The sequence below is a fragment of the Pongo abelii genome, chromosome 20 (assembly GCF_028885655.2).
Source record: "Pongo abelii isolate AG06213 chromosome 20, NHGRI_mPonAbe1-v2.0_pri, whole genome shotgun sequence".
Lineage (NCBI taxonomy): Eukaryota > Metazoa > Chordata > Mammalia > Primates > Hominidae > Pongo > Pongo abelii.
The window spans coordinates 22934501-23043773 of NC_072005.2; the positions used below are offsets into that span (position 1 = coordinate 22934501).

Below are 109273 nucleotides of genomic sequence, written 5' to 3' on the forward strand. Positions count from 1 at the left end.
GCTTGTGGCTTCAGTCATGTTTTATGGCTCTCTTCTAGGTCACTACGTGCTCTGGCCCCTCCACCTCGTGGGTCAAAGCACCCAAGGCAGGGCTGAGGAGGTTGGGCCAGAACTGGTTGGCGGGCAGGTGGGCACATTGTCAGAGATGGCTACCAGCCTCCTCTCCCTTCTTTCTCTGTTGCAGCTGCCTTGGGGTGCGGTGCAGGGGTTCAGAGCCATGTCGGACCTGTTACTACTGGGCCTCACAGGTGGCCTGACTCTGTTACTGCTCCTGACACTGCTGGCCTTTGCCGGGTACTCAGGGCTGTTGGCTGGGGTGGCAGTGAGTGCCGGCTCACCCCCATCCCTACAAGTTCCATGTGGAGCCCTATGGTTAGACTGGGTGGCTTTTCACCAGAGCTGCAGCATCTCCCCCAAGCTCTGCTCCATCGCTGTCGGCTAGGACAACCCCACATGGTAAGGAGCCTCCATGGGGTTCTACCCCACGGATGGACCTAGTGGGCCAGGGCTTCTTTGGGGAGGGTAGTTTTGGTTGCTGTGGAAAGGGTGGGAAAATTCTCAAGCTGGCCCTGCAGGCCCCTCCTCTGTGAGCTTGAAGCGCCTTCCAGATTTAGCCTGGATTTCTGCTCCAGGAATCCATTTGCAGGCTTTCTACTTGCCTGGGTCTGGTTCCCCTTGACCATGGCTACTCATGGATTTTCAAATGCAGTGGACGATACCACTATGAGTCCCTATCTTCTGCCAGGACTTCAGTCCCCTGCTGCCTCTTCTTGTCATCCCAAGTGCTGTCAGCCTAAGCCATTCAGATTCTGGCCACTCTTTGAGGTTACATCATGCTGTTTCTGTGCTTTCCACCCCTCAGCTCTCCTGCTGTAGTTGTAGGCTCTTGAGGGCTAAGACGGCAGGGTTGGGGGGCACCAGAATGGCTGAAGAGGTAAGATTCCAAGCCCCATACCCAGGGAATATGGCATTTCCTTAGACCTCAAGCCGCCTAGTTGGGAGAGGGCCTGGGGGTCTAGTGGAACCAGATGAGCAGCTCAGAATGTCCAGAACACTGGAGTCATAGATGAACCCAGTATCACTAGCACCCTATGGGCATCAAGCTGTTCTTACAACCTATGGTGAGTCAAGCTTGCCAATGTAGCCTCCTGCTATGTTATGGGGTGGCGCTGCCACAGCTGGATGGGCTGGCAGTTCTGCCAAGGGTTCTTCAGCCTCTAATACTGAGCCATGCCAAACCAAGCACTAGGAATCTCCAGTTCTGACTTTTTTTGCCTGGAAAGCTCAAGTGGACAAGCCCTATGGCCCACCCAATGTCTGCTGACCCGGCTCACTGGGCACTCAGTTGAAACAGGGTGTGGTGGTTCCCTCTCTGTCCCAGGTTCTGCTCTACACCTACACTTTGGAGATGAATCAGACCTAGCCCTGCCCTCATACAGTGGGATAATTTAGGAATCAGAGAGACTGAGGGGTTGAGGAGGATTTGTTATTATTATTATTATTATTATTATTATTATTATTTAGGTGAACCGGCCCAGTCAGATTAACATCCAAAAAGACTGAGCCCTGAACAGAGAGTCAGGTTACCTTTTAAGCATTTTGTGGGGCTGGGAGAGATCTGTGCAGAGGGAAGCATGTTACAGAAGCGAGAAACAAAAACAGTTATTCAATTGAGACATGCATTACATAATTTCTTACTTTTCAAGGAAAAACATGTTTTACGACTTGAGTTTATCTGTCTAGTGACCTTGCAGCTGCACAGCTAGGGAAACACGGTCTTCACAATGCCTGGGAAAGGGAGCGATAAGGCTCACTAGCCACAGACTGAAAAACAGACAGTTAATTTTTAAAGGACTTCACCTCTTTCTCTTCCTCAGGGGGAATTGGGTTTTCTTACATACAACTGAGTTTTTGCTGACACATTCTTTAATTTCTTTTAATTCCTGTTCTAGTATAAGACCAAGCTGTGCCCGAACCTCCTTGGTCACATGTTGTCAGGACCTCCTGAGGCTGTATCACAGGTGTGTCCTCAACTTTGGCAAAATAAACTTTCTAAATTGAGACCTGTCTCAGATACTTTTGAGTTCACACTACTAATTTCAGGTAGAATTTTAAATTCTTAACATAGAAACAAATAAGGCCAGGCGTGGTGGCTCACGCCTGTAATCCCAGCACTTTGGGAGGCAGAGGGGGGTGGATCACGAGGTCAGGAGTTTGAGACCAGCCTGGCCAACATGGTGAAACCCTGTCTCTACTAAAGATAAAAAAAAAATTAGCCAGGCGTGGTGGCACATATCTGTAATCCCAGCTACTCAGGAGGCTGAGGCAGGAGAATCTCTTAAAACCGGGAGGCGGAGGTAGCAGTGAGCTGAGATCGCACCATTGCACTCCAACCTGTGCGACAGGGAGATACTCCGCCTCAAAAAAAAAGGAAGAAAAGAAAAAAAAGAAACGAACTAGTTAAACAGAAAAATTAATAAAAGTATGCTCAAATTTACTGACAGAATTATGGGTAAATCTAATTAGATTCTATCCATTTTAAGTAAATAAGAAAAGAAAATTACGAAGGAGCCTTTACCTTTGGGAAATGAAAAAACCACTTTTGACCAGTTGTTCCCCACAGGTACACACCCCAGTTCCCAACCAAGCCAGGACGGCCTGTCCCGGGGCCTGGAGGGCGGGGCCCCTGCGGTCTGGGGTTGGGGTTTGGGTTCTGGCTCCGCGCGGTGGTCTGGATCGCGCCCGCCCTGCCTGGGCTCCCAGCCCGAAGGACGGAGCGGGTGCGGAGCGGGCGGGCTGCGAGCCACACAGGGTGCGGGGGTTGCGGGGGGGCTAGGGTGTCCGGGGCTCGGATTCAGAGCCAGCTCTGCCGCGGGGCGGGCTGGGGCAGGCTTTCCGCTCTGGGAAATTTGCCCCTGCTGTCCCTGCCAGTGGCCGTCGTGGGCGGCCCCGCCTTGGAGCCCTGGCAACGGAGCCACGCTGGGCGGTAGAAAGGCGGGTGGGGAGGGACCAGCGGGCGGTGGAGGGGCGGCCCTGCAGGCGACGCGAGGACTGGAAAGGGCGCCTGGGTGGGAAAAGGCGCTGGCGGGTGATCGTCCCCACCGGGCCAGCTCCCGGGATCTGCTGCCTACTCTCTCCGAAATTCACAGCCAGAGCGGGCGCACTGGTGTGTGTGGCGCCTGGAGCCCTAGGGTCCCCAACCAAGTGCGAGGCCCCCGCGGGGAGCCCGGCCCAGGGGCGTCCACAGTCCAGAACCCAGACCCCAGGTCCTGGCCAGATTCGCCAAAGACAGAGGCTGGAATCTGGAGGACGGATGTGAGGGTGTCAGCTAAGCCCAGCCCCTGCCCGGCGGTGGCCAGCATAACGCGGTGACACTCTCTGGAGCCCCCACTGCCACCACCCTGCTGTCAAGCCCGCTGGGCTAAGTGATCCGTCTGCCCCTAGAGGTGCGTACCCAACGCCAAGCAGAGGGAGCCGGCGTGGGGCTGCTGGCGGTCAAGGTCACCGGAGATGAGAAGGATCTTCTAGGAGGGGCCCCGGGGCCACAGAACGAGAGGGGAGTGTGCGCTGAGCCCACCTTGCAAAGACGCTCTGGTCCCCGAGGGGCGGCACCTTCGGCCTCCAGCCAAGTCGCCGAGCGCTCCCAGTGCTGCCTGCCCGGCACCTGCACTACGGACCCCAGGCTGCCAAACAAAGAGGAAGCCCGCCCCCTGGGAACAGGCCACTCTCAGCTTGGGCGAGAGAAGCAAAGACACCCCCATCCCTAGCCTGGCAGCCACACACAGGGAGGCCATCACCTGATGATTGCGGGGGGCCTGAGTTATTGACAGGTGAATGTGCTGGGAATGAAGCCTCCTGGGCCTGGGAGGGAGGGGCGGGGTGGTGTGGAGGGCGGTGAATGCCTGGACCTCTGGGTCTCCAGGCTGCCAGTGGCCTGACCAGGCTCCCGGTGTCCTCCTCCAACTTCAATTTCCTCACCTGTCCCGGAGGACGAATATGGCAGGGCTGTTTCGGTGATTAGGCCGGATAATCCTGGTAAACGTTTATTAGCCTGCCTGGTCTGGATATTATTTTTTCTGACTTTGTTAAGAAACTTTGCTGCCCAATGTCTACTCTTGGAAAGTGGGCTGGGGAGGCAGGAAGGCAGTACTCTCACCCTTGGCTTCAGAGTCCCTTCCAGGTGCCCCCTCCCTTTAGGCTTAATGAAAGCACAGAGCTGGCAAAATTCCCTTACCCAAGACAGCTGCAGAGTACAGAACCAGAAGATCTTGTTTCCTGACCCAAGGGCCTTTTCTTACCCCAAAATCGAAATCTCTTTGAGTGGTCAGCTTCAGACAGGAGTCTGAATTTCATTGTTTTTCTCTAGGGTTGACCCAAGGCCCTTATGATGAAGTGTTGCTTCATCCCCATTCCACCCCTTTTCCTGCCCTAATGCATTGGGTGTCCTTAACCGTAGTGACCTGGAATTGGGAGCAAGGTTTCCCAGGCAGGGCATATTGGCCTCCTCAGCAGGCTGGCCTGGCCTTGGCCTGATAAACATCAGTCCTGGGGCAAAAGACCCAGAGCAGAGAGATCTCCCATCCCCCTACTTTCACATGCTGCGGTCATTTAATGGGCTGTGGTGACCTATCAGGGTCCCCTAGCCCGCAGGATGGAATTTAACTTTTTGCCATAGAGGGGGATACTGAGGCACAAAGCTAGTGAGTGAAAAAATAAGAAAGACTCTGTGACTGGGAAACACTCCCCAAGACCAAGTTCCCTACAGGACTCAGCCCCTTTTGGGTTGCACCAGTGGTTGGCATGTGCACCCTCATTGTCGTCTGTACCTTTCTGGGGGTGAGGGTGGGTGTTCTGGCAGGACAAGGTCTATGACCCACGGGGTAGAGAAACATTGCCCCCCTTCCCTGGCCTTGGGCAGAGCAAGAGTTCTGTTCTCTAATGTATGCAAGGCCCAGTGCCTGTGTGAGTGAAGGTGGGACCCCTTTTTTCTTGATTAAATAAAACCCTTCCTGGGGCTGCTTAGGGGATTCTGGGGCTTGTGTATCTGACAGTTGGGTGTGGCATCTGGGTACTCAGCTTGTCTGTGCCTTGCTGTCACTTCTCCAGGGACAGCCACACACTTCTTTCTTAGTCTCCACACATGCCCAGTCCCTTACTTTTTCACCTGGCATCCCCCTGCCTGAATCTCTCAACTCAGCTATTGCCAGGTCTCCCCAGGGACCCTGTAATCCCCGGGATGGGATTGCAGGAGGCGGTGACCCTCCTGCCCATCTCTGTCTGAAGTTGGGGTCCCTGGCCTCTGCCTGCACCTAGTGGACAGGGTGGGTGAACTGGTCAAGGCTAGGCTCTTGGCCTAGCACGGGGCCCTTCTCTGCACCTCACCATATACTGGTAGAGGCTCCAGTCATGACTGGCCTGGGAATTGCTCTGTGTTGTGTCTCAGATTCCAGGAGATAAGCAGGTCCCAAGAGAGGAGCACATCCTGAAAGAGAATCTGAATTTTCCAGCTCAGCTGGACCCTCGGCCCCTGCCCTTGAACACACATTCTGGTTTTCTTACCGAGTCCCTGCTTGCTCCTGCCCACCTGGCCATCCCAGACAGGTGATTGGTGTTTCTGCCCAATGTGTGCTTTGGCTGGGAGGGTCACTGGTGGGCCACCATTCAGAAGGCAATGAAATCGGCCTCATTCTCTGGGGTGGCACACGAAGTTCTTGGTCTCACAGCCAATGGAATCAAGGGTGCAGACACTCCAAAGGTGAGGTTAGAGCAGAATTTAATAAGCGAAAGGCAGAAAGCTTTCTGGCACAGAGAGGACCCCCAGGAAAAAGAGTTGCAGTTTTAAAGTGAAAAGCCCAAGGGATTTTATAAACAAGCTGGTCAGGAGAGGTGCTTCATTTACATAAGGTGCAAAAAACCAGTCAGGACTAGGTGTGTCATTGTGTCCTTTGCATAAGGTGCAAAACTTCTGACAGTCCCCACTCCCACACTCCAACCTTTTTTTTTGTTTTGAGACGGAGTCTTGCTCTGTCGCCAAGCTGGAGTGCAGTGGTGTGATCTCAGCTTACTGCAACCTCTGCCTCCCAGGTTCAAGAGATTCTCCTGCCTTAGCCTCCGAAGTAGCTGGGACTACAGGCATGCTCCTGAGTAGCTGGGACTACAGGAGTGCTCCCGAGTAGCTGGGACTATAGGCGTGCACCACCATGCCCAGCTAATTTTTGTATTTTTAGTAGAGACGGGTTTTCACCATGTTGGCCAGGGTGGTCTGGATTTCTTGACCTCGTGATCCAACCGCCTTGGCCTCCCAAAGTGCTGGGATTACAGGCATGAGCCACTGCGCCCGGCCCCACTCCAACCTTTCTAGTTTGCCTGCAGGCTCCTTAGCGTGAGTTACTCCTTGTTGCTTATCTCTTCCTACCGTGTGTGTGTAAAAAGTGGGTGGCAGAACCCTCCAAGGTAAACGTGCCTGATTCAGAGTAGCTCTTCTTTATCAGTGCTGTCGCAGGCACTCCCCTTGTGCAAGCCTCGTCTGAATATTTTCAAAAAGAGAGAGAAATTTGCTCACTGGGGTCCTCCGTACGTCAGTGAAACTTGCTGATCACATAGCAGGTTCCTTTCTGTGTTAGAACTTGCCTCCATTATCTGTGTTTCCAGCCTGATCTTTCAAGGTCTCTTTGCTAAAACAGAAATGACCTCTGGGATTGCTTTTCCTTATAAGAGAAGATGCTTTTTGTTAGAAAGGAATTCTCCCAAGGACTCTCACCCTAGCTATCTGTCTAGTTGATTTCTTTCTCTCCCCTCTCTAAGTACCATCTGGTAGTGGGCAGCATTGAGTCATTGTGGTCCCTCCACAGCCTGCTGGGCTCTCTGCATCTCCCCAAGGGTCACCATTATCCACTCTTGGAGGGCAGTGAAGAGCTCTGGGAGGCGCCTCTTTCCAGCTTCTGTCCATACTCTCATGTGTGTGTCAGGGTCCTCCTCTGAGAGATTCGGGTATCTCTGCAGGCAGATGGCAGTGAGGTCACCATGAGGAGGGGGCTACCTCCCCCCGTCTTGGGCTCAGGTCTTGGGCCCTTCTGAGAGATGCTGGCCCAGCCACCCCATGAATCCCCATTGGGAGGAATGCAGCTCCCATCGCAGCCTTCAGGAAGAGGAAAAATTAGTTGGGCTGTGAGGGATGGGTGGCAGCAGTGCTAAACACCAGGAAGAAGAGGAGGTCAGGCCTGCAAAACTTCACTCTTAGGTGCCCACCAGGTCCTAGAACACCGCACAGGCGCAAAAGGTTTCAGAATCTCATAAATGGACACCACCCTACTGCCTTCTAGGCTCTTGGCACTGTGGGCATCTGATTTCTCCCTTCTGGTAAACTGATCCCAAGGCCCGTTCTGGATCCTTCAACCAGCTGGGATGCCCACTGGGTCCTCCCTGCTGGGCTTGCCCTGTTGTGCCTCCTTGAGAGGGTGAGAACTTCCCTGGAAGATTCCCTCAGTCCCTGAAGTCCCCCAGGCCAGGTCGAAGCACGCTGGACTTCTCAGCAGCAGCAGCAGCTTGGAGGAAGCAGACAGAGGGGAGGAGACACACAGCCCAGCAGCCCAGCTCTGACAATAACCAGGATGTGGGGGACATGGTGTTGATGCTCCTGGGAGACTTTTCCAGCCCAGGAAAGAGACCTCAAAAGGCCAGCACTCTCCCTATACAGGAGAAGAAACTGAGGCTTGCAGGTAAACAGAAGGAGCCTTTGAAATGGGGTTGACCCAGATAGGCCTCCGTCTCCCACTTCTCTTACGGCCTTCACATGCCAGGCCCCTGACTGGACTCAGACCCAGTAGATAAGAAGCTGCTGGCCAAGCCAACCACCCAACGCATTCACTTCAACTGTCCAGGCACCAGCCATCCTACTTCCTCCATTTCCTGGATGAAAAACCACAAGAGGTTTCATAAAAAGCGTCATATCAGGGCATCAAGGTTGGCCTGGTGGCAAGGGTGTGACCCTTGGACTTGTGAGCAAGCGGTGGTGGGGTCTAAGGTAGGGGGCTCTGCAGGGCAGGATCTGTGATCCAGTCCTCTCATCTGAGCATCCACCCACAGTTGCGACATCAGCCGTGGAGCCTGGTTATGGAGAGCGTGGTGGAGAATAAGTTCATCAGCATCCTGCAGATGGACATGATGGACATTCTGGGTGAGGGCTGCAGGCAGGGTCAGGCAGTGAGGAAGCCGGCCAGCCCTCATGTGTCCCTGCAGAGTGCTCTCCTCACTGGCCATTCTGCATACACGGCTGCTGGTCAACCAGACTGTGGTGCTGACAGTGAGGTGAAGCTCCACTGTGAGGTGTGCAGGGACTTAGCATGTGGGGGTGAACAGCAGCAACGTGGGCACCAATGTCATGCCCTCCTCACCATGCTCAAGGTGGGTGCTGCTGCCAGCTGGGTGCAAGTGGTAGGCAGGCTGTGGGGTGCTCCACTTCACTGAAATCTACCACCATTATAGAAGTTTTAGAGTAGCCTGCAAAAGATAAATTTATGGCACAGCCAGAAGACAAAATCATCTGCCGTGAGCAGTTCTGGATATAAACTTGCTGCTGGTTCATACCATCTTCTATGAACCATAGTCTAAACTTAGATGCAGTTGTGTGTGTGTGTGTGTGTGTGTGTGTGTGTGTGTGTGTTTCCGAGATAGAGTCTCGATCTGTAGCCAGGCTTGTGTGCAATGGGGTGATCTTGGCTCACTGCAACCTCTGCCTCCCAGGTTCAAGCGATTCTCCTGCCTCAGCCTCCTGAGTAGCTGGGACTACAGGCACACGCTACTACGCCCGGCTAATTTTTATATTTTCAGTATAGATGGGGTTTCACCATGTTGACCAGGCTGGCCTTGAACTCCTGACCTCAGGTGATCTACCCACCTCGGCCTCCCAAAATGCTGGGATTACAGGCGCGAGCCACCGCGCCCAACCAAAGCAGTTTCTCTTAAAGTAACAATATATGTGTCAGTCAATAACAGTGGGAATGACTCCTGTGACTACTGTCTCTCGTAATCCTTTCAAAAATATTTGCTTCTCCCTCTGCAACTTTATGCTCTATGAATTCACACACTGAGTAAAGAACTCTTTGGTGAGCTTATCATGAATCTCACATACTAAACAAACATAATACTGTATTAAGATCTCCTATAAAATTTGAACAAAGTCTATTTGAATAATAGTAGATCAGAAATGAAAGAATTATGTTGAGCTTTCTGGAAGATGTAGAATTAGTTATTTTGTGTTTATGAGTTCTCTATTAACCTACATTTGTTACTTAGGAATATATATATTTTATAGAATTGGGTGCGGTGGCTCATGCCTGTAATCTCAGCACTTTGGAAGGCCGAGGCAGATGGATCACTTGAGGTCAGAAGTTTGTGACCAGCATGGGCAACATGATAAAACCCATCTCGACTAAAAATACAAATATTAGCTGAGCATGGTGGCACATGCCTTTAATCCCAGCTATTCAGGAGGCTGAGATATGAGAATCACTTGGACCTAAGAGGCAGAGGTTGCCCTGAACCGAGATGCGCCACTGCACTCCAGCCTGGGCAACAGAAAGAGACTCTGTCTAAAAAGAAGAAGAAAACAAAAGGTTAGGAACATATATGTTTCTTATTCTGTGAAGTTTAAACTGATGCACTTGCTCAAAAAATAGACAAATTTTACTCCAAATTTTTGCATTTTTCAATACAGCTTGTCTACAGCAATTATTACTGTCATGTCCTAGTGGTGATTTTCTATTTTGCGTTATCTATTTACATTGATTAGTACTTGGAATTTTTTAAAGAAGTCTCTTTTCTCCTATTTTTTTCTTTTTAAAATTATTATTATTTTTTTGAGACAGAGTCTCACTCTGTCGCCCAGGCTGGAGTGCAGTGGCGTGATCTTCAAGCAATTCTTCTGTCTCAGCCTGTCCTCCTGTTGGCCAGGCTGGTCTTGAACGCCTGACCTCAAGTGATCCACCTGCCTTGGCCTCCCAAAGTGCTAGGATTACAGGTGTGAGCCACCACGCCCGGCCATTTTGGGTAAAATTTAAAGGAGAAACAATGTATTTATGCAGACTCAAAGGATCTGCCTCCAAATATTTATAAATACCATTTTATCTTAATTTTTAATGACTTTAAAAAAATTATAACAGTACTGTGAGATATATAATGTACAGATGTAAAATTTATGAATAACATAAAGAATTTAAAAAGTAATTAAAACTCTCCAACAGCAAGTTCTTCACATTTTACCTTTATTAAAATAGTAAAGTATTAACTTTAAGTAGATTGTAATATGTTAAAGATGTATATGGTAATCCCTGAAGAAACCACTAAATAATGTAAAGAGGTGTCACTTAAATGTTGATAAATGAATTAAATTAAATTTCAAAAAGTATTTGTACAAGGATGTTTATAGAACTTTTAGTCATAATAGCTTAAAGCAGAAAACAATGCAAATGTCCGTATCTTGGAAGATGAATAAACGAACTGTAACTCATTCATGCAAGAGAAGACTACTTAGCCACAGAAAGAAACAAACTACTGAAGCACACACCCTGGATGAATCTCATAAACCTGCTGAGACAAGCTTGAAATAAAATAATACATATTGAATGATGTCAGGCAAAATGAACCAATGGTTTACAAAAAAAAAACACCTACAAATAGCCTTCATTGACAATAAAATCATCTGGGAAAAAAAGCATGAGGAAATTATTTGAGAATAATAATAATATTCTATCATTCTATTCTAGATTCCATCAATAGAATAAAAAAAATTCTATCTATTCTTAAAAAATACGAAGACTATATATGAGTATATTTACATGTCAAAAAATTTTAGGATTTGTGCCTTTAAATTTTTGTATATTTGACCTCACAACAAACAAAAGTGAAAAAAATAATGGAGGATGGACAATGTGTTGACCAGAAATGACTGAAGTAGAGAACTACAGGTGAAACAAGAATGGGACATGATTAGTAGTTCTTGAGGCTTCGTGGCAGGTCTACTGAATTTTTGTTGTTGTTGTTGTTGTTGTTTTGCATATATTTAAATTTTTATATAATAAAACACTTAAATAAAAACACAAAATTGATCCACAATGTTAACTCTTAAGATTATGGTTATTGTCGGAGAAGAAAAAAGAAAGTGATTGTTGGGGCATGAATGAGGTTAGTTTTATTTTATTTATTTTGAGATAGGTTCTTGCTCTGTCAGCCAGGCTAGAGTCCAGGGGTACAATCTCGGCTTACTGCAACCTCCACCCACCCCAGGACTCAAGTAATTGTCCCACCTCAGCCTCTGCAGAGGCTGGGACCACAGGTTTGCACCACCATGCCTGGTTCTTTTTTTTTTTTTTTTTTTGGAGGGAGAATCTCACCATGTTTCCCAGGCTGATCTCCAACTCCTGAGCTCAAGCAATCCACCCACATTGGCCTCCCAAAGTGCTAGGATTACAGACATGAGCCACAGCACCCAACCTAGTTTCATTTTCTGATTACAGAAGTGTATTTCTTTTTAACAATGCATTCAGCTTTACATAAATGAATGCTTTGTACATACATTTCTGTGTAAATGTTATATATCAATAAAAAATTATATAGTACTTTTTTTGTTGTTGTTTGTTTTTTGGGTTGTTTTTTTTTTTTTTTTGAGACAGAGTTTTGCTCTTGTTGCCCAGGCTGGAGTACAATGGCGTGATTTCAGCTCACTGCAACCTCTGTCTCCCATGTTGAAGCGATTCTCCTGCCTCAGCCTCCCAAGTACCTCGGATTACAGGCATGCACCACAACGCCTGGCTAATTTTGTATTTTTAGCGGAGACAGGGTTTCTCCATGTTAGTCAGGCTGGTCTTGAACTCCCGACTTCAGGTGATCCGCCGGCCTCGGCCTCCCAAAGTGCTGGGATTACAGGCATGAGCCACCACGCCTGGCCCATAGTACATATTTGAACAAAATGCTAACTTAGTATCTCAGAATAATGGCAACTGTGTTTTTGTTTGTTTGTTTTATGGTGGAACACACACACTCAGGGCATAATTATACAGCTTCTAATATTCCAAAAAGAGTATTAAAGCCCTTTTTGTTTGTTTGTTTGAGACAGAGTCTCGCTCTGCTCTGTCGCCCAGGCTGGAGTGCAGTGGCACGATCTTGGCTCACTGCAGCTTCCGCCTCCCGGGTTCAGGTGATTCTCCTGCCTCAGCCTCCCGAGAAGCTGGGACTACAGGCGTGTGCCACCATGCCCGGCTAACTTTTTTTGTATTTTTAGTAGAGACGGGGGTTCACCGTGTTAGCCAGGATGGTCTCAATCTCCTGATCTCATGATCCTCCTGCCTTGGCCTCCCAAAGTGCTGGGATTACAGGCGTTAGGCACCGTGCCCGGCCAAGCCCTAACTCTTGAATGAGACCATATGTCTTTTTATTTTAGCCCCAATTCGGTACATGGCATGTTTTTAATTTTAGGGGAATGCAACCTTTATTCTAGAAAATTTTTCCCTCACAGTAATGATCACCAATGTCAGGGCACCTACATTGCCCAATGTCACGGCCTTGTGTGCACTCAGTATATATACAACTGGGTTGGTTCAGAAACAAAACCAATAGCAAAGTTGGTTGTACATAGAACAATAATTTGGTAATACTGGTAAGATGGAAAAGCCATGACTTAGCGGCAAACATTTTTTCATTCGTTTGAGAAAAAATTTGCAACTAGTCACCTAAAAGTACTGGTTTACAGCACTGGCATTTGAGCTTGGCTGTGCTCTGTCATCACCTAGAGATATTTACACTATTGCCCAGGTTCCATTCCAGGAATTCTGATTTAATTGGTGGGTGGCAGCTTGTGTTTGGGGGATTTTAAAAGACCTCCGAAGTGATTTTTACATGCAGACTTGGGTGAAAACAATTGGTTCAGGGTGAGGGATGCATTCACTGTGTGTGATTTCCAGGTGTGCTTCTGGAGATTTGCCCCATGGCTGCTTCTGACTTTGAAATCTTCAACAGCAGCTCTGCCATTTTAAAAATCAAAATGCAGGCCAGGCAGGGTGGCTCACACCTATAATCTCAGCACTTTGGGAGGCCGAGGTGAGTGGATCACCTGAGGTTAGGAGTTTGAGACCAGCCTGGCAAACATGGTAAAACCCTGTCTCTACTAAAAATTGAAAAATCGGCCAGGCATGGTGGCGCACGCCTGTATTCTCAGCTACTGGAGAGGCTGAGACACCAGAATCGCTTGAGGCCAGGAGGCTGAGGTTGCAGTGAGCCGAGATTACACCACTGCATTTCAGCGTGGGAGACAAAGTGAGACCATGTCTTAAAAAAAAAAAATCAAAAGACAACTTCAAGATGTACTCAAATATTTTGCTAAATTGCAGCAGAATGAAATGTCTTCTGGCTGGGTGCTGTGGCTCAGGCCTGTAATCCCAGCACTTTGGGAGGCCGAGGCAGGTGGATCACCTGAGGTCAGGAGTTCCACACCAGCCTGGCCAACATGGTGAAACCCCATCTCTACTAAAAATACAAAAATTAGCCGGATGCGGTGGCAAAAGCCTGTAATCCCAGCTACGCGGGAGGCCAAGGCTAAGGCTGGAGAATCGCTGGAACCCAGGAGGCAGAGGTTGCAGTGAGTCGATATGGCACCACTGTACTCCAGCCTGAGTGACAGAGCGAGACTCTGTGAAAAAGAAAGAAAGAAAGAAGGAAGGAAGGAAGGAAGGAAAGAAAGATAGAAAAAGAAAGAAAGGAAGGAAGGAAGGAAAGAAAGAAAGAGAAAATAAAAGAAAGAAAGAGAGTGGGAGGAAAGGGAAAGGGAAAGAGAAAGGGAAAGGTCTTCTTAGCAGATCTGTCTATAGTCACTTAATTTCAAGGTAAGAGGTTGGTGCAGGCATAGTAGTTTTAGTCAGTGTTGAAAATCATAAATAGGCCGGGTGTGGTAGCTCATGCCTGTAATCCCAGCACTTTGGGAGGCTGAGGCGGGTGGATCATCTGAGGTCAGGAGTTCTAGAACAGCCATGGTCAACATGATGAAATCCCGTCTCTACTAAAAATACAAAAATTAGCCGGACGTGGTGGCAGGCACCTGTAATCCTAGCTACTTGGGAGGCTGAGACAGGAGAACTGCTTGAGCCTGGGAGGCGGAGGTTGCAGTGAGCCAAGATCGCACCATTGCACTCCAGCCTGGGCAATAAGAGCGATGCTCCGTCTCAAAAAACAAAACAAAACAAAAAATCATAAATAGCCCACACGTATCAAAAAGTATTTTTATTTTTATTTTATTTTTTTTCCGAGAGGGAGTCTCACTCTGTCGCCCAGGCTGGAGTGCAGTGGCGTGATCTCAGCTCACTGCAACCTCCAACTCTCTGGTTCAAGCAATTCTCCTGCCTCAGCCTCCCTAGTAGCTGGGATTACAGGCACACGCCAACACGCCCAGCTAATATTTGTATTTTTAGTAGAGATGGAGTTTCACCATGTTGGCCAGGATGGTCTCGATCTCCTGACCTCCTTATCCGCCCACCTCAGCCACCAAAAGTGCTAGGCTTACAGGTGTGAGCCACCACGCCTGGCCAAAATATTTTTATTTTATTGAGAGAGTCTCACTCTGTCGTGCAGGCTGGAGTGCAGTGGCGCCACCTCAGCTTGCTGCAACCTCTGCCTCCCAGGTTCAAAGGATTCTTCTGCCTCAGACTTCCGAGTAGCTGGGCTTACAGGTGCCCGCCACCACGCCCAACTAATTTTTGAATTTTTAGTAGAGACGGAGTTTCACCATGTTGGCCTGGCTGATCTCGAACACCTAACCTCAGGTGATCCGCCCGCTTCGGCCTCCCAAAGTGCTGGGATTACAGGCGTGAGCCACAGTGCCAGGTGTGTTTCTTGTTTTTAAAATTTGGCTCATAGGAAATTTAAAATTCACATGTGGCTCACATTTTATTTAGAAGGATTGTGTCCTTTTAAAAATCTCAGGTTAGTCGGGCGTGGTGGGTCACGCCTGTAATCCCAACACTTTGCGAGGCCGAAGCGGGCGGATCACCTGAGGTCAGGAGTTCGAGACCAGCCTGGACAACATGGTGAAACCCCGTCTCTACTAAAAATACAAAAAAATTAGCCGGGCGTGGTGGCGCGTGCCTGTAATCCCAGCTATTCCGGAGGCTGAGGCAGGAGAATCGCTGGAACCCGGGAGGCAGAGGTTGCAGAGAGCCGAGATCGCGCCATTGCACTCCAGCCTGGGCGACAGACCAAGACTCTCAACAAAAAACAAAACAAAACAAAACAAAAAACAAATCTCACGCTGCCTGCTCAAAGGACCAGAAGTCAGGAAGGTTATAAAAGCCGAAATTTAGGCTGGGGTCGGTGGCTCACGCCTGTAATCCCAGCACTTTAGGAGGCTAAGACGGATATCACCTGAGGTCAGGAGTTCAAGACCAGCCTGGGCAAGATGGCGAAACCCCGCTTCTACTAAAAGTACAAAAAAATTAGCCGGGCGCGGTGGCAGGCGCCTGTAATCCCAGCTACTCGGGAGGCTGAAGCAGGAGAATCGCTTGAACCCACGGGGCGGAGGTCGCAGTGAGCTGAGATGGCGCCACTGCGCTCCAGCCTGGGCGACAGAGTGAGACTCCGTCTCACACACAAAAAAAGCCTAAATTTAAAAATAATTGTTATTCTATTATTTTCATGTGTGAGCAGCCATACAGTATATTATTTACAAATATATGAGACCTTATACACAACGTTAAAGGCAAACACCTTCTGCGGCGGGCTTGGCTCAGCTCAGGCAGAAAGCCCTGCCTGAAAAGGCTGCACCTCCGGCTGTCACTCTGTCCTCATTCAGCCCAGCGTTTGGTTACATCTTCTGTCACTCAGCGCTTGAGGGCGGGGAGTCTTAAACGTTATCCATTCAGCGACGCTGGCCTGGGAACCGTCCAATCAGGCAAGCAGCTGGAGCGGAAAGGGCGGCTTCCGGGATGTGGCGGGGTCTTTGTCTGTCGCTGCAGTCGGAGTACCTGGTCTAGTCTTCGCTGTTCTGCTCTTAGAGGCCCATCCTCTGTGGCCCTGTGACCTGCAGGTATTGGGAGATCCACAGCTAAGACGCTAGGACCCCCTGGAAGCCTAGAAATGGTGAGAGTGCCGGGTCCGACATCCCGAGAGAGGGGAAGGGGCTGATTGGAACCGGTGGCAAGAGGCTGTGGCGGACTCAGGCCTCCCCGCAGTCGGCTCCACAATCTGCGCCCCGAGTTCTCCTTGTCCAGCCCGGCTTCAGTCCCCTTCAGCCATCAGATTGGCGGCTGCGCTGGCAGCCGGGCCCCCGGGCGTCCTGTCTCTTCCCTGCGCAGTGACGGTGCCCTGGCCTGGAGCCCTTTCTGGGCAGCTCTGCACCCGCAGCGCCGCGTCTCTCCCAGATTGTGCAGGGACCACGGGAGGGTCGTCAGGGGAGAATCCTGACTCGGGGTGCGGGTTCACGAATGGGAAGAGCTTTGTTTTGGTTTATGGGGTGCCTGGTTCTTCTTTTCTCCTATTAAAAATTTATGGGCGTTATCGCGAAAATACTTAAAAATTTAAGCAAGGAGTGGTTCAAAAGTTGTAGAGCACGCAGCTATGGGTTGTAGTTTGTGGTCGGTCCATGGGAGGATCTTGAAGGAAAGATGCAGATGAAAATACCCAAATTCAGTAATCGGTTAGGTACATTTACGTAGTTTCTTAATTTTCACCTTGAGCCAACAAATTTCCTGGTTGTGTAATCAGAGCTTACTTGGCAGTTTATCGTTGGTTAAGCCTGAATTTTGTTTCCCCCAATGTAGTAATTTCTAAAAAAAAAATGCATTTGAGTTTGATTTTTTAAAGTTAGGAATCCAAGGATTAGAGCCACCTCAGTCTATTTGCCGCCACATGGGACTGATTTTCCTTTGCGTTTTTCACATGGGTCCCAAGCAGGGTCTCAAGTCAACCCCCCACACCCCATTTCTCCAGCTTAACTCTGGCTTGCAGTAAAATACTGAATTTTCAGTTCCTTCTGAAAATCTCAAATGCCAACTTCCTTTCCCTAATTTACATTATTTATTATTTGTCCTTTAGTGTACATTTTTCATACTGTATTTTAATTAATCATTTTTTGACAAAGCATTAGATGGCATATTTAAAAAGATATGTTTTCTGTTTGTAAATATTTCCCATGAGAAGAAAGCAAGGAGTATCCCGATAGTGAATCGTAAAAAATCTCTGTGTCTCTTTTTCTTTTGTCTTCCCTAGGCACAAAGATCTTATGAGAATGTTTTCGTGTCAAGATGTTTTTCTTTTGCAAACGTTATGGGGTGATTTGTGCTTAGCAACCCTGTCGTTTATTCTTGGTCCTGGGTTTCAGTACTGTCTCTGAATAAACCAAGATAACCGCTATGGCTATGTCTGCTAGAGTATCTAGTGAATATCAGCTCCTAAGTCATTTTCTTTCGTAGGACAACCTGAGGTATGGAGTGTAGCCTCTCAAGTGGATACCCTGGGGAAAAGATGAATCTCTTTTAACTTTTATTTTTGGTTCGGGGTACACATGCAGGTTTGTTATACAGCTAAAATTGTGTCATGGGGGTTTGGTGTGCAGATTATTTTGTCACTGAGGTACTAAGCATAGCACCAAACAGGTACTTTTTCTGATCCTCTTTGTCCTCCCATTCTCCAACCTCAACTAGGCCTCAGTGTCTGTTGTTCCCTCTTTGTGTTTACGTGTTCTTATTATTCAGCTCTTACTTAAATATTTTTTTTTTTGGAGATGGAGTTTCGCTCTTGTTGCCCAGGCTGGAGTGCAATGGCGCGATCTCGGCTCACCGCAACCTCAGCCTCCCAGGTTCAAGTGATTCTCCTGCCTCAGCCTCCGAAGTAGCTGGAATTACAGGCATGTGCCACCACTTCCGGCTAATTTTGTATTTTTAGTAGAGATGGGGTTTCTCCATGTTGGTCAGGCTGGTCTTGAACTCCCAACCTCAGGTGATCTGCCCGCCTCGGCCCAAAGTGTTGGGATTATAGGCGTGAGCCACTGCGCCCGGCCTCAGCTATTACTTAGAAATAACATGCATTTGGTTTTCTGCTGCTACGTTAGTTTTCTAAGAATAGTGGTCTCCAGCTTCATCTATGTTGCTTCAAAGGACATGATCTTCTGTGTGTGTGTGTGTGTGTATGTGTGTTTTAACGGCCACACAGTATTCCATATTTATCTGCCATATTTTATTTATTTATTTTTATTTTATTTTTTTTTTTTGAGATGGAGTTTTGCTCTTATTGCACAGGCTGGAGTGCAATGGTGCGATCTTGGCTCACTGCAACCTCTGCCTCCCGGTTCAAGTGATTCTCCTGCCTCAGCCTCCCAAGTAGCTGGGATTACAGGCGCACGCCACCATGCCCAGCTAATTTTTGTATTTTTAGTAGAGACGGGGTTTCACCATGTTGGCCAGGCTGGTCTTGAACTCCTGACCTCAAATGATCTGCCAGCCTCGGCCTCCCAAAGTGCTAGGATTACAGGTGTGAGCCACCATGCCTGGCCTTAAATGTACTGTTTATGTTTTTTTTAATATATAAGATTAAATGTTTTGCCCGGCCTTTTTGTTTGTTTGTTTGAGACGGAGTTTTGCTCTTGTTGCCCAGGCTGAAGTGCAATAGTGCCATTTCGGCTCACTGCAACCTCCATCTCCCGGGTTCAAGGGATTCTCCCGAGTAGCTGGGATTACAGGCATGCGCCACCTCGCCCAGCTAATTTTGTACTTTTAGTAGAGACAGTGTTTCTCCATGTTGGTCAGGCTGGTCTTGAACTCCCGACCTCAGGTGATCTACTCCCCTCAGCCTCCCAAAATGCTGGGATTACAGGTGTGAGCCACCGCACCCGGATCCCATGTTTTATTTTTATTAAACCTTTTTTTTTGAGACGGAGTCTAGCTCTGTTGCCCAGGCTGAAGTGAAGTGGTGCCGTTTTGACTCACTGCAGTCTCTGCCTCCCGAGTTCAAGCAATTCTCCTGCCTCAGCCTCCCTAGCAGCTGGGATTACAGGCTCTTGCCACCATGCCTGGGTAATTTTTTGTGTTTTTATTTATTTATTTTTATTTTTTTAGTAGAGATAGGGTTTCACCATGTTGGTCAGGCTGGTCTCGAATTCCTGACCTTGTGATCTGCCTGTCTTGGCCTCCCAAAGTGCTGGGATTACAGGCATGAGCCATTGCACCCAGCCTAAACCTTTTATTTTATTTTATTTTTGAAGACAGGGTTTCACTCTGTTGTCCAGACTGGAGTGCAGTGGCATGATCTCAGCTTACTGCAGCCTCAACCTCCCAGGCTCAAGCAATCCTCTTCTACTTTAGCCCCCCAAGTAGCTGGGACTACAGGCACACACCACCAGGCCTGGCTGATTTTTTTGGTATTTTTTGTAGAGACAGGGTCTTGACATGTTGCCCTGGGTGGCCTCAAACTTTTGAGCTCAGGCAATTTACCTGCCTCAGCCTCCCAAAATGCTGAGATTACAGGTGTGAGCCACCATGCCCAGCCATACCATATTTTCTTTATCCAGTATACAATTGATAAGCATTTAGGTTGATTCCATGTCTTTGCTTTTGTGAATGACATGGACTGCAATGAACATGCGTATGTCTTTATAATAGAATAATTTATATTTTACCGGGTATATGCCCGATTATGAGGTTGCTGGGTCAAAAGGTAATTGTGTTTTTAGTTCTGTGAGAAATCGTCACACTACTTTTTATAGTGGTTGAACTAATTTACACTCCCACGGGTGGTGTATAAGCATTCCCGTTTCTCTGTAACCTTGCCAGCATCTGTTATCTTTTGACTTTCTAATACTAGCCATTCTCACTGGGTGAGATGATATTTCATTGTGGTTTTTCTTTGAATTTCCCTAATGATGAGTGATGAGCATTTTTTATATGCTTGTTAACCACATGTATGTCTTCTTTGAAAAAAACACCCTTTTCATGTTTTTTGTCTACTTTTTAGTGAGGTCTTTTTTTTTACTGTAATTTGTTTAAGTTTCTTATAAATTATGGGTATTGGACCTTTGTCAAAAGCATAGTTTGCAAATATTTTCTTTTATTCTGTGTGTTTTTTGTTTACTGTATTGATGGTTTCCTTTGCTGTGAAGAAGCTTTTTAGCTTAATTAGCTTCAATTTGTCAATTACTGCTTTTGTTGCAATTGCTTTTGGCATCTTTATTTTAAAATTTTTGCCGGCTTCTATTTCTAGAATGGTAGTTCCTAAGTTATCTCATGTATTTTTTTAAATAATTTGAAGTTTTACATTTAAATCTGTAATTTATCTTGAGTTGATTTTTGTATATGGTGTAATGAAAGGGTCCAGTTTGAATCTTCTACATAGTGTTAGCTAGTTATTCCAGTACCATTTATTAAATAGGGATTTCTTTCCAGATTCCTCTTGTTAGCTTTGCCAAAGACAAGATGGTTGTAGGTGTGTTGTATTATGGGCTCTCTATTCTGTTGTATTGGTCTATGAGTTTGTTTTTGTACCAGTACCATGTTGCTTTGTTTACTGTAGCCCTGTAGTATAGTTTGAATTCAGGTAATGTAATGACTTCAGCTTTGTTCTTTTCGCTTATGATTGCCTTGACTATTTGGGCCCTTTTTTGGTTCCATATAAATTTTAAAATTTTTTTGTTTTGTTTTTTAGTTCTGTTAAGAAATATTTTTGGTAGTTTGATAAAAATAGTATTAAATCTGTAATTTATTTGGCAGTATGACCATTTTAATAATAATGATCTTTTTGTTTGTTTGTTTGTTTGTTTGAGATGGAGTCTTGCTCTGTTGCCCAAGCTAGAGTGCAGTGGTGCGATTTCGGCTCACTGCAACCTCTGCTTCCCAGGTTCAAGCAATTCTCTCCCTCAGCCTCCCGAGTAGCTGGGATTACAGATGCCTGTCACCACACCCGGCTAATTTTTGTATTTTTAGTAGAGATGGGGTTTCACCGTGTTGGCCAGGCTGGTCTTCAACTCCTGACCTTGTGATCCACCTGCCTCAGCCTCCCAAAGTGCTGGGACTACAGGCGTGAGCCACTGCGCCTGGCCAATATTGATCTTTTTTATCCATGAGCACAAAATGGTTTTCCATTTGTTTGTGTCATCTCTGACTTCTTTAAGCAGTGTTTTCACAATGTTGTCATAAAGATCTTTCACCTCCCTGGTTAGTTGTATTCCTAGATATTTTATTCTCTTTGTAGTGATTGTGAAGGGGTTCTGTTTTTGATTTGGCTTTTGGCATGCATGTTTTTGATTTACAGGGATGCTACTAATTTTTGTACATTTGTTTTGTATTCTGAAATTTTACTGAAGTTTTTTGTCAGTTTGAAAAGCTTTCCTAGCTAGGCCTGGCGTGGTGGCTCACGCCTGTAATCCCAGCGCTTTGGGAGGCCAAGGCGGGAGGATCATCTGAGGTCACAAGTTCGAGACCAGCCTGACCAACATGGAGAAACCCCGTCTCTATTAAAAAAACAAAATTAGCCGGCCGTGGTGGCACATACCTTTAATCCCAGCTACTCAGGAAGGCTGAGGCAGGAGAATCGCTTGAACCCGGGAGGCAGAGGTTGCAGTGAGCCAAGATCGCGCCACCGCACCCCAGTTGGCAACAAGAGCGAAACTTGGTCTCAAAAAAAAAAAAAAGAAAAGAAAAGCTTTTCTGCTGAGATTATAGGGTTTTTCAGATACAGCATTACGTCATCTGTAAACAGAAATAAGTTTGACTTCCTTTCTTCCTGTTTGTATGCCTTTTTTTTTTTTATCTTGCCTAATTGCTCTAGCCAGGACTTCCAATTTTATGTTGAATAGGAGTGTTGAGAGGAGGCATCCTTGTCTCATGCCTGTTTTCAAAGAAAAATGATTCCAGGTTATGTGTATTCAGTATGTTGGCTGTGGGTTTGTGATAGATAACTCATTATTTTGAAGTATGCACCTTCCATCCCTAGTTTGTTGAGGCTTTTTAACATAAAAATGTTAAATTTTATTGAAAGCCTTTTCTGCATGTATTGACATACTTTTGTGCTTTCTGTCTTTAGTTCTTATTATGTGATGAATCACATTTATTAATTCACGTGTGATTTTTTTTTTCTTTGAGATGGAGTCTCACTCTCTTGCCTAGGCTGGAGTGCAATGGCGTGATCTCAGCTCACTGCAACCTCTGCCTCCTGGGTTCAAGCAATTCTCCTGCCTTAGCCTCCCAAGCAGCTGAATTACAGGTGCTTGCTACCACGCCCAGCTAATTTTTCTATTTTTAGTAGAGACAGGGTTTCACCATGTTGGCCAGGCTGGTCTCGAACTCCTGACCTTGGGTGATCTGCCTGCTTTGGCTTCCCAAAGTGCTGGGATTACAGGCATGAGCCACCACGCCCCACCTCATATATGTTGAATTAGCCTTGCATCCCCAAAATAAACTCTACTTGATCATAGTTGGTTAGGTTTTTGATGTCCTGCTCAATTTGGTTTGCCAATATTTTGTTGAGAATTTTTGCATCAATGTTCATCAAGAATATTGGTCTAAAGTTTTCTTCTTTTGTTTTGTCTCTGTCAGATTTTGGTATCAGAATGGTGCTGTTTTTAGTTTTTTGGAATAGTTTTTTGTTTTTAGTTTTTTGAATTTAGTTTTCAGTAGAAGTGGTACCAGCTGTCCTTTGTACATCTACTAGAATTCAGCTGTGAATCTCTCTGGTCCTAGCCTATTTTAGTTGGTAGGCTATTTATTACTAATTCAGTTTTCAAGCTTGTTATTTATCTATTAAGGGCTTTGATTTCTTTTTTGTTCAGTCTTGAGAGGATATATTTATTCAAGAATTTTTCCATTTCTTCTAGATTTTCAAGTTTGTGTACATAGAGGTGTTCATAGTAGACTTCAATATATTTTTGTGGGGTCAGTGGTAATGTCTCTTTTGTCATTTTTAATTGTGTTTATTTGGATCTTTTCCTTTTTCTTCATTAATCTTACTGGTAGTGTATTTTATTTTTATTTTTTAAAAAATTTTACTCCTGTAATTGTTGATCTTTTGTATAGTTTTTCATGTCAAAATCTCCTTCCATTCAGAAATGATTTTGGTTATTTCTTCTGCTAGCTTAGGGGTTGATTTGCTCTTGCTTCTCTCAGTGTTTTATTTATGATGTCAGGTTGTTAAACTGAAGTCTTTCTAACTTTTCAATGTAAGCTTTTAATGCTATAATTTTTTTCTCCTACACTGCCTTAGCTGTGTTGCAAAAATTCTGGTATGTTGTATCTTTGTTCTCATTTTTTTTCAAAGAACTTCTTGGTTTCTACCTTAATTTCATTATTTACCCTAAAGTAATTCAAGTGCAGGTTGTTTAATTTGCATGTAATTGTATGATTCAAGTGATTTTCTTTGTATTGAATTACATTTTTATCAAGCTGTGGCCTCTGTGTGCGGTTCATACAATTTTGGAATTTTAAAATTTGCTGAGGATTGTTTTGCTTCTGACTGTGTGGTCAATTTTAGAGTATGTGCCACGTGATGATAAGACTGTATACTATGTTGTTTTTAGGTGGAGAATTTTGTAGAAGTCTATTAGGACTGTTTAGTCAGGTGTTGAGTTTAGGTCTTAATATCTTTGTTAATTTTCTGCATCAATAATGTATCTATTAGTGCCCATGGGTGTTATAGTTTCCCACTATTATTGTGTCAGTATCTCATTCTCTTCATGGGTCTCTAACAAGTTCATTTATTTATGTGCCCCCATCTATTTATTTATTTATTTTTTTTATTTTTTGAGACGGAGTCTTGCTCTGTTGCCCAGGCTGGAGTGCAGTGGTGCGATCTCGGTTCACTGCAAGCTCCGCCTCCCAGGTTCACGCCATTCTCCTGCCTCAGCCTCCCGAGTAGCTAGGACTACAGGCGCCCGCCACCATGCCCGGCTAATTTTTTGTATTTTTAGTAGAGACGGGGTTTCACCGTGTTAGCCAGGATGGTCTCGATCTCCTTACCTCGTGATCCGCCCACCTCGGCCTCCCAAAGTGCTGGGATTACAGGCGTGAGCCACCGCGCCCGGCCACGCCCCCATAGATTTATTATAACACCTTTCTCTCTTCTGCTTTTTTACCATAAACATTCTTTCAAGTTCACAATTCAGATGTCCAAGAGTCAAGAACATGTCCAGTGACCTGGTTGTCTTAGGAGAAAATGTAAATTAAAAATAAGAGGCTTTATTCACATACTTGAAAATAAGGGAGGATATTTTGTTCATCTCTGTTTTATTAAAGCATTTAGATTATATGTAGGTATTTTTCTCTTTTTTGAAATATACGTATATTATATTAACAGCTAAATAAACCTTTTGTCATTCTTTTTTTTTTTGAGATGGAGTCTTGCACTGTCGCCCAGGCTGGAGTGCAATGGCATGATCTCCGCTCAGGGCAAGCTCTGCCTCCCGGGTTCACACCATTCTCCTGCCTCAGCCTCCTGCGTAGCTGGGACTATAGGCACCCACCACCACGCCTGGCTAATTTTTTGTTCTTTTAGTAGAGACAGGGTTTCAGCATGTTAGCCAGGATGGTCTGGATCTCCTGACCTCGTGATCCACCTGCCTTGGCCTCCTAAAGTGCTGGGATTACAGGCGTAAGTGACCTCGCCCGGCCTTGTCATTCTTTTTGACTCAGGATTGTCTTTATTTGTAACTTGAGATTCATTGCTTTGTTTTTGCTTTGGCAAAGGTTTATTTTTTTAATTTTCGGTCATTAAAAGTACACACAGATTTGTTCAGAGTAAAGCTCATTTTAAGAGCACTTGAAAGTTGGACACAAAGGTAGAATTAAATTTAGCAATACAGAATGATAAATACTAAGAGATACAGAGTAAGTTCCTTTGACAGAAACTTGATTATTATCCAAGGTACTTATTTGCAAGCTGAAGTAGTTACAGTGCAAAAGCAAAGGTCTGGGCGTGGTGGCTCACGCCGGTAATCCAGTGCTTTGGGAGGCCGAGGCAGGCAGATCATTTGAGGTCAGGAGTTCAAGACCAGCCTGACCAACATAGTGAAGTCTGTCTCTACTAAAAATACAACAACAACAAAAAAATTAGCCAGGCATGGTGGCGCATGCCTGTAGTTCCAGCTACTCGGGAGGCTGAGGCAGGAGAATCGCTTGAGCGTGGGAGGCAGAGGTTGCAGTGAGCACAGATCTCGCCACTGCACTCCAGCCTGGGCAACAGAGTGAGACTCTATCCCCAAAAAAATAAAAATAAAAAAAATAAATAAGTGCAGACTCAGTCAGATATTGCTGCTTTCTGTTTTCTCTGTAAACTTTAAAAAGCCAACAAAGATTATGATACTTTAAGATGGAGATTGGTTGTCTTCATTTGTTCCAGAAGTAATTGTGTTGTAACAAGAGTGCCAAGTGTAAGGGACTCTGTGCTGTGCCTGCTTTCTCTAACTAATGCTAATAATGAGCCTAGCGGGAGCATCATCAGCATTGACAGGGGACTTATTTAAAACACCCATTCATGGACCTTTCCATACCTGCAGAATCACATTACATAGATTGAGACCAACATTACCAAGTGATTTATAAGCTCAATAAAGCTTGAGAGGCAATGCTTAGTTAAGTGGTTATAAGCCCAGGCTGCTAATTACAATCACATGGCCAGTTTGCAGAACTCCCTTTACTCTGGTACCCTTCCCACAGGTTCTGTTTAATGTTCTGGGTGGAAGCATTCATGTTATTTTAATTAACTGCCTCATGTGACTCTTAAGTTGTGGCCAGAATCAAGTATACGGGGTTCAAGATACATTTATGAGAGTTAAGTTTCACCTGTGCACTAAAGGGTAGTGCTAGAGCCTCTTTTTTTGGGGGTTTCATAGGGACAGGGCAGTGTGGCTCATATTTTTATTACTGTAGCAGAAATTGCTGGCAGGGGAGGGCACCTGAAGACAGGAAAGGAGAAACTTGTATTTTTATATCTGTAGAGCAGCTCATTGTTGCTGAATCTCTTCTGTTATAAAGTACAGAAATGGGTGGAGTTTTTTCTGTTTTGGGTCTTCTGCCTGTGGGTGTGGTGGTAGCAGGAAAACATGTGGTGCTGACACCTTTCAAGGCATAGTCTTAAGATGCGGTGTAATTTGTCCAGAGAATCTTATCTGAGAAGGAATCCTAGAAAAGAAGGAGAAAGAGAAAAAATGGCATTCTTGATGAAATATTGAATACTTATTTTATCTTTATTTTACTTTAAGTTCCAGGATACATGTGCAGAATGTGCAGGTTTATTACATAGGTATATGTGTGCCACAGTGGTTTGCTGCATGTATTGACCCATCTTCTAGGTGCCCTCCCCTTGCGCCCCACTATACAACGGGCCCTGGTGTGTGTTATTCCCCTCCCTGTGTCCATGTGTTCTCATTGTTCAGCTACCACTTATGAGTGAGAACATGCAGTTTTTGCTTTTCTATCCCTGTGTTAGTTTGCTGAGGATGATGACTTGCAGCTTAATCCATGTTCCTACAAAGGACATGATCTCATTTCTTTGTATGGCTGCATAGTATTCCATGGTGTGTATGTACCACATTTAATCTATCCATTCTGTCATTGATGGGCATTTGGGTTGTTTCCATGTCATTGCTGTTGTAAATAGTGCTGCAGTAAACATACGTGTGCATGTGTCTTTATAATAGAATGATTTATATTCCTTTGAGTATATAACCAGTAATGGGATTGCTGGGTCAAATGGTATTTCTGGTTCTAGATCCTTGAGGAATCACCACACTGTCTTCGACGATGGTTGAACTAGTATACATTCTCACCAACAGTGTAAAAGCATTCCTATTTCTTCACAGCCTCACCAGCATCTATTGTTTCTGACTTTTTAATAATCACCATTCTGACTGGTGTGAGATGGTATCTCATTGTGGTTTTGATTTGTATTTCTCTAATGATCAGTGATGTTGAGCTTCTTTTCATGTTTGTTGGCTGAATAAATGCCTTCTGAGAAGTGTTTGTTCATCTTTTGCCCACTTTTTTTTTTTTTTTTTTTTTTTGAGATGGAGTCTTACTCTGTCTCCCAGGCTGGAGTGCAGTGGCACGATCTCTGCTCACTGCAACCTACACCTCCTGGGTTCAAGCGATTCTCCTGCCCCAGCCTCCCAAGAACCTGGGACTACAGATACCCACCACCACGCCCAGCTAATTTTTGTATTTTTAGTAGAGGTGGGGTTTCACCATATTGGCCAGGCTGGTCTCGAACTCCATACCTCAAACGATCCACCCACCTTGGCCTCCCAAAGTGCTGGGAGTACAGGCATGAGCCACCACGCCCGGCCTTTGCTCACTGTTTGATGGAATTGTTTGTTTTTTTTCTTGTAAATTTTTAAAAGTTTCTTGTAAATTCTGAATATTAGATCTTTGTCAGATGGGTAGATTGCAAAATTTTTCTCCCATTCTGTAGGTTGCCTGTTCACTCTGCTGATAGTTTCTTTTTCTGTGCAGAAGCTCTTTAGTTTAATTAGATCTTATTTGTCAATTTTGGGTTTTGTTGCAATTGCTTTTGGCATTTTTGTCATGAAGTCTTTGCCCATGCCTATGTCCTGAATGGTATTGCCTAGGTTTTCTTCTAGGGTTTTTATGGTTTTGAGTTTTACATTTAAGTCTTTAATCCATCTTGAGTAAATTTTTGTATAAGGTGTAAGGAAGAGGTCCAGTTTCAGTTTTCTGCATATGGCTAGCCAGTTTTCTCAGGACCATTTATTGAACAGAAAATCCTTTCCCCATTGCTTGTTTTTGTCAGGTTTGTTGAATATCAGATGGTTGTAGACGTGTGGTGTTATTTCTGAGGTCTCTTTTCTGTTCCATTGGTCTATATGTCTGTTTTTGGACCAGTACCGTGTTGTTTTGCTTACTGTAGTCTTGTAGTATAGCTTGAAGTCAGGTAGTGTGATGCCTCTATCTTTGTTCTTTTTGCTTAGGATTATCTTGGCTATATGGGCTCTTTTTTGGTTCCATATGAAATTTAAAGTCGTTTTTTTTCTAATTCTGTGAAGAATGTCAATGGTAGTTTGATGGGAATAACATTGAGTCCGTAAATTACTTTGGGCAGTATGGCCATTTTCATGATGTTGATTTCTTCTGTCCATAAGGATGGGATATTTTTCCGTTTGATTGTGTGCTCTCTTACTTCCTTGAGGAGTGGTTTGTAGTTCTCCTTGAAGAGGTCCTTCACATTCCTTGTTAGCTGTATTTTTAGATATTTTATTCTTTTTATAGCAGTTGTGAAGTTTATTTATGATTTGGCTCTCTGATTGTCTATTGTTGGCTTATAGGAATGCCTGTGATTTTTGCACATTGATTTTGTATCCTGAGACTTTGCTGAAGTTACTTATCAGCTTAAGGAGTTTTTGGGCTGAGATGATGGAATTTTCTAAATATAGAATAATGTCATCTGAAAACAGAGAGAATTTGACTTCCTCTTGTTCTATTTGAATACTCTTTATTTCTTTCTCTTGCCTGATTGCCCTGGCCATAACTTCTAATACTATATTCAATAGGAATGGTGAGAAAGGACATCCTTGTCTTGTACCAGTTTTCAGAGAATGCTTCCAGCTTTTTCCCATTCAATATGATATTGGCTGTGGGTTTGTCATAAACAGCTCTTATTATTTTGAGATATGTTCCATCAACACCTAGTTTATTGAGAGTTCTTAACATGAAAGAAAGTTGAATTTTATCAAAGGCCGTTTCTGCATCTGTTGAGATAATCATGTGGTTTTTGTCTTTAGTTCTGTTTATGTCATGAATTATGTTTATTGATTTGCATATGTTGAACCAGCCCTGCATCCCAGGGATGAAGCCGACTTGATTGTGGTGAATAAGTTTTTGTTTTTGTTTTTGCTTTTTTGAGACGGAGTTTCGCTCTTGTTGCCCAGTGCAATGGTGTAATCTCGGCTCACCGCAACCTCCGCCTCTTGGGTTCAAGTGATTCTCCTGCCTCAGCCTCCTGAGTAGCTGGGATTATAGGTATGCATCACCACGCCCGGCTAATTTTTTGTACTTTTAGTAGAGATGGAGTTTCTCCATGTTGGTCAGGCTGGTCTTGAACTCCTGACCTCAGGTGATCTGCCTGCCTCGGCCTCCCAAAGTGGTGGGATTTCAGGTGTGAGCCACTGCGCCAGGCCTGGTGGATGTTTTTTGATGTGCTGCTGGATTCGGTTTGCCAGTTTTTTTTTTTTTTTTTAGACAGAGTTTCATTCTTGTTGCCCAGGCTGGAGTGTAATGGTGCAGTCCCGGCTCACTGCAACCTCCGCCTCCTGGGTTCAAGTGATTCTCCTGCCCCAGCCTCCCAAGTAGCCTAGATTACAGGTGCCTGCCACTACACCCAGCTAATTTTTTTTTTTTAAATTTTTATTAGAGACGGGGTTTCACCATGTTGGCCAGGCTGGTCTCGAACTCCTGACCTCAGGTAATCTGCCCGCCTCGGCCTCCCAAAGTGCTGGGATTACAAGTGTGAGCCAGCGTGCCCGGCCTTGGTTTGCCAGTATTTTATTGAGGATCTTCGCATCGATGTTCATCTGGGATATTGGCCTGAAGTTTTGTTGTTGTTGTTGTTGTTGTGTCTCTTTCCGGTTTTAGTATTAGGATGTTGATGTCATAAAATGAGTTAGGAAGGAGTCCCTCTTTTTCACTTGTTTGAAATAGTTTCAGAAGGAATGGTACCAGCTGCTCTTTGTACCTCTGGTAGAATTTGGCTGTGAATCCATCTGGTCCTGGGCTGTTTTTGGTTTGTAGGCTATTAATTACTGCCTCAATTTCAGAACTTGTTATTGGTCTATTCAGGAATTTGACTTCTTGGTTTAGTCTTGGGAGGGTGTATGTGTCCAGGAATTTATCCATTTTATCTAGATTTTGTAGCTTATTTCTATAGAAGTGTTTATAGTATTCTCTGATGGTAGTTTGTATTTCTGTGGTGATAGCCCCTTTGTGTGTGTGTGTGTGTGTGTGTGTGTGTGTGTTGTGGGGAAAAGAAAGAGAGATCAGACTGTTACTGTGTCTATGTAGAAAGTAGACATAAGACACTCCATTTTGTTCTGTACTAAGAAAAATTCTACTGCCTTGAGATGCTGTTAATCTATAAGCCTACCCCCAACCCAGTGCTCGCAGAAACATGTGCTGTGTCGACTCAAGGTTTAATAGATTTAGGGCTATGCAGGATGTGCTTTGTTATACAAATGCTTGAAGGCAGCATGCTTGTTAAAAGTCATCACCACTCCCTAATCTCAAGTACCCAGGGACAAAAACACTGCAGAAGGCCGCAGGGACCTCTGCCTAGGAAAGCCAAGTATTGTCCAAGGTTTCTCCCCATGTGATAGTCTGAAATATGGCCTCGTGGGAAGGGAAAGACCTGACCATCCCCCAGCCCCACACCCGTAAAGGTTCTGTGCTGAGGAGGATTAGTAAAAGAGGAAGGCATCTGTCTCCTGCTCGTCCCTGGGCAATGGAATGTCTCGGTTGAAAACCCGATTGTATGTTCTATCTACTGAGATAGGAGAAAACAGCCTTAAGGCTGGAGGTGAGATATGCTGGTGGCAATACTGCTCTTTAACGCACCAGATGTGTTTATGTATGTGCACATCAAAGCACAGCACCTTTTCTAACCTTGTTTATGACACAGAGACATTTGTTCACATGTTTCCCTGCTGACCCTCTCCCCACTATTACCCTGTTGTCCTGCCACATCCCCCTCTCTGAGATGGTAGAGATAATGTTCAATAAATACTGAGGGAACTTAGAGACCGGTGCCAGCGCAGGTCCTCCGTATGCTGAGCGCCGTTCCCCTGGGCCCACTTTTCTTTCTCTATACTTTGTCTCTGTGTATCTTTCTTTTCTCAAGTCTCTTGTTCCACCTGACAAGAAACACCCCCAGGTGTGGAGGGGTAGGCCACCCCTTCGTGTGTGTGTGTGTGTGTGTGTGTGTGTGTGTGTGTGTGTGTGTATTCGATTCTTCTCTCTTTTCATCTTTACTAGTCTAGCCAGCAGTCTATTTTGTTAATTTTTGTTTTGTTTTGTTTTGTTTTGTTTTTGAGACAGAGTCTCACTCTGTCGCCCAGGCTGGAGTGCAGTGGCGCAATCTTGGCTCACTGCAACCTCCACTTCCCGGGTTCAAGCGATTCTGCTGCCTCAGCCTCCCGAGTAGCTGGGATTATAGGTGTGTGGCACCATGCCCAGCTAATTTTTGTGTTTTTAGTAGAGATGGGGTTTCATCATGTGGCCAGGTTGGTCTCGAACTCCTGACCTCAGGTGATCCCCCCCGCCCCGCCCCATCTCGGCCTCCCAAAGTGCTGGGATTACAGGCGTGAGCCACCGCGCTTGGCCCTATTTTGTTAATTTTTTCAAAAAACAGCTCCTGGATTCATTGATTTTTTTTTTTTTTTTTTGAGGGTTTTTCATGTCTGTCTCCTTCAGTTCTGCTCTCATCTTAGCTATTTCTTGTCCTCTGCTAGCTTTTGAAATTGGATTTGTTTGCTCTTGCTTTCTAGCTCCTTTAGTTTTTTGTTTTTTGTTTTTGTTTTTGTTTTTGAGATGGACACTAGCTCTGTCACCCAGGCTGGAGTGCAGTGGCATGATCTTGGTTTACTGCAACTTCCGCCTCCTGGGTTCAAGCAATTCTCCCTGCCTCAACCTCCTGAGTAGCTGGGATTATAGGCGCCCACCACCACACCTGGCTAATTTTTCTATTTTTTAGTAGAGATGGGGTTTTGACATACTGGCCAGGCTGGTCTCGATCTCCTGATTTCAGGTGATTTGCCTGCCTCGGCCTCCCAAAATGCTGGGATTACAGGCGTGAGTCACCGTTCCCCGACTTAGCTCTTTTAATTGTGATGTTAGGGTGTCGATTTGAGATTTTTCTAGCTTTCTGATGTGGGCATTTAGTGCTATAAATTTCCCTTTTAACTCTGTCCCAGAGATTCTAGTATGTTGTGTTTTTGTTCTCATTGGTTTCAGAGAACTTTTGATTTCTGCCTTATTATTTACTCAGGAGTCATTCAGGAGCAGGTTGTTCATTTTTTATGTAAATGTGTGCTTTTGAGTAAGTTTCCTAATCCTGAGTTCTAATTTGACTGTGTTGTGGTCTGAGAGACTGTTTGTTACCATTTCAGTCCTGTTGCATTGGCTGAGGAGTGTTTTACTTCCAATTATGTGGTTGATTTTAGAAAAGTGCCATGTGGCACTGAGAAGAATGTATATTCTGTTGATTTGGGGTGGTGAGTTCTGTAGATGCCTATTAGGTCCACTTGATCCAGAGCTGAGTTCAAGTCCTGAATATCCTAGTTAATTTTTTGTCTTGTTGATCTGTCTAATATTGACAGTGAGGTGTTAAAGTCTCCCACTATGATTGTGTGGGCATCTAAGTCTCTTTGTAGGTCTCTAAGAACTTGCTTTATGAGTCTGAGTTCTCCTGCATTGGATGCTTATGTATTTAGGATACTTAGCTCTTCTTGTTGAATTGATTCCTTTACCATTAAGTAATGCCCTTCTTTGTCTTTTTTTAATCTTTGTTGGTTTAAAGTCTGTTTTGTCAGAGTCTAGGATTCCCTCCCCTGCTTATTTCTGCTTTCCATTTGCTTGGTAAATTTTGCTTCATCCCTATGTGTGTCTTTGCACATGAGATGGGTCTTCTGAATACAGCACACTGATGGGTCTTGACTCTTTATCCAGTTTGCCAGTCTGTGTCTTTTAATTGGGGCATTTAGCCCATTTACATTTAAGGTTAGTATTGTTCTGTGTGAAGTTGATCCTGTCATCATGATGGCATCTGGTTGTTTTGCACACTAGTTGATGCTGTTTCTTAATAGTGTCATTGGTCTTCATGGTGTGTTTTTGCAGTGGCTGGTACCAGTTTTTCTTTTCCATATTTAGTGCTTTCTTCAGGAGCTCTTGCAAGCCAGGCCTGGTGGAGACAAAATCCCTCCGCATTTGCTTGTCTGGAAAGGATTTTATTTCTTTTTCTACTCATGCAGCTTAGTTTGGCTTGATATGAAATTCTGGGTTCAAAATTCTTTTCTTTAAGAATGTTGAATATTGGCCTCCATTGTCTTCTGGCTTGTAGAATTTCTGCTGAGAGGTCCACTGTTAGTCTGATGGACTTATTTTGTAAGTGACCTGGCCTTTCTCTCTGCCTACCCTTAACATTTTTTTTGTCATTTCAACCTTGGAGCATCTGATGATTATGTTTCTTGGGGTTGATCTTCTTGTGGAATATCTTAGTGGTGTTCTTGGTATTTCCTGAATTTGAATGTTGGCTTGTCTTGCTAAATTGGGGAAGTTCTCCTGGATGATATCCTGAAGTGTGTTTTCCAGCTTGTTTCCATTCTCCCCCTTTCCTTCAGGTATTCCAGTCAATCGTAAGTTTGGCTTTTTTATGTAGTCCCATATTTCTCGGAGGCTTTGTTCATTCCTGTTCAGTCTTTTTTCTCTAATCTTGTCTGCATGCCTTATTTCAGCAAGGTGGTCTTCAAACTCTGATATTTTTTCTTCTACTTTGTCAGTTTGGCTATTGATACTTGTGTATGCTTCATGAAGTTCTCATGCTGTGTTTCTTAGCTCCATCAGGTCATTTATGTTCCTCTGTAAACTGCTTATTCTAGTTAGCCGCTCCTCTAACTTTTTATCAAGGTTCTTAGGTTTTTTGCATTCGGTTAGAACATGCTCCTTTAGCTCAGTGGAGTTTGTTATTGCCCATCTTCTGAAGCCTGCTTCTGTCAATTTGTCTATCTCATTCTCCGTCCAGTTCTGCACCCTTGCTAGAGAGGCATTGGAATCATTTGGAGAAGAAGAGGCACCCTTGCCTTTTGGGTTCTCAGTGTTTTTTTCATTGATTCTTTCTCATCTTCATGAGTTTGTCTAGTTTCGATCTTTGAGGCTGCTGACTCTTGGATGGCGTTCTTGTGGGGACTTTTTTGTTGCTGTTGTTCATTTCTGTTTGTTTTTCTTTCAATGGTCAGGTCCCTCTTCTGTATGGTTGCTGTGGTTTGCTGGGGGTTCACTTCAGGCCCTATTTATCTGGTTCACTCCTGAACCTGGAGATATTAAGGAGATTGGAGAACAGCAAAGATGGGTGCCTGCTCCTTCCTCTGGGATCTCTGACCTTAAGGAACACCAATCTGATGCCAGTAGGAACACAGCTGTATAGGGTGTCTGACAACCCCAGTTGGAGTATCTCACCCAGTTGGGTGGCACAAGGAACAGGACCCATTTAATGAAGCACTTTTATTGTCCCTTGGTGGAGGGGGTATGCTTCACTTGGGTTGAACTCACTCTTCTGGGCTGCTTGGATTCCTCAGAACTGGTGGGAGGAAAAGCTAAGTCCGTTGGTCCGCAGAGACTGTGATCACCTCTCCCCCTAGGGACTCAGGCCCAGGGAGATCAGAGTTCTGTCCCTGAGCCCTTGGAGTTGTTGGAGTTCCTGCAGGGTGGCCCCACACAGTGAGGAGGGATAGGTCAGGGTCAGGCCTGAAGAGGTGCTGTAGCTGCAGTCTGGCACAGCCAGTGTGTTAGGCTGTAGGGGACACCTCTTGGGACCAAGCAGTCCAGCATCCCTGGCTCCAGCAGGGGAAAAGCATAGCCAGGAGCTGTAGAGATGGCTGCTGCCCTTCCCCTGCCCAGGGAGCCTAGTGTGTTAGGCAGCTATCAGTCCCAGTGCTGGTTGCTGCCCCTCCCCCAGGGAGTTCAAATGGCTTAGACAACAGGCAGCCACAGCTGTGGTGCTGGTCACCCATCCCTTGGGAACTCAGCAGGCTTAAACAGATTTTAGCTGAGAGGCTGTTGAGAATCTGCACAGCTCTGGGGTTGGGACCCTAGACCCCGGTGGCATGGGTTCACGAGTGAAATCTTTTAGTCTATGGGTTGCACAGTTCCATGGAAAAAGCATGGTTTTGTCAGCTAAGAAAGCACATTCATTCACTGCCTCCATTGGCTGGGGGATGGGGGCTCCCCTGCCCCGTGTGGTTCTCAGGTGGGTTGCTGCACCACACTGCTCTTTCTTCCTCTCCATGGGTCATGCCAGCTGCCTAGTCAGTTCTGATGAGAGAACCTGGATACCTCAGGTGCCAGTGTAGGATTCACAGGCTATTATGGTTCTTTTCGGTGGGAGTCTCTGATCACCGCTGCTTCTAGTTGGCCATCTTTGCCCTGCCCCTAAAAAATGTTTTTTTTATTTTTTATTTATTTATTTTTTTTAAGCTAAGCGTGTCTCAGATGAAGAGCTGTGTCCACTCTGCCTCCTGGAATGCCATGTGTTCAGTACTTGCAAAGCTTTACTTTTCTACTTGTGCTTTTTCTTCTTAATGAGTTTAACTACTTTTTAGTTCTTATAATAGTCAAGGGTGTCTGAAAAATATTTCTTTCCTGCTTACCAGAGTCTTCTCTACATTCTCAACATCATGGCTTCTTACATGTCATAAAGAATTCTCACCATGAATTTATGAACTGCAATATTAAGAATGTTTCATTCGTGGCTATGGAACATGGGAAGGTGTGGATACTCAAGATTCCTATTGGGGAAAAGCTGGGGTCCTTAGTAAAGATGGAGAGCATGTAATTTTGAGGTTCCATCTCTGTTCTCCATTAGCTCTTTGCAGAATAGGATTAAGAAAATGCTTATTTAAATGGGATGGCATTTATTACCCAGAAAGTTTAAAAATAATAATAATAATTAGGAGATACTTGCTCTTCAGGGTGTGAAAGAAAGACTACTTAAAATCACTATTAAAATTTACAGAACATGGCAGATATTGGTATCTGGAACTTTACATAAAACCAATGTTTCTTTATGATTAAATTCAGACTATAATTTACCTTTGGCTGGGCAATATCATAGCAGTGATGCCGTGTCCTTCTGTGTGCATCAGCACATTTGTCTTCATGCAGTTGATGTTAATAACTCACTTGGTTAATGAACTCTGTGACAGATTTTTTTTCTATAGAGTTAATTATTTTTCTCTTCATTATTGAGTATCTTTATTCAGCAGATGTGCATAAACAATCACATTTAATCTGGCAGCTGACCTTTCTTAGGTTTTCTTTGCATTTATCTGCCTTTGGAAAATGAAAGCTCTCATCTTTGTTTACAGACCAGAAAAACTGAAAACACAGGCTCTTCCACTTACTGGATGTTTGACAAAATAGTTTTCTTGGGCCAAAAACATTGGCATTACTGGTGAGCTTGTTAGAGATTCAGAAAGCCAGATTTTATTCCAGATTTTCTGTAAAAATAATCTGCATTAACAAGATCTCCAGCTTATTGTACACATTAAAATTTGAGCAGTATTTTCTAACTGAATATGTCTTTTCCATCTGAAAAATTTACATAATTTATTCTGTATGATGTAAATATAGCACTCAAAAATGTACATGTTAGTGTTTATGCTCTCAGTTTTATACGTCATCATCCAGAAAAGTATCATCTATACCTTGATGTTGTGGCTCTTACGCCACTCTTTTTTCTCAGAGTTAGAGAATACATTAGAGAATACTTCTGTGTTGAAAGTTATTTATTAAATATTTTCAGTCACTCCTCTAAGTAAGAACCAGTTCTCTTTACTCTTGTTTTACCTTGAGTCAAATTAAAAATTCTGTTCATGGCCACTTGGTAAATATGTGTGTGTGTTTGTGTGTTTTTCAGGAAGTGTTGACATTTAGGGATGTGGCCATAGAATTGTCTCTGGAGGAGTGGCAATGCCTGGACACTGCACAGCGGAATTTATATAGGAAGATGATGTTAGAGAACTACAGAAACCTGGTCTTCCTGGGTGAGGATAACTTCAGTACACAATTCCCTAATATACCCTGTAAAGTTTATTTCTCTTTTTTATGGAATGATTTTTAGTAATTTATGCTTTCAGATCTCTGTCTTAAAAAAAAAAAAAAAAAACTTCAAGATTTGTCTATGTAGAAAATAATTTCGAGATGTTTCATTTTGACCTGAACTTTCCACATTCCTGAGCTGATCTGTGCCCTTCACTCTAGATTAGTGTTAATTTTAGAAATTTAGTGGCATAACATACTGTTGCCCACATCTTAAAATCTAATTGCCACTACCAATTTTTGATTTAGTAGTATCATGTAGTGAAATTAAGAACTTACAAAATTAAAATATTTCCTAAATATTTAAAATTTTTTGTTGTATATTAGTATTTTGGAATTAATTTACTAGAATATTCTATTCATCCTTTTTACTGAACACACTACTAAATTGGTAATTGGAGAATATGAGCAAGATTCATGTTATTTGTAATAAAACAGGTATTGCTGCCTCTAAGCCAGACCTGATCACCTGTCTGGAGCAAGGAAAAGAACCTTGGAATGTGAAGAGACATGAGATGGTAGCTGAACCCCCAGGTAGGTGAGAGTGAAAGTGAATACAACAGACGACACAGATGAGAGCTCCAAAGTAGAAAAAAAAAAGCCAGTCCTTAAAATGATTTGAAATCTGTGTTCCAAAGGAAATAGTTTCTGGGAAGCCTGAATTTTTTAAATTTTGCTTTCACATAGAAGCATCTTCTGTCTTATATTTTTAGAATCTCTAAAGATTTTACTTTCCCTTTGGTGATCTTCTTCAAGTTTACAGTGACAGCCAATACAGTCCTCTTCATGGCACGTAAGAGACTGTGAAATCTGACTGCTTTTTCATTGTTTTTGAAAACACATAGATAATCTGCATAATTTTGAGAAACTGTATGTTAAACTGTTTTTTAAGTTCTCTTTTAACATCATGTCTGAAATGTGTGAGAGTAGTGGTTTCTGTTTCGTTGGTTTCTTTATTGCTAATTTTTCTGCCATTACATTCTGTCTTATTACAGCCTTGAAGTATAGTTTGAAATTATAAATTATGATGTTCTTCTGCTTCGTCCTTTTTTTTCAAGATTGCTTTGGCTATTCAAAGTTTATTGTAGTTTTATGTGAATTTTAGAATTATATTTTCTATTCTGTAAAAAAATACTGGAATTTTGATAGGGAGTTTATTTAATCTAGAGATCACTGTAGATAAATATGGCACTTTAATAATGTTCTTTCAATCAATAGCCATGAAATGTTTTTAAATTTATTTTTGTCTTCTCCAATTTTTTTTTTTTTTTTTTTTTTGAGATGGAGTCTTGCTCTGCCGCCCAGGCTGGAGTGCAGTGGCATGATCTTGGCTCACTGCAAGCTCCGCCTCGCGGGTTCACGCCATTCTCCTGCCTCAGCCTCCTGATTAGCTGGGACTACAGACGCCCGCCACCACACCCGGCTAATTTTTTGTATTTTTAGGAGGGACGGGGCGTCACCGTGTTAGCCAGGATGGTCTCGATCTCCTGACCTCGTGATCCACCGGCCTTGGCCTCCCAAAGTGCTGGAATTACAGGCATGAGCCACCGTGCCCGGCCCAATTTTTTTAATTGATACATATTTGATTTGAAAGATATTTAAGCTCCTTGGTTAAATTTGTTCTCAGAAATTTATTATTTTAGTGCTATTGTAAATAAGATTGCTTTCTTTCTGTTGTTTTATCAGATAGTTTGTTTAAAGTATGTGGAACCATAACTTATACTTGTATGTGAATTTTCTATTTTCCTAATTTATTGAGTATAATTATTACTTTAATTAGGTTTTAATGTACTGTTTATGGTTTTTTATATATGAGATCAAATGATCTACGAAAAGCAACTTTTTACTTGTCTTCCATTTCAATGACTAAAAAAATTTTTTTGCCGATTTTTAATTCCACATACTTCAGTGCTGTGTTAAAATAGAAGCGTTGAGAATGGGCATAATGTACTTTTGCATTGGTGTCTGTGAATTTGAAGGAGCAAACACCTCTTCAAGTTTTTATAAATTGGTTTCCGAAAGTAAAGATCTTTAGTTGAGCCCCCAGGGTCCTGGGATGCCCTATGGGTTTGTAGTGGAGAGGGGGTGTAGCTTGGTCACAAGGCTGCTGGGTCTGCACTAGGGTCCACCTTTAGTTGGCTTGTTACAAGGGGCTTGAGTAGTTGTAATTCCCATTTTAGTTTTGGACAGAGTGAATATACTTCAGGACTTTTCTCTGTAGGGCAGACACTAGGGCAGGTTTCTGCCCTTGGATCTGCATATGGTAGGCTTTATATTAGGATGTAAATGAGTTTGGCTTTCACTGAAAACCAGAGAGGATTTCCCAAGGTCACTGTGTGGGTTTCTACATAGGCAGAACTTGCCATGAACTGTGGCTCAGGGAGCAAAAATGCGTCATGGAACTGCTTCAGGGACCACAGTAAGGGCCAAGGTCTGCAGGCCTGCTGCATGGCTATAAATGGGTCTTCCTCCAGGCCTCTGGAAGGGCAGGACCTCTCCCAGACTGTGGCTGGGAGGAGTTTGGGATGATTGCAGGGTAAGTTCAGAATTCTCAGTGGGACCAAGTTGGGTGGGCCATTTTCTGGTCTGTAGCCAAGAACAGAGGTCCTGTAGTTTGCCACCTGAATGAAAGCCTGCCTTCTGGAAAGACAATTCCTCAATCTTGGGCATTAGCAGAGTTTCACAACTCCCTCCCTGGATCTGAAAGTTCTTTTTAGGGCACTTATTTTGGAGATGGGGTCTTCCTACCTAACCCAGGTTGGTCTTGAAATTCTGTCCTAAAGCAGGCCGGGCGCGGTGGCTCACGCCTGTAATCCCCGCACTTTGGGAGGCCGAGGCGGGCGGATCACGAGGTCAGGAGATCAAGACCATTCTGGCTAACACGGTGAAACCCCGTCTCTACTAAAAATACAGAAAATTAGCCGGGTGCGGTGGCAGGCACCTGTAGTCCCAGCTACTCGGGAGGCTGAGGCAGAACGGCGTGAACCTGGGAGGCGGAGCTTGCAGTGAGCCGAGATCGCGCCACTGCACTCCAGCATGGGCCAAAGAGTGAGACTCCCTCTCAAAAAAAAAAAATAAAGAAATTCTGTCCTAAAGCATTCTCTGACTTAATGTACTATATAGCTGTCATTACAGGTTTGAGCCATGATTCCTGTTTCTCTCATAAAGGCATTTTTGTCAGGGATGGCTGATGAATTTTCTTGCTGTCAGAAAATAAACAAATAGAGCACCTTTTATTTTTCCATCTTAGTGATGTCACTCTCCCTGTACATTTTTATTTTCTATTTTAATTTTGTCTGTAATTTTAGATTTAGACATTTAGGACAATATACTAAAATTTACATGTTATGCCTGAAGTGAATTAGATAATTAGTAGGCAGGCAAAAAGGAAATACAGGCAGGCAAAAAAAGATTACAGGATTTTTACTCACTTTCGTCATCCTATATCTAAAATATGACATAATTTGTTCCCAAATATTTGTTGTATATATCAGAGGCTCTGACCATATTCTGCAAAATAGATAATGTTTTTCTTTATTTAGCAATGTAAGGCTATTCTTTGCTTCTAAATTTGGATTACAGCAGTTTTTTGTGTAAGAATAGCATATATTTACAACTTAAAAATCTTATTTATTAAAATGCTTATTTTTCAGTTTGTCGTTAGAATCTTGTTTATGATTATACTGCATTTTATCTGAAACTATACTGCATTACAATGGATGCCAATGATTCAAAATAGCCACCTTCAATGAGTACACAGTTTCAGTAAAATGTTACAGCTATCTACACGAATTCTTTGTTAATGCTACATCAATGTTGCATACCAGATTTTATGAGTAAACATTTCTTTTATTATTATTTTGTAGTTCTATTTTAGTGTGTTTTTTTCAGTGTTAGTTTCTTAATATAAGTTTATTGTGTTTTTTGGTTTTATAATTTTAGACAATTTGCAATTCTGTTTGTATACCTAAGTCAGTGTGGAGTTTAAGAGATAAATCAGCCATATTGTCTGTTAAAATCTGATTATATGTGTGTGTGTTTTAATCTATAAATATGACCCCAGTTTTGGTTATGGCTAATCTTGTATATATTTTTTCTTAGCTGATTTTTAATGGTGGCTTTATCTTGTCTAAATGAGTAGTCATGGAAATAGTCTTATTTTCACCTTGTGTTTAATAATAAACATATTTCCTATGTGTGAGAGAAGCACTTTTGTGACTTGAAGGTAATTTTTGGAGAGATTTATAATTCTGTATCTTCTTCAGTTATTCTTTTAAAAAATAATTGTACAAACATATAACCTAAAATTTACCATCTTAAATCTATTTAAGTGTACATTTCATGGCTAGTCGTGGTGGTTCACATTTGTAATCCCCAGATTTTGGGAGGCCAAGGCAGGAAGACTACTTGAGCCCAAAAGCTTGAGAACATCCTAGGAGATATATGGAGACCTCATCTCTATAAAACATTTTTTAAAATAGCCAGACATGGTGGTGTGGTCCTATCTACTTGGGAGATTGAGGAGGGAGGATTACTTGAACCTGGAAGTTTGAGGCTGCAGTGAGCCATAATTGTGCCATGGACCCCAGCTTGGGTGACAGAGTAAGACCCTGACTCAAAAACACTGTACATTTCAGGCATGTTAAGTATATTTACATTGTTTTAGAAAAGACTTCTAGAAATTTTACAATACACATTAAACAACTGCCAGTTTTTCCCATTTCCTGGCACTTTTCAAACACCATTCTGTTTTCTGTTTCTAAGAGTATAACTGCTTTATAGATCTCATACAATTTCTGTTAGTTGTTAGAATATGTCCTGCTTTTTTGCAAATTGAGTAATATTTTGGTATTTTTATATTTCAAATTATATCTATTGAATGATTTGGTGACAGAAATTGGCATTGCTTTTACCTATTGGCTTTTAGTAACAATGCTAAAATAATTGTGGGTATGCAAATGACTCTTCATGTGACCATATATGTGAGTTTATATATGTGCTGCATTCTATGTTATTAGTCTACTTTTTCACCTTTATACTCATACCAAATTGTTTTAATTCTGTAGGTTTGTAATGTGTTTTGAAATCAGGAACTGTAATGCCTCTAACATTGTTTTATTTTGTTTTTAATATTTTTGGGTACTTTATTTTCTGTGGAGATTTTATATACTTGTGGGATTGCTGTTTCTCTTTCATTCAAAAATGCAGTGAGAAATTTGAAAAACTGCATTATATCTGTAGATTGCATTGAGCAGGATGGACATCTTTACAGTGTTACCTTTTTCAACCTTTCACAAGAGCATGCTCAAGAGTGTATTGTTTAATTTCCATATATGTGTGAATTTTTCAGGTTTTTTATTTTCTTAATTGTTGTATACTCATTTCATTTTGGTGATAGAAAGTAATTTATAAAATTTCAGTTTTAAAAAATTTGGTAAGATGACTTTTTTTGGCATAGGAAGTGGTCTATCAAGGAAAGTGTTGTGTTAGCTATTGAGAACCATGTGTGTCCTGATGTTGAGGAGTGTTTTTTATACCTCTGTTAGGAATAATTGTTGCCTGCAAGTCCTCTATTCCCTTACTAATATTCTTATTTTATTTTTATTATAGAAAGTACAATATTGAAATATCCTACTATAATTATGTTGCTCTCTCTGTGTCTCTGTTATTCTGTCAATATTCGCTTTATATATTCGAAGCCCTAATGTCAGATACACACACACACACACACACACACACGCACGCACGCACATGTACATATATACAAATTTGTCATAGGTTCCCAGTGAATAAATCTATAATTTTTTTTTTTTTTGAGACAGAGTCTCATTCTGTGTCCCAGGCCAGAGTGCAGTGGTATGATCTCGGCTCACTGCAACCTCTGCCTCCTGGGTTCAAGTGATTCTCCTGCCTTAGCCTCCCAAGTAGCTAGTATTGTAGGTGCCCACCACCATGCCCATATAATTTTTGTATTTTTAGTAGAGATGGGGTTTCACTATTTTGGCCAGGCTAGTCTCGAACTCCTGACCTCAAGTGATCCACCTGCCTCGGCCTCCCAAAGTGCTGGGATTACAGGTGTGAGCCACCGTGCCCAGCCTAAATCTATAAGTTTTATGTCCTTTTTTGTCTCTTGGAGTTTTGACTTCAAATACATTTTATAAAATATGACAGTTTTTGACTTAAGATATAGGTTGCATAATATTATTTTGATTTCTTCTGCTCTCATTTGATTAATACTTGCATGAAGTGTATTCTTGCATCTTCCCTCTTTCAGTATTTTTTTATCATTAGATCTCAACTGATTTTTGTAGAAAAAAAAGTTGGATCTTGGTTTTTAAAATTTTTAATCTATTTATTGAAAGTATGTCTCTTGATTTGAAAGTTAATTTTATATATATTTAAATAATTTTCTGAAAGAGACTTACTGTTTTAATTATTTTATTTGATTCTTGCATCTTTGTTTCTCATTTTCTCTGTGTCTTTTTGATTTTTGTATTGATATGCTTTTACTTATTTCTAATTCACTTTTGTGTATCTATACAGATGGTTTTTGTGTGTGTGGTGCCTTGGGGGTTACATAAAACCTCTATAAGAAACAACAGTATATTTTAAATTTGGTACAAAATAAACTTCAGTTGAATAAAAAATTCTTCCTCATTACATCTGCCCTGAAATTTGTCATTGATGTTGCTAATTATGTTTTTACATTGTATATTCGTTAACAGATGTTTAATTTTTGTGCTTTTATTTTTCAAACTTTAGAGAATAAATTAAAATGTTTTATGCACCATTATGATAATGCCACAAGATTCTATTTTTGTGTATGTGCATATCTTTCCCAGAAAATAATGTATTTTTATTTGATTATGTGGTATTTTCTCGAATTCTTTTACTTTCAGTTTAAAGAACTGCTTTCAGCATCTTTTATATGTAGGGCATATGCGGTGCTAATATACTTTTTCAGAATTTGGTTTTTTTTGGAAGTTTTTTTCTTTTTATTTGGTAGGGCAGATTTGTTGATGGTATTATTCTCACTTGATAGATTTTTTTTTTTTTTCAGGACTTTGACTGTGTCACACAGTTTCTTTCCGGCCTGCAAAATTTTTGTTGATAATTTACTGGTTATAAGACTATGTTTGTAAATGACACATTGCTTTTATCTTGTAGCTTCCAACACCTTCTTCTTGTCTGTGATTTTTGAAAATGTGCTTATAAATGTATTTGTTATAAATATCTTTGTGTGTATCCTAATTTGTTTGTTGAACTTCCTCATTTTTACATCATTTTTTTCCTACTTTTAGGATTTTCCAGTTATTTATTTTTCATTTTTTTACCTCCAAATTTAAAAAAAAATTGTAGATACTTTCATTTTTATTCTCATTTTTCTGATTTTCTTTTTTTTTTTTTTTTTTGTTTGAGACAGAGTCTCGCTCTGTTGCCTAGGCTGGAGTGCAGTGGCGCGATCTTGGCTCACTGCAAGCCCCGCCTCCCAGGTTCACGCAGTTCTCCTGCCTCAGCCTCCCAAGTAGCTGGGGACTACAGGCGCCCACCACCACGCCTGGCTAATTTTTTATATATTTTTTTTTTTTAGTAGAGATGGGGTTTCACCATGTTGGCCAGGATGGTCTCGGTCTCCTGACCTCGTGATCCACCCACCTCGGCCTCCCAAAGTGCTAGGATTACAGGTGTGAGCCACCACGCCTGGCCCATTTTTGTGATTTTCTACACTGGGCCGTGTTCCTGTTTCACTCATTGAATATTATTCAATTTATTATCAGTGTTTAAAATTAATGTGTACATCTTTTTTATGGTTTCTTTCTGAAATTTATATACTATTTTTGATGAAATTATATTGCCCTGTTTTGTATACATTGTAATCTTTGATTGAGATTTGGACATTGAAAAAAGCTACCTGTCACAGTCTTTAAAATGTAGTTTTTTCTGACATAATCTGAAAATAATTATCTTGGCTAGAGATTCTGAGAGTCTCTCAAACATGTTCTTAGGATGTACCTTGTCTAAAATTTTGTGTTTAGTTTTTAGTTAAAGCAGTTTATTATTTATGTTTCTTTCTCCTTCTTCTTTTTTTTTTTTTTTTTTTTTTCTTTCTGAGACAGAGTTTTGCTCCTGTCACCCAGGCTGGAGGGCAGTGGCATGGTCTCAGCTCACTGCAGTCTCCACCTCCTGGATTCAGGTGGTCCTCTTGTCTCAGCCTCCCACATAGCTGGGATTACAGGCATGTGACCCCATGCTCAGCTAATTTTGTATTTTTAGTAGAGACAGTGTTTCACCATGTTGGCCAGGCTGGTCTCGAACTCCTGACCTCAGGTGATCCACCGACCTCGGCCTCCCAAAGTGCTAGGATTACAGGTGTGAGCCACCATGCTCAGCCTATTCATATCTCTTCTTAATAACCAATAATCACTTGCTATAATTGTTTCCTGTCTATGATATCACAGTCTTTCTGCTGCTGTAAAACTTATCTTTCATTTCAGCAGACTCAAACTGTCATTTGAAAGAATACCACTATTTCTTTCAGAACTTCATGTAATGAGGGACAGGAACCAGTGTCTGTAAAAGCCCCTACCATTCAGAAATAAAGATGTATAAGCCAGTATTTTACTTGTCTTTTAAAAAGGAAACCAGGAATTGGCAATTTATTTCTAAAGTCACTATGTTTTATTGGGAAGCAGGAAGATCTGTGTTGGGTAAATGGAACTGACTTTTCTTCTATGTGGCTGTTTGCATTGGGCTCACCTGGGGCACTGCACACTTAACTTACTTTAATTTTTCACAAATGTAATTTGGTCTGTATGTTTTTGTTACATTATATGTCTGTGAAAAAGTTAGAGCCTGTAATATTTTGCTACTTGTGATGTAGTTTGTATAATTTTATAGGTTAGATTTGTAAAGTATATTCATCTGTGTCTAGTAAGTGGAGTAATTGATTATTTTTATTTTCTGCAGTTGTATGTTCTTATTTTGCCCAAGACCTTTGGCCAAAGCAGGGCATAAAAAATTGTTTCCAAAAAGTGATACTGAGAAGATATAAAAAATGTGGACATGAAAATTTACAGTTAGGAAAATACTGTAAAAGCATGAATGAGTGTAAGGTGCACGAAGAATGTTACAATGGACTTAACCAGTGTTTGAGAACTACCCAGAGCAAAATATTTCAATGTGACAAATATGTGAAAGTCTTTCATAAATTTTCAAATTCAAACAGATATAAGATAAGACATAGTGGAAAGAAACCTTTCAAATGTAAAGAATGCGAGAAGTCATTTTTCATGCTTTCACACTTAGCTCAACGTAAAAGAATTCATAGTGGAGAGAAACCCTACAAATGTAAAGAATGTGGGAAAGCCTATAATGAGGCCTCAAACCTTTCTACACATAAAAGAATTCATACTGGAAAGAAATCCTACAAATGCGAAGAGTGTGGAAAAGCCTTTAACCGGCTCTCACACCTTACTACACATAAGATAATTCATACTGGAAAGAAACCCTACAAATGTGAGGACTGTGGCAAAGCTTTTAACCAATCTGCAAACCTTACTACACATAAGAGAATTCATACTGGAGAGAAACCCTACAAATGTGAAGAATGTGGCAAAGCTTTTAGCCAGTCCTCAACCCTTACTACACATAAGATAATTCATGCTGGAGAGAAACCCTACAAATGTGAAGAATGTGGCAAATCTTTTAACCAATCCTCAACCCTTACTACACATAAGATAATTCATACTGGAGAGAAATTCTACAAATGTGAAGAATGTGGCAAGGCCTTTAGCCGGTTCTCACACCTTACTACACATAAGAGAATTCATTCTGGAGAGAAGCCCTACAAATGTGAAGAATGTGGCAAAGCTTTTAAACAATCCTCAACCCTTACTACACATAAGAGAATTCATTCTGGAGAGAAATTCTACAAATGTGAAGTATGTAGCAAAGCCTTTAGCCGGTTCTCACACCTTACTACACATAAGAGAATTCATTCTGGAGAGAAGCCCTACAAATGTGAAGAATGTGGCAAAGCTTTTAACCTATCCTCACACCTTACTACGCATAAGATAATTCATACTGGAGAGAAACCCTACAAATGTGAAGAGTGTGGCAAAGCTTTTAACCAGTCCTCAACTCTTTCTAAACATAAGGTTATTCATACTGGAGAGAAACCCTACAAATGTGAAGAATGTGGCAAAGCCTTTAACCAGTCCTCGCACCTTACTACACATAAGATGATTCATACTGGAGAGAAACCCTACAAGTGTGAAGAATGTGGCAAAGCATTTAACAACTCCTCTATTCTTAACAGACATAAGATGATTCATACTGGAGAGAAATTCGACAAACCTGAAAGTTGTGACAATGCTTGTGACAACATCTCAAACATTTCCAAACATAAAAGAAATTGTGCTGGTGAGAAAACATAGAAATATGAATAATGTGACAAAGCCTTTAAATGGTTATCACACTTGCTTGTAGGTAAGGTAATTCATACTGGAGAAAACTTCTACAAATGTGAACAGTGTGGCAAGACTTACACAATGCTCACACCTTATTGCACAGGAAAGCCTTTATACTTGAGAACAAATGTACAAATATAAAGAAAGTAAAAAAGTGATTAATATCTGCTCACATCTTAACATCAGAGAATTTATACTTAATAGCATTAAAAGTGCAATTACTGTCAGAAGACTCTTGAGAAAATGTAAGCCTTTAAAGTGCTGAAGAGGATTTATTTTGAAGACAAACATTACAAATATAAAGAGAGTTGTAGTAACTTGTAACACAGATCTTGTTGTATTCATTTTGTATTAGAGGCAAACCCTGAAGCAATTACTCAAACTTTGTTCAACATCAGAGAATTTATATCGAAGAACCCTGTAAATGTAATAAATTTAGAAAAAAACGTTTATTCAAAGCTACAGGTTAGAAAACTCCAGAGTTCATACTAAAATATATTTTTGCAGATGCAGTAAATAGGAAAAAAAATTTAATCCAAAATTAAGTCTATGTAAATATCAGAGAATTTACATTAGAAATATATAAGGCACTGACACTTCAGATTTTACACTAAATCAGAGTTCTGAGTTTAGAAAATAATCCAAAACTAAAGTTGGTAGAAAAATTATTTGTATATAACTTTAAAAGAGTAGATTTTTTGGAGAGTTATAATTACATTACAAGTATACTTTTTTTTGGAAAGCTTACAGATTTTTTAAAAAGTAATGTAATTAACTCTCAAATTACTTCATGTAAATAATGTTGTAATTAACTCAAATTACTTCATGCTAAATAAATTAATTTCTTTCTTTTTTTTTTTTTCTTTTAAGACAGAGCCCCACTCTGTCGCCCAGGCTGGAGTACAGTGGCGCTTTCTCGGCTCACTGCAACCTCCGTCTCCAGCGTTCAAGTGATTCTCCTACCTCAGCCTCCTGAGTAGCTGGGATTACAGGCACACGCCACCACGCCCAGCTAAGTTTTATATTTTTAGTAGAGCCGGGGTTTTGCCATGTTGGCCAGGCTGGTCTCAAACTCGTGACCTCAGGTGATCTGCCCAGCTTGGCCTCCCAAAGTGCTGGGATTATAGGTGTTAGCCACTGGGCCCAGCCCATGCTGTTTCTCTATTCCTATTGTATTCATCTGTGAAAGTGTATGAGCAATTGTTGCTGCATCAAAGATACGAGAGATATTTTTTTTTTAGGTGAGCATTTATGACCTCTTCTATGAAAGATAAAGACATTAAAATGTAAGATGCATGATGAAAATCTTAAGAGGTTCTTTGTGGTTCACTTACAGTATTGAGTGATGCATGAGGTACATGTTCAGAGTAATATTCTGCATTCTATTGAGAGACAAATATTTTTAGTTTTAGTTAAAATTAAAATAATATATTATTTTACTAATTGTACTTTTATGAAACAAAATGCAATACATGTTAAAAATTTTATATTATGTGTGAAAATTTCTTAATTCAACATTTTTAACATGTTAAATATTGTGCATTCAATCAAGTCACATTATTCCACTTAATTTAACCTAGTCCATCTTTCTCAAGGGTGTAGGTAAAAGATGGTAACAATACACTATTTGGTAAAATAATGTACTAACATCTCTAGTAATCTTTTTTGCCAGTGGCTTTAAACTGCAAATAAGTTAAGGAATATTGTTGCCATAGGTAAAATTTTTATTTTTTTCCCATTTAAATTTACTTTTGTTAATTTTTGTTGGCACATAATATTTATGTTACATATGGCATATTCTGATAGAGAGGCATACAATATATAATTTATACTAATAATCACATTAGGATAAATGACGTATCCGTCACCTCTAGAATTTATTTTTTGTATTACGAACAATTCAGTTCTACAGTTTTAGATAATTTCAAATGTATAATTAAATTGTTATTGACTACAGGTTTATTTTTATAATAATAAAAACTATATACAAGTATAAACAAAATTTACACATTTTTGAGTCCTGAATAAATACTTTAAAAAATTACTTATATATTTTTCTTTGAATATGTGGCCTCTCTGCTTGCAAACACGTACAGACTTTTAGTTTTGATTTACATAGACTTAAATGTACACATCTATGGGTCTAAGTATAAACCTTAGGTGTAAGAAAATTATTTTAATAAGGTGTCTAATTTTCTTTTTGATTTTTTTTTTTTGACAGAGTTTTGCCCTGTTGCCTAGGCTGGAGTGCAGTGGTGCGATACCAACTCGCTGCAACCTCTGCTTCCCGGGGTCAAGCAATTCTCCTGTCTCAGCCTCCTGAGTAGCTAGGACTACAGGCGCAGGCCACCACACCTGGATAATTTTTGTATATTTAGTACAGACAGGGTTTCATCATATTGGTCAGGCTAGTCTTGAACTCCTGACCTCAGGTGATCCACCCACCTCAGCCTCCGAAAGTACTAGGATTATAGGCGTGAGCCACCACGCCCAGCCAGGTGTCCAATTTTCTAGAAAACAAAAATCTTCAAAAATGTGAATGCAAATTTCTGCTCTCTGCTTTGTATTGAATTTATTACTATACAATCTTATGGCTTATGGTTCAGAATCTTGCCATGCAAATTCTCTGTTTTTACTTGCTGGGTACTCATGCTAGACCCACAACTTTCTTGTTTCTTATATAAATTTTTTGTTTTATGGTTTATGAAGTATTCATTATGTGAGCTGCTCTGTGATTATATGAATGATTTTAATGAAATTTAGTCATGGACCGGGCGCGGTGGCTCACGCCTGTAATCCCAACACTTTGGGAGGCCAAGGTGGGCGGATCACTTGAGGTCAGGAGTTCAAGATCAACTTGGCCAACATGGTGAACCCTTCTCTCTACTAAAAATATAAAAATTAGCCGGGCATGATGGCGCACACCTGTAATCCCAGCTACTGGGAGGCTGAGGGAGGAAAATAGCTTTAACCCGGGAGACAGAGGTTGTAGTGAGCTGAGATTGCACCTCTGCACTCCAGCCTGGGCGACAGAGGAAGACTCCATCTTAAAAAAAAAAAAAAAAAAAAAGAAATTTAGTCATGCACATAAAATAATTTTTAGCTGTAATTCCAAAATTAGTCTTAAATTATATTTTATTTAGTTGGAACATTCCATTTTGTTCTTTTAATTGGAGAACGCTATATAAGCCTACTTTTCTTAAGTTATTGTTTTTTCACTTTTTATAATGGATATAAGTAAATTTATTCATTGATTGGGCCAATTTGTTCAGGTGAGTACTAGGGAAGCTTCATAAGTCATGAAAATGTTTTTATACCTAAATGTAGCAAACAAACATGACGGTGCTTGCTGTGTAACAGATGCTTCATAATAAGGCATAAATACTCCTGTGAAACTTGCAACTTCGTGTTCAGAGGTAGAAAATATCAAAGGTAAACAATTGATTCTTCATGTGGCGAGTACTTTTTTTTCAGCCTGCAAAGCTGAATTTTGCTGAATTTAAAAAGAAGTTCTGCTTTATTTATTTTCTAATTATCTTAAGTTTTGTTTGTCTTTTTATATGTATTCCACCCATGTATGCATCATAGCCCTTCTTTTTCTGTGTTATGGCTACGGTTTTCCCACTGTTTTCTTCATGCCATGTCATTTCATACAGTGTTTTGTGGGTTTTGATGAGAACTGTGATATTTTTTAATGCACTGAAAAATTGGTTTCAACTGGAGAGTTTGCTTATCAATGTAACTTTCAGATCAGTTAATTAAGATAAAAGGCATACACTGTCCACAGGAGAGAGGATTAAATCAGTTAGCATGGTGCTTTTTTCTTTGTAAAAAGAAAAATTATTGTTTGTAAGAAGAAAATCTTACTAGATTCTTACCCAAAGTGTGACAAATATAAAATTTTCTAGAAAATATATCATAGAAATTAAAATTTTAAGAGAGTTTATGGTAAGTAAACCATATTAAATTTAATTTTTTCTCTTTTTTTTTTTTTTTTAAGACAGAGTCTCACTCTGTCACCCAGGCTGGAGTGCAGTGGCACAATCTGGGCTCACTGCAACCTACATCTTCCAGATTCAAGTGATTCTTCCACCTCAGCCTCCCTAGTAGCTGGGATTACAGGCACCCGCCATCATGCGTGGCTAATTTTTGTATTTTTATAGAGACAGAGTTTCACCATGTTGGCCAGGCTGGTCTCGAACTCCTGACCTGAGGTGATCCACCTGCCTTGGCCTCCCAAAGTGCTGGGATTGCAGGCGTGAGCCACCATGCCTGGCCTAAATTGAATTTTTTATGATATAGCACAACTCGCATTTCCAGGCAGAATCTTCTGTTTTTACATGTGAATGTTAAAGATTGCAAAACAACAAAATGACCTTCGTAGATTTGGAATAATATTTCTTTTTCATATTGCTATTCCAGTTATTTTTTAAATTTTGTTTAGTGGGTGAAGGTTAGCCTACAGTTTTTATGCTTAGACACCTAAGTGTAGCCTCAATTATTTTCCCTGGAAAACTTTTGGAAATCATGACAGCTTTTGGATTAAAATATTTTTTGTTATTTTGCATGGAGATTAGTTTACTGTGTTCACAGAGTGGCCAGTCATGGAACCATAAGTAACACCTCCTCTTTTAGTGTCTTTCATACCATTACCATCAGCACCAGAAACTCCAGGTGCCCCAAGCTTAAAATAAAGCACTAAAGTACATTGGCTCTTCCCATGCACTGTGCTGGGTTTAAAACATGCTGTCAAGGCGGGGCGCGGTGGCTCACGCTTGTAATCCGAGCACTTTGGGAGGCCGAGGAGGGTGGATCACCTGAGGTCAGGAGTTCAAGACCAGCCTGGCCAAACATGGCAAAAACCCATCTCTAATGAAAATACAAAAATTAGCTGGGTGTAACGGCACACTCCTGTAATCCCAGCTACACGGGAAGCTGGGGCAGGAGAATCGCTTGCACCCGTGAGGCAGAGATTGCAGTGAGCAGAGGTGGCGCCATTGCATTCCAGCCTGGGCTACAAAACAAACAAAAAACAAAAACCATGCTATCAAGTATCAAAATTCCTATGGTTATGACTGACACATGATAAAACAGCACAAAAACTATTTTTTATATTATTCAGCCAAGTTTATGACAAAGACACAGACATTATTTGAAATACTGTTATCTTTCTATAAGGTTTTAGAAATGTATTCTCTAACTTGAAAGAGAAAATATGTATTTATTCTGTAAAACAGCATTTTGAAGTATATACAGGTGGTCAAATGCTTAGCTTTATGTAATTAATGCTTTATCTCAAATAGTTAACATTTTGATGGTGAGGTTACATAACATTGTCTTAACATTTTTTCAAACATAACAAATGCAATATTATAAACTATAGTCGCAATGCTGAACAATCTTGAACTTATTCCTCCTATCCAACTATATGTATTATTTGACAGATATCTTTCCAATTCCCCCATTTTTTGTAAATACCTTGGCATCTGGTGGTCACCGTTTTGTTCTCCACATCAATGAGATTAAGTTTTTTCGAATCCGTGTGTAAGTGAAATAATGAGATACTAATCATTTTGTAACTGGCTTATTTCAACTAATATAATGTCCTTCAGGTTAATCCATGTGATTGAAAATAGAATTTTCTTTTAAATATAAATAGTATTCCATTGTGTATATATGCCATATTGTCTTTATTTACTTATTAGATGTTGAACTGTTGATTGTATAATTTGGCTGTTGGGAAGAGTGCTGAAAGCAACATAGAAGGGTGAATATTTCTTCATTCTGATTTTGTTTTGAATACATATCCAATAGTGCAATTGCTGTATTATATAGTAGTTTGATTTTAAGTTTTTTTGAGTAATCTCTGTTTTGTTATTCATATGGCTGTCCTCATTTACATTCAAACCAACAGTGTGTAAGCATTTTCTTTTATTGACATCTTTACCAACTAACACTTTTTTATTTATTTATTTATTTATTTATTTTTGGGACAGTCTCACTGTGTCACCCAGGCTGGAGTGCAGTAGTGCAATCTTGGCTCACTGCAACCTCCGCTTCCCGGGTTCAAGCGATTCTCCTGCCTCAGCCTCCCAAGTAGCTGGGATTACAGGTCCCTGCCATCACACCCGGCTAATTTTGTATTTTTATTAGAGATGGGGTTTTGCCATGTTGGCCAGGTTGGTCTTGAACTTCTGACCTCAGGTGATCCACCTGCCTTGGCCTCCCAAAATGCTGGGATTACAGGCATGAGCCATTGCATCCGGCCCTTTTTTTAAAATTTTTAGTAAGCATCATTCTAACGAGTGAGTTGATATCTCATAGTCTTTTTTGGCTTGCTTTCCCTAATAAGAATTGACATTCAGCTGGGCGCAGTGGCTTACATCTGTAATCTCAGCACTTTGCGAGGCCAAAGCGGGCAGATCACCTGAGGTCAGGAATTCGAGACCAGCCTGGCCAACATGGTGAAACCCTGTCTCTACTAAAAATACAAAAATTAGCTGGGTATGGTGACGCATGTCTGTAATCCCAGCTACTCGGGAGGCTGAGGCAGGAGTATCGCTTGAACCCATGAGGTGGAGGTTGCAGTGAGACGAGATCGTGCCACTACACTCCAGCCTGGGTGACAGAATGAGACTTCATCTCAAAAAAAAAAGAAAAAAAAAAACATTCAGCATTTTTAAATATATCTATTTGCCATATGTATGTATTTTCTTGAAAAATATGCTTTTTGCTTTTTTTTTTTTTGAAATGGAGTCTCGCTCTGTTACCCAGGCTGGAGTGTAGTGGCGTGATCCCTCAGCCTCCCGAGTAGCTGGGACTACAGGCGCCTGCCACCACACCTGGCTAATTTTTGTATTTTTAGTAGAGATGAGGTTTCACCATGTTGGCCAGGCTCTTCTCAAACTCCTGACTTTGTGATCTGCCCGCCTGAGCCTTCCGAAGTTCTGGGATTACAGGCGTGAGTCACTGTGCCCGGCCAGCTCATTTTCAGTAGTTATTTGTTTTATGTTGTATAGTCATTTAATTTTCTTATATATTTTTGATATTAATGCCTTGTCCCATTTTTTAGTTATCCTGTTGATTGTATTCTATGCAGCAGCATTTTAATTTGAAGTAGTCTGACTCATTTATTTTTTCCTTTTGTTCCCTGGGATTTTGAGTTTAAATGTTAATGGGGCCTTCTCTCTGGTTTCTTGTTGTTGTTGTTGTTTGTTTGTTTGTTTGTTTTTGTAGTAGTAGTAATGGTAGTTTCAGAGTTTCAGGCCTTACATTTAAGTATCTAATTTATTTTGAGTGGATTTTTATATGTGGTGTGAGTTAGGGTCTCCTTTTGTTGCTCCGCATGTGGCCATAAAGTTTTCTCAACATAATTTTCTGTCTTTTTCCTAAGAAATTGTCACCTTTATTTAAAATCAGTTAGCTGTAAGTACATGGCTATATTTCTGGAATCTTTTTTTTGCTCTGTTGGCTTAGTGTCTGTTTTTATTCAGGCACCATACTGTTTTTGTTACTGTAGTTTTGTAGTATATTTCAAAGTCAGGTAGGGTGATAGATTCACTTTTTTCTGTTTGATTGCTTTGGCTATTGAGGGTCTTTTGTGGTACAATATACATTGTAGATGTATTTTTAAAGAATTTTTATTAAGTATGTCACTGATATTTTCATTGAGGTTGCATTATATCTTTAGGTTATTTTGTGTAATACAAATATTTAACAATATTAATAATGGCAATTCATTAATGATTAACTTTTTAATTCACGTATTAATTTCTTGAATGTTTTTTAGAGTATAATGTAAAGTGCTTCAAAATTTTGATTAAATTTATTTCAAAGTATAGTTACTACAGTTACTGTAGATGGAATTGTTTTTTAAATTTATTTTGAGATAGTTTATAGAAATGCTACTGACATTTGGATATTGGTTTTGTATTCCACATGTTTAATAAATTTGTTTATTAGTTTTAATAGTTTTTGGTAAAGTCTTAGGCTTTTCTTAGGATTATGTATAGGGATAAAAGATTATTATTTATTATTTATTATTATTTTTTGAGATGGAGTTTTGCTCTTGTCACGTAGGCTGGAGTGCAATGGTGCGATCTCGGCTCACTGCAACCTCTGCCTGCCGCATTTAAGCAATTCTCTTGCCTCAGCCTCCTGTGTAGCTGGGATTATATGCATGCGCCACCACACCCAGTTAATTTTTGCATTTTCAGTAGAGATGGGTTTCACCATGTTGGCCAGGTTGGTCTCGAACTCCTGACCTTAGGTGATGCACCTGCCTTGGCCTCACAAAGTGCTGGAATTACAGGTGTGAGTCACGGCACCCAGCCTGAGATAAAAGATTATCATACAGTGATAATTTAACTCCTTTTTTTCCAATCTGGATGCCTTTGATTTTATTCTTTATTTTATTTTTATTTTGAGACGGAGTTTCGCTCTGTCGCGCCCAGGCTGGAGTGCAGTGGCGCATCTCCCAAATAAAATCCTTTATTTTATTTTTATTTATTATTTATTTTATTCTTTGATTTTATTCTTTAATTTCATAGTACTAAACAACGTTTAGTACTCCGTTTAGTAAGACTGAAGAAAGTGCACATCCTTGACTTGTTTTAGCTCTTAGAGTAAAATCTTACAGCATTTCCCTGTTCAGTATGTTAATACCTGTGCATTTTTTGTTATATTTGACATTTATTGCCTTGAGGTGCCTTTGTCCTATACCTAAATTTTTCAGAGATTTATCATGAGGGAATGTTGAATTTTGTGAAGCTTTTATTCTCCATGTATTTAAATGCTAGAGATGTAAGAATCACAACTAATTCTACATAAATACAAAATATCTTCAGAGACCACTATGAACATCTCTATGCATGCAGACTAGAAAATTTAGAGAAAATAGACAACTCCTGGATACACACAACTTTCCAAGATCAAACCATGAAGAAACAGAAGTTTTGAACAGACCAAACATGTATAAAATGTATAGATATGAAAATCAATTAAAAAAACCTTACCAACCATAAAGAGCCCTATATCATATAAAATCACAGCCAAATTTTACCACATATAAAAAGATGATCTGGTACTAGTCTTACTGAACGTATTCCAAAATATCAAGGTGGGGTTCTGCCCTAACTCATTATATGAAACCGGTGTCATTTTGTTACCAAAATCTAGTAAAGACCCAACAAAAGAGAAAAGTAGAAACCAGTATTCCTGGTGAACCATTGTAGCAAAAATCCTTCATGAAATACAAGTAAACTGAGTTTATAAGCAAATCCAAAGGTTATTTTGGCATACAGGTGAGGTTCATTTCATGTGTGCAAAGATGTTTTGTCATATACAAGTGATTAAGTGCAATTCACCATGTAAAGATACTTAAAAGCAAAAAATTACATGATTAACACAATAGATGCAGAAAAAGCATTAATAAAATTTAATGTTAAAATATGAAAATATTCTTAACAAATGACATTGATGAAACATACCTCAAATTAATAAGAGGTATCTGTGACAAATCTTCATCCAACATCGTACTGAACAGGCAAAAGCTGGATTTATTCTTCATAAGAATAAAAATTAGACAAGAATATAGACTTTAAACAGTCTTATTCAACATAGTTCTGAAAGTTTTAGCCAGAGCAGTGCAACAAGATAAAGAAATAAAAGGCATCCAAATAGGAAAAAAGGAAGTCAAATTATCTTCACTGTTGACATAATTCTCTATGTAGAAAACTTTAAAGATTTCACCAAATGTCTGCAAGCCTAAAAAATGGCTTTAGCAAAATTTCAGGATACAAAATTAACAAACACAAATAAGTAGCATTTTTGTCCACCAATAATATTCAAACTGAGAACAAAATCAAGAACACAGTCCTACTTACAATAGCCACATACACACAAAAAGAATAGAAATACATTCAACCAAGGAAGTAAAATATTTCTACAAGAAGTGTAAAACAATGCTGAAAGAAATCAAAGACAATGCAAATAAATAAAAAAGCATTATGTACTCATGGACTTCAAAAACCAATATAATTAAAATGTCCGTGCTACCAAAAGTAGCCTACAGATTAAGTGCTATTTCTATCAAACTCTCGGTGCCATTTTTTGTAGAATTAGAAAAAGAAAACTAATTTTTTATTCTTTTTTTGAGATGGAGTTTCACTCTTGTCGCCAGGCTGGAGTGCAATGGCGTGATCTCAAGCTCACTGCAACCTCCGCCTCCCAGGTCCAAGCAATTCTCCTGCCTCAGCCTCCTGAGGAGCTGGGATTACAGGTGCCCACCACTGGGCCCTGCTAATTTTGTATTTTTAGTAGAGACAGGGTTTCACCATGTTGGTCAGGTCTGGTCTCGAACTCCTGACTTCAGGTGATCCACCCGCCGCGGCCTCCCAAAGTGCTGGGATTACAGGCATGAGCCACTGTGCCCAGCCCATTATTTCTCATATAGAAGTCTGTACGTCAACAAAAGATGCCGTAAATTTCAAGTTAACATGCTCACACATGTATTCTCCCTAGAAAGGTACTCCTGTGTTTACAGTAAAGGTGTAACAGTAAAGGTGTAATGTTACAGTAAAGGTGTAACATTTCTGATCTTTGGGCTGCTGTGTTCGTGTGAAATAAGAAGGCAGCAAGTAAAGCAGAGTCAACGATGACTTTCTAGTTTCAACAGCCACAGCTCTGAAATTTAATGTTATGTCAACTGGAAATAATGACAGTATTTCAAAACTGAAAAAAATTGATAACTTTATATTTTTAATTATAATTTATAAAAACTAGTTTCTGAATGGTTATGTTAAACAGCTTGAACATGCAGATACCTAAAAGTTTCGTCTGGATGATAGTATTAATATTTTAACAGCTTTTCATTGTGGATCAAATTTTCTTCTTTGTGTTTACTGGAAAGCAATTATTTATCTTCTACATGTAAATAAAGGAAAGGCTTTCCATAATCCTAATCATACAGATCTTCTAAAATTAGCACTATGTTTAGATTTGAATAGAATTCATAGCCCCATAAGTAATGTAAATGTTAATGTTTCTTCCTAATAAAAGTGAAATAGCAATAGAAATAAGTTGTTAAAATGAGTTTTTAAAAACTTCACGTTTTATTAAATAGCATTTGATGCCACATTATAAGTGACTAATCAGTAATTTCAGTCTATTTTATTCACTGAGAGGACTTAATGTTCTTATTCAATCAAAAAAAGTTATTATACTCTTTCTGAAACTTTCAGAAACTGTAGTCCACTCAATATATAATAAGGTACATGGATACCACAAATATTCTATATAATAGGCTCATCCTTTTAATATAAATATTCAGTATATTTCAAAAGTAAAATTGGTGGCTCTTAGAAATCATGAGAGGAAAACCATTGTTAGTATCCATTTACCAAAGTATGTTAAGCTTAGTAATGAGTACTTTTTTTTCTTTCTTTTTTTTTTTTTTTTTGATGATGGAGTCTCGCTTTGTTGCCCAGGCTGGAGTGCAGTGGCACAATCTCGGCTCACTGCAACCTCTGCCTCCTGGGCTCAAGTAATTCTCCTGCCTCAGCCTCCTGAGTAGCTGGGATTACAGGCGCCTGCCAACAAGCTTGGCTAATTTTTGTGTTTTTAAGAGAGACAGGGTTTCACCATGTTGGCCAGGCTGGTCTCGAACTCCTGACGTCAGGCTATCCACCCACCTCGGCCTCTCAAAGTGCTGGGATTACAGGCATGAGCCACTGCACTTGGCCTTAATGTATTTTAAATATATATATTTAAATAACTTTTTTTCTCTAATAAGTGAAAAAAAATATTTACAAATTTAGAGAGGTTTTACTCCAAACAGTTGTTTAGAGTCTCTTTTAAGGTATTATATTATTTTGAACATTAAAGATCAACGTACTTTATTTCTGAGTGTTGGTTCAGACTATTCATAGTATTAAATGTTTACTCACTTACATCACTAACTGAGCAAGCCATTAGAAATAAAATATGTATATGTTTTCTGAAATTTTAAGATGAACGAACACTTTTTTCTCTGGCTCAATTTCTTAAAGTTTCTGTCGTTTAAAAAAAAACAGTATTAATAGTATTTTTGATTGGCAAATCAGAGTTGTATAATTTATGGGGTACAATGTGATATTTCAATATATGCATATAATATGATTAAGTCTAGTTTAATAACATCTATCAACTTGCTTACCATTTTTTTGTGGTGATACATTTGAAATTTACTCTTAGTTATTTTGAAATACAGTACTTGGCCAGGCACCGTGCTGTGGCTGACGCCTATAATCCCAGCACTTTGGAAGACTGAGGTGGACGGGCAGATCACCTGAGGTCGGGAGTTCGAGACTCAGCCCGACCTACGTGGAGAAACCCCGTCCCTACTAAAAATACAAAATTAGCTGGGCGTGGTGTGATGGCACATGCCTGTAATTCCAGCTACTCAGGAGGCCCAGGCAGGAGAATCGTTTGAACCCGGTAGGCGGAGGTTGTGGAGAACCGAGATCACGCCATTGCACTCCAGTCGGGGCAACAAGAGCGAAAGTCCATCTCAAAAAAAAAAAAAAAAAGAAAAAAATATACAGTACTTTATAGTCGACTGTCATCATCCTGCTGTGCAATAGATCTTGAAGTCTACTTATCCTTTCTGTTTAAACCCTTGTACCCTTTGATCAACAACTTCCTATTTCCTTCCCACCACACCCAGCCTCCAGTAACCATTATTCCACTTCCTACTCTTTTGAGTTAGAATTTGTTAGATTCTACATATAAATGAGAACATGCAGTATTTGTCTTCTTGTGTCAGTCTTATTTCACCTAGCATAATGTCTTCCAAATTTATCTATATTGTTTTAAAGGACTGGATTTATCCCTTTTTATGGCTGAATAGTATTCCATTGTGTATTTATACCAATTTTTTTTTTAATTTTTTTATTTTTTGAGACGGAGTCTCACTCTGTCACCCAGGCTGGAGTGCAGTGACACAATCTCGGCTCACTGCAACCTCTGCCTCCTGGGTTCAAGCGATTCTCCTGCCTCATCATCCTAAGTAGCTGGGACTACAGGTGCCTGCCACCTTCCCTGGCTAATTTTTGTATTTTTTAGTAGAGACGAGGTTTCGCCATTTTGGCCAGGCTGATCCCGAACTCCTGACCTCAGGTGATCCACCTGCCTTGGCCTCCCAAAGTGCCCAAAGTGCTGGCATTACAGAAGTGAGCCACTGCGCCCAGCCTAACAATCATTTTTAGTAAAAATTAACACATTGAATAATTGAATAATTTTCACCGTTATATATGTGTGTAAATGTATAAAATGGTACATGAAAAAGAAATAAGCCAGAAAAAAGATGTTAATATTTGTAATAAAATGGGAAGGTAGTTAATTATTATTTGCAAATGATATCTTTGTTTACTTAGATAAAAAAGAAACTATAAGACTATGTTAACAGTCTATTCAGGTGGGTAGACAAATATCTAAGATGATCGCCAGGGTTTCCAATCTGTTGCGTACCTGCTGTGTAATCTTCTCCTTTGGTGTGTAAAGAAAATGTGACTTACTGTGGTGGAAAATCACTCATGGAATTAGGTTGCTAATGTATTGACTTTGTGTTCATCAAAAGGGAGATTATCCTGATTGGGCTAAACTTAATCAGAGGTGCTTTTAAGAGAAAGACATGGGTTGGGCGCGGTGGCTCACGCCTGTAATCCCAGCACTTAGGGAGGCCGAGATGGGTGGATCACTTGAGGTCAGGAGTTCGAGACCAGCCTGATCAACATGGTGAAACCCCATCTCTACTAAAAATACAAAAGTTAACGCCAAAATACAAAATTTATAAAATACAAAGTACAAAAATTAACAAAAGCTAACACCAGTTAGTTGGGCGTTGGTGGCACGTGCCTGTAATCCCAGCTCCTCAGGAGGCTTGAGATGGGAGAATCACTTGAACCCGGGAGGCGGAGGTTGTAGTGAGCCAAGATCGCACCACTGCACTCCAGCCTGGGCGACAGAGCGAGACTCTATCCCCAAAAAAAAAAAAAAAAGACACATCGTAGAAAAACACCCTTGCTGGCCTGGAAGTAAGTGACTTCTAGGTGGAACATGTTGTAAGCTGCTCTTGGTGGCCACATGGCAGGAAACATGTTTGTATATTGTCATCATTCCTGACTTCCATATGTTGCTTCCAATAGGGAAGATCCCATGACAGAGATAAAAAGGGAGTCTTCTTCATGCAAAAATAATCGTGTGTCATCTGGGATAGCTTAAGATAAACAGAGGAGACCACGACATGAGCAAATCAATGGGAGGAAAAGGGCAACCTGGTTGAAAGGGCTCACTGACGTGATGGAGCAACATTTACTAAGTCATAGTGAATGATCAACCTCTGGGATAGTAATAGTCAGCCAAGAAGGCTGACCTCATTTTTATTCTGATTAAATCAGCATATCTGCACCATTTTGGTGGCCCAGTGTTACACTACCCATTACAAAAATAACATGGAGACCAGTAGGTAACTCCTAGAATTGAGTTTATCATGAAAAAGCATATCTTACTATTTGTTTTCACAACTGAAAAACCTTGAAAACATAATGAATTTATTAATAATGAATTTCTGCTCATTTTAGAGGATTCTACTATGTTGTCATATAATATTAAACTTTAAATACTTTAATATTAATATGTCTTGAATGCATAAACAGTATGCAGATAGTTTTAGATTAACACGATAAAAGTAACAATTAGAAAAAAACATTTGAAATGGGATAGAATTTATCAAAATCACATCTTTTCAATGGCTTGGCATTAATTGCCGTGCTTTCTGAAATGGCTAGATTATTAACAAGTAGCAAAGACAATTTTGGCTTTGTTCAATCATTAAGTTCTTGACCATTTAAAATCTAAAATTCTGGCTAAAGGATTTAAAGACCGTATTCTTTAGTGGCTTCTTAGGGTTTCACAGGCAATACAAAAAGAATTTTGATAGACAGAAAAATGCATTCTACATATATACACAGTGCTCTTTTCTAATTTGCATTAACATTAAAAGATTGAAGATTTCAAATCTAGTCTCTCAATTTAGAGTAAGTTGATAAAAGTTGTATTTTTCAGCCAAGCAAATAATTGAATAAAATAGGTAACAATTTGTCATTAGCTGCCAAAAAATAGTATGACTAGATTCACTAAGTATCTAGCCATGCAAACGACAGCCCAATTAAATCAAGATCCTAATAGGTGCGTGTGGAAAGCATTTATGGGCAATGTGATGGCCCTCCACTCAGCACCTTCTTCTGCCCCTTTACAGAGATACAGTTTCCCGAGTGACTCCGTGAATACTAGGAACTGAGAATGCTGTATTCAGTGTTATTACCGGGAACATGATTAACAAATTTCTTTCATATTATAAAAATTTTATGAATCGGTCTGGTGTGGTGGCTCATACCTGTAATGCTAGCACTTTGGGAGTCCTAGGTGGGTGGATCACAAGGTCAAGTATGGAGACCATACTAGACAACAAGTTGAAACCCCGTCTCTACTAAAAATCCAAAAATGAGCTGGGCATGGTGACGCGTGCCTGTAGTCCCAGCTACTTGGGAAGCTGAGGCAAGAGAATCACTTGAACCCGGGAGGCAGAAGTTGCAATGAGCTGAGATCGCGCCACTTCACTCCAGCCTGGCAACAGAGTGAGACTCCGTCTCAAAAAAAAAGAATCCTACTCTGCCTCACAAAGGCTTTTAGTGAAACATTGTTTATAGTACTCAATCTGGATTCATAAAAATTTCAATATTCCAGGTAAATCAGCGGCACTTAAATGTCAATCAAATTTCATAAAACATATTTCAATGAGATAGAGTCTTTTTAGCTAAGAATTTTATTTTATTCCTAAATTTAGAGAAAAATAGAAAACCAGTACTTTGAGTCAAATAACAGTGTTTGGCATGAGAGCACCACCCAAACAAGTGCTCTTCATCATCGTCATTAACAGCAATGGCACCACATGCTCTCCTTGAGCAGGCTGGCCTGTTTCCACTGATATAAAGTGGAGACAGCATTGAAATAGTGAACGAGGGTGATATAAATGGAATATTTATATTAAATACAGTTTTTAATAAAAAGCATTTGATGTTGTACAGCTACAGATGAAATTATTAGTATGAAGCCGTAATATTTTTACTTCTATTGACAGGATAACTTGATTCACAATATTCTTATTTCAAATAATATTCCTTTTTTTGCTGTATATTTGCTAGCTTTTGGTCCAAATATTACCAGAACTCAATAGAAATCAACAAAATTCATCTTTATTTTACCACAAGCATTTTATTATTGATGCATATGCTTATTTTGCTTAAAAATCCATTAGCTTTTGATGAAAGATATATACTTTTCTTTCAGCGTGTTGTTTATTGCTGAGAAGTGGCTGTCCTGCCAGGAAACTGCTATTCTCAGCTCTGTCCACACTGACTAATAGTGAGTGGAAGTGAAGTGTAAGTAAGAACCAAATGTGTCTTCTCTGCATCTGTTTTTTCATCCATTGGCTGAAGAAAGAGAAGGATGCAGAAAGATGAAAGAAGATATGATCCCTGAAAGATCATATAGAAGTCCTCTTAATGAGAAAAAAAAATGGTTATGTGACCATAAAATAAATTATTTTGCTAAGCCTCTGAAATTTTAGTATACAACTTGCATTGCTTTCAGTCCAGTTTTGATGCTTCAGGTTATGACACAATTCCCTGGTGAATCAAAACTGAGAAAAGAATAACTTATTTATTAAGGTAAGAGATATAGGAAAGACCTATTACCTTTGACCAATATCTCCACCCCCAGCCTTTTTTTTTTTTTTTTTTTTTTTTTGAGAAAGAGTTTCATTCTTGTCACCCAGGCTGGAGTACAATGGGGCGATCTCAGCTCATGGCAACTTCTGCCTCCTGGGTTCAAGCGATTCTCCTGCCTCAGCCTGCCGAGTAGCTGAAATTACAGTCATGTGCCACCACACCCGGCTAATTTTGTATTTTTAGTAGAGACGGGGTTTCTCCATGTTGGTCAGGCTGGTCTTGAACTCCCAGCGTCAGGTGATGCACTCACTCAGCCTCCCAAAGTGCTGGGATTACAGGCTTGAGCCACTGTGCCTTTTTTTTTTTTTTTTTTTGAGACGGAGTCTCACTCTGTTGGCCAGGCTGGAGTGCAGTAGCGCAATCTTGGCTTACTGCAACCTCTACCTCCCGGGTTCAAGCGATTCTTCTGCCTCAGTCTCCCAAGTAGCTGGGATTACAGGCGCCCACCACCCCACCCAGCTAATTTTTGTATTTTTAGTAGAAACGGGGTTTCACCACGTTGGCCAGGCTGTTCTCAAACTCTTGATCTCAGGCGATCCACCTGCCTCAGCCTCCCAAATTGCTGGGATTACAGGTGAGCCACCACACCTGGCTGAGTTAGGATTTTTTTCTACTCTACCTAGAAATGAGATCATGTGGCTTTTCCGAGACGTTGTCTGCACGCACTCAGAATGGTCCAGTGTTTGACATACCAATGTAGGCTTTCCTACAATATAGCCTCTGACAAAAGTAGGCTGTCCCGAACCCCTGGTAATAGAATACCTTTATACCAAGAAGGTTGGGAAAGCACCAAAATCTGCTTGTGGCATGTGCCCAGGCAGACTTCGAGGGGTTCGTGCTGTAAGACCTAAAGTTCTTATGAAATTGTCCAAAACAAAGAAACATGTCAGCAGGGCCTATGGTGGCTCCATGTGTGCTAAATGTGTTCGTGGCAGGATCAAGCACGCTTTCCTTATCAAGGAAGAGAAAATCATTGTGAAAGTGTTGAAGGCACAAGCAGAGTCTTCTCACTCATTTTATTTAGCTTTGCAGCTAAATAAAAGTGAAATTTTTTGAGGAAAAAAACGAGATCATGTGGTATGTTTTTGTTTTCTTTTTTCTTTGTGCTGGCTCTTTTTACTTAGGCTAATGTCCTACAGGTTCATCAATATTGTTGCAGATAACAAGATTTCTTTATTTTTAAGGGCTGAATAGCATTCCATTGTGTAAATACACAAAATTTTCTTCATCCATTCACCTGTTGACACTTAGGTTGATTCTCTATCTTAGCTATTGTGAGTAACTTCCTTCCTTCTCCTTCATTTGTTTTCATATCTTTTTTCTTTCTAAAAGTATTTTAATTTAAAATACAAATTTTGACCTTTAAATGTCTTCGTTTTTCTGCCTTCTTTGATAATATTTTGGCTAATTTTAAAAATAAATTTTTTAAAAAGCTCTTGGGGCCAGGCACTGTGGCTCACGCCTGTAATCCCAGCACTTTGGGAGGCCGAGGCGGGCGGATAACAAGGTCAGGAGATAGAGACCATCCCGGCCAACATGGTGCAACCATGTCTCTACTAAAAATACAAAAAATTAGCCAAGTGTGATAGCACGCGCCTGTAGTCCCAGTTACTAGGGAGGCTGAGGCAGGAGAATCGCTTGAACCCGGGAGGCGGAGGTTGCAGTGAGCTGAGATTGCGCCACTGCACTCCAGCCTGGGTGACAGAGTGAGACTCCATCTCAAAAAAAAAAAAAAAAAAAAAAAATTTCTTGGATCAAGGTTATTACTTCATTATTAACATAATTTGAGACAAAATAGCAATAAAAATAAACATTGATTAGTGAAACAACAATTGTCTAGCCCCTGGTAATCATTTCCTCTCTCACCCAACATGAAGGCTGTATCTTTGTGTCATCTCTCCCAGTTGTGAGAAAGATGTTTCTGATTAAATTGTTTGGCATAAAATTTTGTAAAATGTTACTCTTTTGGTGTGAAAATCAAACTGCTCTATTACTAGAAAAGTTTACCCTTTGATAAGTATAATTTTACTCTATTCTATTTAAATTATTCGGAAAATCCAGACATAGAATGCACTTAAATTTTTTTGAAAATTAAAAGTGCTTAAACATTTTTTATACAAACTAAAAATAATTTTAGACTCTTAGAAAACATCTTTCAAATACTTTGTTACCTTCCTCTGACAGTAGATACTTTTTTTATATTGCTATAACACAGCTTTTCTGTCCTTTGTGGCCAACTCTGTCATTTCTATCCTATTTAGTTGTACAGTATTTATGTTTTGCATTTTACATTTTAAAAGTTGTGATTCATGCAATGTAATTTTCAAACAGTTGTCCAACCTTTTTTCATGTGAAACTCTCTGCTTAATCAGCAGTCACTTTATTTTTATTCTTCAAGGGCATTTTCACTCCCTGAAAAGCAGAGTGAAAGTTCAAGTGAGTGTGCTGAGCTGGTCCTCGCCAGTGTCAGTTCATTCACATTCACACAGGTGACCTTCTGGGGAAAGAGGGTTCACTTCAACAGCCTTATTACAGCAATGTGGAACAGATTTAATAGAGTAAAATGTAAATCACTGACTTTCAAGAAAGAAAGGTTTTTTTTTATTCTTTGTACGTGAGTATGTGGTGGTCATAAAGTTTACAATAAAGACTAAAGTTAGAGAGCACACTTCACATGAGGAATACAGTGCAGGTCCTATGCAACCTTCTTTTTGCCAAACATGCCCTTAATGCTTTTTTCAGGTAGTGTGTTGCTGTATCCATCACTTACCAGGCTCTGATGATCATTTTCTAATTTATCAATTTAAATATGCAGTCAATATCATCCAGAGTTATGTCCTTGACGTTTAACTGCTCAGACATGAAACTATTTAAATATTCTTGATAAAAGATGAGGTTTCATTTGTTTATTTTACTACAGAGCATTTGATGCCAGTAAGCTTAAGTTTCATGAAACTTGAAAACATGCTTTAGTTTTACCTTCATTTGGAAAGCCAAATTTCACCAAAAATGAATACAATAATAAACTTGAATATAAGTCATTTTGAAATTGAATTCAAATTATTAAAATATTAAAATTGATAAATGTATTTGACTATGTGTCAAATTTTTAAAAATTTTTTATCAGAGTTGGAACTTGAGAAATATGCGTGCTTTTATGACAAATCATTTTGTGATTAAAGTTTCAATTTAGCAGTTTTGACTGTTTAAAATGTGAATACTGACATATCAGAGAAGAAAATATTGATAACAAAGAATACAAAACAAAGCATGATAGTGTTGATAGCTGTGGTGAGTCCTCGGCTCTTGTCTTAGTTTAAAAAAATTTAAACAAGACAAACCACAAAGAAGATGCAGCATAATTTATTGCAAAGGAGAAAGACTATTTTAAAAGTTAGATGAAGAATACCCAGTACACCCTGAGCGAGAAGGGATTCAGGGCGGGCAGCTTACAGGAATGAGATGCAAAGACTCGAACTAGGAACACTCCATTTATGGGAATCTTACATAATTATTCATAAGGAAGTGGGAAGAGGTGTTACTGGTAAGCGTGTTCTGGGTGGTCCTCTTGGTGCACATACACAGTGGCTGTACATGCTTGTTTATATGTCACGTATCATTAGCATCTTAAATCTCAACCACGGTGTGTTTTTTACTATTTATAATAGTAATAATGAGTAAAAGATCACTTTAAGGACAGGTAAAATCAAAATGTGCATGCTCTCTACAAGGGTATTTCCCTACATGAGAGAGCTTTGCTTGAATGAGTTGAAATACGATGCAAATGCTGGGGCTTACTGGGTTGACAATATGCAGTCATCATGCGTTCACCGTGGTTGCTGCATCCCGAGGACATTATCAGTATGCCAGCGTGGTATACTGTAGTAGTTACTTTCTTGAATACCCATCCTGCCTCAATAGTACTTGTACTGATTTATTCCCAACTACTGATTCTGAGACTAAGATTTAGCTATTATGTCAACATTGTCAACAGTAGGAAAATCAAAATTTTAAAATCAAACGTATTTGAGTTTGATTTGGGTAATTAGCTGTGTGCCCAGGAAAAGTTATTTTACATTTCTGAAGCTTCAGTCTTCATTATTAATAAAAAATACTATCTCCCTCAGGGCTGTTTTAACACATGGTAGCTATAAGTATTTTTCACTGAAAGTCTTGTGTAAATATTATAGTAAATATTTAAGAATATTCATATTGCAAAGATTATGTGAGTTGGTATATTTTGTCATGTTTAATGTATTTATCCTTTCTAGAAAATGCCAAAATAAGAATTTTTTATTTTCTCTGGAATAAAAGACTAAGGGGTTTCTACATCGTGACTGTGCTAATTTTTGCATAGGATTTTGACTGTTACTGTTGAATTTAGGTTGAATTTCAGACCCACTGCTGTTTAGCTTGTGTGGTGTCTGGTTCATTTGGGGAACCAAATATATTAGACGTGAACTGTTTGGGGTAACTTGGCATAATTTCTGCTATCCTTCTGTTATTACATCTGGGGCTTTAGAAATGACTAGGATTCAAATAAGGTTGGTTTGGAATCAAGCAATAGAAAATCCCCCCAAATACTCAGGGAAATAGCTACTGAATAATGCCTTTCAGTGAGATTTATACATGAAACAGAGTTCAATGAAATTCATAAAATTATTGCAAGTTTTCTAAATTTAGAAACTGACTGCAAACAACATATTAGGCACTTGTAGCTTGTCTATAGCATCTGTAGCCTGGGGAAGCTGACATTACAGAAAAGCATATTGCTACTGTAATAAGATTTGGAACAAAAACTTATGTGCTTGTAAACATTCCCCCTTAGTAATCCTTAGATACTTGTCATTCTGGCTCAATCTTTTTGGCGCAACTGTTTATGATTTCAGAGATTCTATCTCACCAATTTCAAGCCACAGTGTTTTCAGCTCTTAATGTTTACTTGTACCCAGTAAGCTTCATGGTTACAACATTATATTGGGGTCCCCCAGGCAATCCCTGAGCCTTAGAGCTGACCATCCTAACCCATCCTTTTTGCTTCACATGCTGTTATTGAGTCCCTTTCACTCCATATTTGAGCCTTAATGAGGGTTCCATTTAAGGAAACCAGAGGAATGGGTTGCTCATATATGTTGAGTTGAGAATCAGGATTCTCTTGAGTATAAAGACTTTACGGCCGGGCACGGTGGCTCACACCTGTAATCCCAGCACTTTGGGAGACCGAGGCGGGTGGATCAGGAGGTCAGGAGTTTGACACCAGCCTGACCAATATGGTGAAACCCTGTCTCTACTAAAAATACAAAAATTAGCCAGGTGTGGTGGTGCGCGCCTGTAGTCCCAGCTGCTTGGGAGGCTGAGGCAGGGGAATTGCTTGAATCTGGGAGGCGGAGATTTCAGTGAGCCAAGATTGCCGCCACTGCACTCCAGCCTGGGCAACAGAGCAAGATTCCGTCAATAAATAAATAAATAAATAGACTTTACATTTATTATTCATAGTACAAAGCAGTATTTTTTTTTTTAATATGGAGTCTCACTCTGTCGCACAGGCTGGAGTGCAGTGTCATGATCTTGGCTCACTGCAACCTCCGCCTCCTGGGTTCAAGTGAGTCTCCTGACTCAGCCTCCCGAGTAGCCTGGACTACAGGCTCATGCCACCACGCCTGACTAATTTTTACATTTTTAGTAGAGACAGGTTTCACTATGTTGGCCAGGCTGGTCTTGAACTCCTGACCTCGTGATCTGCCGGCCTCAGCCTCCCAAAGTGCTGGGATTACAGGCGTGAGCCACCACGCCCGGCCACAAAGCAGTGTTTTTAAGATGTGAACATGTTTTACTCAAATTAAATATAAATGATTTGATCAGTATTCCAATGTGGTGAAAATAACTGCATGAAGTTCACCAAATGTTCTGCTTCAGACTTTTTCGAAACAAAGATCAATATGTATGCACTAGTGGATGTTAGTTTTTTGGTGTTGGTTTTCATTTTTAAAGATTTTTTTCCTACTTTATGCTGATGTTAACCTACACAAAGCGTACCAAAAGCTATACTTTACCACACTTTTTACCAAAATTTCAAATACTTAAATATTGAAAGTGACATTCTTGATTACCATTTTTTATGTGATGTAGTCTGCATTTATTAGTACTACATTGCATTTTTTTTATGTGGTGCAAGGTTATACAAATGCCTTCCAGTTGATTTCTTAGGTAACAGTAGAATCTGTTTTCTTAGACAGTAACATGATAATTCTTTGTATACTACCTTTGGAGGTACTAAAAGCAACTGGTTAAATGTACTGAAATCTGTCCTTATTAATGGAAATTTAATTCAAAGACTATGCAAAGAAAAGTCATACAAGCACCCTGAAACTAATTTGGAATCTGGTTCCTGACACTGATTAACAGATTGAGCAGATTAGAGTAGACCTACGTCCCTTTAAACAATATTGAAACACTTTTTTTTTTGAGACAGTGTCTCACTCTGTCACCCAGGCTGGAGTGCAGTGGTACAATCTCAGCTCACTGCAATCTCCACCACCTGAGTTCAAGCAATTCTTGTTCCTCAGACTCCTGAGTAGCTGGGACTATAGGCGCATGCCACCATGGCCACCTAATTTTTGTATTTTTAGTAGAGACAGGGTTTCACCATGTTGGCCAGGCTGGTCTCAAACTCCTGACCTCAAGTGATCTGCCTGCCTCGGCCTCCCAAAGTGCTGGGATTACAGGTGTGAGCCACCACACTCACCCCAAAATTTTTAAATTAAAAACATCTTCAGGAATTTAATAGGCCTGGGATTTGGAAAAAAAAATGGTTTACTCATCATTAATTGATATTAGGTTAAACTAGAACATTTTAAACACAGTGTACAAAAAATTAAATAAAATTAGTCAACTTTCTCTAGACTTAATCTGATTAAAACAAGACATCTGGGTATTTAAAGACACCAAATTAGTGGTGAAAAATATTTATTTTTAACAGATTTTTGATCATATATATATATATATCTCAACACTAAGTCAAACCTAATACTCGCAGATTTTTTTTTTTTTTTTTTGAGGGGGATTCTCATTCTGTTGGCCAGGCTGAAGTGCAGTGGCGCAGTCTCTGCTCACTGTAACCTCCGCCTCCCGGCTTCAAGTGATTCTCCTGCCTCAGCCTCCTGAGTAGCTGGGATTACAGGCGCCTGCAACCACGCCCAGCTAATTTTTTGTATTTTTAGTAGAGACAAGGTTTCACCATGTTGGCCAGGCTGGTCTTGAACTCCTGACCTCGTGATCCACCTGCCTCAGCCTCCCAAAGTGCTGGGATTACAGGCGTGAGCCACCGCGCCAGGCCAGATTTGATTTTTTAAATGTTTGTGAATGTGTATCACTGTAGTGAAAATCAAATTATTTAAATCTACTTTCTAAATAATTTTGAGTATTCTGTGTTTTGAGTGCCGGTATTCATATAGTATGCCAAACCACCCATTTGTTTACTATTTTGCCGTTTTATAAAATAAGCCTGAATTTGTGGAGACATTTTTAAAGAAACCGATCTTTTCTACAAAAAGATTTAGACATTGAAAATAGAGAATTGAGTTTCATATTATATATATAGTTTGCTGAACCCTACAGTAATTTGTAAAGTTTGTTTGTGTATGCCAATCTTAGACTTTCTAAAACAAAATGAAGGGTTTTTGTTTTATGTTACATTTAATATACAAAGTCCAAGATATGCTCAGACAGACAACTTCATCAGACTCCTTCATCAACTCCGTTTCCATGGTGGCGTGAACGGTTTCGCACTGCTTTAGCATCTGCCTTTGATTTCTACTAATTTTCTTTGACTTTGATTTTTCTTGTCCATCTCTGGTGGTTGCTTTGCTGCTCCACTTTGAGGAGTTCGGGCAGCTTCACCCTCAGCCGCTCCAACAGTCCGTCCATTTGGCTCAAGCTCTAGGCAGTTTCTCCCGGTTCTTCTGTTCTTGGCGTCTGAGATTTGTCAGCAGGGCCTGTTTTTCAGGAACCATGCATGGCTATCGCCTCATCCCGCCTGGAGGGCTGCTCCTGCGCCTCTGACCGGCGCTGGTTCCAGCCGCGGCCCAGCAGAGCACTGCAGGAACCGCAGTAGCAGCCGGAGCGCCCACGCCCGGGGTCGCCCAGCCCAGGAACGCCTTAGCTGCAACCTTGCGTCGAGGCTCAGCTCCGTGCGCAGAAAGCCGAGGCCAACTAGAGCATTTCCTGGACGAGGCCTCTCGGCCTGCGGGGCCAGTTCCCCCTACCAGATTCCTGCTGCCACCTCGGCTTCCATCAGAGGGAAGCTCAGGACGGCGCTGGGGCCCGGAGACACTGTGAAGAGTCCAGGGGAGTGAGGAGGGGCTGGGCCGGGCAGCCTTAGGCCCAGCGCAGGTTAGCGCTTCTCAGGCCTGAGCAGAGATCAGCTACTGCCACCACTGGGAGGACAGAAGGACCCAGGCTCCACAGTCTCCCTCTGCATCAGGAGTGTAGGAAAAAAAAAATACACCAGGAGTGTATTTCAAAAAAAAAAAAAAAGTATGGAATAGAACTTGCAGATCTAACCCAACCAAGTTTTCATTCTTTTTCCTTTTTCTTTTCTTTTTTTTAATCTTTTTCTCTCATATTATGCTCGCCTGACGGAAGATTTTATGTTCCATCCTGACATAGAAATTTAAATGTAATCATAATGGTCACAAATTTAGAAACTAAATTTTACTTTATTTTGTCTAAGAATGCTGGGGTAACATTAATTTTTCAGTGGTGCTTTCTGAATCTTAACGTTGATTACCTTTTATTTGAGTCTGTTAACTAAACTGTAGTAAGTAATAATAAATTCTTGATTTGCATAGGGCTTGACAGTTTACAAAGGGCATGTATTCATTCATTTAACCGATAAATGTGCGTTGAGCATACACGTTGTGCTATACTTTTTGCTAGCCTTGGGAGATAAAATTAAGAAAAGAAAGTATTGGCCTGGCGTGGTGGCTCATGCCTGTAATCCCAGCACTTTGGGAGGCCGAGGTGGGCGGATCACGAGGTCAGAAGTTCGAGACCAGCCTGGCCAACATAGTGAAACCCCGTCTCTACTAAAAATACAGAAATTTGCCTGGCATGGTGGCACGCGCCTGTAGTCCTGGCTACTCAGGAGGCTGAGTAAAGAGAATCACTTGAACTTGGGAGGCGGAGGTTGTTGTGGTGAGCCAAGATCTTGCCACCGCACTCCAGCCTGGGCAACAGAGCGGGACTCAAAAAAACAACAACAAAAAAAGAAAGTGTTGATCTCTTCTCTCAGGAAACTTTCAGTCTGGCTTCATAAAATCCTCACACACTCTCGTAAAGTACATACCTCTAAAGTCTTCTTTTTTCTTTTTTTTTTTTTTGAGACAAGGTCTCGCTGTCGCCCAGGTTGGAGTGCAGTGGCGCGATCTCGGCTCACTGCAGGCTCCGCCCTCCGGGGTTCACGCAATTCTCCTGCCTCAGCCTCCCGAGTAGCTGGGACTACAGGCGCCCGCCGCCTCACCCGGCTAATTTTTTGTATTTTTAGTAGAGACGGGGTTTCACCGTGTTAGCCAGGATGGTCTCGGATCTCCTGACCTCGTGATCCACCCACCTGGGCCTCCCAAAGTGCTGGGATTACAGGCGTGAGCCACCGCGCCCCGCCTAAAGTCTTCTATAAGCCTACTACCCCAAAGTGACCACTATCTGAATTTTGTGTTTTTCACTTTATGCGATTTTATGAACAATATACATTTTAGTGTTGCCTGTTTGTGTGTGTGTGTGTATATGTATATATATATATGCTAGCATAAGTTTTCATCTGTGCCTTGCTTTTTAATTTATATGTATATTTTCCTATTTTTCCATGTTGCTTTGCATAGCAATAGTGATTTTATGTACCTTTAGAAGTAGTATTGTATGTATGTTTCCTGGGTTAGACCAGTGTCTTCAATGGTTAGAAGAGCAGGCTCAGACTACCTGTGTAACCTTGGGCAAGTATGTTAACCTCTCTGATTCCTCTGTTACTTGGAGATAATAACGTGGCAGTGAAATCCGTGTTGTTCTTTGAATGTAATAATAAAGTAGGTAAAGTTATATTAAGAACAATAAAAACATTACAAAAGACGAGAGAATATTTATAGATACATTCAAGACTTAAACATAAGATAATATTTTAAAGAATTTTATGTTATTAAATTTGAAAATTTAGATAAAACTACTTTTTCCAGAAAAGTATGTGACAAAAACTGATTAAGGAAAAAATAAAAAAGAAAAATATAAAAATAGGCCGGGCACAGTGGCTCACACCTGTAATCCCAGCACTTTGGGGAGGCCAAGGCGGGTGGATCACGAGATCAAGAGATCGAGACCATCCTGGCCAACATGGTGAAACCCTGTCTCTACTAAAAAAAAAAAAAAAATACAAAAAATTAGCTGGGTGTGGTGGCAGGTGCCTATAGTCCCAGCTACTCAGGAGGCTGAAGCAGGAGAATCACTTGAACCTGGGAGGTGGAGGTTTCAGTGAGCCGAGATTGCGCCACTGCTATCCCGCCTGGTGACAGAGCGAGACTCCGTCTCAAAAAAAAAAAAAGAAAAAATGTTGTTTTTAATTTTACACACCTAAAAAGCACATGTATTATAAAAGAACAGTTTGATAAATGTTTACAAAATACATATACCATGAACCCAGCACCCAGCAGTGGAAGAGTGTGAACAACCGAGACATTCCCCGTCCTTTATTCTCCTTTTTTTTTTTTTTTTTTTAAGACGAAGTCTCGCTCTGTTGCCCAGGCTGGAGTGCAGTGGTGCGATCTCGGCGCACTGTGACCTCTACCTCCGGGGCTCAAGCAATTCTCCTGCCTCAGCCTCCTGAGTAGCTGGGATTACAGGTGCACACCACCACACCTGGCTAGTTTTTGTATTTTTAGTATAGACGGGGTTTCACCATGTTGGTCAGGCTGGTCTCGAACTCCTGACCTCGTGATCCGCCCGCCTCGGCCTCCCAAAGTGGTGGGATTACAGGCGTGAGCCACCGAGCCCAGCTATTCTCCTTTTCAATCACTGTTCTGCCAAGAGAAACTTATATCCTGGCTTTTTATACAATAAATAATATTTGTCTGTTTTTGGACTTTAAATAAATAGATTAATGCAATAAGTTCTCATTTTTGGCCAGCTTCTTTTGTTCAACATTGTGAGATTGATCTCTGTTGCTGTCTGTGGTTTGCATATTTATTGATCTACAATGTGACATCATATAAATACACTACAATTTATTTATTCAACTGTTTGTGAACATTTTGTTAATTTTCCAGATTTTTCAGTGTGTCTATAGACCATCTTGTGCATTTTGTTTTTTTTTTTTTTTTTTTTTGAGATGGAGTTTAGCTCTTGTCGCCCAGGCTGGAGTGCAGTGGCACGATCTCGGCTCACTCCAACCTCCACCTCCTGGGTTCAAGCAATTCTCCTGCCTCAGCCTCCCAAGTAGCTGGGATTACAGGCGCGCGCCACCACGCCCGGCTAATTTTGTATTTTTAGTAGATACAGGGTTTCTCCATATTGGTCAGGCTGGTCTCGACTTCCCTATCTCAGGTGATCTGCCACCTCGGCCTCCCAAAGTGCTGGCATTACAAGCATGACCCACCGTGCCCGCTTGTGTGCATTTTTAAAGATAAATTTCTGCAATTATGTAGATATTTTACCACAAATATAATTAAAATATATTTATATCTTCAGCTTGTGTAGGCATTGGCAAGCCCTCTTCCAGAATGTAGTACCAACTTATACTACCAGCACTACAGGATGGACTATATATTATCTAATTGTCTTTATTTTCTAAACCCTACAGTGTAAACTTTGTGAAGTCAAAGGCCTTTAATTTCATTCACCATAATATTTGCAATTTTTAATTAAATGAATTTTATTTGACTTTGAAGCATTTTCTTTTTTCTTTTTTTTTGAGACAGAGTCTTGCTCTGTCACCCAGGCTGGAGTGCAGTGGCGTGATCTCGGCTCACTGCAACCTCTGCCTCCCTGGTTCAACCAATTCTCCTGCTTCAGCCTCCCGAGTAGCTGGGATTACAGGCACCCGCCACCATGCTTGGCTAATTTTTTGTATATTTAGTTTGGTCTCAAACTCCTGACCTGGTGATCCGCTGCCTTGGCCTCCAAAAGTGCTGAGATTACAGGCATGAGCTATCACACCCAGCTTGAAGCATTTATTTTCTTAAAAATAACTGGGGTAGGTCAGGCTCGGTGGCTCATGCCTGTAATCTCAGCACTTTGGGAGGCCGAGGCAGGCGGATCACCTGAGGTCAGGAGTTCGAGACCAGCCTGACCAACATGGGCTCTACTAAAAATACAACATTAGCTGGGTGTGGTGGTGCATGCCTGTAATCCCAGCTACTCGGGAGACTGAGACAGGAGAATTGCTTGAACCCAGGAGGCAGAGGTTGCAGTGAGCCGAGATTGCGCCATTGCATTCCAGCCTCGGCAACAAGAGTGAAACTGTCTCAAATAAATAAATAAATAATAAAGAATAACTGGGGTAAAATTGATTTATTTATGCTTTTCTGAACATTTATTTTCCCCATCTCTGTTTCTTTACACATAAGATTTATCTGCCAAAAATTTTTTTCTTATTTTGACCATTCTCAGTGAGGGTAATTTCACCCCAGGAGATACTGTAACCAAGCAGGTGCAATTTCAGCACGGTCTTGAAGAAGGCAGGCCTTGGCTGACCAGGTGAGCTCTAAGCAATTGTAAATAACTACCTTCTAAATATGTATAATTTATATTTTTTATTTATATACCATAAACATTTATTAAGCTGTAATATTTACAATATTATTTTCTGTTCTGAGATCTACAAATATATCTACATAACACTGATGACAATATTTTAATAAACAGGAGGAATATATATATAGCTTTGCAAAAAGAAAAACAAGCCTGATACATTTGCATCTGTGTAAGATACTGTAGGATCAATTTCCAAAGCTCAAGGAACTAAAACACACACACACACGCGCGCGCACACACACACACACACACACACATCCTAATACAAGATTCAACATTTCTCCTCTTTGCTGGGTCCAGGTATGAGAGTCATCACGGTGTCTGTGAACTGAGACCAGAAATAAGACATCCACCTGTGGTAAGATCCACATATAAAAGTCACAATACAAACTGTGAGCTATATCCACAAGTGAGACTCAGAACCTCAGCAGTGGGCTCTGTCCATGTGTGAGGATGATAGTCCTGTCAGCTGGGTGTGCATAGAAGAGTCACAGTCTCAACTTTGTACTGGGCCCTAATATGAAACTCTTGGTGAAATGTAAGGGCTTTATATTATATGCATGAGTGTGGTAATATTCTAAGAACTTTCTGCAAGCAGAAGACTCAGGACCTTACCCATTGCCCTAAGCCCAGCTACAAGAATCAACACCTCTTCTATTGGCTAAATCCAAGTATCTGAGAGTCATCATTGCATCTGTGAGCTTGATCCAGAAATGAGTCATCATCTCACACATTGCTAAATTTACATATGACAGTCACAACTCTAACTGTGGACCATGTCCACATGTGAGATTCAGGACCTCACCAGTAGGTTCTGTCCATGTGTGAGAGTGACAATTCTAATTGTCCGCTGGGCGTGCCTATGGGATGCACAATCTCACCTGTGTGCTGGGTCCTGTTATGAAACTCTCTGTGTCACTCAAGGATGTTATAGGATATGCATGAGTGTCATCATCTTCTGTGACATTACCACAAGTAGGAAACAGAAGACCTTACCTATTCCCCTAATTCTAGCCATGAGAGTCAAAATCTTTTCTATTGGTTGGGTCCACATATGAGAGTCATCATCACACCCATGAACTAGGCCTAGGTATATCACAATCCCACCTGTGGGAAGACCAGACAGGAGAGTCACGTTGCTTGAAAGTTGGTTTAGGAATATTTCAATAACCCCCTGTGTTCAGGGCCCTGGCAAGAAAGTCACATTACTTGAGTGCTGAGCTCAGCAATATGTCACAATGCCTCCAGTGGGCAGGGCCTAGCCTAGAGAACCATATCACCTGGGTCCTGTGCAAAGCAATATTTCACAATTAACTCTGTTTACAGGGCTCAGGAAGGAGAGGTTCTGGCCTGTTGGATAGGTCACAATCCCTCCTTTGACAGAACTCAGGCAGCAGAGTAACATCATTTGTGTGTAGGGCCCAGTAATATGTCAAAATCCTCACTGCAGTCAGGGCCCATGACGGAAGAAAGAGTCATGTCACCTAGGTTCTGGGCAAGGAATATGTCACAATCCACCTGTGGACTCAGCTCTGGCCCCAGGGTCACATCTCCTGAGCACTAAATTCAGCAATGTGTCACAGTGCCCTTTGTGGTACAGGCCAGAGCAGTTGTATCACATCACCTAGGTGCTATGCCTAGTAATATGTCACTATTTATTTTGTGGGCAAGGCCCAAGCAAAAGAAGAATTACATCATCTAGGTGATGAACCCCATGATATATCACAGTGCCCCCTTTGTGTAGGGTCCAAGTAAAAGTGAAAAGTCACGTCATTGTGTCTTGGGCCTAGGAATACATCACAATGGCTTGTGTAAGCAGTGCTTAGGCAGAACAGTCCCATTACCTAGGTGCTGGGCCCAGAGATACGTGGAAATCTTCCTGTGGGCAGAGCACAAGCAGGTGAGGACGGTCACATCACCTAAGTGGTAGGCCCAGAGATATGTCACAAATCCCCCTTTAGGCCAGGCCAATGCAGAAGAGTCACATCACCTGAGAGATAGTCCCCACACTATGTCACCTTGCCCCTTGTAGACAGGGCCTGGTAGGAGCTGAAAATCGCATTACCTAAGGGCTAGTCTCTGACATCTTACAATTCTCTTTTAGGACAGAGTCCAGACAGGAGAGTCACATCACCTAGGTACTGAGCCCAGTGACATGTCACCATTCTCTTTTATGGCAGGGCCCAGGAGAGTCATATCACCAAGGTGCTGGGTTCAGTGATATGTCAAAATCTCCCCTATGGACAGGGCCCAGGCAGGAGAAAACACTGATATGGTTTGGCTGTGTCCCCACCCAAATCTCACCTTAAATTTTAGCAATCCCAACATGTTAAGAGCAAGGCCACGTAAATATAATTGAATTATGGAAGTGGTTTTATACTGTTCTTGGGGTAGTGAATAAGTCTTATGGGATCTAATGGTTTTATAAAGGGAGTTCCCACGCACAGGCCCTTATGCCTGCCACCATGTAAGATGCCTTTTTGTTCTTCCTTTGTCTTTTACCATGATTGTGAGGCCTCTTCAGCCATGTGGAACTGTGAGTCCATTAAACCTATTTCTTCTGTAAATTACCCAGTCTTGAGTATGACTTTATTCACAGTATGAGAACAGACTAATGTAGAAAGTCATATTTTTAGTTGATGGGCCCATACATATATCACAATGCCCTCTGTGGGCAGGGCCTACGCAGCAGAGTCAAACCACTTGAGTGCTGGGCCCAGCATTTTGTAACAATCACAGCTGTGGGCGGCACCTATTCGGAAGAGGATAGCCACTTTACCCAGGTGATGGGGCCAGAGATATGTCACGATGCCCCTTTTGGGCAAGGCCCAGGTAGTAGAGGAGAGTCAACTCACCTAGGTCTGGGGCCCAGTGATATTTTCTATTTTTTTGTATGTAAGGCACAGGAAAAAAGTCACATCACATAGGTTCTGGGTTCAGTGATATGTCACAATTCTTCCTATGGGCAACACAGAGGCAGAAGAGTCACCTCACCTACATGCTGGATACAGTAATATGTCACAATTTTCCCTGAGAACAGGGCTCTGGCAGGTAAAAAGAATCCCATTACTTGGGTGATGAGCAGAAAGATGTGTCACAGTGCCTTTTGTAGGCGGGCAAGGCCAGGCAGGAGAGTAACATCACCTGGGTCCTGGGCTCAGCAACATGTCACAATCTCCCCTTGGGCATTGCCGAGGCATGAAAAGAGAGTTACATCATCTAGGTGATACATCCAAATACATGTCACACACACAAAAAAACAGGGCCTAGAAAAAAATAGAGACAGATTACCTAGGTGCTGGATCCAGAGATATGTTACATTCCCTTCTGTGAGCCAGAACCAGGCAGGAGAGGAGAGTCACATCACCTAGATGATGGGTGCAGAGATGTCACAGTGTTCTCCATAGGCAGAGCCCAGATAGGAGAGTTAAATCATCTGGGTTCAAGGCCTATGAGCAGGGCTCACTCAGGAGAAAAGAGTCACATCATTTAGCTGTTGATCAGATAGGAGAGTTAAATCATCTGGGTTCAAGGCCTATGAGCAGGGCTCACTCAGGAGAAAAGAGTCACATCATTTAGCTGTTGAACACGGTAATATGTCACAATACCCACTGTGGGTGGGTCAATAAAGGGGAGAGGCATTACATCACCTAGGTGATGAGCCCAGTGACATCTCACATTTCCCACTGTTGGGAGGGCCCAAACAGGAGGGGAGAGTCACATTACCTAGGTGCTGGGCCCGGCGACATGTAACTCTCCCTCGCTGAGCAGATTCCAGGCAGGAGAGGATAGTGACATCATCTGGTTGCTGGGCTCAGCAATATGTTACCATTCATACTGTGGATGGGGTCCAGGTAATAGAGGCGAAAAAAATCACCTAGGTTCTGGGTTCAGTGATATGTCATAATCCCCCCGAGGGAATGACCCAGGGATGAGAGGGGAGTCCCTTAATCTAGTTAATGTTCCCAGAGATATGTCACAATGTCCCTATAGGAACAGGGAGGAATGTCACAATGTCCCATATTCCAGGGAGGAATGTCCCTGGAGGAAGAAATCTAAATGCTGGGCTTAGCAATATGTCACAATCTTTTCTGTTTGCAGATCCCAGGCAAAAGAAGAAAGTCACAGCATTTAGGTGTTTGGCCCAGGTATATGTCACAATTCCAGTTTTGGGCTGGGCCCAGGCAGGAAAGTCAAATTACTAAGGGGCTGGGCAAAAGCATATGTCATAATCACATTTGTGGGAAGGTACAGGGATGAGATTGACAATCCTGTATATGTCCCAGCTCTAGGTATGAGATTCAACATCTGTGTGTTGGGTACTCGTATATGAGTCACAAACTCAACGGTAGACGGCATGTGCATGAGACCTCAATCTCACCAGCAGACTATATCCCAGTAGGGAACTCACAGCCTCACAGGGGTGCTAAATGGAGGTCAGAGAGTCATTATCTCACTTGTAGACTGGATTCTTGTCTGAGACACAATTCCAAATTTGGACTGCCTCCAGCTATGAGATTTAGGACTTCAACAGTGTGCTGTATTCAAGTGGGAGGGTGACAATTCTTACATCACCTGGGTGTACATACAACAGTCAAAATCTCATCGGTGTGCTGGGCCCTATTATGACACACTGTACAACTTGAGGGCTTTAAAATATACACCTGAGAGTCGCAATCTGCTCTGAGACCTTCATGCTTGTATGGATCCGTGATCTTACTCATTGCCCTAGAATCAGGTATGAGATTGAACATGTCTCTTATTGGCTGGATCCAGGTATGAGAGTTACCACCATTCCTGTGATCTGAGTCCATAAATGAGTCACCATTGGAACTGTGGCCATATTCACATATGATAATCACAATTCCAACTATGGACTGTGTTCGCAATTCAAGCTTAGAATTTTACCAACAGGATCTGTCCGTGTGAAAGATTGACGGTTATAACTGTGGCCTGGGTGTGCATATGAGAGTCACAATCTCAACTGTATGCTGAGCCTTGTTATGATACTCTGTACCACTCAAGTGCTTTATATAGTATGCGTGAGTGGTGATGCTTTGTGATCTTTATACAATTAAGAAACTAAGGACCTTCCTGGTTGCCCTAATCTTAGCTATGAAAGTTACCATCTCTCCTATTAGCTGAGTCCAGGTACAAGAGTCATCCTCATCCCTGTTATCTGGGAGCAGGGATGAGGCTGGATCATCACATCCCGTGGGTGCTGGACCAGGAATATGTCACAATTTCCTCTATGGGCAGGACCCAGGCAAGAGAGTCACATCGCCTCAGTGAAATGTCACAATGTCTCTGTGGGCAAGGCCCAGGAAAGAGAGTCACATTACCTGGGTGCTCAGCCCAGTGATATGGTCCAGCTTTTCCTGTGGACAAAGCACAGGCAGAAGAAGAGAGTCCCATCATCTAGGTGATGAACCCAAAGTTATGTCAAAATGCCCCCTGTGAGCAGGGCTCAGGCAGAAGAGTCACATCACCCAGGTGCTAGACTCAGCAATATGTCATAATTTCCCCTATATGCAGGGCCCAGGCAGGAGGGAGTCACATCATCTAGGTGCTGGGTCCAGAGATATGTCACAATGCTCCCTGTGGACATTGCCCATAAAGTCAAGTCACATCACCTTAATGTTGGGCATTGCATTATATTATCACGCCCCCCGTATGCAGAACCCAAATGGAAGAGGATATTTACTTCATCTGGGTGCTAGGCCCAGTGCTATGTCACAGCCCCTAAAATGGGCAGGGCACAGACATAAGAAGAGAGTCATATCACCTAGGTGTTGGGCGCAATGATATGTTACAATGCTCCCAGTGTGCAGGAACCAGGCAGGAGGAAAGAATCACATCACTTACGTGCTGGGCCCAGAAATATTTCAAAATCTCCCTTGAGGGCAGTGCCCAGGAAGGAGAGTATGTCACCTAGATGCTTGATTTAATTAATGTCACTGTAGGCTTGGCCTACCCAGGCAAGTGGAATTTCTCAAATGCTCGGCAAATGTATATGTAAAAATCACACCTGCAAGAAGGTCCAGTGGTTAGATTTACAATTCTACACATGTCCCAGCTTTAGGTATGAGAGTCAACACCTCCTATGAGTTACACACAAGTACAGGACTCATCATCTCAATAGTAAATTGGATCTGTGCACGAGAGTCCCAACCCCACCTAGGGGCTGTGTCCTGGTATGAAAGCAACAGGCCCATGGGTGTGCTGAATTCTGGTCCAAGCGTCACCACCCCACCTGTGGATGGGATCCATGTATGAGAGTCACGATTTTAACTGTCAACTGCCTCTGGATGTCAGATTCAGAACCTCAAAGGTGAGCTGTGTCCATGTGGGAGAGTGGCAACTCTTATTTTTGGGTGGGTGTGCATTTAAGGATCACACTCTCGCCTGTGTGATTGGCACCATTATGACATTTTCTGTATCACCCAAAGGCTTTATATGATATGCATGAGACTCACAATCTGCTCTGAGAGTTTTGTGCTGGTATGACCCATGATTTTACCTGTTGCCCTAAGCCCAGGTATGAGAGTCAACCTCTCACTAATTTGCTGCATCCAGGAATGACAGTCATCACTGTGCCTGTCAGCTGGATTCAGAAGTGAGTCACCATCCTACCTGTGGCTGGATCCACGTATAAGTCACAATTTTAACTGCAAACTGCATTTACATGTGAGATTTGAGATCTTAACGTGTGTAAGTTAAAATCCTAACTGTTGGCTGGGTGTGCATGTGACAGTCACAGTCTCATCTCTGTGCTGAGCCCTGTTAGACACTCTCTGTACCAACTGAAAGCCTTATACAATATGCATGAGTATTGTAATTTTCTCTGACCTTCGTACAAGAAACACGCCCAGACCTTACTCATTGCCTGAAGCCCAGCAAAGAGAATCACTATCTCTCCTATTTGCTGGGTTCAGGTATGATTGTCATCATTGCACCAGTGAGCTGAGCCCAGATGTATGTCACAATCCCGCCCGTAGACAGGGAACAGGCAGAAGAGTCACATCACCTGGATGCTAGGACAGGAATATGTCAATCCTCATGAGCAGGATGAGGGAAGAAGAGTCATTGCTGAGTTCTGGGCCTAGTGATATGCCACAGTCCTTCATGTGGGCAGGTCCCAAGCAGACGAGAACAATAACATTACTTAGGTGATGAGCCCAGCAATATGTAACAATGCCCAATGTGGGCAGGGCCCAGGGAAGAGAGGAAAGTCACATCACCTAGTTGCTGGTTCCCATATGTTGCAATTCTCACTGTTCGCAGGACTTAGCAAAAGAAGTGAGTCACACAATTTAGGTGTTGGGCTGGGCGCGGTGGCTCATGCCTGTAATCCCAGCACTTTGGGAGGCCAAGGCAGGCAGGTCACCTGAGGTCAGGAGTTCGAGACCAGCCTGACCAACATGGAGAAACCCCGTCTGTACTAAAAAAAAAAATCCAAACATAGCCGGGCGTGGTGGCGCATGCCCGTAATTTCAGCTACTCAGGAGGCTGAGGCAGGAGAATCCTTTGAACCCGGGAGGCGGAGGTTGGAGTGAGCCGAGATTGCGCCATTGCATGCTAGCCTGGGCAACAAGAGTGAACCTCTGTCTCAAAAAAAAAAAAAAAAAAAAAAAATTAGGTGCTGGGTTAAGCAATAGTTCAAATAGTTCACAATCCCCACTGTTGGCAAAGATCAGGCAGCAGAGAAGACTCAAATCACCTAGGTGCTGGGTGCAGCAATATGTTACATGTTCTTCTGAAGCTGAGACCCAGGCAGGAGAGAAGAGTGTCTTCACCTAGGTGTTTGACTAAGAAATACGTCATAATGTCCCATGTGGGGAGAATTAAGGCAGAACAAGCACATCACTTAGGTGCTGGGCCCAGTGATATGTCACAGTCTTCTCTGTGATCAAAGCCTTGGCACAAGGGTAGAGTCACATTACCTAGGTGTTGAATTCAGAAATATGTAACAATCACTTCTAAGTAATGGGTTCAGGCAGATGAGGAGAGTCATGTTACCTCCTTGGTCCTTGGCCTTGGTATATATCACAATTTCATTTGTGGGTTGGGCCCAGGAAGAAAACTAAAATCACTCAGAGTATGGGCAAAAGCATACATCACAATCACACCTGCAGAAAAGTCCAGGGATGAGATACGCAATCCCAAACATGTCCAGCTCTAGAGAGGACAGTCAACACCTCCTGTGTGTTCAGTCCAAGTATGCAAGTCAGAATCTAGATATTGGACTGGATTTGTGCCTGAGAGTCTCAAATCAACCTTCAGATTATGTCCTGGTAGTAGAGTCACAGCCTCAGAGGTGTGATAAATCTTGGTCAGAGAGTCATTATCTCATCTGTGGACCTGATCCATGTATGAGACTCACAATTCCAACTTTTAGCTACCTCCAAGTGTGAGATTCATAACCTCAACAGTGGGCTGTGGCTATTTAAGAGGGTGAAAATTCTTACTCTGAACTGGATGTGCATATGAGGGTCACTATCTCACCTGTGCACTGGGCCCTGTTACCACACTCTTGGTGCCACTCGAGGGCTTTCTATGGTATGCCTCAAAGTCACAATCAACAATTAGATCTACGTGCTGGTATGAACTTATGATCTTACCCGTTGTCCTAAACCCAGGAATGAGAGCTAACATCTCTCTTATTGGCTAGGGTCAGGTATGAGAGTTCTCACTGTGCCTGTGAGTTGGGTGCAGAAAGAAGTCATCATCCCACCTGTGGCCAGATCCATGTATGACAGTCAAAATTTCTTTTTTTTTTTTTTTTTTTTTTTGAGATGGAGTCTCGCCCTGTTGCCCAGGCTGGAGTACAGCGGCGTGATCTCAGCTCACCACAACCTCCCCGTGCCGGGTTCAAGTGATTCTCCTGCCTCAGCCTCCCGAGTAGCTGGGATTATAGGTGCATGCTACCATGCCTGGCTAATTTTTGTATTTTTAGTAGAGATGGGGTTTCACTATGTTGGCCAGGCTGGTCTTGAACTCCTGACCTCGTGATCCACCCGCCTCAGCCTCCCAAAGTGCTGGGCCACTGTGCCTGGCTGACAATCACAATTTCAACTGTGGACGGCATCCACATGTGATGCTCTGGACCTCACCAGTGGTCTCTGTCCACGTGTGGGAGTGACAATCCTCACTGTTGGCTGGGTATGCCTATGAGAATCACAATTTTAACTCTGTGCTGGAATCTGTTATGACACTCTCTGTATCATCGGAAGAGATCATACAATATGCGTGAGTTTTGTAATCTTCTGTGACGTTCATACAAGTAGAAAGCCCAGGACCTTGCCCATTGCTTGAAGGCTACCTGTGAGAGTCAACATATCTCCTATTGGCTAGATCCAGGTATGCAGCTAATCACTGTGCCTCTGAGCTGGGTCCAGAAATCAGTCACTGTTCAACCTGTTTCCAGATGTACACATGACCGTCAGACTTTCGACTGTGGACTGCATCTGCATGTGAGGTTCAGAAGCTCACCAGTGACCTTTCATGTTTGGAAGTGACAATCCCAATTGTTGGCTTGGTATGTCTGTGAGAGTCACAATCTCACCTGTGTGCTGAGTCCTATTATTACATTCTCTGTAGCACACAAAGTATTTACAGGATATGCATAAATTTTATACCTCTCTGTGACCCTTCTAAAAGTAGGAAACCCAAGACTTTACCTACTACCTAAAGTCTAACTAACAGTGTCAAAATCATTCCTATTGTCTGGGTTCTCATATGAGTGTAATCATAATGCCTGTGAGCTGGAAAAACTATATGTCAAAACTTAGCCTGTGCGAATAAACCAGAAAAGAGAATCACGTCACCTGAACGCTGGACCAAAAACATGTCGCTCTCCACTCTGTGGGGAGGTCCACAGCAGAGAAGTCCCATGACCTGGGTACTGGGCCCAGCAGTATGTTGCAATGCCTTCTGTGGGCAAGGTTCATGCAGGAAAGACACATTATCTGCATGCAGGGCACAGCAATATGTCACCCTGTGTACAGGGCTCAGGTAAGAGAGGAGAGTCACAATACCCAGTTGTTGGGCCTATTGATAGGTCACAATGCCTCCTTTTGGAGGGACCAAGGCAGGAGAGTCATATCATTTACGCATAGGGCTCAGCGATATGTTACAACCCACTCTGTGGCAAAGCCCATGCAAAAGAGTAAAGTCACATCACTTAGGTGATTGGCCCAGTTATACGCTACAACTGTCTGTGTTGACAGGGCCCAGGCAGAAGAGGATGATTACATAACCTGGGTTATGGGCCCAAAGATAAGTCACAATTTCCCCTGAGGACAAGGCCTATGTAGGAAAGGAAAATAACTTAAGTGCTTGGCCCAGGTATACATCACAATTTTATTTTTGGGCTTTACCCAGGCAGGAGAGTCAAATCACTCAGGTGCTGGGCAAATGGATATATCACAATCACACTAGCAAGAAGGTCGAGAAATGAGATTCAAAATTCCACACATTCTCTGACTTCAGGTATGAGAGTCAAGAGACCTCATTTGAGTTGGGTCCAAGTACATAAGTCACAATCTTAATGGTGGACTCAATCCCTGCAAGATAGCCCCAATTCCAAATGCAAGCTATTTCTGAATCTAAGAGTCACAGCCTCACAGGTGTTCTGAATCCTAGTCTTTGAGTCACCATTCTACCTGTTAAGCAGATCTACATATGACAGTCACAATTCCAACTTTTGACTGCCTCCATGTGTGAGATCCACAGCCTCAAGAGTGGATGGTTTCCATGTGTGACAGTGACAATGTTTACTGTTGGCTGAGTGTGCATAGGAGAGTCACAATTTCACTTGTGTTCTTGGTTGTGTTATGATACTCTCTGTATTACCCATGGGCTTTATATGGTATAAGTGGCAGTTGAAATCTGCTTTGAGACCTTCATGCTGGTATGAACCAATGATTGTACCCATTGCCCTATGCCCAGGTATGAGAGTCACATCTCTCTTATTGGCCAGATATAGGTATGACAGTCATCAAAGTGTCTGTAAGCTGGCTCCAAAAATAAGTCAGCACACCAGCAGTCCCGGGACCCACATATGACTGTCACAAATCTAATTTTGGAGTGTGCCCGTGAGATTCAGGACCTCACCAGCAGGCTCTTCTTATGTGTGAGGGGGCAATCCTAACTGTCAGCTGGATGTGCCTATGAGAGTAACAATCTCACCTGTGTAGTGGATCCTGTTATTATACTCTCAATGTAACACAAAAGCTTTATAGGATAAGCTTGAGTGTCATAATCTTATGTGACTTTTCCTCACATAAGAGACCCATTACTTTATCCATTGCGCTAAGCCTAAAATAAAAAGGCAAAATCGCCCTTATTGGTGGGTCCATATATCAAATTAGCCAGTAAAAAAAGATACTCTCTGTCCTAGCCAGTCTGAGAGAAACAGGTAAAATTCTGGGTCTTCTCTTTGTACAAAGATCATAAAAAATTACCACTTCCTTCCATATTGTATAAAGCCCTTGGGTGATACACAGTGTAAAATGCAGGTGATACAGAGAGCATACCCAGCACACAATAGAAATTTTTCTTATTTTATGCACACCCAGCCAACCATTAGCGCTGTCACCCTTACACGTAAACAGAGCCCACTGGTGAGGTCCTGAATCTAACTCATGGATGCAGTTCACAGTTGAAATTGGGACTGCATATGTGAACACCTGGCTATAGTTGGAATGGTGACTCATTTCTAAACCCACCTCATAGGCAGATGGAGACCCTCCTATCTAAACTCAGCCATTCTTAAAGATGTTCACTCTCATATCTGGGCTTAGAATCACAGGTAAAATTGTGGGTTCACACAAGCACAAAAGTTTCAGAATGGATTGCAACTCTCATGCATACTGTATAATGCCCTCAGTAAGACAGAGAGGGTTCTTACAGGGCCAGGCACACAAATGAGATTGTGACACTCATATGCACACCCGGCCAATGGTAAAGACTGTCATCCAGCCACATGAATGCAGCCAGTGTTAAAGTCCTGAATCTCAGCCGGGTGCGGTGGCTCACACCTGTAATCCCAGCACTTTGGGAGGCCGAGATGGGCAGACCACGAGATCAGGAGATCGAGACCATCCTGGCTAACACGGCGAAACCCCATCTCTACTAAAAATACAAAAAATTAGCCGGGTGTGGTGGCGGGCTCCTGTAGTCCCAGCTACTCGGGAGGCTGAGGCAGGAGAATGGCGTGAACCTGGGAGGTGGAGCTTGCAGTGAGCTGAGATCATGCCACTGCACTCCAGCCTGGGCAACAGAGTGAGACTCCGTCTCAAACAAACAAACAAAAAGTCCTGAATCTCATGCCAGGAGGCAGTCGAAAGTTGGAAAACTGATTCTCATATGTGGAGAGTCACCAACCCACCTGACCAAGATTCAGCACACCTGTGAGGCTGTGACCCTTTGAAAATAATACAGTGCATGGGAGGGATTGTGGCTGTCATGCAAGGATCCTGTCCACTGTTGAGATTGTAACTCATGTACTGAGACCCAACATACAGAATGTATTGACTCTTATACCTAGAACTGGGCCATGTGCATGATTGTTAATTTTATCCCTGGACTTTTCTGCAGGTGTGACTGTGACATATTTATTTGCCCAGTACCTGAGTGATTTGACTCTCTTGCCTGGGACCTCTCCTTATAGGGTGTTGTGACATATTTCCAAACCCAGGACTAAGTGATGTGACTTTCTTCTGCCACTTGGGCTCTGACCAAGAAGGGATTGTGATGTATTACTGGACCCAGAACCAAGGTGATGTGACTCTTCTCCTTCGTCAGGGCACTGCCAAAAAAAAATTGTGACATATCACTGGACCCTGATTCTAGATGATGTAACTCTCCTCTTTTTGCTTTGCCCCACATATTTTGGGTACCATGACACATCCCTAGGCCCAGAACCTAGGGGATGTGAGGCTCCTGCCTAAGCCCTCCCTGCAGTGAGCCTTGTGACATATGTCTGCATCCATGACCTAAGAATTGTGACTCTTTCTGCCTGAACTTTGCCAACAAGGAAAATTGTGACATATTTCCATACCCACCAACCAGCTGATGTGTCTCTCCTGCCTGGGATTTTCCCAGAGAGAGCATTGTGACATATTGCTGGGCCCAGCAGCCAGGTGAGGTGATTCTGTTCCTGTTGCATTGCTTTCAGGAGAAGATTTTTAAATATTCTTGGCTAAGCATGCTAATGATGTGACTCTCCAGTCTGGTCCCTGCTTTCAGAAAAGACTGTGACATATCCATGGCCTACTGCCTAGGTGATGTGGCTCTCCTGCTTGCTCCCTACCAAGAGGTGGCATTGTGACATATATCTTGGTTCAGCTCACAGGTGCAATAATGACTATCATACCTTGTGAATTGAACCAGCCAATAGAAGAGATACTGACTCTCACATTTAGGCTTAGAAAAATGAGTAAGACCCTGTGTCTCCTCTTTGTATGAAGGTTATAGAAAGTTACCACTTTCACATATCACATAAAGCATTTGGATACTACAGTGTCATCACAAATCCCAGAACATGAGTGAGATTGTGTTCTCGTGTGCACAGTCCACCAACCATTAGAATTTCCACCCTCTCACATTGACAGAGCCTACAGGTGATGTTTTGAATCACACACAAATGCAGTCAGTCCACAGTTTAAACTGTGACTTTTATATCTGAACATCAAGCCACAGTTGGAATGGTTACTCATTTTTAAACCCAGCTTATAGGCAGGTGAAGACTCTCCTATCTAGACACAGTCAATAAGAAAGATGTTGACTCTCACACCTGGGCTTAGGGCCATAGGTACGATCAAAGTTCTCTTCTAACATGGAGGTTTCAGAGCAAATTTTGACTCTCATGCATGTTGTATAAAGCCCTGGAGTGGTACAGAGAGTGTTCTAACAGGGCCCAGCACACAAGTGAGATTGTAACTCTCATCTGCACACCCAGGAGAGAGTAAAGATTGTCATTGTCCCACATGAACTCAGCCCACTGTTGAGATTCTGGATCTCACACCCTGAGGTGGCTAAAAGTTGCAAACTTGACTTTCATACATGAATCTGTTCCACAGGTGTGTTCATGACACTCAGATTAAGATTCCGCAAACCCGTGAGGCTGTGACTCTACTTAAAAAACACAATCCCCAGAAGGAATAGGGCTCTCAAACCTAGATCCTGTTGACCAATGGGATTGTGACTTGTGTACTTAGAATGACCATACAGAAATTGACTCATACCTAGAACCGGGACATGTGTGAGATTGTTAATCTCAACCCTGGACCTTCCTGTAGGTGTTATTGTTACATATGCCGCAGTCCAGCACCTGAGTGATTTGACTGTACTGCCTGGATCCAGCTCACATATGAGATTGTAACATATAACTGGGCACTGGTACATTTTGACATCACTGGGCCTTGCACTCGGGTGATGTGTCTCCTCTCATGCCTTGATGCTGCCACGGGAGGCATTGTAACATACCACTGGGTCTTATGCCCATTTGATTTAACTCTCCTGCCTAAGCCTGCCTATACAGAAAATTGTTTCATATCCTGGGCCTGTCACCGAGTGATGTGACTATCTTCATTTGCCTGATCCTAGCTCTCAGGGGAGAATGGAACATATCACTTTGTTCAGTACTGAGCTGATGTGACTTCTCTTCCCTTCTGAGGTTTTCCTCACAGGGGAGATTGTGACATAAAGCTGGGCCGAACACCTTGGTGATGTTACTCTTTTGCCTTGGCACTGTCTTCAGAAGGCATTGTGACATATTGCTGTTACCAGCACCAAGGTGAAGTGTGTCTTGTGTTTGGACCCTGTCCATAGAGTGCATTGTGACATATCTTTGGGCCCATCAACTATTTGATTTGACTATCCCCCCTTACCACATCTTTGCCCATAAGGAATATGGTGACATATATCTGGGCCCAGCACCTAGGAAATGCGATGCTCTTCTCTTGCGTGAGCTATGTTCAGAAAAGAAAGAGTGATGTATTGCTGTTTATCACCTAGGTGATATGACCTAGCACATTACCGAGTGCAAAGGTGATGTGATACTTCTGCCTGGTCCTTGCCAATAGAGGTAACTGGAATATATCTCTGGGACCCATAACCTAGATGATGTGAGTCTCCTTTTGTTTCTTGAGACTGTCCACAGTGGAAATTATAATATATTGCCAGGCCTTGCACCCAGTTTTTGTGACTCTCCTGCTTGTGTCCTTTCCATGTGGGGCATTGTGACATATTTCTGAATCCAACACCAAGGTGATGTTACTCTCTTGCCTGGATTACTGTGACATCTCTCTGCACCCATCACCCAGGTGATTTGACTTCTTTCTCCTGCCTGGTCCCTGCTCACAGAGGGCATTGTGACTTATCACTTGGCTCAGCACCTACATCATGTGACTCTCCACTCATGCCTCAACCATGGCTTTCTAGGGTGATTGTGAAATATAACTTGGTCTATCCCATAGGCTTTGTGACTTTCTTCTTCCTGAGCCCTAACACAGAAAGCATTGGGATATACCTCTGGGCCTCTTGCCTAGGTGAGGAGACTTTTCTGCCTAGGTTCTCTTCTTAGGGGGTATTGTGACATATTGCTGGACCCAGCAACTAGATGATAACGTGATTCTCTTCTACTGCTTGGACTTTGCCCAAGAAGGAATTGTGATGTATCGTGGAGCCAAGAACCTAGGTGTTGTGACTCTCCACTTCTGCCGGGGCCCTGCATACATTCTCTGTTGTGACATATGGCTGGGATCAAAATCTAGGTGATGCAACTCTTCGACCTGGGCCCTGCCAGCAGGCGTATTAGGACATCTTTTTGTTCATCACTTAGGTGTTGTGACTCTCTCCTTCTGCCTGGGTTCTGACAAAAAAGGTGATTGGGGCATGTCCCTTGACCGAGCACCTAGGTGATATGACTGTCTTATTTGCCTGGGCCTTACATATTTGGGGTATTGAGACATATGGCTGAGCCCTACATCAGTGGGATTTAAGGCTCCTGCCTTGGCCCTGCCAACAGAAAACTTTTTACATATCCCTGAATCCATCACCTAGGATATGTGACTCTCTTCTTCTGCCGGCATTCTGCCCACAGGAAAGACTGGGACATATTGCTGGGCCCTCCATTGAGTCGATGTGTCTTTCCTGCCTGGGTACTGCCCACAGGGAGCATTGTGACATATCACTGGGCCCAGAACCTAGGTGATGTGTGTATGCCTCATGTTCCCTGCTTTCAGGAAGGGATGGTCAAATATCCCTGACTGAGCATGCAGGGATGTGACTCTTCTGGCTGGTCCTTGTCCTCAGGGAAGATTGTGACATATGCCTTGCCCAGCTCCCAGGTGATATGACCCTCCTGCTCACTCTCTACCCATAGGTGGGATTATGACATATATCTTGGCCCAGCTCACAGGTAGGATGCTGACCCTCTTTCCTCGAACCAGTCAATATAAGATACTTTCATAGCTAGACTTAGTGAAATGGGTAAGATCCTGGGTCTCCTCTGTGTATTAAAGTCATAGAGAACTACCACTTTCTTGTATCTTATATAAAGTCCTCCAGTGTTAGAGAGGATGTCATCACAGGGCCCAGGACACAAGTGATATTGTGTTTCTCATACACACACCCAGCCCACTGTTAGGATTGTCACCCTCACATCTAAACAGAGCCAACTGGTGAAATGCTGAATCTCACATGCAGATGCAGTCTGCAGTTAAAATTCTGACTGTCATAAGTGAACACTTGGCCACAGCTGTGCTGGTGACTCATTCCTAAACCCAGCTCATAGAGAGGTCAGGACTCTCCCATCTAGACTCAGCCAATAGGAGAGATGTTGAGTCTCATACATGGACTTAGGGGCACAGGTACAATCATGGGTGCATAACAGCATGAAGGTCTCAGAGCAGATGTTGACTCTCATACATAACATATGCAGCCCCTGAATGGTAGAGAGACTGTCCTCACAGAGCCCAGCAAACAGGTGAAGTTGTGACACTCCTTTGCATAGGTGGCCAATAGTAAAGATTGTCATCCTTCCACGTGAACACAGCCCACCGTTGAGGTTCTGAATCTCCCACCTGGAGGCAGTGGACAGTTGGAGAATTAACTCTCATACATGGATCTGGTCCCTAGGTGGGTTGGTGAATCTTACACCAAGATTCCCCACAGCTGTGAGGCTGTGACTGCACTAAGGGGAAACAGTCTTCAGAAGGAACTGAGTCTCTTTTGTATAGATCCAGTTTATTTTTGAGATTGTGACTCATGTACTTAGACCAAACCTACAACTGGGACATGTGTGGGATTGTTAATCCTGCCCCTGGACCTTCCTGTAGGTGTGATTCTGATGTAGGCCCCTCCCTGGGTCTACCTTCCAATAGAGATTATGACATGTCATTTTTTTTCCATACTTAGCTGATGTGATGTATTCTCCTGTCTTGGCTCTCTCCATAGAAGACATTATGATGTATTTACAGGCCCTGCACCCAGTTTATGTGATTTCTGCCTGTGGCCTGCCCACATTGGCTATTTTGACATATTGCACAGTCCAACACCCAGGTGATTGTACTCTTCTGCCTGGGCTCTTCCTACAGGGGACATTATGAAATATTTCTGTGCCCATTGTGTGTGTGTGTGTGTGTGTATGTGTGTGTGTGTGTGTGTTTTGAGACAGAGTCTCACTCTGTCACTGAGGCTGGAGTGCAGTGGCATGATCTTGGCTCACTGCAACCTCCACCTCCCAGATTCAAGTGATTCTTGTGCCTCAGCCTCCCAAGTAGCTGGGATTACAGGCGCCTGCCATCACACCTGGCTAATTTTTGTATTTTTAGTAGAGACGGGGTTTCACCATGTTGACCAGGCTGGTCTCAAACTCCTGACCTCTGGTGATCCACCTGCCTTGGCCTCCCAAAGTTCTGGCATTACAGGCATGAGAGACCACACCCGACCACATCCATGTGTTTTGACTCTCTTCTCCTGCATGATTTCTGTTGAGGGGGGGATTGAGACATATCTCTGGTCTCAGCACCCAGCTGATGTGACTCATCTCTTTTTCCTATGTTTTGCTCACACAAAAGATAGCGACATATCGCTAGGCCAAACAAAGTGACATTACTCTCTTGATTTGGTCCTCCTCTCAAAAGGCATCGTGACATATTGATGGGCCCAGCACAAAAGTGATTTGAGTCTCATGCCTAGACTCTGCTTACAGGGGCATTGTGACATATCTCTGGGCCAATCTACTATTTGATGTGACTCTCCTTTTGTACCTGGGCTTTGCCTATAGAAGACATTGTGACATATCTCTCGGCTCTGCACCTAGGCGACTTGACTTGCCTCTTCTGCTTGGGCCATACCTACAGGGAACATTGATACATATCTGTGATCCCAACATGTAGATGATGTGACTATTTTCTTTTTTCTTGGACCCGTCCACAGTGGGAATTGTGACATATCATTTGGCTTAGCATTTGTGTAGTATGACTCTCCTCTCATACCTAGGCTCTGTCCACTGGGGTGATATATATCTGGGTGTAGCCCCTAGTTATTTGAAGCTCCTCTTTTCCATGATCCCTACTTATAGCATACATTGTGAAATCTCTGGTCTACTCATCTCGGTTATGTGACTTTATTTTTATTTTTATTTATTTATTTTTGAGATGGAGTTTGGCTCTTCTTGTCCAGGCTCAAGTGCAATTGTACGATCTTGGCTCACCGCAACCTCTCCTCCCAGGTTCAAGCGATTCTCCTTCCTTAGCCTCCTGAGTAGCTGGGATTACAGGCACACGCTACTATGCCCGGCTAATTTTTGTATTTTCAGTATAGATGGGGTTTCACCATGTTGACCAGGCTGGTATCGAACTCCCAACCTCAGGTGATCTGCCCACCTCAACCTCCCAAAGTGCTGGGATTTCAGGCGTGAGGCACTGTGCCTGGCCATGACTTTCTTTTATTTGCCCTTCCATCAGGGGACATTTTGACATATTGCTGGGCCTATTATCTGGATGATGTGACTCTCCTCACCTGCCTGCATACTACCCAAAGGGGACATTGTGACATATCTCTGAACCAATTTTCTACATAATGTGCCTCTTCTCTGCTGCCCAAAACATGCATAAAGAAAATATTCTTTAGGCCCCTGTGACCTATCTCTGGACCCATCACCCAAATGTCATGACTCTCCTGTCTGGGCTCTGCCTAGAGGAAATGTTATGTCACTGGGCCCTGAACACAAGTGATGTGACTCTCCTGCCTGGGCCTTGCCCATAGAGGGGATTGAGACATTCCAGGTGAAGAATCAAGGTGGTGTTATTCTTATTTCTCAGCCTTTCCCTAAGGTAAAATTGTGACATATAACTTGGCCCAGCACACAGATGAGATTTTTACTCTTGTATGCAAACCCAGCCAAAAGTTACTATTGTCACTATAACACAGGAACAAAGACCACTGTTGAGGTCCTGAGTCTTATATGTGAACACAACCAACAGTTGGAATTGGGACTGTCATATGTTTATCTTGCCAGAAGTGAGATGGTGACTCACTCTTGATTCAGTTCACAGGAATGGTGATGACTCTCATACCTGAACCCAACTAATAAGAGAGATGTTGACTCTGGTAGCTAGGCTTTGGGGTCTGGGTCCTTTACTTGGAGGAAGGCTACAGAAGATTATGACACCCATGTATATTGTATAAAGCTCTTGGGAAATACTGAGTGTCATTACAGGGCCCAGTACACAGGTGTGATTGTGACTCTCCTATACACACCTAGCCAACAGTTTGAATTGCCATGCTCATACATAGACTGAGCCTACTGGTGAGGTCCTAAATCTTACACATGAACCTATTCCACCATTGAAATTGTGGCTGTCATATGTGGATCCAGCCATAGGTTGGATGGTGACAAATTTCTGAACCCAACTCACTTGCACAATAAACCCAGCCAATAGAAGATATTTTGACTCTTGTACCTAGGCTTAGGGCAACAGGTAAGGTTTTGGGTTTTCTACTTGTATAAATGTCACAGAGGATTATTGCACTCCCTTATATTGTATAATGCCCCCAAGGTTGTAAAGAAATTGTCATTACATAACTCAGCACAAAGTTGAGACTGTGAATCTCACATGCACACTCAGCCAACAGTAAGAATTGTCATTCACACACATGGACAGAACCCACTGGTGAGGTCCTGAATTTTAGTCACAGACGCAATCCACAGTTGAAATTTTTAATGTCATGTGTGCATCTAGCCACAGGAGGGATGGTGACACATATCTGAACCCAACTAAGAGGCAGAGCAATGACTTTTATACCTGGAACCAGCCAATACAAGAGATGTTGACTCTCATACCTGGGCGTGGGGCAACAGTAAGCTCATGCATTTATACAGCACTAATGTCTCACAGGGGATTATGAGTCTCACCCAAACAATGTACAGCCCTCCGGTGGTACAGAGAGTGTCATAAGAGGACCCAGAACACAGCTGAGTTTGTGATTCTCATATACACTTCCAGCCCACAGCAAAAATTGTCATCCTCCCATGTAAATACAGACAACTGTTGAGCTTCTGAATCTCACACCTGGACACAGTTGAAAGTTGGAATTATAATCCTTACATGTAGATTTTGTCTACAGGTAGATGGTAACTCTAGGACTAGGATTCATTACACCTGTGAGGCTTTGACTCTGATACCAGTACACAGTCTACAGGTAAAATTGAGACTCTCATGGATTAATCTAGTCCATCATTGAGATTGTGACTCATGTATTTAGATGCAACTCACAGGAGGTGTTGACTTTCCCACCTGAAGCTGGAACATATATGGAATTGTGAAATCTCATCCCTGGACCTTCCCACAAGTGTGGTTGTGACATATACTTTTGCCTAACACCTGAGTGATTTTACTTTCCTGCCTGGACACAGCCCTCAGGGGAGATTGTGACATATACCTGGGTCAAGCACCTAGGTGATGTGACTCTCTTGCTCGAGCCCTACCCACAGAGGGTATTGTGAAATATCACTGGGTCATCTGACTCTTATCATTAGCCAGGGCCCTGCTCACAAAGACATTGTGAGATATCACTGAGCCCAGTACAGTGATGTGACTGTACTGCCTGGGCCCTGCCCACAGTAGGTATTGTGACATACCTCTGAACTCATTGCCTAGGTGATGTGACATTTTTCCTTTGCCTGCATTCTGCCCCTTGAAAATGGACTGTGACGTACCACAGGCCCATGTACTTAGGTGATATGATTCTCCTCTTCTGCCTGGATCATGGCAATGGGAGGCTGAATTATTTTAGCAAGCCCAGATTGCAGGTAATGTAAGCTTCTATCCTAGGCCCTGCCCACAGGAGGTATTGTGATTTATCTCTGTGGCCATAATTTAGGTGCTGTGACTCTTCTATTCTCTCTAAGCCTGCCAATGGAGGGGGATTGAAACATATCTTTGGGACAGCACAAAGGTAATGTGAAATTCCTGCCCGGGCCATGCCCATAGAAGACATTGTGACATATCACTGCTCACAGCATGCAGGTAATTTAACTCTCCTTCCTGGGCCCTGCCCACAGGGGATATTGTAACATATCTTTAGCCCAGCACTTAAAATAAGTGGCTCTTTTAGCTTGTTTCTTTTGCACAAGTGGCATTTTGACATATAAGTGCACCCAGCACACAGATGAGATTGTGACTCTTGTATGCTCATCCAGCCAACAGTTATGAGTGTCACCCTCACATATGAACAGAGACCTCTGATGAGGTCCTGAGTCTTGTACATGGACACAGTCCACAGTTGGAATTTTGACTGTCATATGTAGATCCAGCCACAGGTGTGATGTTAGCTCACAGGCACAACAATGACTCTTATAACTAGACCCAGCCAATAAAGTACATGTTGACCCTTATAACTAGGCTTAAGGAAACTGGTAGGGTCCTGGTTCTTCTACCTGTATGAAAGTCATGGCAGATTATAAAACTTATGCATATTGTATAATACCCCTGGCGGTACAGAGTTTTATTACAGGGGCCAGCACACAGGTGAGATTATGACTTTGATATGCAGACACAGCTAACAGTATTGTCACCTTGGTGCTAAGCCCAGCAGTACAACACAATTCTTTTTTAGGCAGAGCCCTAGGAGCAGAAAAGAGTCCATCACCTAGGTGCTGGGTCCAGCAATATATCACCATATCCCTTGAAAAAAGAGCACAGGTAAGACAGTCACATCAACTAGGTGAAAGGCCCAGCAATATTTCACAATTTTCTCTGGAGTCAGAACCTGGATAATACAGGAGTGACATCAGCTTGGTGCTGGGCCCAGTGAAATGTCATGTTGGGCATAAGTACATGGTCACAATCTCAATGGTGTACTGGATCCATGCATGACAGCATCAATCTGTCCTGTGGACTGTCTTCTTAGTAGAGTGACAGCCTCACAGGTTTGCTGAATGTTGGTTGGAGAGTCAGAAACCCAAATGTGAACCAAATCTGCATATGAGAGTCAATTCACTACTTTTGACTGACTTTGGGTGTGAGATTCAGAACCTCAACAGTGGGCTGTGTTCAGGTGGGATGATGAGAGTCTATACTGTTGGCTGGGTGTGCATATCACTGTCACAATCTCAGCTGTGTGTAGTGCTCAGACAGAAAAGAAGAATCAAATCACCTAGATGAATAATTAGAAATTTTATTCTCTTTTACTAATCTTTTCTAATACTTCTATGGGCAAAGCCAATGGAGGAGAGTTGCATCCCCTATGTTTTGGACACAGCCATATGTCACAATACACAATGTGTGCAGGGCCCAGGCAGTAGAGGGAAGTCAAATAACCTAGGTGCTGGACCCAGTGATATATCACAATACCTCCTTGGACAGAGCCCAAGCAGTAGAGGAGAGTCATATCCCCTCAGTGCCGTGTGCAAAAATGTGTCATAATACCAACTGAGTGGATGGCTCGCTCATGAAAGTCACATCACCTAGGTGAGGGTGTCAAAAATATGTTGCAATGCCCCCTGTGGGTAGGGCTCAGATGGAAAAGAAGAGTCACATAACTTAGGGGCTGGGCCCAGCTTCATGTCACAATCACTCCAATTGAAAGAGACAAGGCACAGGAGGAGTGATGCATCACATAGATGCTGGGCCCAGCAATATGTCACATTCCTCACATGGACAGGCCCTATGAAGAAAAGAAGAGTCACATCATCCAGGTGATGGGCCCAGAGATATGTCTCCATGACCCCTGTCACCTGTGTGCTGGGCCCAGTCATAAGTAACTGCCTTCTGTGGGCATGGCCAGGTAAGAGAGGAGAGTCACATCACCTAGACGCTGGTCCTAGAGATATGCCCCTATCTATTCTGTGGGCACAGTTCAGGTAAGAGAAGAGAAGAGGAAAGTCACATTAACTAGGTGATTGGCTCAGAGCTATGTCACAATGCTCCTACAAGGCAGGGTCCAGGCAGGAGACTCAAATCACCTTGGTGCTGAGTCCAGCATGTCACAATCTCCCCTGTAGGCAGAACCTGAGAAAAAGAGTTACAAGAATTACATGTTGGCCTATTGATAGGTCATAATCTTTCCTGTGAGCAGAAACCAGGCAGTAGAAAAGGTTCATATCACTTGCGTGATTGGCACATAGATATGTCAAAATGCTCCCTACAGGAAGACCCCAGGCAGGAGGGTTACATAACGTGAATGTCAGCCCCAAAAATATGTCACAATGAACCTGCAAGGGCTGGGCACAGGCAGAAGAGACATATAACCTGAGTGCTAAGTGCGGGGCCTAGAAACAAGTGACAATGCTCCATGTAGGCAGGGCCAAGGCAGAATAGAACAACATCACCTACGTTCTGGGTCCAGTGATATGTCACAATTTCATCTGTGGGCGGAGACTCAAATCATGCTGGGTGCTGGGCACATGATATGTCAGTCACACCTGCAGGTAGGTCCAGGGACGAGATTAACAATCTTGCACATGTCCCAGTTTTAGGTATGAGAGTCAACACTGTTGCGGGAAGTCAGGGACCCCAAACAGAGGGACCAGCTGAAGCCATGACAGAAGAACGTGGATTGCAAAGATTTCATGGACACTTATCACTTCCCCAATCAATACCCTTGTGATTTCCTATGCCTGTCTTTACTTTAATCTCTTAATCCTGTCAGCCGAGAAGGATGTATATCGTCTCAGGATCCTGTAATAATTGCGTTAACTACACAAATTGTACAGCATGTGTGTTTGAGGAATATGAAATGTGGGCACCCTGAAAAAACAACAGGATAACAGCAATTGTTCAGGGAATAAGATAGATAACCTTAAACTCTGACCGCCGGTGAGCCAGGCAGAACAGAGCCATATTTCTCTTCTTTCAAAAGCAAATGGGAGAAATATCACTGAATTCTTTTTCTCAGCATGGGATATCCCTGAGAAAGAGAATGCACACCTAGGGGTAGGTCTCTGAACTGGCCCCCCCGGGCATTCCTGTCTCTTATGGTTGAGACTGCAGGAGGGAAATAAACTGCAGTCTCCCATAGTTCTCCCAGGCTTATTAGGAAGAGGAAATTCCCGCCTAATAAATTTTGGTCAGATCAGTTGATCTCAAAACCCTGTCTCCTGATAAGATGTTATCAAAGACAATGGTGCCCGAAACTTCATTAGCAATTTTAATTTCGCCTAGGTTCTGTGGTCCTGTGATCTCGCCCTGCCTCCACTTGCCTTGTGATATTCTATTACCCTGTTAAGTACTTGATGTCTGTCACCTACACCTATTCAGACACTCCCTCCCCTTTTGAAAATCCCTAATAAAAACTTGCTGGTTTTTGTGGCTTGTGGGGCATCAGGGATCCTACCAATGTGTGATGTCTCCCCTGGATGCCCAGCTTTAAAATTTCTCTCCTTTGTACTCTGTCCCTTTATTTCTTAAGCCAGCCGACACTTAGGAAAATAGAAAAGAAACTACGTGATTTTCAGGGCAGGTCCCCCGAAACAACACATCCTGAATGTTGGGTCCAACTACATGAGGCACATCTCATCAGTGAACTGGATCTATGCATCATAGCCTCAATTCCTATTGCAGATTGTGTTGACTTAGTGGAGTCCCAGCCTCCTTGGTGTGCTGAATCCTGGTCTGTCACCAACCCACCTGTGGACCACATTTATGCACAAGAGCCTTTTTTTTTTTTTTAATCTTCTGACTGCCTCTGGTTGTTAGATTTAGAACCTCAACATTGCACTGTGTTGATGTATGACTTACATCTTTACTTGACCATCCTTACTTTCAGCTGGGTGGTTGACCATCTTTACTTTCAGCTGGGTGGTTGACCATCTTTACTTTCAGCTGGGTGGTTGACCATCTTTACTTTCAGCTGGGTGGTTGACCATCTTTACTTTCAGCTGGGTGGTTGACCATCTTTACTTTCAGCTGGGTGGTTGACCATCTTTACTTTCAGCTGGGTGGTTGACCATCCTTACTTTCAGCTGGGTGGTTGACCATCCTTACTTTCAGCTGGGTGGTTGACCATCTTTACTTTCAGCTGGGTGGTTGACCATCCTTACTTTCCGCTGGGTGGTTGACCATCCTTACTTTCCGCTGGGTGGTTGACCATCCTTACTTTCAGCTGGGTGGTTGACCATCCTTACTTTCAGCTGGGTGGTTGACCATCTTTACTTTCAGCTGGGTGGTTGACCATCTTTACTTTCAGCTGGGTGGTTGACCATCTTTACTTTCAGCTGGGTGGTTGACCATCTTTACTTTCAGCTGGGTTTTCATATGAGGGTCACAATCCCACCTGTTTTCTGGGCCCTGTGAAAACATTCTCTGTACCAACTGATGGCATTATACAGTGTGCATTAGTGTCACCATTCACTCTGAGACACTCATGCTGGTATGGACCAACGATTGTACCTGTGGCCCTAAGCCAAGATATGAGAGTCAACATCACTCTAGTTGGCTCGGTCCAGATAGGAGAGTCCCATCTATGAGTGGATTTAGAAATGAGTTACCATTCCAAGTGTGGCCAAATCTTCACATATGAAAGTCGTAATTCCAATTGTAAGCTGCATTCCTGTGTGAGATTTAAAACTTCATCAGTGGGCTTTGTCCATGTATGAATGTGATTAATGAAATGGTTGGCAGGGTGTGTGTATGTAACACACAATTTCACCTGTGTGCCGGGCTTTGTGTTGACACTCTCTGTACCACCCAAGGTCTTTATATGATATGCAACAAAGTGGTAACCCATTACCTTCGAACAAAGGGAAGGCCCACAATATTACCCATATTGGCTGGTTCGAGGTATAAAAGTCATCATCACACCTGTAAACTAAGCAAAGATAAATGTCACAACCCTACTTGTGGGTAGGGAACAAGCAGGAGAATCACATTATCTGGGTCCTTCTCCAGGGATATGTCACAATCATTTTTGAGGGCAGGGAATTGGCAGGAGAGTCACATTATCTGTGTGCTGGGCTCAGTGATAAGTCACTCTCTATTTTGTGCAGATGGTCCAGAATAAAGCTCATAGGAGAGAAGAGGTCCCATCAAAGAGTTGATGGGTCCAAAGATATGTCAAAGTACCCCTTGTAGGCAGGATCCAGGCAGGAGACTCACATCACCTTGGCGCTGGGCCCAGAAATAGGTCACAATGTCTTGCGATTGCAGCATGAAGGCAAGAGTAACATCAACATAGTGCTGGGACAAGGGACATGTTACATTCTCCCCGGTGGGCAGAAGCTAGGGAAAAGAGAAAAGTCATATCAGCTAGGTGCTAGTCTCAGAGATAAGTCACAATTTTTCCTGTAGACTGAGACCAGGCTGGAGAAGAGAGTCACATCACCTGGATAAAAGGCACAGAGATAGGTCAAATGCCCCTTGTAGAAAGGGCCCAAGCAGGATAGTTACATCATGTGGGTGATGGGACTCAGCAATACACCTCAATGGCCCATGTCGGCAGGGAACAGGCAGGAGAGCCAAATATCCTGGGTGCAGGGCCCAGTGATATGTCACAATGCCTTCTGGGGCATCGCCAAGACAACAGAGGAGATTCACAGCACCTGGGTACAAGGCCCAGAAATATGTCACAATGTCCCCTATGGTTAGAGACAAAGCAAAATAGTTACATCAATTAGATACTGAGTCCAATGATATCTCACAATTTTACCTTTGAGCCCAGGCAGAAAGCTCAAATCACTCAAGTGGTGGGCAGGGGCATATGTCACAATCTTACCTGCTAGAAGGTCTACTGATGAGATTAAGAATTTAGTTGCCAGGCACGGTGGCTCATGCCTGTAATCCCAGCACTTTGGGAGGCTGAGGCAGGCAGATCACCTGAGGTCAGGAGTTCGAGACCAGCCTGACCAACATGACAAAACCCCGTCTCTACTAAAAATACAAAAAATTAGCTGGTCGTGGTGGTGGGCACCTATAATCCCAGCTACTCAGGGGCTGAGGCAGGAGGATCGCTTGAACCTGGGAGGCAGAGGCTGCAGTGAGCAGAGATCATGCCACTGTACTCCAGCCTGAGCAAAAGAGTAAGATTCTGTCTCAAAAAAAAAAAGAAAGCAGGAAGGAAGGAAGGAAAGAAAGAAAGAAAGAGAAAGAATGAAAAGTATTTAGCACGTGTCTTGGTTCTAGGTACAAGAGTCAACACCTCTTGTATGTTGAGTCTAAATACAGGAGTCACAATCTCAATGGTGGACTGGAATCGTGCATGGGAGCCTCAATTACTTTTGTGGACTGTGTGAGCCTCAATCACTTATGTGGACTGTGTCTCCTTAATCACAGCCTTACAGGTGTGCCGAGTCATGGTCCAAAAGTCGCCAGCCCTCCTTTTGACTGGATCCACATGTGAAAGTCCATACTTTGACTGCCTTCAGTCATGAGATTCAGTTCCTCAGCTGTGGGCTGTGTTCATGTGGAAAGATGACAATCTTGACTGTTGGGTGAGTGTGCATATGAGTGTCATATTCTCATCTGTGTTCTCGGTTTTGTTAGGACACTCTGTACCACCCGAGGGCTTTATATATTATGTATGAGTCACAATCTGCTCCGACATATTTGTACTGATATGGACCCATGATTGTACCCGTGGCCCTAAGCCCAGGTATGAGTCAATATCTCTTCAATTAGGAGAGTCCAGATTGGAAAGTTTTTACCTGCTTATAGGCTGGGTTTATTAAAGAGTCACTAACCCAACAGTGGCCAGAGATTCATATATGACAGTCACAATTTTAACTTTGAACTGTGTCTACCTGTGAGTTTCAGGACCTCAAAATTGGACCCTGTCCACGTGTGAGGGTGACAACTTTAAAGGTTGGCAGGTTGCGCATACAAAAAACAATCTCATATTTGTGCTGTGTCCTGTGATGACAGTTTGTACCACTTGACGGCTATACCATATGTGAGGGAGTGGTAATTCTCTATGACATTTACACAAAGAAAAGACCCATTATTTTACCCATTTCCCTAAGCCTAGCTATTAGAGACGGTATATCTTTTATTAACTTTTTTGGGGAGGTATAAATGTCATCATCGTATCTGTGATCTCTGCAAATATATATATCAACATCCCTCCCATGTGTAGGGAATGAGGAGAGTTACGTCACCTTGGCAATGGCCCAGGAATATGTCACACTCTTTTCAGAGGGCAAAGACCAGGCAGGAGGGTCACATCACCTTGATGCTTAGGGAGGAATATGTTACAATCCCCTCCTGAAAGTAGGGCACAGGTGGCAGAGTCACATCACCTGGGTGCTGGGCCTAGTGTTATATCCCAATACTTTTTGTGGGCAAGGTCCAGGCAGGAGAGGCATGTCGCCTGTTTTTTGGGCCCAGTAATAGGTTACAGTCTTCCCAGTAGAAAGAAGAAAAGAGTCACTACTTTTTGCTGATGAATGCATAGATATGTCACAATTTCCTTGTAGGTAGGGTCCAGACATAAGCCTCTAATCTAATTCCACTAATCCACACTAATTCCAACTCTGGCTCTGCCAGCTTCTTATGACTTATCGTATACTTTTCATTTCTGTTATGCTCCAGGAATGAGTTTCTCGGTGACTTTTGAAGTAGTTTGTCCACCTGCTTCGGATAAACATTGACCTCTTGAATCCAAGGGCTGTTTTGTTGAGCATATGAAGTCTTCCCATGAGTATTCCTCTCGCTTCCGTTCACTTTCTTCTGTAGCCTCCATTTTTCCAATTGCTTTCCTGCCCTTCTCAATATGCATCAAGACCTTCAAGGTCATATATGAAAGGAGTGGGGAGGGAAGTCTAGCCCCCTTTTGGCAGTTAGCTGAAAAACGGGCTTCACATCTACTAAAAGAATATCGGAAGTGGAAATCTGAGAAGAGAAATACTTATTTTGTTGCTAGAATGCTCTTACCGAGAGCCACTAGAGGTCAATGGAGTTGACGATATAGGCCGGACCAAGGCCACAGGTGCAAGAGACACATAAAACAGAGATCAAAATTTGGGTGTACATGGTAAGACTTGCCCATTCCAGAACCCCAAGGATGAAGAGGGGGCCACAGTTCACTCCCATATCTCCTCTGTTCTCAAGTGGGTAACTAGTGGATCACCTACAAATAGTGATCAGCAGCTTCCCAATAACATCTCAAGAGTTGGGCGGTGGGGGGAAGTAATGCAAGACCCCTGAAGTATGCCAACATACAAAACCCCAAGTTAAAAGGTCACACCGTGCACTTGCCTTTTAAGTCACCCACTTGGCCCTTTTCCAAGTGTACTTTCCTTCCTTTTGTTTCTGTTCTGTAGCTTTCTAATAAACTTTTACTGCTACTCTAAATCTTGCCTGTCTCTCCTGCTTTATACCCCTCAGTTGAGTTGTTTCTTCTGAGGAGGCAAGAATCGAGGTTCCTGCAGACTCATACCCATATGAATTCACTTCCAGTAACAGGTAACAGGTAGGAGAAAAGAGTAATATCACCTAGGTGCTGGTCCAGGAATATGTCACAATACCATATTAGGGGAGGGTCCAGGAAAAGACTCATATTACCTAGGTGAAGTGCTTAGAGATGTGTCACAATGCCCCCTATGGGTAGGACTCAGGAAGAAGAGTTAAATTACCTAGAAGCTGTGCCCAGCTATATGTCACAATCAGCCCAGTGGGAAAAGCCAAGGCATGAGGCACATCATGTAGGTGCGAAGTCAAGTGATATGTCACAATCTCCTCTGTGGACAGGTCCCAGGAAGAAAAGGAGACACACATCATCTAGCAGAAAAGCCCAGAGTATGTAATGATGATTCCTATGGGCAAGGATCAAGGCAGTAGAATCACATCACCTGTGTGCTGGGCCCAGTGATAAGTCACTCTTTCTTCTGTAGGCATAGCCCAGGCAGGAGAGCAGAGTTACATCAACTAAGTCCTGGGCCCAGAGATATGTCACATTCTCTCCTATGGGCAAAGAGCAGGTATAATATGATAATCACTTCAAATACTTGAGCTTCCAGAGACCATGTCACAATGGTCTCTGTGATCAGGGTTCAAGCAGGAGACTCACGTCACATTGATTGTGGCCCCAACAATATGTCACAATGTTTTCTGAGAAGAGGGTCAAGGTAAAAAAGCAATGTCACTTTGGTATTGGGCCCAGCGATATGTCATTGTCTCCCATGTGAGCAGATATCAGGCAAGAGAAGAGAATCACATCACCTTAGTTATGAGCACAGACATGTCACAAAGCCCCAAGTAGGTAGTGCCAAGGCAGGAGAATAGTGTCACATCACCTAGGTGCTGGGTCCAGTGATATGCCACAATCCCATCTGTCAGCTAGGCCCCCCACAAGAGTCAAATCACTCAGGTGCTAGGAGAGGTGTATGTCACAATAACATCTACAGGAAGATCCAGGGGTGAGATTAACAATTCCGTACATGTCCCAGTTTTAGGTATAAGAGTCAACACCTCCGGAATGTTGAGTCTAAGTACATGAGTCACAATCTCAAGAATGGACTGCATGAAAGCCTCTATTCCTCCTGTAAATTTTGTCTTCTTAGTAAAGTCGCCATTTCATGGGTGTGCTGAATCATAGTGTGGGAGTCACCAACCTACCTGTGGACCAGATCTGTTGGCAAGTCAATTTTCCAACTTTTGACTGCCTTCGGGTGTAGGATTCAGAAACTCCACAGTGGGCTGTGTGATGTCACCAGCTAAAGGGCTATTCATGCACAGAAGGGTTGTTACTGTAATCATCAGGTTTGTTGTTTTTATCTTGCTAAGAATACATGCGTGGCTCATAATTGTGCTAGAAAACCATAAGGGTTTTGGTTAAATTACCTGTTGTTGTATGTTATAAAGTAGACATAAAATTGGCCAAAATAGATTAAAATTCTACAAATGTGGAGTCAAGTTTCTCTTGACTCCAAGAGAAACTTGGAGGCTTAGGAAAGAAGACCTGGAAAAAACCCAATAAAAGGCTAATCAGAAGCTCAGAGAAACTGCAACCAGCTGTCCTTTATCTACCTATGACCTGGAAGCTCCCACCCCACTTCGTGCTGTCCCACCTTTCTGGACAATGTACATCTTACATATAGTGATGGATGTCTCCTGTCTCCCTAAAATGTATAAAACTAACATGTGCCCCAACAACCTTGGGCATGCATTGTCACAGCCTCCTGACACTGTGTCACAGGTGTGTTCTTAACCTTGGAAAAATGAACTTTCTAAATTGAGCCCTGTCTCAGATACTTTGGGTTCAAATTAGTAATTTCAGGTAGAAATTAAAATTCTTCTTAAAATAGAAACAAAGGACTAAACAGAGAAAAACTAATAAAAGTGTGCTCAAGGCCAGGCATGGTGGCTCACACCTGTAATCTCAGCACTTTGAGAGGCTGAGGTGGGTGGATCACTAGAGGTCAGGTGTTCAAGACCAGCCTGGCAAACATGGTAAAACCCCGTTTCTACTAAAAATGCAAAAATTAGCAAAGCACAGTGGTGCGTGCCTGTAATCCCAGCTACTCAGAAGGGTGAGGCAGGAGAACCACTTGCACCCGAGGGCAGGAGTTGCAATGAGCTGAGATTGCGCAACTGCACTTCAGCCTGGGTGACAAGAGTGAAACTCCGTCTAAAAAAAAAAAAATCTAAAATTTATATGGTACGACAAAAAACTCTGAATAGCAGAAGGATTCAAGCAAAAAAGAAAGGCTAAAGGTATCATCCTACTTGACTTTGAAACATACAGCAAAGCTATAGTAATAAAAACAGTATGGTACTTGAACAAAAACAGTCACATTGGCCAATGGAGAACAAAAGAGAGACCAGAAATATATCCATGTATTTAAGGCTAACCGATTTTTTATATAGATGACAATTTCTAAGGAAAATTACAGTATCTTCAATAA

At 42.2% G+C, this 109273-nt stretch overlaps 1 protein-coding gene, 1 long non-coding RNA gene and 2 pseudogenes across 2 annotated transcripts; 3 read left to right on the forward strand and 1 right to left on the reverse strand.

Annotated features, from left to right (window-relative positions):
• The first annotated feature begins 15942 nt into the window (after nucleotides 1–15942).
• Nucleotides 15943–53995, forward strand: LOC100447284 (zinc finger protein 492). Its single transcript, XM_024237286.3, has 4 exons — nucleotides 15943–16119; nucleotides 36652–36778; nucleotides 37272–37367; nucleotides 45801–53995. The coding sequence occupies exons 1-4, from the start codon at nucleotides 16117–16119 to the stop codon at nucleotides 47267–47269; spliced, it is 1695 nt and encodes a 564-aa protein (XP_024093054.3). The 5' UTR covers nucleotides 15943–16116; the 3' UTR covers nucleotides 47270–53995.
• Nucleotides 25721–104467, reverse strand: LOC134760700 (uncharacterized). Its single transcript, XR_010138582.1, has 5 exons — nucleotides 103759–104467; nucleotides 80215–103655; nucleotides 66469–66540; nucleotides 48637–48684; nucleotides 25721–26138 (listed from the first exon to the last, which is right to left on the reverse strand). It is a non-coding gene; the product is annotated as an uncharacterized LOC134760700 (long non-coding RNA).
• Nucleotides 51704–52054, forward strand: PONPYGV1R-PS1900 (vomeronasal 1 receptor ponPygV1R-ps1900 pseudogene; annotated as a pseudogene).
• LOC129051914 (large ribosomal subunit protein eL34-like) lies at nucleotides 64484–65828 on the forward strand (annotated as a pseudogene).
• Nucleotides 104468–109273: the final 4806 nt, after the last annotated feature.

What these genes read in the sequence shown, in the direction of transcription:
- LOC100447284 (XM_024237286.3), top strand. An exon ending in CAGAAACCTGGTCTTCCTGG is followed by an intron (nt 36,779 to 37,271) that starts GTGAGGATAACT and finishes GTAATAAAACAG; the next exon opens with GTATTGCTGCCTCTAAGCCA. An exon ending in GATGGTAGCTGAACCCCCAG is followed by an intron (nt 37,368 to 45,800) that starts GTAGGTGAGAGT and finishes TATTTTCTGCAG; the next exon opens with TTGTATGTTCTTATTTTGCC.